Here is a 144,179-nt window from a genome sequence, read left to right as displayed (position 1 = left end):
CAGTGATGCAAGTTCGGATTCATTGAATCGATAGCACAATGTATGCAGAGTCAAAAGTCAACTTGATACATATTCAAACAAGCCATCTTGTGTGGTTCAAATATAATTTAGCCTTACCTGAAAATCCATGGTTACCAGTTGCGAAAGGGCTTTAAGTTATGTTCGCCTGCGTTTCCCGATAGCGATGGAATTTAGGCTCAAGCCTCTTTCACATTACCCATACGCACTCCGTTACGTTGCGCCGGATGTCATGCATTTCAAATTGGGACATCCACAAGGGAATGGAAATGCAATGCCACCTTGCAATTGAAGGCTCCATTGCGAGACGGATGGTCGTCTTCAGTCCAGCCAGAGCCCGTCTAAGAACAGGAAGTTACCAAACCACAGAAGAAGATGAAAATATGTGGTTTTCAGTGATGGCTTTATGTGATAGCTAGCAACTTGCAAACAATTACCCATTCCTATAATTGAGTAGTATTTTAATAGTAATGTTAAATAATACACATTGGCTGTTAAGCTAATTATACTTTATGACTGTTGCCTCCTGTTTAAGTTTATTGTGATGGTAATGACGATTGTTTTTGATGATAATTATTTGGTGGAGGTCGCTAGCTACAATGGTATCTTCAACCTAGCCCAGCTTTTAGCTAGCTAGCTGCTCTGCAATGCAAGCTAGCTTGACGTGCTATAATGTTAGAAAAACAAGTTGAGGAAAAAGTAAATACACTACCGGTCAAAAGTTTTAGAACACCTACTCATTCAAGGGTTTTTCTTTATTTTTAGTATTTTCTACATTGTAGAATAATAGTGAAGATATCAAAACTATGAAATAACAAATATGGAATCATGTAGTAACCTGTCACGAACGTTGAGAGACGGGTCGGACCAAGGTGCAGCGTGAAAAGCGTACATGTTTATTACCTTAATAAACATACAACAAAACAAGAAAAAAAGTAACGTGAAGTCCAAAGGGCTATACACATACAAGCCTAACAGGAACAAGATCCCACAATACACAGTAGGCAATGGGCTACCTAAGTATGATCCCCAATCAGAGACAATGAGCGACAGCTGCCTCTGATTGGGAATCATACCCGGCCAGACATTCTCTCAACCAGCATCACCTGGAATGCTTTTCCAACAGTCTTGAAGGAGTTCCCACATATGATGAGCACTTGTTGGCTGCTTTTCCTTCACTCTGCGGTCCGACTCATCCCAAACCATCTCAATTTGGTTGTGGAGGCCAGGTCATCTGATGAAGCACTCCATCACTCTCTTTCATGGTAAAATAGCACTTACACAGCCTGGAGATGTGTTTTGGGTCATTGTCCTGTTGAAAAACAAATGATGGTCCCACTAAGCGTAAAGCAGATGGGATGGTGTATCGCTGCAGAATGCTGTGGTAGCCATGCTGGTTAAGTGTGCCTTGAATTCTAAATAAATCACAGACGGTGTCACCAGCAGAGCACCCCCACAGTAGGAAATACACATGCAGAGATCATCCGTTCACCCACACCGCGTCTCACAAAGACACGGCGGTTGGAACCAAAAATCTCAAATTTGGTCTCCCCAAAGGGCAAATTTCAACCGGTCTAATGTCCATTGCTCGTGTTTCTTGGCCCAAGCAAGTCTCTTCTTATTATTGGTATCCTTTAGTAGTGGTTTCTTTGCAGCAATTTGAACATGAAGGCCTGATTCACACGGTCTCCTCTGAACAGTTGATGTTGAGATGTGTCTGTTACTTGAATTTCTGAGGCTGGTAACTCTAATGAACTTATCCTCTGCAGCAGAGGTCACTCTGGGTCTTCCATTCCTGTGGCGGTCCTCATGAGAGCTAATTTCATCATAGCGCTTGATGGTTTTTGCGACTGCACTTGAAGAAACTTTCAAAGTTCTTGAAATGTTCTGTAATGACTGACCTTCATGTCTTAAAGTAATGATGGACTGTCATTTCTCTTTGCTTATTTGAGCTGTTCTTGCCATAATATGGACTTGGTCTTTTACCAAATAGGGCTATCTTCTGTATACCCGCCTTACCTTGTCACAACACACCGGATTGGCTCAAACGCATTAAGGAAAGAAATTCCACAAATTAACTTTTAAGAAGGCACACCTGTTAATTGAAATGCATTCCATGTGACTACCTCATGAAGCTGGTTGAGAGAATGCCAAGAGTGTTCAAAGCTGGCTATTTGAAGAATCTCAAATATAAAATATATTTTGATTTGTTTAACACTTTTTTGGTTACTACATGATTATTTCATAGTTTTGATGTCTTCACTATTATTCTACAATGTAGAAAATAGTCAAAAAAAGAAAAACCTTTGAATGAGTAGGTGTTCTAAAACTTTTGACCGGTTGTGTAAACAAAACATGTTTTATTATCACCTGAATCAATATATTTATTCTGTCTTGATTGAAAAGGTCATATTTTGAAATCTCCCAAAATAAATGCTATCTCTGACGAGAGACAGGCTGTCCTCCATCTTGCGTTACAAACACTACACTTATCCATTCAATAGCGGGGCAAGACTCCGTGAAGATGATGCACAGTGTAATGAAATGCATCACGATGTAAACGGGGCATCACAAGTGTTTTAACGATGCATCGTTCCTAAAACGGCTGAACGTGGATTTCCCAAATCACCACAAAGAAAAGACGTTCGCTAAGTATGTCGTTAGACCATGTGTTGATACTAATAGGATCGAAACAAAAGCAGCGCTGCTCTCGGATCAGCTTTCTCCATTCAAATCTTACCTTAACATTATAATCACTCCACAATACTGACGACGGATCCAGCTCCAGGGAGATATTACCAACGATGGCTGCAAATATATTATTTAACATTACTACTTTATTATGCATTAAATCACAGATTAACAACATGTGTGCAATGATGACCAAACATTATTAAATATGTTGAGGCAAAAATTAGAGACAGTAGCCTATTGGCAAAATAGAACTCAATTGATTGAACATTACATTTATTTCAATGTGATGAAAATATTTACGTACATCTAGCCTATTTCACCTTAATGCAGTCATCTCAGTTTGAATTTTTATCCTTCATTTGTTTGTAACAGTTGCAAAGACTTTGGCAACATTGTATTTGTAGTCAACTTTGTTCAGAAGTTATCGTCGGTCACAGTCAGAGGGATAAACATCTTGATTGTACAGTGGGGGAAAAAAGTATTTAGTCAGCCACCAATTGTGCAAGTTCTCCCACTTAAAAAGATGAGAGTACCTGTAATTTTCATCATAGGTACACGTCAACTATGACAGACAAATTGAGAATTTTTTTCTCCAGAAAATCACATTGTAGGATTTTTAATGAATTTATTTGCAAATTATGGTGGAAAATAAGTATTTGGTCACCTACAAACAAGCAAGATTTCTGGCTCTCACAGACCTGTAACTTCTTCTTTAAGAGGCTCCTCTGTCCTCCACTCGTTACCTGTATTAATGGCACCTGTTTGAACTTGTTATCAGTATAAAAGACACCTGTCCACAACCTCAAACAGTCACACTCCAAACTCCACTATGGCCAAGACCAAAGAGCTGTCAAAGGACACCAGAAACAAAATTGTAGACCTGCACCAGGCTGGGAAGACTGAATCTGCAATAGGTAAGCAGCTTGGTTTGAAGAAATCAACTGTGGGAGCAATTATTAGGAAATGGAAGACATACAAGACCACTGATAATCTCCCTCGATCTGGGGCTCCACGCAAGATCTCACCCCGTGGGGTCAAAATGATCACAAGAACAGTGAGCAGAAATCCCAGAACCACACGGGGGGACCTAGTGAATGACCTGCAGAGAGCTGGGACCAAAGTAACAAAGCCTACCATCAGTAACACACTACGCCGCCAGGGACTCAAATCCTGCAGTGCCAGACGTGTCCCCCTGCTTAAGCCAGTACATGTCCAGGCCCGTCTGAAGTTTGCTAGAGTGCATTTGGATGATCCAGAAGAGGATTGGGAGAATGTCATATGGTCAGATGAAACCAAAATAGAACTTTTTGGTAAAAACTCAACTCGTCGTGTTTGGAGGACAAAGAATGCTGAGTTGCATCCAAAGAACACCATACCTACTGTGAAGCATGGGGGTGGAAACATCATGCTTTGGGGCTGTTTTTTCTGCAAAAGGACCAGGACGACTGATCCGTGTAAAGGAAAGAATGAATGGGGCCATGTATCGTGAGATTTTGAGTGAAAACCTCCTTCCATCAGCAAGGGCATTGAAGATGAAACGTGGCTGGGTCTTTCAGCATGACAATGATCCCAAACACACCGCCCGGGCAACGAAGGAGTGGCTTCGTAAGAAGCATTTCAAGGTCCTGGAGTGGCCTAGCCTGTCACGCCCTGGCTCTGGGGACACTGTTATGTTGAGCCAGGGTGTGTAGATCAATGTCTTTTGTTTCTATGGGTGCTATTTCTATGTTGGCCAGAGTGGCTCCCAATCAGAGGCAACGAAGTTTCAGGTGTTGCTGGTTGTCTCTGATTGGGAGCCATATTTAAACAGTCTGTTTTTCATTCGTGTTTGTGGGATTTTGTTTCTAGTCGGTTGTGTTAGACCGTGAACTGTCACGTTTTCGTTTTGTTGCTTTGATCGTGTCTCTAATAAAGAGTATGTTTGCCTGCAACGCTGCGCCTTGGTCCTCATCTCTGTTCGACGATCGTGACAGAAAATCCCACCACAACTGGACCAAGCAGCGAGTCGAGGAGCCATCGCCAGGGAAATCCCTAGCAGATCTCCGTGGCAGCCTCGACTGGGTCAAGCCGAGTGAAGAGCAGAGAGAGTGGACTTGGGAACAATGGAGGAAGAGCTTCGACTGGGTCAAGCCAATTGAGGAGCTGAATAGCGGGAGTTGGAGGCAGAAGAGCGAGAGTTGGGCGAGAACTATAGAGGCCTGGCCCACAGGGAGGAGAGACCCCCAGAAATTTTTTAGGGGGGGGCTCACGCCGGGGACGACGGGGCAGCAGGTGGCCGCGATGGAGCGGTCCAGCGGGTGTGCAAGGGAGGCCGCCAGGTTAAGGGGGCCACTGGTCACAGAGGAGAGGGAAAGTGTGGAGGCACGGCGAGAGGTACTGGTGTGTGTTACCAGTCCGGTCCGGCCCGTTCCTGATCCCTGCATAGGGCCAGTGATGTGTGTCCCCAGTACGGTCCGGCCTGTTCCTGTTCCTCGCATCGAGCCTGTGGTGCGCGTCGCCAGCCCGGTCCGGCCTGTTCCTGCTCCCCGCACCGAGCCTATGGTGAGCGTCGCCAGCCCGGTCCGGCCCACTCCTGCTTCCCACACCAAGCCAGTGGTGTGCGTCGTCAGTCCGGCACGGCCCGTGCCCGTTCCCCACGCCAAGCCAGTGGTGTGCGTCGTCAGTCCGGCACGGCCCGTGTCTGTTCCCCACACCAAGCCAGTGGTGTGCGTCGCCGGCCCGGTCCGGCCCACTCCTGCTCCCCACACCAAGCCAGTGGTGTGCGTCGCCAGTCCGGTCCGGCCTGTTCCTGCTCCCCGCACCAAGTCAGTGGTGCGCTTCGTCAGCCCGGCTCGGCCCGTTCCTGCTCCCCGCACCAAGTCAGTGGTGCGTTTCGTCGGCCCGGTTCGGCCCGCTCCTGCTCCCCGCACCAAGTCAGTGGTGCGCTTCGTCAGCCCGGCTCGGCCCGTTCCTGCTCCCCGCACCACGTGAGTGGTGCGCTTCGTCAGCCCGGCTCGGCCCGTTCCTGCTCCCCGCACCAAGTCAGTGGTGCGTTTCGTCAGCCCGGTTCGGCCCGCTCCTGCTCCCCGCACCAAGTCAGTGGTGTGCGTCGTCAGTCCGGCACAGCCCGTGCCTGTTCCACTGGTGCCTGGTTCAGCACGGGTCAGCTGCTTCACGCCGGAGCTAGAGCAATCCGCTCCACCAGTGTGCAGTCCAGCTCCGGCCAGCGGGGCCAGACCGGACCAGGGGTGCTTTGGGGGGTTGGAGAGGGAGCGGGGATCGGGCCCGGAGCCGGATCCGCTGCCTGGGCGGAGTGCCCACCCGGTCCCTCCCCTGTGGTATTTGGTTGACGCGGTCGGAGTCCGCACCTTTAGGGGGGGGTACTGTCACGCCCTGGCTCTGGGGACACTGTTATGTTGAGCCAGGGTGTGTAGATCAATGTCTTTTGTTTCTATGGGTGCTATTTCTATGTTGGCCAGAGTGGCTCCCAATCAGAGGCAACGAGTTTCAGGTGTTGCTGGTTGTCTCTGATTGGGAGCCATATTTAAACAGTCTGTTTTTCATTCGTGTTTGTGGGATTTTGTTTCTAGTCGGTTGTGTTAGACCGTGAACTGTCACGTTTTCGTTTTGTTGCTTTGATCGTGTCTCTAATAAAGAGTATGTTTGCCTGCAACGCTGAGCCTTGGTCCTCATCTCTGTTCGACGATCGTGACACAGGCCTCTCTCATCTTTTTAAGTGGGAGAACTTGCACAATTGGTGGCTGACTAAATACTTTTTTCCCCCACTGTACCTATGATGAAAATTACAGGCCTCTCTCATCTTTTTAAGTGGGAGAACTTGCACAATTGGTGGCTGACTAAATACTTTTTTTCCCCACTGTATGTTTAGCGGACATCTTCTGTGAATAAAGTGACGCAGAAGAGAAAAAATAATCTAACGACACATTTACCATTTTATGAGTGGCCGAGGCAACTTTAGTAATGTTGGTTTTGCGAAACAGCTCGGAGATTTAACAATGCTCCTACGACGGGTCTAACTATGAATCTGTCATTTTCAATGGAAGGAGGAGAGTGAAGAAGACATTAAGCAATTCGACACTTTACGACCAGAGATGAGAAAGTTTAAACTCTTTTTTATTTTTTTTTGGGGGGAATGGATCAGCTTAATATTGCAGATAGATTGTATCTTCTATCAATGTAATTGTCTGCATCACTTCCAATCCCCCATGTTTTATTTTTTATTTTTATATATATACACTCCCCTTTATTACTTTTCAACCCCACCATCCTTTCCCTACTTGGAGTAAATTAGTGAACAACAATGCCCAGGCCTCTACTTCCGGTCTATACTTACTATCTACACCTCATGGAGAGAGTTAATTTTACAATAATTCTATTATATATATATATATATATATATATATATATATATATAATTTTTTTATTATTATTTTTTTTGCTCCTGAACTTCTTCTACTCTCAACCTCTCCGATCATTTTCATGATGTCCAGCCGGTTTGCTTCTATATGCCATATCTTTCTAACTGTGTTCTTTCCCAAAAGCTCCCAACATACAACCTATATACTTATTATGGACACAGTATGCTTACATTATTAGCTATCTTTGTTATTATTTGTTGTTATTTGTTATTAGTCCCATCCTTCAACTCTATTCAATACCTCCCATCTATCTCTTAACACCATCCATATAGGATTTCTAAAGTTTAAACTCTTTGCAAATGATCAGCAACACAACTTTTCAATATAAACCAAACAAGGAAGGGAAGTGGGAACATCTAGCTAGGAAGCTTTGAACTGTGCTGGTTACCAACCAATGTGCTGTTTTGTATGCAGTTCCAACGAAAAGCCCACAAGGGGTGATTCCGGCGATATATTACAACAAAGTAGTGAATCCTCTGTAAGCAGGATGGCCTGAGTCATTTTGTGCCAGAATGCTCACCATACCATACAAGATTTCAATAATTCTCCTGTTGACAGATATAAAAGGATGGGGGAGTGGATGGGTAAAAGGAAAAATGGATGCTGAAGTATTAATAGATGACCTTCATCACTTAAATTGACATTGGCATATTCTGTGGAGGGGTGACATATTCTGTGGAGTGGGTGACATATTCTGTGGAGTGGGTGACGATAACATTCAGTCACCGCCTTCCTGGTGAGACATACTTCCTGGGCAAACTGACATCCCCCATTCGGACGCCTGTCATCTTGAATGAGGTCCAGGGTTGCAGTTTCCTAATTAACACATGTTTTGTTTTATTTTTTACATAAACCATTCTGTATTTGGTCCCTGTCCTTTATCAAACTGTAATAGTTCTCAGCCACACAAGACAGGGTCCTGGAGAATGGTCAACTCAGGGTCAGTGTGTTTACCATGATGAAGTCAACATAATCAGTTGGGATATGAATTATTGATACAGGGTTTTCATTCTCAGAATCACCTTTTACAATTGGACTGAATCTAAAATAGTGTGTCCGTTATTGATTATTCCGTCTTGCTTTTAACCACACACCATGTTCTATCAGGAATTGACAAAATGTTGATGGTTTCATCATCCCACAGCTTGCGTTCGCATCTGCTGGAAAAGTCATGCATATTGGGTAAAGGTGCCCGCATACTAGGTTTGGTTTCCTAGCAGAACTCGGCTAGGCTATGCGAACTCCCTTAAAAAAGACCTTCACTTGTAAAACTGCAATATTACTGTTTGTCCCTCGAGACGCTGTAGCAACAACCTAGTCCTAATTAATCTAAGATAAATCAAGAAATCTGTAATTAATTGTGACGTTTTTGCCGAGGAGGTCTTAGTCACGCAATTTTACATTTAACTAAGATGTTTGGTGCAGTATTTCTGAAGTAAAAAAATTTGCACGAAAACTAGTCATCTCTCATTGAATGACAACAAATACTTAATTGAAGAATCCCATCCATATTTCCCGCTCCTACTAGGAGTAGTACTGTTGACCGACGAACGGGCATAGACTTTGGCTACCAAACTTCGACTTGCCTCAAGAAAAAAAAGTTGTGTGCGCAAACAGTCGGGGAACTAGACTTGATGTATGTGTGTTTTATTCACATCTCCATTTCAAATCTAGGAGTGTACGTGAGAACTGAGAATGGCTCTTTGGGTTTGAGAGGGGTATACAGAACACGCACATACAGTGCCTTCAGAAAGTATTCATACCCCTTGACTTATTCCACATTTTGTTGTGTTCAAAATGTATTAAATCGATTTCATTATCACCCATCTACACACAATACCCCATAATGACAAAGTGAAAACATTTTTTTAGACATTTTTGCAAATGTATTGAAAATGAAATACAGAAATAAATAATTTACATAAGTATTCACACCCCTGAGTCAATACTTTGTAGAAGCAGCGATTACAGCTGTGAGTCTTTCTGGTTAAGTCTCTAAGAGCTTCATACCTGGATTGTGCAACATTTTCCCGTTATTCTTTTCAAAATTGGTTGTTGATCATTTCTAGACAACCATTTTCAGGTCTTGCCATAGATTGAGGTAGATTTAAGTCAAAACATTCCCTTTCTTCTTGGTAAGCAAGTGTAGTTTTAGGTTGTCCTGCTGAAAGGGGAATTAATCTCCCAGTGGCTGGTGGAAAGCAGACTGAACCAGGTTTTCCTCTAGGATTTTGCCTGTGCTTAGCTCTATTCCGTTTCTTTTTATCCTGAAAAACTCCCCAGTCCTTAACGATTACAAGTATACCCATAACATGATGCAGCCACCGCTATGCTTGAAAATATGAGAGTGGTACTCAGTAATGTGTTGTATTGGATTTGCCCCAAACATAACCCTTTGTATCCATGACAAAAAGTTAATTGCTTTGCCACATTTTTTGCAGTATTACTTTAGTGCCTTGTTGCAAACAGCATGCATGTTTTGGAATATTTATATTCTGTACAGGCTTCCTTCTTTTCAGTCTGTCAATTAGGTTAGTATTGTGGAGTAACTACAATGTTTTGATCCATCCTCAGTTTTCTCCTATTGCAGCCATTAAACTCTGTAACTGTTTTAAAGTCACTATTGGCCTCATTGTGAAATCCCTGAGCGGTTTCTTTCCTCTCTGGCAACTGAGTTAGGAAGGACGCCTGTATCTTTGTAGTGATTGGGTGTATTGCTACACCATCCAAAGTGTAATTAATAACTTCACCATGCTCAAAGGGATATTCAATGTCTGCTTTTTTGCTTCTTTGCGAAGCATTGGAAAACCTCCCTGGTCTTTGTGGTTTAATATATGTTTGAAATTCACTGATCGACTGAGAGACCTTACAGATAATTGTATGTACAGAGATGAGGTAGTCATTCAAAAATCATGTTAAACACCATTATTGCACACAGAGTGAGTCCATGAAACTTATTATGTGACTTAAGCAAATTTTCACTCCTGAAGTTATTTAGGCTTGCCATAAAAATAGGGGTGGACTACTTGACTAAAGACATTTCAGCTTTTCATTTTTTATTAATCTGTAAACATTTCGATAAACATAATTTCACTTTGACATTATGGGGTATTGTGTAGGCCAGTGACAAAACAATCTCAATTTAATCCATTTTAAATTCAGGCTGTAACACAACAACATGTGGAAAAAGTCAAGGGGTGTGAACACTTTCTGAAGGCACTGTACGAACCAGGGGAGCAGCTTGTCCAGACGAATGAAATGCAAAGGTGAAACCCATTACTCACTGTCACTTTACAAATGACAGATACATCAGCCGCAAAAACATTACACGTCAATATATAAACAATGCCGACAGGGGTTTAAGTCACAGGTTAGCTTTTATTGGGAAGACTCGTGTACTGGAGGCAGCTCTACAGAGTGGTCACTAGCTAGCACAGCCACAAAGTCATAAAATCTGATTTTAAACCTAACTCTAACCACACTGCTAACCCAAATGCCTAACCTTACCATCAAATGAAATATAGGCAATTTTTACTTTGCAGCTGGCACTTCTAGCACCTCAACTCTGGACCTCGATGCCAGTTCACTGCATTTTTTTCATTGTTCCCCAGGGACTGATTTAGATCTGGGACACCAGGTTTGTGCAATTCATTATCAGGTAGAACAGAAAACCAGCAGGCTCTGGATCTCGTAGGGTAAGAGTTGAATTCCCCTGATCTAGTGGAAATTGCTCAATTCTGCCTCCTGGACAAGACTCTTCCCAATAAACTTGCATTTAAGTCGGCAATGTCCCATTTTGTGCTTCACCGCCCCTCATTTCTACAAACTTCTAGCCGCCTTGCATCAATGCATCACCTACACTGTGACAGAAGCCCACCGTGGGACTCTGTGTCTATCTGTCACCAGGTAAAAACTATGCTGTTCAACTCGCTTCCACTTCCATACGAAACCTTGTTTAATTGGATGGCTCATCCCTAAGGAGGTTGTGTCTTCCCTATGCCTCTGTAATGATTCACGAGGAGGTTCATACATTAAAACACAAGGCATCAAGCCACTAAGGCACGTAAACAATGGGATACTGCATTAGATGTATAGCTGTCCCTTATGAACAGAGGAGATTTAGTGCTATCTGTATAATCTGAGTCTGTGTTGGGCAGCTTTTTGGCAGCATCTATTACGTTAACTCATGGGTATTGGTATGGAATTGAAGGTAAAGTTAGGATTGTGTGTTCTTATCACGATATACAAACATGTCTGCTGCTCCGTCATTCCTTAAACATGTTTTGGGGAAAGGTTGGACAGTGTGACCTTTACCCAGTAGGCTTTGCACCGGCGAGATTCAGGTGGGAGAATAAAAACAGGCTAATTGAACGGCTTGGTTCCCCCATTCAGACATACTGTGGCAAAACCTTTGCAAAACCCCCTTTTCAATATTTTATGATGCCATGATGTGTGTGAGATGTACTGTGTCAGAGATAGCAGAACCCTTTATTATTGGAGAAGAAGAACTCTAAAAGAAACGCATGTGTCCGTGCAAGAGCATACACACAAAGATGAGCAGACTCCTATGTTCACTTGTTTACATAACCGTGCATACAAACACAGTACACAGAGGTGTGTACCCTGCCTCTATAATAATTCCATTAACTGAGTGCGCTGCCTAAAATGGGTCTTGCATGGCAGAAACCTTGTCCCCACTGTAATATTGTTTTCATCAGCAAAAAAAAACACACACAAAAAAACTCCCGCTGCTCAAAAGATGAGTTTAATTATAAGGACCTGCTCTGGGATGAGGATCATCATGTTTTTCCTCGGGCGGTGAGGAGGCCACCTCCTCCCCGCCTCAACCTAACGCAAAGCCATTCATCATGATGTCACAGAGTACCCATGGAAAAGGATTAATGAGTATGACCGCTCTGGTTCATGGCTGGTACCAGGATGGGGTACAAACTGGAATATTACCTTAAATAAAGTGCACTATAAATTGTGTTGAGACACTTTGAAATGTGCTTTAAATAAATAATGACTTGACACTATGGGGTAGATTTAATTGCATGCCTGAATACAATACCGTAAATGAAGTACCGTTTTGTCTAATTTTGTATGCAATTCTCTAATCAAGTGTAAACATGTAATGTTTCTTATGATCACCGTATGACCATGCTGTTACTGTAGAAACGTAGTTGGCGAAACATCACATACAGAGTTCAAAACTGCCTCTGGAAGCAACGTCAGCACAATAACTCTTAGTCGGGAGCTTCAAGAAATGGGTTTCCGTGGCCGAGCAGCCGCACACAAGCCTAAGCTCACCATGCGCAATGCCAAGTGTTGGCTGGAGTGGTGTAAAGCTCGCCGCCATTGGACTCTGGAGAAGTGGAAATGCGTTATCTGGAGTGATGAATCATGCTTCACCATCTGGCAGTCCGACGGACTAATCTGGGTTTGGCAGATGCCAGGAGAACGCTACTTGCCCCAATGCATAGGTGCCAACTGTAACGTTTGGTGAAGGAGGAATAATGGTCTGGGGCTGTTTTTCATGGTTCGGGCTAGGCCGCTTATTTCCAGAGAAGGGAAATCTTAACGCTACAGCATACAATGACATTGTAGACAATTCTGTGCTTCCAACTTTGTGGCAACAGTTTGAGGAAGGCCCTTTTCTGTTTCAGCATGAAGATGTCCCCATGCACAAAGCGAGGTCCATACAGAAATGATTTGTCGACATCGGTGTGGAAGAACTTGACTGGCCTGCACGGAGCCCTGACCTCAACCCCATCAAACACCTTTGGGATGAATTGGAACGCTGACTGCGAGCCAGGCCTAATCGCCCAACATCAGTGCCCGACCTCACCATGCTCTTGTGTGGCTGAATGGAAGCAAGTCCCCGCAGTAATGTTCCAACATCTAGTGTAAAGCCTTCCCGGAAGAGTGGAAGCTGTTATAGCAGCAAAGGGGGGACCAACTCCATATTAATGGCCATGATTTTGGAATGAGATGTTCGACGAGCAGGTGTCCACATACTGTTGGTCATGTAGTGAATATGAAAGGGAAAACCATGTAAGTCAATTTGCATAGAAAATGTCTGCTAAGCAGAACAAATGTTTCCGTCGATGTTGGAGTTCCGTGCATTCTCAGAGCATTTTGCACCAATCATCATACTCAGAAGCAAATTTGAGAAAAGAAAAACGATGTAAGAAAGTGCCCCATAACTGAAAATACAAGCTTGTCAATCAACAACCAGGTTGTTAAGGAGGCTTTAAGGTTACAGAACGTTCAGATATAAATGTATTGCATAGAACAGATATGATGTCTGCCATGTGCTGGAGTCTGGTTGAACAGTAACATTCTCAACTCCGGACAACACGTATCCCAACTCAGGCTCTCCTCTCTATGCCCTTCTTCAATACCTATCTCCAAATCTACTATACTTCAAACTGTCCTGGCTAACAGAACATAATACTAAAAATATGAAAAGAGACAATCTTCTTTAAAAAAAGCGAATCATGTCAGCTCTATTCATTACATTTCTATCCGCGACAAATGTTCCACCTCACTAAATACACCCCAGGTGGTGTTGTGAGTTCATCTGATGCATTTGGAGCACAATCACGACAGAGCACGTGCGTCCTTCAAAATATGAGACAAGTTTTATCTTGATTACCAACAAAACCTTGCATAAATCTCCCCTGGTGCTCGAGGCTTTAGATGAAAATCCATCCTATTGCCTAACAGAGGTAAACTCCCAAACACTAAATATAACTTTATGACTGAGATTTCTCATCTTTATTGCATGACTACCCTTTTTCCAAGAACACAGCTTTTCTTAAATGGAAATGTGTTTAAAAAAAAAAACATAACTCATAGTTACACTGTAATTACAACATGTAACTGGTGGTAATTGCAGAGGTGTAACAGCAAATGCTTGTTACCATCTTTGTAACAAATGGGCAAGTTTACACTAAATTCACCAATTTAGTGTTTGTTTCTTCTCAGCTGCATCCGATTCAGTAACAACTGTCACAAGGTTGTAATCTCTTGTTTAGCTAGTTAAAATGAAGTGTATCTTGAGGGGTACTTACTTGTAAATACTGATGCGCTGGGTGTCCAAGATTAGAAATGTTGGCAGCTCAATAGGCTCCAATTACCTACTCGTGCATCGTCCCACACAATTGGCCCAGCGTCGTCCGGGTTTGGCCGGTGTAGGCCGTCATTGTAAATAAGAATTTGTTCTTAACTGACTTGCCTAGTTAAATAAAGGTAAAATAAAAAAATATAAAAAAATGTGTACTCTTCAAAATCTCCTCTCAATGTTATTGCTAGCAGTTGCCCCCCAACAGTGTATAATCTGGGTTAATTTGGTAGAGTTTACAAAAAAATATTAGATATAGGTCAACCTCACTGACTGGGGTTTACCATACGGGTGTCATCCCAGATTATAATTCAACAATTTACTTATAATTAACGTATGTTGCCTATTATGACAATATTAACCTCCTTGCCATCCAAGTGGGAGAATAAACTCAGTAGTCCACCACAGAGTACATGTAATATCTGCATAAATACAATGTAATTACTAGGTGTTACACAGGATTTAGCTAGTTAAAATGAAGTGTATCTTGAGGGGCACTTACTTGTAATTACTGTGTACTTACAGGATATAGTACATTACCCATCCTGACAACCTGAACCTCATTTTAAGGCTTCTGGAAGCGCCATCCAAGTGGGAGGATAAACCCAGTTGTACACACAGAGTACGTGTAATATCTGCATAAGTACAATGTGATTACTAGGTGTTACACTTAATTTAAACTAGCTAAATCCTGTGTATCTTGAGGGGTACATACTTGCAGTTGTGTACCTACATAGTACGTTACCTACATATATATATATATATATACAGTAGTTAATCTATGAGCAATTACCACATACAGTGGGGAGAACAAGTATTTGATACACTGCCGATTTTGCAGGTTTTCCTACTTACAAAGCATGTAGAGGTCTGTCATGTTTATCATAGGTATACTTCAACTGTGAGAGACGGAATCTAAACCAAAAGTCCAGAAAATCCCATTGTATGATTTTTAAGTAATTAATTTGCATTTTATTGCATGACATAAGTATTTGATACATCAGAAAAGCAGAACTTAATATTTGGTACAGAAACCTTTCTTTGCAATTACAGAGATCATACGTTTCCTGTAGATTGAATATGTCCATAAACACCAGCCAGCTGGTGTGCGCATGCTCTGAGGACGCGGCTAGGGATGCCGTCTGGGCCGGCAGCCTTGCGGGGGTTAACATGCTTAAATGTCTTACTCACATCAGCCACGGAGAAGGAGAGGCCACAGTCCTTGGTAGTGGGCCTCGTCGGTGGCACTGTGTTATCCTCAAAGCGGGCGAAGAAGGTGTTTAGCTTGGCTGGTTGCTGTAACGCTTTGCAAGACCGACAGACATAAAGTTGATAATGTCAAAACTTCCCTACAAACTAAGGGAAAAATTACAGCATGTGATATTTTAGAGAGAAGCCACCTGAGGGCCCAGGTCAGTGACCTAGTGACATTCATGGTGGAAAAACAGGCTAAAATACTGCAGGATCCGTTGTATGGCGATATTCAACAAAAGGTTTTTACAAACCAAAACAGTCCAAAAGTAAGGGAAGCAGCTTTACCACTGCAATAGCTGTAGTGGCAGATTGCGACTCTGAAATTTTTTTAAAAAGAAAAAACATTCAAAGTAAAGAGACCAGGCACCTACCCTTCTGATGCTCCCAGTATCTCATGTGTATTTTGTGCTGGTGAGCATTTATTGGTCGCCTGCCAACAGGTGAAGGCACAGCCACACAAATCCATGGTTGAGTTTCTGAGATCAAGAGGACTTTGTTTTGCCCATGTGGGCATAGATTACTTCGGCCCCATAGAGGTGAATCGAGGCCGCGTTCATGTGAAGCGGTATGGTGTGATTTTTACTTGCCTTGTGAGTCGAGCTGTCCATCTAGAAGTTGCTAGTTATCTGGATACTGATTACTGCATCAATGCCCTGCACAGGTTCATCTGTTGAAGGGGCTTAGTAACAAGTATCAGAACAGACAATGTCACCAACTTTGTTGGAACACACAGAGAGCTAGGAGAATCTCTGAAAGAGCTGGATCACAAGATTAAAAATGCATTACTGAAGGACGGAGTGACATGGTCATTCAACCCTCCCTCTGGAGCCCACCATGGGGGAGTATGGGAGAGGTTGATCCGACTGGTGAAAAATATCCTCTATTCAGTCCTTAAAGAGCAAGTACTGAATTATGAGGCTTTGCAGACAGCCTTGTGTGAAGTTGAGACAGACCAATCACAACTGTAACGAATGACCCTAATGATCTTGAACCCCTGACTCCACGCCATCTGCTTCATCTGAAAGCAAAGCCAGTCCTGCCACCAGGACTATTCCAGAGAGGAGACCTATACTCACGAAGGAGATGGAAGCAAGTACAATATATCACTGACCTCTTCTGGAAGAGATGGATAAGAGAGTATCTTCCACTTATGTAGGAGCGGAACAAGTGGAACAAAACTAAGAGAAGCTTCAGTCCTGGTGACCTTGTTGTCATTGTCGATGACACAGCCCCAAGGAACTCTTGGCTAATGTGGCGTGTGGTGGAGGCTTTGCCAGGGGTCAAAGGTCTTGTCCGGAGCGTCATGGTTAAGACCAAGGCCAACATCTTACAGAGACCTATCAATAAACTCTGTCTGCTCCTGGAGTCAGCTGACTGAGACACACACACAGTGCTCCATCTTTGAATCACGTGCACCTCTGATTCTTGGATGTCGTACTCCTGAAATTTTTTGGATGTTGAACACTTCAAATTTGGGACTGAGATCAATGGACTCTTGTCCTATATGGGACCTTGTATATTTGTATATAGCTATGAACCATAATACTGCACTGTTATAGTATGTTTGGTGTGTTGGCTCCATTTTGGAATATTAAGTCATTGTTATGCGTTCAGTGCAGTTAACAATTAGGGGCCGGTATGTTAGAGCCGATTTGGACATATTTGTATAAAAGACAGAACATACAGAGCTCCATGTACGTGTGCGTAAATATATGAATGTATATGATGAAATATTAGGTATGTACCTTTATGATTTATATTTACCTGATTGAGATATATTCCTTTGTTATTAGTGTTTTTGTCTCCCCCTCATGCCCATTAATTGTACTGTGGTAAGTGTGATAGTGATAGGATAAAGGCAGGAAGTTGGGCCTTCGGGGGGAGGAGAGTCCTAGCTAGACACGGGAGCGGTATAGTCTTTTGACCATACAGACAAACAGGCCATATTATGTATTTTTCATCTGAAGGAATCTATGCTTTAAGTTGATTGGAGAATAATTTCTTGTTAGATATAAGAAGAATAAACCTTTTTGTTGCACCATATCCCTGGATCTTGTTTTTGCCGTTTGGGAACTTCGAATGTGGACTGTATCTCCCGAGTGGCGCAGTGGTCTAAGGCACTGCATCGCAGTGCTAGCTGTGCCACTAGAGATCCTGGTTCGAATCCAGGCTCTGTCGTAGCCGGCCGTGACCGGGAGACCCATGGGGCGGCGCACAATTGGCCCAGCGTCGTCCAGGGTAGGGGAGGGAATGGCCGCCAGGGATGTAGCTCAGTTGGTAGAGCATGGTGTTTGCAACGCCAGGGTGGTGGGTTTGATTCCCACGGGGGGCCAGTATGAAAAAACAAAATAATGTATGCACTCACTAACTGTAAGTCGCTCTGGATAAGAGCGTCTGCTAAATGACGTAAATGTATGCATCCAAAACAACCCCGCTTCAGGCTTGGGCAGTGGCTATGGTCAATTGGTAAGGAAGCCACTACATATAGTAACACATTTTACCAGGAAGTTACTTACAAATTACAAACAGTAATGACCTAATAGTAGCATCATATTTATCTAATAATTGCATCATATTCACTTCGGTTTCTTGGAGATTCATTGACAAGTATCACCATATTTAGCTTGTTGCTAGTTATAGTATGTATGTGATGGTTTGGTTGATGGATGGAGATTTATAGGCGCTCCGCCTTGCCCTCTTTTCTCCCCCTTTGACTGCAGTTCTTGGAAAACATTTACATTTTTACTGTCTTACCATTAGAGGGATCCCAGGAGGAATAATTGTTAGCATTGACTGAATTAGAATGACTGAGTTCCCATCCAAAGCCCCTTTATCTTCTCCCTGTCTCTGTACCATGAACAAATAAGCCAATTAGATGCGAACAGTGGAAATGTTCCTGGGGGAGTGTGGAGACAAGGGGGGCCTTAGTGGTGGAACATCATGGTTCACTGTCTACAACCATGTGTGTTTGTGTGTACGTATCGGTCTGCCTGTGTGTGTGTGTGTGTGTGTGTGTATATATACAAAAGTATGTGGACACCCCTTCAAATTAGTGGATTCGGCTACACCCGTTGCTGACAGGTGTATAAAATCGAGCACACAGCCATGCAATCTCCATAGACAAACATTGGCAGTAGAATGGTCTTACTGAAGAGCTCAGTGACTTTCAACGTGGTCAACTGTAAGTTCTGTTATTGTGAAGTGGAAATGTCTAGGAGCAACAACGGCTCAGCCGCGAAGTGATAGGCCACACAAGCTCACAGAACGGGACCACCGAGTGCTGAAGCACGTAAGAATCAACACTCACTACCGAGTTCCAAACTGCCTCTGGAAGCAATGTTAGCGCAACTGTTCGTTGAGAGCTTCATGAAATGGGTTTCCATGGCCGAGCAGCTGCCATGCGCAATGCCAAGCAACGGCTGGAGTGGTGTAAAGCTTGCCGCCATTAGACTCAGTGGAAACGCGTTCTCTGGAGTGATGAATCATGCTTCACCATCTGGCAGTCCGACGGACGAATCTGGGTTTGGCGGATGCCAGGAGAACGCTACTTGCCCCAATGCATAGTGCCAACTGTAAAGTTTGGTGGAGGAGGAATAATGCTCTGGGGCTGTTGTTCATGGTTCGGGCTAGGCCCCTTAGTTCCAGTGAAGGAAAACCTTAACGCTACAGCATACAATGACGTTCTAGACGATTCTGTGCTTTCAACTTTGTGGCAACAGTTTGGGGAAGGCCCTTTCCTGTTTCAGTATGACAATGCCCCCATGCACAAAGCAAGGTCCATACAGAAATGGTTTGTCGAGATCAGTGTGGAAGAACTTGACTGGCCTGCACAGAGCCCTGACCACAACCCCATCGAACACCTTTGGGATGAATTGGAACGGCGACTTCGAGCCAGGCCTAATCGCCCAACATCAGTGCCCGACCTCACTAATGCTGTTGTCACTGAATGGAAGCAAGTCCCCGCAGCAATGTTCCAACATCTAGTGGAAAGCCTTCCCCGAAGAGTGGAGGCTGTTATAGCAGCAAAGGGGGGACCAACTTCCATGACTGTGGAATGAGATGTTCGAAGAGCAGGTGTCCACATACCTTTGGTCATGTAGTGTATGTTTGTGCTTGTTTGTGTGTCTCACTGTCTGTGGATAGAGAAAAGCTGTTCCTCTGAGCTCATATGAAGCCTATCAAATTTCCCTCCTCCTCCTTTATCCCTCCCCTCTCTCCCTCTGTCAGTGAGTTCTTTGGTTCAGCTCCCAGCCTGGGGCCTCTGTGATGAGAACTCACTGTGGATCTCAGAACCTTAATGGGGTGTAGAGAAAGAGAGGAGAGTGAGGAAGAGAGAGAGGAAAAGAGGAGAGGAGCGAGCGATCGATACCAGTGCTAAATCGGGCATTGCATTGGCACTGAAGGGGTAATGACTGGAAGACTGCCTCAGATACAACCACCTGGCGTCATGACCACAGAATTGACCTCTGACCTCGATGTTTAGTACATTTGAGATTGGATCTGGCAGTCCGTTATATTAGTAGTTCTCCACTTACCATGCTATTATGCTGTAGGTGATGGCCAAGTGGTCTAAGCGTTCCGCTAAGTGTGTTTTCACAATCGTGAGCCGTCACTGTGTGGAAAGCTAGAAAGAGTATGTGTACCCAACCACCTACCGCTGTCCACACCCACGACAGACAATACAACAGACAAAGCATACGCTTTTCTAGCCCCTTTCTCATGTAGTGTCTGCACTTAGTTAGCAATATCCCCTTGAACTAGCCAACCTCACACTGCACAGATCTCAGAAGTAACGCTGACAGTGTGATGGGAGATGTGGAGCTTCGAAGGCTTGAGTACACTGGAAGGACATAGACACAATCAGCTACCAAGAGTTCATTTCCCCCCCTTTACTCCCTTTATTACACCCCAAAGAACAGATAGTAATCCTCTCTTCACTTCTGTTTAAAAATGTGTCTCATTCAGAAGTCAAATCATCATCCTTAGATGAGCTGTTTGGTGTCAGCATAAGGCTATGGTTACACAGAGAGGTATGAACACGGATGAACATCAACTGTCCAATTTTGTCCGGAAAAAGTTAAGCTCAAGTAAACTATTTTTGGACGATGTTCATACATAAAAGGCATTGACGGACAATCATCTCCACTGTCCATCATCCGTCAATGGAAGACTCCTATTGAAAAAGCATTGGCTCACTCCCTACTTTTTTTGGGAAAAAATCTATTTGTGGCCGCTGCCTTACACTGCCATGCCATGTACAGTGGGGAAAAAAAGTATTTAGTCAGCCACCAATTGTGCAAGTTCTCCCACTTAAAAAGATGAGAGAGGCCTGTAATTTTCATCATAGGTACACGTCAACTATGACAGACAAATTGAGAATTTCTTTTCCAGAAAATCACATTGTAGGATTTTTTATGAATTTATTTGCAAATTATGGTGGAAAATAAGTATTTGGTCACCTACAAACACGCAAGATTTCTGGCTCTCACAGACTTGTAACTTCTTCTTTAAGAGGCTCCTCTGTCCTCCACTCGTTACCTGTATTAATGGCACCTGTTTGAACTTGTTATCAGTATAAAAGACACCTGTCCACAACCTCAAACAGTCACACTCCAAACTCCACTATGGCCAAGACCAAAGAGCTGTCAAAGGACACCAGAAACACAATTGTAGACCTGCACCAGGCTGGGAAGACTGAATCTGCAATAGGTAAGCAGCTTGGTTTGAATAAATCAACTGTGGGAGCAATTATTAGGAAATGGAAGACATACAAGACCACTGATAATCTCCCTCGATCTGGGGCTCCACGCAAGATCTCACCCCCATGGGGTCAAAATGATCACAAGAACGGTGAGCAAAAATCCCAGAACCACACGGGGGGACCTAGTGAATGACCTGCAGAGAGCTGGGACCAAAGTAACAAAGCCTACCATCAGTAACACACTACGCCGCCAGGGACTCAAATCCTGCAGTGCCATACGTGTCCCCCTGCTTAAGCCAGTACATGTCCAGGCCCATCTGAAGTTTGTTAGAGTGCATTTGGATGATCCAGAAGAGGATTGGGAGAATGTCATATGGTCAGATGAAACCAAAATAGAACTTTTGGTAAAAACTCAACTCGTCGTGTTTGGAGGACAAAGAATGCTGAGTTGCATCCAAAGAACACCATACCTACTGTGAAGCATGGGGGTGGAAACATCATGCTTTGGGGCTGTTTTTCTGCAAAGGGACCAGGACGACTGATCCGTGTAAAGGAAAGAATGAATGGGGCCATGTATTGTGATATTTTGAGTGAAAACCTCCTTCCATCAGCAAGGGCATTGAAGATGAAACGTGGCTGGGTCTTTCAGCATGACAATGATCCCAAACACACCGCCCGGGCAACGAAGGAGTGGCTTCGTAAGAAGCATTTCAAGGTCCTGGAGTGGCCTAGCCAGTCTCCAGATCTCAACCCCATAGAAAATCTTTGGAGGGAGTTGAAAGTCTGTGTTGCCCAGCGACAGCCCCAAAACATCACTGCTCTAGAGGAGATCTGCATGGAGGAATGGGCCAAAATACCAGCAACAGTGTGTGAAAACCTTGTGAAGACTTACAGAAAACGTTTGACCTGTGTCATTGCCAACAAAGGGTATATAACAAAGTATTGAGAAACTTTTGTTATTGACCAAATACTTATTTTCCACCATAATTTTCTAATAAATTCATAAAAAATCCTACAATGTGATTTTCTGGGAAAAAAATTATCATTTTGTCTGTCATAGTTGACGTGTACCTATGATGAAAATTACAGGCCTCTCTCATCTTTTTAAGTGGGAGAACTTGCACAATTGGTGGCTGACTAAATACCTTTTTGGTTCGGTAGAATTAATGCATAATGCATGGTCATATGGGAGAAAAGGGTTGAAACTGGGTCCCATCTGTGAAATTATCTCACCCACTAAAGAACTTCATCCTGCTGTTACGGAATACGGCTTCCTGTTCTGTCCATTCTGTTTTGTTCTCTGTTGGCCTGATCTGTTCACTTCAGCTCTATGGGTTTGCTGTGTTCTGTTCTGTTGTGGACAAACAAAGACCAGGATAGAATGGAACAGATGGCAGCGAAGAATAGGACAGAGTAGATCTGCGACACTGTCTTTGACGCTCTGCCTCTGCTGTATGGGGGTCATTGCTGTGGGAGCTGAGGACTGTATCCCTTGTTCGTTCCAGCCTTGGGGTCTTTCCACAAGGTACACAATCTCCATCGACGTTTGAATATTGGCCACAAATCGTTAATAGAGGGCTCATTGAGGAAAAATACAATATCCACACGCTGTCTCAGTCATATAAATGGAAATCAATGCTATGAAAAACATAGAAAATAGCAATTGCAGCTGTGTGTGTGTGTGTGCGTCGCAATTTCCAGCCAAAAATGTTTTTCATGAAAACAATCATGCCACAGAACATCAAAAGTCAAATCGGCATGGAGGAATCCAATTGCATACATGAGAGGGCCGAGGTAGAAGAAACATGCTTGCCAATAACACGCATGAGATATTATCCATATCGCGTTAGTACTGTCTTATTATTCATAAAAGGGAAGGATTAGGCTCTTATCAAATAGCAGGTGATGGGATTGCTGAGCATTGGATAGGTGGAGTCCATGCTACTAAACAATCTGTAAATGTAATGGTTTATTAGCGTTTAATAAACATGTAATTAATGGTTAATAAAGCATGAATAAGGGAATAAGTCATCTATCCTTGTGATTTAGGCCTCAAAGGTTCGTTCCATGATGGCTCAGCAGTCAGTAAGCCATCAATGAATTTTCACCTTTTGCCTCAGATACAACCACCTGGCCTCATGACCACAGAATTGACCTCTGACCTCGATGTTTAGTACATTTGAGATTGGATCTGGCAGTCCGTTATATTAGTAGTTCTCCACTTACCATGCTATTATGCTGTAGGTGATGGCCAAGTGGTCTAAGCGTTCCGCTAAGTGTGTTTTCACAATAGTGAGCTGTCACTGTGTGGAAAGCTAGAAAGAGTATGTGTACCCAACCACCTACCGCTGTCCACACCCACGACAGACAATACAACAGACAAAGCATACGTTTTTCTAGCCCCTTTCTCATGTAGTGTCTGCACTTAGTTAGCAATATCCCCTTGAACTAGCCAACCTCACACTGCACAGATCTCAAAAGTAACGCTGACAGTGTGATGGGAGATGGGGGAGCTTCGAACTTGAGTACACTGGAAGGACATAGACACAATCAGCTGCCAAGAGTTCATTTTAATAAACATGTAATTAATGGTTAATAAAGCATAAATAAGGGAGTAAGTCATCTATCCTTGTGATTTAGGCCTCAAAGGTTCGTTCCATGATGGCTCAGCAGTCAGTAAGCCATCAATTAATTTTCACCTTTTGTAACCTGAATTCTCACCTTTTGTAACCTAAGATTAGTTTTTTATGGAAAGACCTGCAAATGTACATAATTGACCACAGGGAAGACAACAACATGCTTGACCACAGGGAAGACAACAACATGGTCCTCTGTAGCTCAGCTGGTAGAGCACGGCGCTTGTAACGCCAAGGTAGTGGGTTCGATCCCCGGGACCACCCACACACAAAAAAAAAATGTATGCACGCATGACTGTAAGTCGCTTTGGATAAAAGCGTCTGCTAAATGGCATATTATTATTATTATTAACATGACTGACCACAGGGAAGACAACAACATGCTTGACCACAGGGAAGAAAACAACATGCTTGACCACAGGGAAGACAACAACATGCTTGACCACAGGGAAGACAACAACATGACTGACCACATGGGGGAAAAAACACATAACAATACAGATACTCACTTTTTCATGTGCCCAATGATTAAAAAGAGGGACTATGCAGAAATCGCTCCACCATTTTCTGGTTGCTAAAATTCTAATAGTTAGCTTAATTTTTGTTTATGTGACAAAACAAGCAAGTATAGTGTAAAATTTGCATGTGAAATATATTTTCCATAACCAAAAATATAGTATTTTCAGCTGTTTGAAGCTGGTGTACAAAACTGAAATTAAAAGACGCAAAAATTAAACTTAAGAAAGGGAAGCATAGAAATAACGCGCTTCTTATACTTGCTTTTAATGAGAATGACAGATCAATAACTCACATTTCTATGTGAATTTGGTTGGGTCTCCCAAAAAGTGGCATATTGCAGCTTTAATTGATACTTTCCCTTGCATAGGTTCATTTTCAATGCCCTTGTATGCAGGACCATATACATCAGTGGTGGTCTGTGGGCTGCCCAGCCATGTGCCTGATCAATAAACCAGCAGTGGTGACTTCGGCTTGACAACACATAATCCTACTAGTCTCTCAGCTCATAACTGGGTTGACTTTTCCTCTGGTGCAAAGTGGAGTGCTGCTTTGTGGTCTTGTTGATCGGCTCCCCAGGCACTCCAATTCACTCAACGGCTGCTCCGCTGTCTCTCGCTCAGAGCATGGAGAGGCTTCTAAGAGCCACAGTCCAAGGAGGCCCTTGTCAGCCAGACACACACACACACACACCATAACACATTTTCTCACACGCACACACAATTGTCACAAACTCACATATAAAGGCAATGATTGCATGTATACATCACAAACAAACACACACACACACACGCATGCAGGACCACTCATTTTACATTTACATTTTAGTCATTTAGCAGACGCTCTTATCCAGAGCGACTTACAGGAGCAATTAGGGTTAAGTGCCTTGCTCAAGGGCACATCGACATATTTTTCACCTAGTCGGCTCGGGGATTAGAACCAGCGACCTTTCGGTTACTGGCAAAACACTCTTAACCACTAAGCTACCTGCCGCCCCACTCCTCCACAAAGTCGGTAGACTATGCTGGTGTGTACTGTATTTCACGGGACAGTCAATCCCATTATTCATTTAGGAACTGTACACACTGTACTCGAAAGAGAGCAAATGAGGGAGGGAGAAAGCGAGCGAGAGAGAAAGAGAGAAATAGAGAGCGAGAAAGAGAGCAAGGTGGCAAGACATATGGGACTGCCCGCGACTGAACTTTGTGAGTTATAAGAATGGGATCGTAAAGAGGGGAAGCGGCGCTGGCACCGTAGCGCCTCCGATCGCTAAATCATCTGCTCTCTCCCTGGCTATATAAAAAAAATATTGTTTTTAAACCACTGATGACTACAAGGTCCATTTCACAGCTAACTGCCTCTCTCTCCTCTGATCCTCAGCCTAGTGATCATGGGGTGACGTCACACGGTGATTGTCTACTGTTTATTGTTTATTGTTTGCTGTGCTTCAAGGGAAAGAGACTAAAACGAACAGATAAAGAGAGAGCCTCCAAAACGGTAAACTCAAGTATTGACCATAGCAATGAGTCCACAAAGTAAATGTAATCTAAATGGGACAAGGTCAATTAAAATACAATGAATGCGTATTTGACTGATATTAGGAACTGAAAGTGTGAATGAAAAATTAGACAATACGGACAGATCAGACCCAGATAACCAGCCTGACCTCTGAGCCATGCGAAGGATATTATACATATTTTTGTGAAACTCCAAGACGTATGATAATATCATGTATGTACTAATGGTCTGGTTACTTTAGACAGAAAAGAAAGTAGGGTGGTCAGGGAGGATGATACCGCGAGTGTCTAGCAATCAAAAGGTTGCGTGTTTGAGTAGCGTTGGGGACAACTGTAGCATTTTAGCTAACCCTTCCCGTTTTCCTAACCTTAACCTAATTCTCCTGACCTTTTACTTACATTTTTCTAACCTTTGTCGTTTTAGTTCTAACCTTTTACGTAAATTCTCCTAACCTTTGTCATTAAGACGTAAAAAGCAGCCTCGTCTCAGAGAAAGATGTTTAATGCTATACGTCTTCAGAGATAAGTTCCGTTATCCAATTCGTATGATATTGTATGACCACTATTCCATTCATAATGTAACATAACGTAAAAATCATACTAAATGGAGGGAATCACGTTTACATACCAAATCCTACAAATTGCCCTGAGACCAGGTTGAGATAACAGTAGATTGAACAGTATGGTGAACTACCACCATGGTAACAGTGAAATCTACTATTCTTGCCTCCTTGATAGTGCACGTCTGTCCGTCTGATATGGAACGTGTCCAGTGGGGTGGGTTTGCTGATCAGTGTCTTTATCGAATTGAGCCGTCTGTCATTCTTTTGCCAGCATTATGTAGCGATGGCATTGTTTTTAGAGCAATATGACGGCTTGATGTCAGGTGGCGTCTGGGGCCGAAGACCATCTTGAGATATGTACATTTCACGTATATTTTCACACAAACCATCCATCTATGATGTCAATGGTGGCTTTGCACAAAGGTTTGCGTTCTGATCAAATTACTGAATCACCATTTGGGGAGATGAATCCTTTCCATCCTTTCCCTTGCTCCCTTTTTATTTGCGAGAAACAAAAGAATTTCTCGGGGGAATCTTCTGACGCCGATGCTTTCTCTAGCCCATAATGATCGGGACGACAGATATGAATAACTTGGCCTGGGAACGGCAACCATACTGTGCAGACACATCACAAAGACGAATGGAGGACCCGCACTTTTCATTCGTAAGCAACATTTCTGCAGCCCAAACAGAGTAGCGGTGTATGTGAGTAAGTGAACAAGTATATTCAGGCCCTCTATCTTGGAAATGCCAACCTCCTATATTTATAACAAGCGACTCCATAGCTACATCCCTTTTACATATTTATTGCGTAATAAAGTAACATATTCATTTTTATCGACTGCGAGTCATTTTAAATCATCATTAGGAATCCCACTGTATCATAAAACACAAATGGGACGTTTTCATATAAGTTGTATAAAGGAAGAAAGGACTTCAGGTACTCTGAAACACAAGTGGTAAATGTTTTTTTATAAATTAGGAAAATACTAATTTATAACGGGAAAACTAGGATCAATATACTCAAGGTCTGGGTCCTTGTATAGAGCAAAGCCATCTGTCAAGAGGTTGAGTCAATCAACCTAATTGATACAGATTGATCACTCACAAACCAAGGCCATTGAAAGGTGGATACACGCACATACACAAGACACACAGAAGGTGGACTTTACTGTACACACATTTCATTCACACAGACTGAAATTAAACCGTAAACATTGATTTGGCCATTTGTTAAAGGTTTGTCGGTCCTTCAGGTGCAAACAAACGAAGCACATGTCATATCGAACTTGAGTAAAATGCCCCAAAGCCAGCTAAGTGCTTTTCATTTGAGGCTTAATCAAGAATATGTAGTTTCAGATTCTCTTTCAGCTAAATTAAGACAACATGGAGCTGCTGGGCTTTAGCCCCTTTAGCCCGTTATTGCTAATTAGTCCTAGGTGAGTAATTAGCTGCCCATTCTTCAAAATGTTGCTCTTCTGACTTCAAAATAAGAGTCAATCAATGGTCATCAAGACGTTCCAAGAGAAAGAATCAGACGTAATGAGAGCAAGGAAAAAAAAAAAAAAAGGTTAATTATTTAATAAAAAATACATTTATACATTTGAGATCGGCAGCATTAACTTGCATTTGCCCTCTTGCACAATTCCAAACACCCAGGGGAAAGGGGGAAAATCTACTGTACAGCCATGTGAAAATAAAACACTTTCTGGGAAAGTACATCGGTAACAGGTACGTCGGATTGAACTAACAAACCAACAAAAAGGTAATACAACCATAAAAATAAAAAAAACATGAACAGGAGAATATTGATTTGGGTAATAAACCCACAAGGTCGCTTCAGTCCTTCTACAACTACAGCAGCTTGGTATCAAATATATCAACGGTGTAAGACATGGGGACAGGGTTGCCTTATGGTGACATCAGATGGTGCCACTAAACACTAAACTACAACATAGATTTTTATGTATATCAAGGAGTTCACAGCAATGGAAGCATTCCCTTTTTGTCATGGCTGGATGGATAATTATTATTGCGTACAGGAAAAGTTCAACTAAGGCTGTGTTCCAAACCAAAAACTGGTACCCTTTGAGGACTGCATGAATCTTAAGGGGAGGATAGGTAAGACCGATAGCTCCACTCTATTAAACCCTGCAATAGGCTATGTACCGTCAAATTGGTTAACGCATCCATTCCTTATCTGCGACGGCGAACGACTGAGAGAACAGGGCAAGGAGACAAAGTTTGAGTTTGGAACATGAGCAAACTGTTTATGGGACGGTACACCGCATTCACAAACAGACATGGTGGCAAGTGTTCTAATCAACTACTTGGCATAACATTCTCTCTGGAGAATGTCTAGACAGTCTGTTTCACACAGAGATGCACAAACACAGTCACACATCCAAATTGATACAGTGGGTCTGCTAATTTAACCGTGTTGGTCTGTGCTGGAATTTTAACTGATTTGAGGTCAGTTACAGACGACCTCAGGTAAGATTTATTTACATATTGGAATCAACTATAAAAAGTAAATGTTCAAAAACATAATTTCAATCATATCACACGGAAAACCAGCAGGTTGCGTGCGAACCACTCCAGAATCTCTGCTCCACTGGTCTATGGTGAATACAGAGGACAGCACATTATAGAAAATACATTGAAGACAGACACTCTCACATATTACAATACAGTTTGCTCTAGGTTTTGAGACGTCTACATCCTTTATTGGCCGAGACTAATCCAGTATTGTGACATTTTGGATCTTGCATGTGCTTGATGTGAGTAACCAACTAGGGCCAGGGCTGACATTTTTTCCTCTCAAAATTATCTGCAACCTATGGGTGCGGACTAAAGGTTTTAGCTCCTAATAGTTGAGGTAAAGGCTAATTACTAGGGGTATTGTGTCTGCTCGGGGGAATCTTTGTCCTAGAGCACTGGCAATGTTCTTAATTAATACTTTAAGTATCAATGTGCTTTGAACACATGGTTAAATAAGCAAGCCAGTGGGTCATTTTCAACAGTAGTTTTGTGTGGGCAAAGTGCTAAGAGTAGATAGTGAGGGAGGACAAAAAATAGTCAGGTGTCAAATAGTTCTGTATACCAGTAGTGGATGATTAAAATGGACATTTGGAGCAGATCAGATTCAGGGGGAGCACATTCTAACATAAACGGCTTAACTGATTCAAATAAAACACCTCAAGAGAGTTTAACGTTTTCAATATGTCCCCCTTTTCAAACGATCGGTTCAAAACCAAAAACACGAACTTTAAGCACATATTTGCTGCAAATATATAAACTCAAAACATCTGAACTCTTCTTATATATAATATACTGTATGTGTGCATAACAAAAAACGTAATTCCTCTCCTTACTATAAATGAAATAGAACCCTGTAGAACAGAACAGAAAAGAAGGAGTCGACTTAAACGTGGACCAGCTGCATTTTGTTTCGTTCTCTTTAATGTTCGTTCTCTCCTTCCAGGTGGGCTTTTTGAACTTTGACCTCTGCTGAAACGCAGTAGAGCACCTTGGGGAGGCTGGGAAGGCAGGCATTGCAGCAGAAAGATGCTGACAACCCTAAAACAAGTCCCTATCCAAACCGAGGAGCCTAGCACAGAACACATACAGTAGGGGTGTAGGGGAGTGCTTTGGCAGAGGAGAGGTATATTCTTTTTCTATGGTACTGCAGTTTCTGTTGGTTTTCAAAGGGATGCAACATGCCCCTGATTCATATAAGTTAGTAATAACACAAAGGGGTAATCTCAGCCTAGTTGGTCAAAGGTGTTATAACTGAATCGGGTAGACCAGCACCGAAATAGAGGACATTTTTCCTTCAGTGCTGAGCTATAGGTAAGGGACCAGCAGACAACATGGTCCCTTCAAGAGTAGGTTTCCACTACCTGCATTCTAAGCAGACTTCCGCTCCTATTCGGGTTAGCCTCCAGGTCCTCAGTGTGGGCAAGACTGCAGCCATGGATAGTGACGCAGTCAAATGTACCCTAAGTCCACACTCAAATCCCAGTCTTCTTATTGGATGCATCTGGCAAATCGTAAAGGAGAGACGGGAGCAGACTCCGCCCCTTCAAAGACCGCTGATGAATGAAAATAGTTCTGAACGGACTCAGCTGTTGATCCTTGTGACATCAGTCACCGCCTGCAATCGGATGAGAGGTTAATTTTGACGTTTCATTATTTCGAAAACAAATCAAAGTACATTCACAATTCCATCTAGTTTATTGGGTGCTAGATTAACGTGAGTCAATCAGAGGTTATAGGGCTGGACTAAGCAGCAACACATAACTAACTGATTCTTGATTAGTAGTCCCCTGTAGCTCAGTTGGTAGAGCATGGCGCTTGCAACGCCAGGGTTGTGGGTTCGTTTCCCACGGGGGGCCAGTATGAAAATGTATGCACTCACTAACTGTAAGTCGCTCTGGATAATAGCGTCTGCTAAATGACTAAAATGTCAAATGTAGAATCAGTGAAAACTAACTAACTAACCAAACTGACTGAAACAGGGACTACCTTGATGTGTCCAATTAGAAAAGTGAATTGACATTTTTTATTAAAAAATATTTTGTAACAGTGAGTGTCCCAGTTGTATGCCTGCTTGTCTAGAGCAAAAGCCAGCACCAGCACCAGCAGGGTTAGAACGCCCTAGGTTCTCCTAAATGTTCTAAGTTCCATGGGTCCCTATGTTACCTTTGCCAGACGGAGCCGTAGGAGTCCAGGAGCTGAGTGCTGGCCACCTCCAGGTTCCAGTCGTGCATCTCCAGCACCTTGAGACACTCCGTCCTGGTCTTCAGGCCAAGACAGAACAGCTGCTCAACCTGAGAGCAACAGGATCAGTTACAACGCACCATCAGTACTCATGACTCGTCATCATCTCTGAAAACATTGTATTATTCATGTGTTTGTCATCAGATATTTCAATCCCGTTTGTAAGCTAGTGCTCTTCTATTTCCACAACGTCCTAAAAAAAAGTCACACTCTACATAAACTGCCTGTTTATAAATAATTTAGAGTTTATATTGCGTGTGAATATTTTTTCAGATGTTTTTACTATTCTGTCAGTCAGCAACTCTCCAACCATTTTGGCTTTTTACACACAACTTCCTCAGGCCCAGATCTAATTATTTACTCTTGACTTGCAGCAGGTTTGAGGGCTGTGGTGGTCACTGGTATAATAGACCCTTTTTACACTCAAACTGTGCTGTGATCAGATTTTTTGGATTCGCATGATCCTTTCCAGCACGGTTTCAGCAATTAAGGTGGATGTGTAACCAGGCCAATGTAGTACCTCTCAATAGTGTGGCAAGGTAATAGTGCACTACTGCCAAGGGCCCCTACCTTGAGGTAGTGCACAGCTTTCTGCACGTCCCAGTTGTGGTTCTGGAGGGCTGTCTGACAATCCTCTATAGTCACGCCATGGACCGCCTCCTGCACCTGTGGATGCCACACAAACAACCAATTAGGTCAATGTTGCCGCTACACTGACCAATCAGCTCAGCAGTCCTCTGCTGTCAATCAAAACCACATAAACAAACACTTTTCAAAAGAGTAATTCAATTATGCTCAGACACGCGGCATGCTCATTATGTTCTAGCCAGAGCTTTAATATATTGTGGAAAATAAGAGGTTTTGAGTGTCTGTCAGTGTCACGCCCTGGCTCTGGGGACTCTTGTATGTTGAGCCAGGGTGTTAGTTTCGTTGTGTAGAGTCTATGTTTCGTGTTTCTATGGTATGTTCTAGGTTATGTGTTTCTGTGTTGGCCGGGGTGGTTCTCAATCAGAGGCAACGAGAATCAGCTGTTGCTTGTTGTCTCTGATTGGGAACCATACTTAGGCAGCCTTGTGTGCACTTGTTATTCGTGGGATCTTGTTCCGTGTTGGTTTGTGTTATTGACCGAGGACTTCACGTATCGTTTTGTTGTTTTGTATATGGTTATCGTGTTGCTAGTACACTATTAAAGAGAGATGTACGCATATCACGCTGCGCCTTGGTCCACTCCTTTTGACGATTGTGACAGAAGATCCCACCAAAACAGGACCAAGCAGCGTGCCCAGGAGCAGACAGCCTGGACTTGGGAGGAGATCTTGGACGGGCAGGGGTCCTGGACTTGGGAGGAAATCCAGGCCGGTATGGATCGCCGTCAGTGGGAGGAGACGGTGGAGGCGCGCCATAGAGAGGAGCAGCGGCACCAACCGGGCCGACGTCGGACACGCAAGAGGCAACCCCAAGACATTTTTAGGGGGGGGGCACACGGCATGGACGACAGGGCTGCTGGAGGCAGCTACAGGGCGAGTTTGGGGATTAGGAGAGGAGGCCACCGGGTTTGGGGGGCTGGAAGGGAGGTTGGCGGAGCCTAGAGGTAGAGCAGAGCCAACTCCCCGTACTCAGGCTAGGCAGCGTGAGACTGGGCAGGTTCCGAGGTATGCGCAGCTGCGTACTGTGCCGCGAGTGGTCCGGCACAGTCTGGTACGTCCTGTGTGAGCACCACGCACGTGTCGTGCTAAGGTGGGCATGCAGCCAGGACGGAGTGTGCCGGCTCAACGCTCGTGGCCTCCAGTACCCCTCCTCGGTCCCGGATATCCTGCGCCAGTGTCACGTGCTGTAGTGCCAGTGCGAGTACACAGCCCTGTACGTCCTGTGCTGATGCCTCACACAGAGTGTGTAAAAATAGGCATTCAGCCAGGACGGGTTGTGTCAGCTCTTCGCTCCAGACCTCCAGTCCGTCTCCACAGCCCGGTCCGGCCTGTTCCTGCCCCTCGCACCAAGCCTATGGTGCGCGTCGCCAGCCCGGCCCGGCCTGTTCCTGCCCCTCGCACCAAGCCAATGGTGCGCGTCGCCAGCCCGGCCCGGCCTGTTCCTGCCCCTCGCACCAAGCAAATGGTGCGCGTCGCCAGCCCGGCCCGGCCTGTTCCTGCTCCCCGCACCAAGCCTATGGTGCGCGTTGCCAGCCCTGCCCGGCCTGTTCCTGCCCCTCGCACCAAGCCAATGGTGCGCGTCGCCAGCCCGGCCCGGCCTGTTCCTGCCCCTCGCACCAAGCACATGGTGCGCGTCGCCAGCCCGGCCCGGCCGGTTCCTGCTCCCCGCACCAAGCCTATGGTGCGAGTCACCAGCCCGGCCCGGCCCGTTCCTGCTCCCCGCACCAAGCCAATGGTGCGCTTCGTCAGCCCGGTCCGGCCCATTCCTGCCAGACCAGACCAGGGGCGCTACGGGGGGGTTGTTAGAGGGTGGTGGTCACGCCCGGAGCCGGATCCGCCTCCGAGGAGGAATGCCCACCCGGCCCCTCCCCTGTTGGGTTTATGTTGGCGCGGTCGCAGTCCGCGCCTTTGGGGGGGGGTACTGTCACGCCCTGGCTCTGGGGACTCTTGTATGTTGAGCCAGGGTGTTAGTTTCGTTGTGTAGAGTCTATGTTTCGTGTTTCTATGGTATGTTCTAGGTTATGTGTTTCTGTGTTGGCCGGGGTGGTTCTCAATCAGAGGCAACGAGAATCAGCTGTTGCTTGTTGTCTCTGATTGGGAACCATACTTAGGCAGCCTTGTGTGCACTTGTTATTCGTGGGATCTTGTTCCGTGTTGGTTTGTGTTATTGACCGAGGACTTCACGTATCGTTTTGTTGTTTGGAGTGGCGACGCGCACCACTCCAATTTGCATACCGCCCCAACAGATCCACAGATGATGCAATCTCTATCGCACTCCACACTGCCCTTTCCCACCTGGACAAGAGGAACACCTACGTGAGAATGCTATTCATTGACTACAGCTCAGCATTCAACACCATAGTGCCCTCTAAGCTCATCACTAAGCTAAGGATCCTGGGACTAAACACCTCCCTCTGCAACTGGATCCTGGACTTCCTGACGGGCCGCCCCCAGGTGGTAAGGGTAGGTAACAACACATCTGCCACACTGATCCTCAACACGGGGGCCCCCTCAGGGGTGCGTGCTCAGTCCCCTCCTGTACTCTCTGTTCACCCATGACTGCATGGCCAGGCACGACTCCAACACCATCATTAAGTTTGCCGACGACACAACAGTGGTAGGCCTGATCACCGACAACGATGAGACAGCCTATAGGGAGGAGGTCAGAGATCTGGCCGTGTGGTGCCAGGACAACAACCTCTCCCTCAACGTGACCAAGACAAAGGAGATGATTGTGGACTACAGGAAAAAAAGAGGACTGAGCACGCCCCCATTCTCATCGACGGGGCTGTAGTGGAACAGGTTGAGAGCTTCAAGTTCCTTGGTGTCCACATCACCAACGAACTATCATGGTCCAAGCACACCAAGACAGTCGTGAAGAGGGCACGACAAAGCCTATTCCCCCTCAGGAGACTAAAAAGATTTGGCATGGGTCCTCAGATCCTCAAAAAATTCTACAGCTGCACCATCGAGAGCATCCTGACTGGTTGCATCACCGCCTGGTATGGCAACTGCTTGGCCTCTGACCGCAAGGCACTACAGAGGGTAGTGCGTACGGCCCAGTACATCACTGGGGCAAAGCTCCCTGCCATCCAAGACCTCTATACCAGGCGGTGTCAGAGGAAGGCCCTCAAAATTGTCAAAGACTCCAGCCACCCTAGTCATAGACTGTTCTCTCTGCTACCGCACGGCAAGCGGTACCGGAGTGCCAAGTCTAGGTCCAAAAGACTTCTCAACAGCTTCTACCCACAAGCCATAAGACTCCTGAACAGCTAATCATGGCTACCCGGACTATTTGCACTGCCCCCCCCACCCCATCCTTTTTACGCTGCTGCTACTCTGTTAAGTATTTATGCATAGTCACTTTAACTCTACCCACATGTACATATTACCTCAACTACCTCAACTAGCCGGTGCCCCCGCACATTGACTCTGCACCGTTACCCCCCTGTATATATAGCCTCCCTACTGTCACTTTATTTTACTTCTGCTCTTTGTTTTTCTCAACACTTTTTTTTTTTGTTGTTGTTTTATTCTTACTTTTTTGTTTAAAATAAACGCACTGTTGGTTAAGGGCTGTAAGTAAGCATTTCACTGTAATGTCTGCACTTGTTGTATTCGGCGCATGTGACCAATAAAATTTGATTTGATTTGATTTGATTTGATTTTGTATATGGTTATCGTGTTGCTAGTACACTATTAAAAAGAGATGTACGCATATCACGCTGCGCCTTGGTCCACTCCTTTCGACGATCGTGACAGTCTGTCTTTTTGAGTGAGTGAGTGGCTACATTCTGATTCTCTACCCTTCTCCCAAAGTGTGCACTCATACACTCCCCCTCATGGATCTAAAAGGAATGGACTGTGAGGAATATGGTGGAAAGTGTCTGCAGCCATGCTTGCACCAATCCAATGATTTTAAATGCATGAGGGAGTGAATGAGTGCACACTTTTGAAGAAGGGTAGAGAATCAGATTGCAGTGAGTGAGTAAGTGCTATAATGAGTGAGTGAGTGAGTGCTTTAATGAGTGAGTGAGTGCTTCAATGAGAGAGAGAGTGAGTGACTGATTGCTTTAATGCAGACTCCCTATTGATCATTTCCTTTTGCACAGTACACATCCATCGCCCAAGTGGTCTTAGTGCACAAATGATAGATTTGGTTGTTATACATCAATTGCAATTTGGTTACAGTTTGTAATATTGAATTTCAGTTTAGTGAGGAAGTAATCAATCCACCAGTAAGGAGTAGATGTAAGTAAGCAAGCAGACAAACCAGTAAGCACACAAACAGTGCCTAAGCAGGAGTTAGTGTTATGTAAAGACTGATCAAGAATTGCCTTCTGTTGCCCCCTCCTGTTCAATGATGGCACAATTAACACCAAAACAACGTCTGCATCTGAAATGGCACCCTATTCCCTATAATATACAGTGCCTTCAGAAAGTATTCATACCCCCGGACTTAAGCCACATTTTGTTTACTATTTTCTAAATCGTAGAATAATAATGAAGACATCAAAACTTATGCAGTCTCTCTCCTCTTGCTACAGCTAATTTCGTTTGAATTATTATGTGGATTATAATACATGTATATATTTGTAGGGGTTGATGCTTTTTTCGTTAGGGCAAATCAGGTCTGTTATATTGAGTTAGAAATGTAAAACTTTAGACGACTTAAGCCTCGAATACATTGCAAGTTTGCCCTTTTTGGCCTTTAAGCTACACTTGACAAAGGACTCAACTCTGACTGACCACAGCATCTATTGGTAGTCTAAACTGTGGCACAAATTGGGGGATGTTTCACCCCTAGCTGAGCTATTAGACTATCCTTTCGTAAATTAATGGAGGTGTGAATGTTTCAGTCCGAGAATCTCTCTCCTCTCGCACTAGAGTCCTGCATCGGGCAACAAAACAAAACAAAAAATCAGCTGACGGGTGGTCCCGGAGTTGAGAGAGAACTTGGGTAAATACAATGGCGCAATTACACTTGAAATGTGGACCGACGACTTTCGAAAAATAGGATACTTGTGCCTTACAGCCCATTACATAAACGAAGAGTGGGTGTTATCCACCATAGAGTGGGACAGTGCAGCACTTGTGGATCTTGTTGATTTCCTCTATCGCTTGAAGAGGCCTATTGTCCACCTGGTAATTGTGTGGTTCCAAAGGATAAAGCATCACCTACAGATGGATTTGTGGTTTCAGAGAGAAGCCAGCTGCCTACTAAATGGACCTACTAAATTGACCTCAGGATCGTCTCAGACGATCCTGCAGGTGAAGAAGCCAGATGTGGAAGTCCTGGGCTGGCGTGGTTACACGTGGTCTGCGGTTGTGAGGCCGGTTGGACGTACTGGCAAATTCCCTATAGCATATCCTCTCATACCCCGTTCAATTTGAGTCTTGGTTTTAACTTAACAGCCCTTCAATGACACGGAGGTAGCCTATTCAAAGAGTGCATGGTTGGTGGAGGAATTGACCGACAAATCTATGGATATAGCAGTCTATAGCCTAATTTTGTCTGTCAAACAGGTAGGCCTACCTCTTATTTCTTAAATAGAAGGGAAAATGCTCCAACACAAAGCCCTCTTGTTGTTAGTAAAGTCTCATTAAAATGAAGACTGTTTAAATGAATTATGCCTACCTGAATTTGCCTACTTTCAGCACCATAAACTGTCAAGTTACTCGAATCTGGCTTATTGTGAGGTCAATAACTCTGATAAATACATCATGGGCAAGAAACATATTGTTTTTAATAAATTCAATTATAGTAGTAGGCAGCTATCAAAGTTGACCTCATCTTCACACACTCCTTCTCAAACTGAACATTGGCTAGTCAGTGCGCAAGATGGCGCATTCTTTGTACTAGGCCTAATAAAAATAATAATAATCAGAAGAAACCTTTGACCATGAACTGCCACCGTAGCCCTACACAGCACAGCCATTCGTTTTGATCAGCAAGAGCTGAGCAGGCCGGGGGCTCAAGGCTGGAATATCCATTGCAGTGTGTAATGCAACCTAGTTTTATTTACACCTTCCCAGCAGCTATCTTAGAAATATAACTTTGCTCTATGCTTCTCCGAGCATGCACTTCGTAGCCTATAGCCTATGGATCATTTGATTGAGACCACACTAAATAGCCTAGAGGCGCACTTGATATTGATATAGCGGAGAATCAGAGATGAGGGGCGGCATAGGGCACACATCGATATATAGCCTAATAAGCAACTCATACTAAAACACTGAAATGTAATCAATTACAAATTACATTTCTTTTTTTACATTTTAGTCATTTAGCAGACGCTCTTATCCAGAGCGACTTACAGTTAGTGAGTGCATACATTTTTCATACTGGCCCCCTGTGGGAATCGAACCCACAACCCTAGCGTTACAAACGCCATGCTCTACCAACTGAGCTACACATGACCCTCCCCTGGACTAGATTTAAATTCTAAACCCTCCCCCATTTTCCTCCAGGTAATCATTCTGTAAATTTCTATCCATCCCTTAGTATTGTGGAGTAACTACAATGTTGTTGATCCAGCCTCAGTTTTCTCCTATCACAGCCATTAAACTATGTAACTGTTTTAAAGTCAGCATTGGCCTCATGGTGAAATCCCTGAGCGGTTTCCTTGCTTACCGGCAACTGAGTTAGGAAGGACGCGTGTATCTTTGTATTGACTGGATGTACACCATCCAAAGTGTAATTAATAACTTCACCATGCTCAAAGGGACATTCAACTGTCAGCTTTTTTTTTTTTTTTGCCCATCTATCAATAGGTGCCCTTCTTTGCGAGGCATTGGAAAACCTCTCTGGTCTTTGGTTTGAAATTTACTGCTCGACTGAGGGACCTTACAGATAATTGTATGTATCGGGTACAGAGATGAGGAACACTACATGACCAAAAGTATGTGGACACCAGCTCGTTGAACATCTCATTCCAAAATCATGGGCATTAATATGTAGTAGGTCACCCCTTTGCTGCTTTAACAGCCTCCACTCTTCTGGGAAGGCTTTCCACTAGATGTTGGAGCATTGCTGCGGGGCCTTACTTCCATTCAGCCACAAGCGCCTTAGTGAGGTCGGGCACTGATGTTGGGCGATTAGGGCTGGCTCGCAGTCGGCATTCCAAATCATACCAAAGGTGTTCAATGGGGTTGAGGTCAGGGCTTTGTGCATACCAGTCAAGTTCTTCCACACAGACCTCGACAAACCATTTCTATATTGTCCTCGCTTTGTGCACAGGGGCATTGTCATGCTGAAACAAAAAAGGGCCTTCCTCAAACTGTTGCCACAAAGTTGGAAGCACAGAATCATCTAGAATGTCATTAATGTTAAGATTTCCCTTCACTGGAACTAAGAGGCCTAGCCCGAACCATGAAAAACAGCCCCAGACCATTATTCCTCAATTTTACAGTTGGCACTAAGCATTCGGGCAGGTAGCGTTACATTTAAGATTTACATTTAAGTCATTTAGCAGACGCTCTTATCCAGAGCGACTTACAGTTAGTGAGTGCATACATTTTCATACTGGCCCCCCGTGGGAATCGAACCCACAACCCTGGCGTTGCAAACGCCATGCTCTACCAACTGAGCTACACGGAACCGCCAAAACCCAGATAATCTCCCTTGGACTGCCAGATGATGAAGCGTGATTCATCACTTCAGAGAATGCGTTTCCACTGCTCCAGAGACCAATGGAGCCGACGCTTGGCATTGCGCATGGTGATCTTAGGCTTGTGTGCGGCTGCTCAGCCATGGAAACCCATTTCACGACACTCCCGACGAACAGTTCTTCTGCTGACGTTGCTTCCAGAGGCAGTTTGGAACTTGGTAGTGAGCGTTTCAACCGAGCAGACCATTTTTTTGGCGGTCCCGTTCTGTGAGCTTGAGTCCATGCAGCTTATTATGTGACTTGTTAAGCACATTTTTACTCCTGAACTTATTAAGGCTTGCCATGACAAAGGGGTTGAATACTTATTGACTCAAGACATTTCCGCTTTTCATTATGAATACATTTGTAAAAAATTTGAAAAACACCATTCCACTTTGACATTATGGGTTATTGTGTGTAGGCCAGTGGCAAACAAATAAATACATTTAATACATTTTTAATTCAGGCTCTGACAACAACATGTGGAAAAAGTCAATGGGGTTTGAATACTTTCTGAAGGCACTTTGAAGGCAGATTAGGGCTGTGTCCGAAATGGGATATATTGCAATAAACACCTAGATTGAACATAAAATTGTTGTGCCCTTGAGCAATTGATGAAAGTATGGCTGCGTCTGGAATGGCACCCTGTTACCTAAGTAGTGCACCACTTTTGACCCTCTTCCCTATATACAGTGGGGAAAAAAAGTATTTAGTCAGCCACCAATTGTGCAAGTTCTCCCACTTAAAAAGATGAGAGAGGCCTGTAATTTTCATCATAAGTACACGTCAACTATGACAGACAAAATTAGAAAAAAAAATCCAGAAAATCACATTGTAGGATTTTTAATGAATTTATTGGCATATGATGGTGGAAAATAAGTATTTGGTCAATAACAAAAGTTTCTCAATACTTTGTTATATACCCTTTGTTGGCAATGACACAGGTCAAACGTTTTCTGTAAGTCTTCACAAGGTTTTCACACACTGTTGCTGGTATTTTGGCCCATTCCTCCATGCAGATCTCCTCTAGAGCAGTGATGTTTTGGGGCTGTCGCTGGGCAACACAGACTTTCAACTCCCTCCAAATATATTCTATGGGGTTGAGATCTGGAGACTGGCTAGGCCACTCCAGGACCTTGAAATGCTTCTTACGAAGCCACTCCTTCGTTGCCCGGGCGGTGTGTTTGGGATCATTGTCATGCTGAAAGACCCAGCCACGTTTCATCTTCAATGCCCTTGCTGATGGAAGGAGGTTTTCACTCAAAATCTCACGATACATGGCCCCATTCATTCTTTCCTTTACACGGATCAGTCGTCCCTGGTCCCTTTGCAGAAAAAACAGCCCCAAAGCATGATGTTTCCAACCCCATGCTTCACAGTAGGTATGGTGTTCTTTGGATGCAACTCAGCATTCTTTGTCCTCCAAACATGACGAGTTGAGTTTTTACCAAAAAGTTATATTTTGGTTTCATCTGACCATATGACATTCTCCCAATCCTCTTCTGGATCATCCAAATGCACTTCAGACGGGCCTGGACATGTACTGGCTTAAGCAGGGGGACACGTCTCGCACTGCAGGATTTGAGTCCCTGGCGGCGTAGTGTGTTACTGATGGTTGGCTTTGTTACTTTGGTCCCAGCTCTCAGCAGGTCATTCACTAGGTCCCCCCCGTGTGGTTCTGGGATTTTTTGCTCACCGTTCTTGTGATCATTTTGACCCCACGGGGTGAGATCTTGCATGGAGCCCCAGATCGAGGGAGATTATCAGTGGTCTTGTATGTCTTCCATTTCCTAATAATTGCTCCCACAGTTGATTTCTTCAAACCAAGCTGCTTACCTATTGCAGATTCAGTCTTCCCAGCCTGGTGCAGGTCTACAATTTTGTTTTTTGGTGTCCTTTGACAGCTCTTTGGTCTTGGCCATTGTGAAGTTTGGAGTGTGACTGTTTGAGGTTGTGGACAGGTGTCTTTTATACTGATAACAAGTTCAAACAGGTGCCATTAATACAGGTAACAGTGGAGGACAGGGCCTCTTAAAGAAGAAGTTACAGGTCTGTGAGAGCCAGAAATCTTGCTTGTTTGTAGGTGACCAAATACTTATTTTCCACCATAATTTGCAAATAAATTCATAAAAAAATCCTACAATGGGATTTTCTGGATTTTTTTCTCAATTTGTCTGTCATAGGTTGACGTGTACCTATGATGAAAATTACAGGCCTCTCTCATCTTTTAAGTGGGAGAACTTGCACAATTGGTGGCTGACTAAATACTTTTTTGCCCCCACTGTAGTGCCCTACTTTTGACTAGAGCCTATGGTAAAAATGTGTATATACATACTAGAGCTTATGTTAAGTCTGTGCCATGGGTTGGGGGCAAAGATGTACTGTATTAGTGCCGATCGGGCAATTTAAAGTATTGATTGAGGACCTAGTAGCTGAGTTATGTTTTTCTTACATTGTTCTATATTTATTTTTTTAAATTTACATTATATTGATCACTTTTTGTTTCATATTGTATTTGATTGTTGTCTTACTGTGATCAGGGCACCCTTGTGAATTAAACCCTGGTCTCAATGGATATTTCTGAATAAATAAAGAATAAATAAAAAATAATAAAAAATATTAATAATATAAGCCCAATGTCATTCCAGAGTGTAATCTATTAAATCATTTTTGATGGATACTTGATTGGTTGAGAGTGTTGATTTAGATCGATAGTTTAGATAGTTGTTGCAAAAAGTTTAGGCTTGTGTGTGTGTCTGTGGACCACATCTCAGTACTTTAATACAGTGCCCTGCACTGTATTAAAGTACATCATAAAAGTCCCAAGTCCCTATAGCCAAGCCTTTGATTTGGCATCACAGAGCAAAATGACAAACGCAGCACAAACAAATACTGTTAAAAAAAATACATTGTTGGCTGTATCCTCCAGTTCTTATTTAGTCATACTCTTTTGTATCCCTTTTCTAGTTCTATTTTGTTTGTAATATAACAGTAGTGGTTGCCTCCCCCCTTAGTTTTTTCTTTTGTTATGCCTATGTGTTTTTGTGTAGTAGGCCATGTTCATTCCTGTGTTCGTTTCTTATTGAAAATCAAATCGACTGATTACTGATAAAAATAAAAATCGGAGGATGGAGCCTTTGGCACTACTCACCATCTTGACCTCGTCTGCTGTGGTTCCCCCCTCCGCCCTGCCGGCTGACCCGTCAGAGCTGACCCTGGGCAGGCTGAGGGAGGCCTTCATGGCCAGCCGGAAGCCCAGGCTGCTGTTGTTGTTGGAGGAGAAGTTGGCCTTGAGGTCTCCCCCCCCCTGGTTCTGCTGCTGCTGGTTCACCACCATGGGCCTGACTGTGGCTGTGTTGGCCTGCCGCCTCTCCACGCAGATCCCACCGCTGCCACCGGTCGGCACGTTTTCCGCTTCCCTGAAGAAGCGGTCGTAGCGGTCCAGGTAAGGTGGCCTCTCAGGCAGGAGGTAGTAGTGCGTGTTGCTGACTTTGCGGCCGTCGCGGACAATGGGCAGGATGCAGGGCCCCTTGGCCAGGTCCTTACCCTGGGTTTGTGCTTGGATGACCTTGGGTGCGGCGTATTTGGGGTCCGAGGCAAAGCTATGTGTGGTGGGCATGAGCTTCCCCGGGGACGTGGAGAGGTAGGATCCGTATGTGGGCGGAGGAGGGGCACTGGGGAAAACCATTGTCCTTTGCTGGGGGGAGCCCACCTGGAGGCCCATGGGACTGGGGGTGCGCGAGCCCGGCTGGGACAGGGGGTCCCGCGGGGGGATCTGAGGGGGCCGGTCCCGGACTTCCTCGGAAGCTGGAGTCGGGGACAGGGAGAGGTCGCCGGACCAGCGGGCGTAGTCCCCCCGTTTGACAGGGCGCGGCGGGATGGGAACGCGTGGAGGGATCTGGGGCTTGTCCTCAGAGAAGAACAAGACGATCTGGCGGTGGACGTCCATGGACTGGAGGCCTGAGCTCGGGGACAGTGAGGGGGGCTGGGGACCTCCTCCCGTGGGCACATTGAGCCTCCTCATGCATTCCTGCTGGAGCTCCTGAAAGATCTCAGCTGACTGGGAGAAGGATGTGGAGGCCTGGCCCTGCCTAGAGGGCAGGAAGAGGTTGTCCTCCAGGGGTTTGTCGGCCGCACCGGCCATGGCCTCCTCACCAGCCGGCATGGCCTCTGTGGGGCTGTGGCTCTCACCCACCCCCCCCTGCTGCTGCTGCTGATCCAGGCTGTTGATGGAGCTCACCTCCATGTCCTCCTCGTCCTGTGCCACATCATCGTACGCAGGAGGTGGAGGTAAGGGCCGGGCGTCCCAGTCCACCACTGGGGTGGGGTGTAAGGGGCGGGGCAGCGAGCGCCATGGGCTCTGGGTAGGAGTACGGTCCAGAATAAAATCCGCCTCCAGGGCCAGTTTGGCCAATGAGGGCACCTGGCGCTCCACCACCGGGGAGGGGGAGGATGTGGTCGGGGGAAACTCCTCCCCAAAGTCGATGAGTGACATAGTCAGGCCCCCCTGTTTGGAGGCGGAGACCCAGGTGGCGGGTTTGAGCTTGAGGCCTTTGATGGAGCCCGCTTTCCGTAGCGACAGCCTCTTGAGGCCTGAGGCGGTCAGCTCCTCATCCTCAGTCACCGAGTCGTAGCACGGCTCTGGACAAACAAACAGACAAACAAACGCAACTTAACAACTTTGGCGACTAATGACGTTGGCATCTAATGACTGTGGCAACTTTACAATACTTCTACGCCGTAACCGCTCATTACTCATGTAGCACTGTAGTCCATCCACAAGGCCCCAACGGTCTACCTTGAGTGATCAACCTTGAGTGCTGCCTTTGATGCAAGGTTTATTTATGTACATAATGAATGACTCTGTAGTTGTCCCTGAAATGAAAAGGTAGTAATCGTCAGTGTGTCCATCTGTAATGTGTGGATATAAATAAATTGTTTCCATTTCATACATTGTACAGTCATGGTCAAAAGTTTTGAGAATGACACAAGTATTGGTCTTTACAAAGTTTGCTGCTTCAGTGTTTTTAGATATTTTTGTCAGATGTTACTGTGGTATACTGAAGTATAATTACAAGCATTCCATAAGTGTCAAAGGCTTTTATTGACAATTACATTAAGCAAAGAGTCAATATTTGCAGTGTTGACCCTTCTTTTTCAAGACCTCTGCAATCCGTCCTGGCATGCTGTCAATTAATTTCTGGGCCACATCCTGACTGATGACAGCACATTCTTGCATAATCAATGCTTGGAGTTTGTCAGAATTTGTGGGTTTTTGTTTGTCCACCCGCCTCTTGAGGATTGACCACAAGTTCTAAATGGGATTAAGGTCTGGGGAGTTTCCTGGCCATGGACCAAAAATGTCAATGTTTTGCTCCCTGAGCCACTTAGTTATCACTTTGCCTTATGGCAAGGTGCTCCATCATGCTGGAAAAGGCATTGTTCGTCACCAAACTGTTCTTGGATGGTTGGGAGAAGTTGCTCTCGGAGGATGTGTTGGTACCATTCTTTATTCATGGCTGTGTTCTTAGTCAAAATTGTCAGTGAGCCCACTCCCCTGGCTGAGAAGCATGACACAGGACTGATGGTAGCGCTCACTTTGTCTTCTCAGGACAAGCTTTTTTCCGGATGCCCCAAACAATCAGAAAGGGGATTCATCAGAGAAAATGACTTTACCCCAGTCCTCAGCAGTCCAATCCCTTTACCTTTTGCAGAATATCAGTCTGTCCCTGATGTTTTTCCTGGAGAGAAGTGGCTTCCTCGCTGCCCTTCTTGACACCAGGCCATCCTCCAAAAGCCTTCGCCTCACTGTGCGTGCAGATGCACTCACACCTGCCTCCTGCCATTCCTGAGCAAGCTCTGCACTGGTGGTGCCCCGATCCCGCAACTGAATCAACTATAGGAGACGGTCCTGGCACTTGCTGGACTTTCTTGGGCGCCCTGAAGCCTTCTTCACAACAATTCAACCTCTCTCCTTGAAGTTCTTGATGATCCGATAAATGGTTGATTTAGGTGCAATCTTACTAACAGCAATATCCTTGCCTGTGAAGCCCTTTTTGTGCAAAGCAATGATGACAGCACGTGTTTCCTTGCAGGTAATCATGGTTAACAGAGGAAGAACAATGATTTCAAGCACCGCCCTCCTTTTAAAGCTTCCAGTCTGTTATTCTAACTTAATCAGCATGACAGAGTGATCTCCAGCCTTGTCCTCGTCAACACTCTCACGTGTGTTAACGAGAGAATCACTGACATGATGTCAGCTGGTCCTTTTGTGGCAGGGCTGAAATGCAGTGATAATGTTTTTTGGAGATTAAGTTAATTTTCATGGCAAAGAGGGACTTTGCAATTAATTGCAATTCATCTGATCATTCTTCATAACATTCTGGAGTATATGCAAATTGCCATCATAAAAACTGAGGCAGCAGACTTTGTGAAAATTAATATTTGTGTCATTCTCAAAACTTTTGACCACGACTGTACATGAATGGAAACTAACAAAATCCTACAGAGAACATTAGAAGATTCTTTGGGGCATACACAAACATTAAAAACGACCAAAACGTCTCTTTTAAGCCAGGCTGCAATACACAAGTTGGTCCACACATGCTTCAACTCTCAACTCTCTGGTTAGGCGTTAACCACTCAATGCACAGAAACCCAAACTGCACAACTGTTAGTGGGAGAGGAAGATGAGAAGTGGAGAAACAACAAGGTTAGGGAGGAAGAAGAGAAATGGAGTAACTGGGAAGAGAAGGAAAGAGAAACAAGGGAGAAGAGGGAGAGAGAGAGAGAGGAGAGGAGAGATTGCACACCGTGTACCTTTGAGGAGTGGAGCTAAGAGAGAACAGAGAGGGCAGGAGAAATGGGTGAACTGGTGCGAGAGGCCACACTTACTCTTGACAAGCACCACTGGCTGGGGGGGACGGGGAGGTGCCTCCTCTGAAAATGCCACCACCAGAGAGAGAAGGAGAGATAGGGGTTAGAGGAGAGAGAGAGAGAGGGAGAGCACAAAAGTGTGAAAGAAAGAAAGAAAGAAAGTACAACCACGGAGACGGACAACCAAATAAAAAGCAAAAAGGGACGATTACAAGTCAGATTGGACTCCCTGTGTAAACAGTCAGGTTCAGAAAAGCCAGAATAAGAGGGAGCTCAACCAAAAAAGATCAACCACAAAAAGGAAAAAGATAAACCACGAAGAAAAACATGCCACTGTGACGATAATTCCTTGAGTCACTGACAATACTTCAGCCTAGTAGGTTGTTTAGGAATAGGCCACTCACTTTTTGTTCGTCCTGGTAGCTGAGTGGGCCGGGCAGCGTTGAGGTCCAACCCCAAGACATCTGGTGGGTCCATGGGGTTCCCTAGGTACAGACTAGAGAGAGAGAGAGAGAGAGAGAGAGAGAGAGAGAGAGAGAGAGAGAGAGAGAGAGAGAGAGAGAGAGAGAGAGAGAGAGAGAGAGAGAGAGAGAGAGAGAGAGAGAGAGAAGAGAGACAGAGAGAGACAGAGAGAGAGAGAGAGAGAGAGAGAGAGAGAGAGAGAGAGAGACAGAGAGACAGAGAGAGAGAGAGAGAGATAGCGGATGAGAGAAAGATAGAGGGGTAGAGAGGAAAGACAGAGATACAGCAAGCGAGTCAGAGAGAGAGGGGCCATTTATTGACTTACCATACCAAGAGGTTCTCTACCCGGGGCTAGCCATAAATCAGGTGGCTCGCACCAGGTTTCACATCTGCTTATCCAACCCTGGGCCATGTTCAGACCCAAACGTTGTGGAACGTTGTAGAAATGCCATGAATAGAGCCGAAGTGATTCCTTATCCTACATGTCAGAGGCATGTTCTACATAGCATATTTCTATCTGAACGTTTCAAAACGTTGCGTCCTACTGAAGGCGCCCCAGGTCTGCCTGCTATTGTCATTTCAGCTGCGCTTCAGCTGACTAGACAGTAATATGAACAATACTCTACTGTCCTCTAGTGGTAAAAAAACACCTGAATCAACTTTTTCTGCAATGCCAAGGTTGTGGGTCCCCCGCAAGCATAATCGAATACAAAAAAATGTACGCACTGTAAGCGGCACATATCACTACAAGTAGATAGAACCATAAGTTCTGAGGACACGTCTTACTCGTCGATGCGGTCCGCGAAGCCCCAGCAGCGGTGTGGGTCTGTGTCTCCGTGGCCCGTGTGGATGAAGCTGTGTTTGAGGGGTCTACTGATGTCGTGGGCCGACAGGCCCGCCACCGAGGTCACCACGTTCCTGGGGAACTGGCCCAACTTCAGCGTGCGCTTGTTCTGGCCCCGCCACCAGTAGTGCTCCGCTCTGAGAAAGAGAGGGGGTGTAGGTCGACGTACTGGTGAATGTGAGTAAACATTCAGGTACAGACAGACAGACACACAGGTGGGTGGGTGCAGATACATACGTGTGGCACGCACGCATCCACCGCAAACAGGCATGTAAACATATAGGCATAAATACGGGCAGACACACACACACACACGTTAAGAGACATACGCATGATGTAGTTCTGTCCTTGAGCTGCTCTTGTATATTAAAGCGGTAATCAGCAGTAGAAACAATAACAAAGTGCCCTTGTTTCGGTAAAAAGCTGAGGGATGGGGCTGGAGAAACGTAACCACCCTCAGATTAATAGAAAGAGCTATGGATACAAAGACTGACCATCCATGATATCAAAATGATAGTTTTAACCATGTTTTGAGGCTATGTAGTGTTTGTTTACATTGACTTTGTTTACAAACATTGGCGGAAAACAAGCTTATATTTTGGGTTCTGATGGGGTACCACAGTTGAACTAAGCTGATGAGGCATTTATAAGTTAAATTCTTCAAGAATCAAATGGGTACATATCATTAATTTATACATCCAAAAACTTGATGTAGCAACTGCTAATAAGCTGCTTTAATGTTCTGTGTTAGGTCATGTGTTATGCTTTGTGTGGACCCCAGGAAAAGCAGCTGGCACTTCAGCAACAGCTAATGGGATCCTAATAAAATACTATTCACACAGGCAGGTACACACACAGACAGGGGCAGATACTCACGCACACAGGCATGCAAGAAGATGCAGACATGCACATACACAAACATGCAAAGAAAAACACAACGATGACAGAATATTGATTAATAGTTCATTAGTTGATCACACACACCTGCCCTCGATGATGGTGATCACGTCGTTGACCTGAATCTGAAGCTTGTCGGCCTCTTCAAAGTCCTGCAGCGCGCACATGTCTGTTGGCATGGTCTGGTATGGACACACACATACGGACACAAACACCAAGTTTGAGTACATTTAACTAACACTGCACCCCAACAGTGGGGCACAAGGCATCAGAACGAAGTCATTTGGGCCCAAAATCTACATTGAAATCAGTTTTGAGTTTTTCCTCCACAAATCTTCCATTGACATCAGTTAAGCAAGAACACAAGTTAAGATTCTTCAGTTGGTAAGGCCCATGCAGTACAGTAGAAGATTCACTAGGTGGGGCTATATGTCCATTTAACACATTAAGGGCTCCCAAAATCCAACTTCATGTTGTCATTAAGTAATACAAATAAATAATGTAAATTAAATGACATTTTCTACAAAAAGGTTAAGTATTTGCGCTAGCACTGACATCTCAGGTTGTAAGCAGATTGATAAACTAGACTTGACGTTAGAACGCACAATTGTCGCTTATGAAGGTTGTGTATTCAACCTCAAACGTACACATTCAAAATAGACTCGGGCCAAATACACCCATGAAAACATGCACGAAGAAGACTAACACTGATGTAACACTGATGTAAACCACCCCCCCACACACACACACAGGGGTGTGCGTACCTCGAGCAGGAACTCCCTGAGGGCGACGAAGGTGGGCCTGTCGTCAGGTTTCTGGGCCCAGCACTGCAGCATGACGTTGTAGATGTCCTGGGGACAGTCCTCTGGCTTGGGCAGACGCTCACCCTCCTTGTCTATCTTGTGTAAGATCTGAAACACATACACAGACTTTAATACTTAAATTGAACCCACAATGAAACCTTGACGTAAAACCCCAAAATATTTTGTATTTCTATTTTGTGTGTGTGTGAGAGTGATTGAGTGTCTGTGTTTGCTCTGTGTCTGTGTATGTGTGTACCTGGCTACCGTTGAGGCCCAGCCAGGGCTCCTGTCCGTGGGTATACATCTCCCACAGCGTCACCCCGAACATCCAGGTGTCTGTGGCGTGGGAGAACGTCCGCGTCTTCAGGCTCTCCGGGGCACACCTGGAGGGGGAAGACACACACACACACACACGTTAAGACCATGGATCAAAAAGGTGACGAGAAAGTGGAAAAAAACACACACTATGGCATCCATGCATAGCCACATCAGGGGCTCATTCCCCAGGGCACAATGTTGTAGAATGTTCAGATAAAAATATGTTACTTAGAACAAACATGTCTCAAGCATGTAGAATAACAGAATCATGTAAGCTCTATTCATGGCATTTCTATCTGCAACGTCAGACAACGTTTGCCTACTGATTGTGGCCCTGATCACACCGACACACAAATACACACCAACCTTTCCTTCCCCGGTGGCAACACACACACTCCCTTTCCCACTGCACCGTCCCTCTCACCCAACCACCATCCCCTTTCCCCGTCCCACTCACCACGCGAACGGCACCTTGCGGTGCTCCTGCATGACGTAGTGCTCGTGGTTGTTGGGCAGCGCCCGCATCAGCCCGAAGTCGCCGATCTTCACCCTCTGGGCCGACGCCAGCAGGATGTTGCGGGCGGCCAGGTCGCGGTGGATGAAGCGCCGCTGCTCCAGGTAGGCCATGCCGCATGCCACCTGCACGGCGTACTGGCAAAGCGTGTGGATGAGGACGGGGCCCTGTGGGCGGACGCAGCGTAGGCGCTCCAGGAGGGAGCCAAGTGGGGCTAGTTCAGTCACCTGGAGAAGGAGGGTGTGTTGTTAGTGCTGGGCTGGAACAAAAATGTAACGGCTGTGAGCTCCCAAGAGTTTAGAGCAGTGTTTCCCAAACCTCTTCTCGAGTACCTCCAGGTATTTGATGTATTCCAGAGCTACCACACCAAATTCAACTAATGAAAGGCTTGTGACTAAATGAATCTGCTGCCAGTACGGCAATACATAAAATAAGTGGAACAGCTGGTGGTACTTTCAGAGAGGTTTGGGAAACCCTGCTTTAAAGGGAGTGGTGCTGCGGGGAGTGCCGGGGGAGGGGAAGGAGGTGACAACAATGTAACATTATTGGTTGACTCCAAACACAATGTACTCCACATCAATCCAAAATAATACTGAGGAAGTACAGGGAGGTAAGTCGCTCTGGATAAGAGCGTCTGCTAAATGACTCAAATGTAAATGTAATGACGCAGAGATGAAAAGAACAGAGCGGAAACGTCAATCCTTATTTCAGTCCTCGGTCTCAATCACTTCTGCCCTTGATATTACTTAAAGGGGCCACATGGACAGGAAGCAGTTTGTAAACTTGACACTGTCTGCGCTTAGGAACAGTATAGGTTTTGAGTGTAAGCTGGTGGTGCTGCTATTTAGGCATGTACACAAGCATGCACAAAGAGCAAAGCAAAGCAGCTGGAAAGATACGGCTCTGTGTCAGCTGTCATGGGCGAAGAAGGTGTATTCATGGTATCCATGATCATATTGCAAATGTAATCTGATTTGTGGACTCAAATGACGTATTGAACATGTGTTGTGTGTGTCCGTCCGTACCATCTTCATGGGTTGTGTGAGCACCACCCCGTACAGCCTGATGAGGTTCTGGTGGTCCAGGGAGTGCATGGCGTTGACCTCGCAGATGAAGTCTTCCAACGCATCCGGCTGGCTCAGCATGTCCGTCTTCAGACACTTGACCGCTACGGTCAACTGGAGAGAAAGATTGGGGACCATGTTAGCAAAATGCTAAATCAAAATCCATAGTGAAAGTGATTGATAGCCAGTTGCACTTACTAACAGCCTGGCGGCCGCAGAACAGTCTTAAACCAGGAGACAATAGAGCACCAGGTTGCACTTCCTGAACAATATTATTTTTTACTTTATTGTTTGTTGTTCAAGTTGGCCTGACCTACATGCTAATCTAAGGACAGTGGCAAGGTGCTGAAATCATCAGGTAAAATATCAGGTCAATTATGCTGTAGGATAAGAACCCGACGGGAACGGAGGTCCTACTACAGCATAACGTAGGAGATCAGCTGACCTTATTCCCAGCCACTGGTCTAGATGTTCATCTGGACCTAAAAGCCAGTTCCACAGTTTATTATCATTCTTCCCCTCTAATCAGGGAGTGATTTAGATCTGGAACACCAGGTGGGTGCAATTAATTATCAGATAGAACAGAAAACAAGCAGGCTCCGGACCTCAGAGGGTAAGCTTTGAATACCCCTGTTCTATGGGCTCTGTGAAATGTTTTGTAAACTATTCCCTTGGATACTGATCTGTTGTGATTCTGCACCTGGCTTTACTGTTCCCATCTGGCCATGTTGCGGTCACTGCTGGAGAGTGTTTGGACAAGATTCTCTCTTCATCACGCCCTCGCTCCTTCCCTCCCTCAAGGTCAAATCTATAGGGGCTAGTGGTCAAGGGTTTGACCAGAACAGATGTTGGAAGGAAGGTGTTTTTGGTCATTTTACCCATGTTGTCATGGTTTGAACTTTGAACCCACTGATACTTTGTTTCCCAGGGTCATGAGGGACTTGTATTTCCTCTTCCTCTGTCTTTCTATCCTGATCCCGTACTGTGAAACTACTGTATACATCAAGCGTTCCAGAAGTGTTCCAGAAGCATGTGTGTTATTAGATGTGTCTAGATGGGACCCTGTTTTCTAAAGGGGGGCCTATAGGGGGTAAGATGCAGACCAATACCTCTCCCACTACCAGCCTTTCCCACAAACAGTACCGTACCCACACACTACACTCCCCAGTCCCTCTCACCACTTTCCCGGCGGGCGTGAACCACTCGCCCCTCTTGACCACCCCGAAGGAGCCGTCACCCAGCTTCTCAAAGAGAGCCAGGTCCTTCTCGCTGATCAGACAGGTGAGGGCCTGCTGCTGGGGGGGCTGGGACAGGGATAGAGGACTCCCCTCAACCCCCGGGGGCGGCGTTGGGGATAGCTTGCGGAAGGAGGAGGTGGGCGCCGCCTGCTGGATGTCCCCGCCGTCCGGACGCTTCCCACTGAACACCTGGAGAAAGAAGAGAGGGAATGAGGGGAGATGGTGTTAATACAAAATGAACAAAAAGATGTTCTCTACTTTTACTAAGTTCTGTAAATGAGTCTTTGGGTGCTGTAGCCCAGGAGTTATCTGACTGCTGTAAAAAAGACAGCCAGTACTTAGCAGTGAGAATAAGTTGTTGTTCACCATTAAGATATACACTCACCGGCCAGTTTATTAGGTACACCACACAGTTCACGAAAATTGATTGCGCCTACAGACAGTGAGTCACGTGGCCGTGGCTTGCTATATAAAGCAGGCATTCAGTTACTGGTCGATTGAACATTAGATTGGGCAAAATGAGTGACCTAAGAGACTTTGAGCGTGGTATGATCGTCGGTGCCAGGAGCACCGGATCCAGTATGTCAGAAACGGCCGCCCTCCTGGGCTTTTCACACGCATCAGTGTCTAGGGTTTACAGAGATTGGTGCGACAAACAGAAAACATCCAGTCAGCGGCAGTCCTGTGGGTGAAAACAGCTCGTTGATGAGAGAGGTCGAAGGAGAATGGCAAGAACCGTGCAAGCTAACAGGTGGGCCGCAGTACAACAGTGGTGTGCAGAATGGCATCTCGGAACGCACAACTTGTCGATCCTTGTCACAGATGGGCTATTGCAGCAGACGATCACACCGGGTTCCACTCCTATCAGCTAAAATCAAGAAGAAGCGGCTCCAGTGGGCACGCGATCACCAACACTGGACAATTGAGGAGTGGAAAAACATAGCCTGGAACATGATAGCGAGTTCAGTTTACTTGAGTGGACTGCGCAGTCCCCAGACCTCAACTCAATAGAGCATCTATTGGATGAGATGGAACGGGCTGTTCGCAGCATAAATGTACCGCTGTCCAATCTGCAGCAATTAGCTGAGGCCATCGAGTCAGCATGGACCAACATCCCTGTGGAACGTTTCCGACACCTTGTAGAATGCCCTGAAGAATTCAGGCAGTTCTGGAGGCAAAGGGGTGTCCGACCCGGTACTAGATGTACCTAAAAAACTGTGTATATCCACATGGAACAGTCGCAAAAGATAAAGAGCAAGTTTAACTGAAGTGGCCAGCCAAGGTATTACTTTTTAAAAATTGGTATTATTAAAGCATGAGTCCCATTGAGAACAACTTCTTTTTTTCAAAGCAGCCCTGCACTTTGACCTTAGTTGTACAGTATTCAAAGAAGGAGAGCAACATTGGTTGTCTGTGTGGAGGCAGGGTGGTAGGACCACAGCACCTAGTTGAGTTGAGATAGCTTAATGACCGTTAGAGTTGAAAGACATGCTATCTGCTGAGGCACTTTGTAAAGGGGAGACACTGGCTTGTGCTGTGTAGAGGGGGAAGTGGGCCTGATATTATCTTCCCTCTTTCCCCCCTTTCTGTCTCTCTATCTCGATCCCCCCATCCCACCCGTCTCTCTCTCTCTCTCTTTCTCCCTCTCCCCAGCCCCAGTGTGAAGGGTTATTCTCCTCCCCCCTCTTCCTCCCTTCCTCCCTCCCAGCCATTGAGTGTGTGCTGTAGCTGTAGGAGGTGTGTGTTGAGGAGAGCCAGGGCTCAATTATGTCCAGCGCCCCACGGTCGGCTCACTTGGCCAGGGGTGCCACAGCAGGGAGGGTGCAGAGTGATCCCTAGCCTGTTATCTTGATATGGGGATTGGTGAGGGCGGGAGGGGTGGAGGCAGAGGGGGGTACGCATATGCACACACACACACACACACACACACACACACACACACACACACACACACACACACACACACACACACACACACACACACATCCTCTCAAACAATACTGCCACAAACATGCACAAACAGACAAATACTACACACAAAACATGCATTAACATAAAAACACGAGCGTGCAAGCAAGACTCATGGATAAACTCAAACACAGACAAACATTAGTTAACACAGAATTAACAGACACACACGCACACACACACCAAATCCTCCCTTCCGTATTCCGCAAGAACTCCAGGATATTCCGTTATCTTTATGAGAGGAAGAAGGGAAATTAAACTTGTGTCAGTGAGTAGGAACTAAAATCAAGCCCCTTCCCTCAGTGTCTAAAGCTTTTCTCCATGCTCCTCAAGCTTTTTACAATGCCTCTTTGGCTTATTCCAGTTTTTCCTGTTGCTTTCTCTAGCCTATATCTGTGTTAAGTTTTGGGGTATTTTTTTTCTAAACGCACCATTATGATGATGTGGCAAGACACTTTTCTTCTTGAAATTCTAGATCTTGAAAACTTGACTGCTGACTGTATTAACGGTGGACTTTTTTTTTGTGGATTTTTCTTTTAAGGCAGAAAAACTGTTAACACAGATATTTAAGTTGGTCTTTGGAAGAAAAAAAGATGTCTCAGCCCGTAAAGCATCTCAGAGCAGGAGTGCTGATCTAGGATCAGGTCCCTCCTCTTATTTATTATCAGCTTAAAGGTAAAACTGTTCCCCCTATGAATACAGGCCCTGGGGTATACTAATGGAGTAACCTTGAGTAAGGCTATTACAACTACTTATTGACCTCAATATGAACCCATACTGTACATGGGACTTCAATGTAAACAGTATGTTAGGTTGCTTTGTTTAGAGGGGCAAGACATACTGTTGATCAAGGCAAAAGGTGATCTGAGTGCAGACGGAGTTGGACATTACTGGCTGAGGGGATTTTTACAGCTCCACGTCTGTGGTGTGGTGTGTATATCAATAAGTCTGTTCTGCAGTCTGTGTGTCTGTATCTGTGTTGAGTCTGGTGTTCTAAATAGGGGAAGGGACGTTTTTTTTAAATAGTGAAGATGGTAGACCAGCACACAACCCTAAACTGTACCCCAAACTGTCTGCTGAATAACCATACGCGCACACACACACACACTAACACCCTGAGCTCCCCCACACAAACACACAAGCACAGTCAGTGGCTGAGGAGGCAGATTACTTGGACCGGTGGTTGGTGCCAGAAGCGGAAAACAAACACGTGTAATTTTAGAAAGCTATCATCTCCTCAGCCTGGCTGCATTCTGGCTGGAGCGGCCAACGCTGCAGTCTGCATCCTAGAGGCCTGCAGCTCCCAAATACTAAACCTCAGAGGGTGACATGGCAGTGAGTAAGTGTGTGTGTAATGTGGTTATTCAGCAGACAATTAGTGGTACAGTTCAGAGTTGTACTCCGTTATACATGCCGACTTAGGGGTCATATGCAAACTCAATTGACAGCGATAGAGCCAGCCAAGCTCTGTGTGTGTGTGTGTGGTGTGTGTGCGGGAGTGCACTGTATGTTTGTGAGCATACTAGAATCTGTCCGTCTCTATGCATTCTGTGTACACTGAGTGTACAACAAATTAAGATCACCTGCTCTTTCCATGACAGAGAATGACCAGGTGAATCCAGGAGAAAGCTATGATCCCTTATTGATGTCACTTGAAGGGGAGGAGACAGCTTAAAGGATTTGTAAGCCTTGAGACAATTGAGACATGATTGTGTATGTGTGCCCTTCAGAGGGTGAATGGGCAAGACAAAATATTTAAGTGCCTTTGAACGTGGTATGGTAGTAGGTGCCAGGCACAGCGGTTGCAACGCTGCTGAGTTTTCATGCTCAACAGTTTTCCGTGTGTATCAAGAATGGTCCACCACCCAAAGGACATCCATCCAACTTGACACAACTGTGGGAAGCATTGGAGTCAACATGAGCCAGCATCCCTGTGGAATGCTTGACACCTTGTAGAGTCCATGCCCCGACGAATTGAGGATGTTCTGAGGGCAAAAGTTACCAGATTTCAACCCACTTGAACACTTATGGGAGATTCTGGAGTGGCACCTGAGACAGCACTTTCCACCACCATCAACAAAACACCAAATAATGTAATTACTTGTGGGAAAATGGTGTCGCATCCCTCCAATAGAGTTCCAGACATTTGTAGAATCTATGCCAAGGTGCTTTGAAGTGTTTCTGGTGGCGCGTGGTGGCCCAACGTCCTATTAAGACACTTTGTTGGTGTTTCCTTTATTTTGGCAATTGCCTGTACATGTGCACGCTCACACAAATGAACCTGACATCTAACCTCTCTATACACCTCCATTGTATACACAACTGCTCAGCTCAATTGAACTCAGTCTGTAAAACCAAGCTATGGGGACAGTGAATTCAGACCAAAGATAACACGTCCTAATGTCCACAGGGAACAGAGATTGACAATGTGCGACAGGATGGATCAAGACACTGTACGAGACAGATCGTTTGTACTGTAGAGTGAGTGTACTGTATGTATTATATTTGTATGTAGGGTATCTGTATGTATGCATTTGTGTACCGTACCTTGCTCATCCAGGACTTCCGCTTGCACATGGCTTTCCTCCTCTTGACCGCCTCCCACAGCCGTCTCTGCCCTGTAGCGACACCCGCGAAAAACAGAGAGAAGAGAGACAGAGCGAGAGTGGGAGAAAGAGAGAAGAGAGAGAGAGACAGAGAGAGAGAGGGAGAAAGAGAGAGAGAGAGGAGAATGTCACTGACTATGTAGACCAAGAATCAGAAACTCCTTCTTCCAAAAACTACAGTAATATCACTATGCTATGTGATAGTGATAGTCATATTCAATTCAACATCATTCATTCATTCATTCATTAATGTATGGGCGCAGAGGGTTGTAAACCAAACATTGAGTCGCTCACTTAACAATCAGTGTTATGCTAATGCTTAACGCTCTGGACCTGTTCATATGTGAATATCCTATTCTATGTCGAACAAAACTATTAACCCAACATGTAAAGTGTTGGTCCCATGTTTCATGAGCTGAAATAAAAGATCCCAGAAATGTTACATACGCACAAAAATCTTATTTCTCTCATATTTGGGCACAAATGTGTTTACATCCCTGTTAGTGAGCATTTCTCCTTTGCCAAGATAATCAAGAAGCTGATTAAACAGCATGATCATTACACAGGTGCATCTAATAAAAGGCCACTCTAAAATGTGCAGTTTTGTCACAACACAATGCCACAGATGTCTCAAGTTTTGAGGGAGCGTGCAATTGGCATGCTGACTGCAAGAATGTCCACCAGAGCTGTTGCCAGAGAATGTAATGTTCATTTCTCTACCATAAGCCACCTCCAACATCGTTTTAGAGATTTTGGCAGTATGTCCAATCGGCCTCACAACCGCAGACCATGTTGCCCAGGACCTCCACATCCGGCTTCTTTACCTGCGGGATCGTCTGAGACCAGCCAACCGGACAGCTGATGAAACTGAGGAGTATTTCTGTCTGTAATAAAACCCTTTTGTGGGGAAAAACTCATTCAGATTGGCTGGGCCTGGCTCCCCAGTGGGTGGGCCTTGCTCCCAAGTGGGTGGACCTATGACTGCGCCCCTGCCCAGTCATGTGAAATGCACAGATTAGGGTCTAATGAATTTATTTCAATTGATTGATTTCCCTATATGAACTAACTCTGTAAAATAATTGAAATTGTTGCATGTTGCGTTTTTTATTTTTGTTCTGTATACTTCAGAGTCGGCAAACCCTCTTCCTGGAAAGCTACTGGCAATGCAAGCTTTTGCTTCAACCCTGTTGTGCTGTAACTCCTTTGATTCAGCTAATCAAGGTCCTGGTGAGCAGCTAATTAGTAGAATCAGGCTAGATTAGGGTTGTTGCAAAAGCTTCCAGAAGGGGTAGCCCTCTCAGAGGATAGTTGGGCACCACTGCTGTACTTGATACGTAAGAAAAGCATGCTCTGGGACTGCACTGTTCTGTACTGTTCAGTCCCTCCAGGATTCCACAGCGTTTTTCTGTGATAGTAGCGGGCAAAACTGCTTGATTTAGATGCAGCACTTCTGACATTTTGCATTGCAATTTGAGATGATTTTGTTCAAGTTATTAAGAAAATGTGCTGACGGGGGAAAGGTTTTGTTGACGTGTGGCTTGATTTAATAATTTTATGCAGTAAAAATGCTGTGATTGGTTAAAATGTTTGTAGTGCAGTGATCACAGTTTTATTCGGTAATATTATAAAATATATTTGATTGATTGGGTATATATTTCTAAGTGGTATCCTAGTATGGATATTGGAATGTAGCCAACGTACACTGTGTGTACCAAATATTAGGAACACCTTCCTAATATTGAGTTGCGCACCACCCACCCACCCTTGACTCCAATGCTTCCCACGGTCAAGTTGGCTGGATGTCCTTTAAGTGGTGGACCATTCTTGATACACATGGGAAACTGTTGAGTGTGAAAAACCCAGCAGCTTTGCAGTTCTTGACACAAACCAGTGCGCCTGGCACCTACTACCATACCCCGTTCAAAGGCACTTAAATATTTTGTCTCACCCCTTCACCCTCTGAATGGCACACATACACAATCCATGTCTCAATTGCCTCAAGGCTTAAAAATCTTTATTTAACCTGACAACAATTTAACAAGTGACAACAATAAGCTACTGTTGTATCAACATGTTTTGACCATGACAGTTTCCAATCCAGGGTTACTCCAAGCAGTTTAGTCACCTCAATTTGCTCAATTTCCACATTATTTATTACAAGATTTAGTTGAGGTTTAGGGTTTAGTGAATAATTTGTCCCAAATTCAATACTTTCAGTTTTTGAAATATTTAGGTCTAACTTATTCCTTACCACCCATTCTGAAACTAACTGCAGCTCTTTGTTAAGTGTTGCAGTGATTTCACTCGCTGTAGTAGGTGATGTTTTGTATACTCAGTGTATACATTTTTGGAAATTACATTTGCAAGGTTTACGCTTTATATTTTTTATAATTACCGGTTAAATGTGAAATATGAAAAGATATTAGGGGCATTCGTGTTGGAAAGAAAATACTTTATTGATATTCTGTTTCCCTTCCAAGTTTGCGTAACTCCAGGACAAAAGAGAGTGGAATCTAGCCTAACAGAATACAGTTAGTATAACTACAGTGAGCTTAGTGGATGTGCTGGAAATCAGGGGTAAATTAAGAAAGGATGTGGTGGGAGCCGACATAAGGGAAATACATCCTGTTTATCATTGCTCCACAGAGAGACAAGGAGTGAGGGAGAGAAAAGCAGGTGTTTCTCCAGGCTTGTGAATAGCCACACTTAAATCAATGTTCTAATTTCTACCAGCATGTCACCTATGCAATTATAGGCGAAGAAACTCTAGATCACCTGCACTCCACAAACGGAGACACATACAAAGCTCTCCCTTGCCCTCCATTTGGCAAATCTGATCATAACTCTATCCTCCTGATTCCTGTTTAGAAGCAAAAACTCAAACAGGAAGTACCAATACGGAAGTGGTCCGATGAAGCAGATGCTAAGCTGCAGGACTGTTTCGCTACCACAGAATGGAATATGTACCGGGATTCACCCAATGGCATTGAGGAGTACACCACATCAGTCACCAGCTTCATTAATAAGTGCATCGACTATGTCGTCCTCACCGTGACCGTACGTACACATCCCAACCAGAAACCATGGATTAAAGGCAACATCCGCACTGAGCTAAAGGCTAGAGCTGCCACTTTCAAGGAGCAGGACACTAATCCGGATGCTTATAAGAAATCCCGCTCTGCCCTCCGACGAACCATTAAACAGACAAAGCTTCAATACAGGACCTAGATCGAATCCTACTACACCGGCTCTGACGCTCGTCGGACGTGGCAGGGCTTGCAAACTATCATGGATTACAAAGGGAAACCCAGCCACGAGCTGTCCAGTGACACGAGCCTACCAGACGAGCTAAGGGGCTAGCAACACTGAACCATGAACCACCAGCTGTTCTGGACGCTCTTTGTAGCCAATGTGAGTAACACCTTTAAAACAGGTTAACATTCACAAGGCCGGACGGATTACCAGGACGCGTACTCAGAGCATGCGCTAACCAGCTGGCAAGTGTCCTCACTGACATTTTCAACCTCTACCTGACCCAGTCTCTAATACCTACATGTTTCAAGCAGGCCGCCATAGTCCCTGTGCCCAGGAACGCCAAGGTAATCAGTATAAATGACTATTGCCCCGTAGCACTCACATCTGTAGCCATGAAATGCTTTGAAAGGCTGGTCATGGCGCACATCAACACAATCATCACAGATACCATGGACCCACTCCAATTTGCATACCGCCCCAACAGATCCACAGATAACGCAATCTCTATTGCACTCCACACTGCCCTTTCCCACCTGGACAAAACGAACACCTATGAAAGAAGACTGTTCATTGACTACAGCTCAGCGTTCAACACCATAGTGCCCTCCAAGCTCATCGCTAAGCTAAGGACCATAGGATTAAACACCTCCTACTGCAACTGGATTCTGGACTTCCCGGTGGGTCGCCCCCCTGTGGTGAGGGTAGGCAACAACACATCCGACACGCTGACCGTCAACACAGGAGTCCCTCAGGGGTGCGTGCGTAGTCCCCTCTACTCCCTGTTCACCCATGACTGCAACACAATCATTAAGTTTGCAGACGACACGACGGTGGTAGGCCTGATCACTGACTGACGAGACAGCCTATAGGGAGGTCAGAGACCTGGCAGTGTTGTGCCTGGATAACAACCTCAACGTCAGCAAGAAACAGGAAACAGAGGGCCGAGCACACCCCCCATCCACAGGGCTGTAGTGGAGCAGGTCGAGAGCTTCAATTTCCTTGGTGTCCACATCACTAAGGAATTATCATGGTCCACACACACCAACAGACGTGAAGGAGCCTGAAAATATTCGGCATGGTCTTCAGATCCTCAAACAGTTCTACAGCTGCACCACTGAGAGCATCTTGACTGGCTGCATCACTGCTGCTTGGCGAATGCTTGGCATTCGACTGCAAGGCGCTACAGAGGGTAGTGCGTATGGCCCAGTACATCAATGGGGCCGAGCTCCCTGCCATCCAGGACCTCTATACCAGGCGGTGTCAGAGGAAGGCCCTAAAAATGGTTAGACTCCAGCCACCCAAGTCATTGATTGTTCCTCTCTCCTACCGCACGGCAAGCGGTACCGATGCATCAAGTCTGGAACCAACAGGACCCTGAACAGCTTCTACCCCCAAGCCATAAGACTGCTAAATAGTTAACCAATAGCTACCCGGACTATCTGCATCGAACGTTTTGGCACTAACTCTTTTGACTCTTCAGATACGCTGCCGTTACTGTTTATTATCTAGCCTGTTGCCTAGTCACTCTATCCCTACCTATATGTATACTACATGACCAAAAGTATGTGGACACCTACATGTCGAGCGTCTCATTCTAAAATCATGGGCATTGATATGGAGTTGATCCCCCCTTTGCTGCTATAACAGCCTCCACTCTTCTGGTAAGGCTTTCCACTAGATGTTGGAACATTGCTGCGGGGACTTGCTTCCATTCAGCCACAAGAACATTAGTGAGGTCGGGCACTGATATTGGGCGATTAGGCCTGGCTCGCAGTCGACGTTCCAATTCATCCCAAAGTTGTTCGATGGGGTTGAGGTCAGGGCTCTGAGCAGGCCAGTCAAGTTCTTTCACACCGATGTCGACAAACCATATCTTTATGGACCTAGCTTTGTGCACGGGGGCATTGTCAGGCTGAAACAGGAAAAGGCCTTCCCCAAACTGTTGCCACCAAGTTGGAAGCACAGAATCGTCTAGAATGTCATTGTATGCTGTAGCGTTAAGATTTCCCTTCAGTGGAACTAAAGGGCCTAGCCCGAACCATGGAAAAACACCCCAGACCATTAATTCCTCCTCCACCAAACTTTACAGTTGGCACTATGCAGTGGGGCAAGTAGCGTTCTCCTGGCATCCGCCAAACCCAGATTCGTCCGCCGGACTGCCAGATGGTGAAGCGTGATTCATCACTCCAGAGAACGCATTTACACTGCTCCAGAGTCCAATGGCGGCAAGCTTTACACCACTCCAGCCAACGCTTGGCATTGCGACCGACGAACAGTTCTTGTGCTGACGTTGCTTCCAGAGTTTGAAACTCAGTAGTTTGGCTTTCGCCAGGCATTACTGGAACCATGTCGTGCAAAAGGTTATACTTTTGAATCATCTGTCCAAAGAACGTTCTTCCAAGAGTCTTGATGATCATCCAGGTGCTTTTTGGCAAACTTGAGTCAACTTTTTGGACGAGATGGGTCCCATTATGCCTGGCGAAAACCAAACTCTGCATTCCACAGTAAGAACATCATACCAAAGGTCAAACATGGTGGTGGTGGTGTGATGGTTTGGGGATGCTTTGCTGCCTCAGGACCTGGACGACTTGCCTTAATAGAAGGAACCATGAATTCTGCTCTGTATCAGATAATTCTACAGGAGAATGTCAGACCATCCGTCTGTGAGCTGAAGCTGAAGCGCAGCTGGGTCATGCAGCAAGAGAATGATCCAAAACACACAATCAAGTCTAAATGAAAATTGCTAAAGTTTTGGAATGGCCTAGTCAAATTCCAGACCTAATCCCAATTGAGATGTTGTGGCAGGACTTGAAACGAGCAGTTCATGCTTGAAAACCCACACATCACTGAGTTAAAGCAGTTCTGCATGGAAGAGTGGGCCAAAATTCCTCCACAGCGACGTGAGAGACTGATCAACAACTACAGGAAGCATTTGGTTGGAGTCATTGCAGCTAAAGGTGGCACAACCAGTTATTGAGTGTAAGGGGGCAATTTCTTTTTCACACAGGGGAATTGGGTGTTGCATAACTTTGTTTATGAAATAAATCAAATAAATATGTATTTTTGTGCTATTTGTTCACTTATGTTCACATTTTCTAATATTAGGTTTTGGTTGAAGATCTGATAACATTCAGTATCACAAATATGCAAAAGTAGAGAAAATTAGAAAGGGGGCAAATACTTTTTCATAGCACTGTCCACACACACAAATAGTGCAAGAATGCACTTGGACAAAGATGCACAGCATGAATGCACACACCACCCCACACACACACACTCCATCCCCACTATAAAAACTCACCGGGTCGCCCCATTCCGATCTTCTCCAGGTCCTCGTTCTTGACGTAGTCGAAGTGGGAGAGTCGCGTCACGTTGAGGTCGTCGCGGATACGGAGGAAGTACTGCTGCAGCTGCACCTCCATCAGCAGCTCCAGAAGCCATTCTGTGCCCTCCTCCGACTGCATATTACTGCCCAGCTTCTGGATAACACACAGAAAAATGGAGGAGAAACTGGGTTTAAACATTGAGCCATTCTGTGCCCTCCTCGCACGCACGCACACATTATCTGTACAAAAAAAAACACTCAAACCTAACGGAAAAACTGAAGACTACACAACCTCTTCACAGTCATAGACACAGATAAAGCAATTTAGCACACCAGTCGTTCCCCCCCCCCAAAGAATACACTAGCACTGTCATAGATCGGTAGGCAGACATCAGTACACAGACACAGGAGCAGAGACCGTGCAAAGCATATCTGGTGTCCAGTTGATACACAACAGGCTCCATCTACTGTGCACTGATCATCAGATCGGACCACATTGGAATGTAGGACATTACATCCCTCAAAAGGCCCAGTCAATCTATCCACATATCCAATCTATCCACATGTCCAATCTATCCAAACAGATCCAATCTATCCACATATCCAATCTATCCACATATCCAATCTATCCACATATCCAATCTATCCAAACAGACAATCTATCCGCATATCCAATCTATCCACATATCCAATCTATCCACATGTCCAATCTATCCAAACAGACAATCTATCCACATATCCAATCTATCCAAACAGACAATCTATCCACATATCCAATCTATCCACATGTCCAATCTATCCAAACAGACAACCTTTCCAAACAGACAATCTATCCACATATCAATTGATGCCCTTTTCCTCATTCTCAAACATACCTTGCATAGAAGTGCTGTATAAAGAGCTGTATGACGAGCTGTATGAAGAGCTGAATGAAGAGCTGTATGACGAGCTGTATGAAGAGCTGTATGAAGAGCTGTATGAAGAGCTGAATGAAGAGCTGTATGCTCTTGGTTGATAGCCTACACATCGACTTCTGTGCTGAGTTGTTTATGTGGCGAAAGCGGTCAAATGAAACTGACAAACAAATGTCATCAGGATGCCAAGAGTTCTTTTGACTTCTGTCAAACATGTCCGGATGCTCTCCTCTCTAACTGACTTGGAGCGTTTGTCGGATACCAGGTGCTTTCAATTATCCACCTATCTAGTCCTGATAGAGATCAGAGGGGGAGAGAAGAAAAGGACTGAAGTACACAGACAGAGCCTCAAACTGAGACGATAGTGAGGGGGAAAGAGAGAGAGAGAGGGAGATATTTTATGTGATTGGCTGCTGAATTTTTCTATTGATGGAAGAGCAGCAACTACTAGTACCTCAGATACGAAAGAGGGGCCCCTGTAAGAGGGTTTTGTCTAGAAGGGATACTCCTTTTGTCAAAATTGACTTTTTGCAGGAGGTTTAAGATAACCAAATTCTCCTAAACTACTGTGTAAGTTAAGGTTAGGAGAATTAGGTTAAGGTTAGGAAAAGGGTTAGCTAAAACTGAGAAAAAATATATCTGCTTTTGACAAAAGCTGTATCCCATCAAGACATGACCCCATAAGAAGACAAACAAGGGGTCACCTGAGTGTCAGGAAGTCTTTAAGTGCCTCAGTGAGCGCCTCATAAGTGTGGTGTGTGTGTGTGTGTGTGTGTGTGTGTGTGTGTAGTCTGTCACGCAAGACAGTCTAATGCAGAAAAACTGACATCATGCTACAGTAGATCCTGTGCTATGCTGTTTAAACTTCTAATGCTGCCTAATGCTATGTGAAAAGGCTGGAAGTTTGCTCAAAGACAAGTTCACAACTCCATGATGTCACATGCATTGTTAGCATCTGATTGGTTTCCCAAAAACTGTTGCACTAAACTGATTTAAAAAAATTGCAATTCTCACGAGCATATATGAATCCAACTTCCCTAGCTTTGCAGTTAAGATCTCCAAAACGAACCAAAAAAGTTAGACATTGCAAAATGGTGCAGTCTTGTATGATGTGACCCAGGTTTTTAAGTTCTCTGTCATTTAGGTAAGAGGACTCAAAACCAGTCTTTTGTGACTGATGGGATTCCTGTATGGACCAAGGCAGGCTCATAGGTTATTAAGGAGCCAAGGTTGTCATGGCTTCCTCTTACCCAGTTCAACTGTTAATGGGTTTGGGTTTGAGACTGGAGTGTCGCTTCCTTTAGTTTCATAGTTCAAATTAGTCTACGATTAGTCAGTCAAGCAGACAATAAAGTACAATCTCAATTCATAATTTTTGCAGACACACACGTGATAGTGCACCCACAAATGTGCACACATAGATCTTTAAGTCCAAAAACCTTTCACTAACTAGCAAGACATAGACCCATAGCCTATCACTCAAATGAGTGACATGAGAAGAGATGACTTCTATTTTGATTCAAACGTGACACAAGTTCAGATTCAAAATGGTTACGGCAGATGTTTGCATCCTGATACGAATCCACTACAACTAGGTCACATGCCGTAATATTCCTGTCTCAATATTCCAAGCAGCACTTTGGAATTTCACAGCTCTTAGTGGTCTGGCAACTGGGCTTCGTCTACTTCTACAACCCCCAAGTAGAAAGCAGTGGGCTCAACTGACTCACCCATGCTCAGTCTAAAGGTTATCCGTCTCATTTAAGGGGAAACACTCAACATAAAATCTAGCGAATTCGTGAAGCAAATGACCACAACCTCAAATTTCTTTTTGGCTTAATTCCACTCATTAAAAAAATGACCTCAGACAGTAGGTTAAGGTCAGTCGTCTACTGAATTAGCATTGCAGCAATAGTGCAAAAACAGTGGAGCTCTAGAGAGCTACAGGGTGTGCAAGCTTTTGTTCCAGCTCAGCGCAGAGCTGATTTGATACCTTCATTCGCTGAATCAGGTGTTTGAAGAAAAGCCACTATGCTAAGCTGTATCGTGGAAAACGGAAAAAGAAATGGTTGAGAATTGCTCTACAAGGTACTTTATCCCTGCATTAACTTCTGTTAAATCTTCATTTGGGTGGCGATGCTGAAACGTCCCTGCTTAGCTGTTGACACCAAACTGTCGCCTCTCGTGGCGGTGCCCAAGACGTGAGTCGACATCACTTCACATCACAGGCTTGTCAGAGCTGATACCTAAAGAGGTTAAATGTCGGCGTTGAAACCTTCAAACAATCTTAGCATCTGTCCAGTCTACCCTTTAGCCAACATGAGAACAAGCAGGAGGGGGCTGTTGGGGCTCCAGACTAACATTTTCCCCTGGTACCACTAACCTTTTCAGTTTTTTCACGGCGCCAGGCAATAGAAAGAATTAGTAGGCCTAATCATTTTCTGTCATTCACAGTGCTTCATTAAAAAGTGTAATAGACTACTGAGATGGTATTCAAGAAATATATTTTCATCTAACAAGTTTAAGCAGGAATGCATGATTCAAGATAGTTTGATGTACAACCAAATCCAGTTTTGGCCCATCCACTCGCAATGGCCAACGTGCATTTCACATGCTCCGTATCTCAAAGTCATATCAAATATATCAGTGTTTTCCCACAATTGGATTTTGAAATGTTATACAATCAGGACACTTATTTTTTCTCCCAGAGCGCAGTGGGAGGCAGTGAGAGCGGCTCGCTCATCATAGCAGCAGGCCCCAGCGAAACAGGCAGAGCATCAGACTCAGGGCAGAAGTGTTCATTCCAGGAACCATGAGGATAATGCACTTTACTGTTTGACCAAATCATGTTATTAGCCTCCTAAAAATAGGACGTTTTGAGTGAGGTGACTATGTAGAATGTGCAGATCACACCAATGCGACCAATAACTAATGTCAGTCGCACAGCCAAGTCAAAGGGTCGCAAAATGCCACTAAATGGTCTCAGTCTTGAGCCCTGGTAGTAAGTTTCCACTAACCTTTTTGGAGCAAGGCAGTTGGCGGTAGAAAGATAAATATTGACGTTGTGTACACGGATTTGGTGCTTGGGAGGCGCGAGGGGCGGAAGCTGGATGCGGTGTTCTGCTGCTAGGTGTCACTTGTCACGGGGCGGTGGGGAATGCTGGCCAACAGAAAAGGCTGCATCTCAATGGTCTAAAGAGTCTTTCTCTGCTCGTCTCCTTCCCTTGACCTGCAGTGTCTGGTCTGAAAAAACTGGTCAGGTGTCTCTGTTACCTTTCTTTCATCTGCACTGTCTGGTCTGAAACAATTGGAATGGAAGTGCAGTAAAATGAAGAATCCACCACAAGTTTTCAAAATGCTGTCTTTTCCTTGAGGATTGAGCTCACTAACTTTCACCTCCAAGTGGAGGGAGAACTGGAGGGAGGGTTTGTAGTAATGGAATGGGGTGGGAAGAGCTACAAGAAGTCCCTGGTGAAAAATGCTTCTGGCCTGAACTCATTCCCCTTGGCGGAATGAAGAAATGCAAAAGGTCCTGGACTGCTCTCAAGACATGCTGCGCAAATACCCTCCCTGTAGTCTCTACAAGTAAGCCCGAAGGTATTTGTCTCACAGAGTTCCTGAGTCAAAATCAAAAATAGACAAAGCCAGGCAAAAGCAAGCAGTGCTTTCCTCAACTGGATGCGTGGAAGCCTACTGCGACCACTTGTATAACTGTTAGCCTTAAAGTCAAAGTGTTTCAAGAATGAATCGTCGAGACAGACTGTTTTAGGGTGTCTAGACTTGTACACTACATGACCAAAAGTATATGGACACCTGCTCTTCAAAACATCTCATTCCAAAATCATTGGCATTAATATGGAGTTGGTCCCCCCTTTGCTGCTATAACAGCCTCCACTCTTCCGGGAAGGCTTTCCACTAGATGTTGTAATGTTGGGCGATTAGGCCTGGCTGGCAGTTGGCATTACAATTCATCCCAAAGGTGTTCAATGGGGTTGAGGTTAGGGCTCTGTGCAGGCCAGTCAAGTTCTTCCACACCAATCTCAACAAATAATTTCTGAATGGACCTCGCTTTGTGCACGGGGGCATTGTCATGCTGAAACAGGAAAGGGCCTTCCCCAAACTGTTGACACAAAGTTGGAAGCACATAATCGTCTAGAATGTCATTGTATGCTGTAGTGTTAAGATTTCCCTTCACTGGAACTAAGGGGCCTAGCCTGAACCATGAAAAACAGCCCCAGACCATTATTCCTCCTCCACCAAACTTTACAGAACTATGCAGTCGGGCAGGTAGCGTTCTCCTGGGATCCGCCAAACCCAGATTCGTCCTTCGGACTGCCAGATTGTGAAGCAACGGGTGTGGCTGAAATAGCCGAATCCACTAATTTGAAGGGGTGTCCACATACATTTGTATATATAGTGTATTTATTAGTGTGTTTAGTAGAATACATTTAGTGGGTAGACTGTGTTAGTATGTCGTCCTAAGCTCAAGAAGAGCAAGTACAGCTGTTGTGGTGAGGTTTTGTCAAGCCAGAGAAAATGATTAAGCAAGTATTTTCGAAATGGGCCAAATGGGCCTCATCATTGCAGTTCATAACTGGGTGAAGGCATGTAGCAGTGGCCTCGCAATGTGAAACAATGACCGTCATGTGGCAGGGCTTTGGCATTTAGCAAAGTGAAGCAATGAACATCATGACCTGTTGTCCGGCCCAGTGTCTCTGTTGCTTCAAAAACACCCAGCTGCAGAAGTTGCTTGAGTTTTCATTGGGAATAAACAAATCCAGATGTGTGACCTTCTTTGGGTCAGGGATTTATGCAATCCCAGCTAAACTACATTTAGGCCCGGGGCGGTATATCAAATTAATTCAAAAATATGTTTTTGTCAAGGTTTTTGTTATTTTTAGTTTTTATGAGCTTTTATGTCCGCTTGTTCTCATGTTGTCTTTTTGGTCTCGTCTCCTTCACTCCTCCTTTTCTGTGCATCTTCCCACTTGCACACAGACACCAAGCCCTCCCCCTGACACTCAGAGCAACAAAAGGTGAAAGATCACTTCTTCCTCTCTGACAACAAACAGTTTCAACTCGCTATTTGCATTTGAGCTTTGGTCCAACAGAATCCGTCATATGGACACCCAAACACATTGAGACATTATTTTACTGTAATGGAGAAGTTAACCTTTCTAACAATACCCTTTTTATGTTTCAACTTCTCAAATTGTGTGAAGAGCAGAGCCTACTAAAATGGGAGTAAGAGTGAAGACTGATTCTGGAAAATGAATGCTACATTTCTGTTGCGCGCGGCATTGCGGTACCACATACTGCTAGCAGCATTTTTGCCATTTTATAAAAGAGCAATGAGCATAGAAAATGATTATATAAGGAATTGGCAACTCGTTCTCATTCTATGAAATGAGTTAGGCCACTTGATTTCAACAGCTTCACAAAGTGGACAAGCTATGATGCTGTTCAAACAGTTGGAGACGGACAAAAGGGTGTGTTCATAACCAATGTTCCCTCTATGCAACTCCCCGGTACTGCCACGCAGAATAAATCAGGCAATGCAGAGAAGCACGAGATTGAACATCTCAACTTTCTAGAGTTTTCACCGTTAGTTAACACTATCAACGTTTCCCTTTACTGTGGGAATTGGGATCGAATCAACGCAATATTAGCCACTTTCAATGCAACATACCTAAACAAAATGAACTATGCAAGACTTAGTATGCAAAACTAATTATGCAATACATAATTTTTTTTTGTAGGCAGTATGCATCCGAGTACGATTATAATGCATTGACATGCACAACTCAGCCCGTACTCTACACAGACTGATGCGGCATAACCAATCAGAGCTGCAGTAGGCCTATATGCAAATAGACCATATATGGATGTGCATCATTCACTTTGAACTGGACTGTGTTTACAGCATGAGCGATCGTGAGTAGATGCGCTTGTTTTGAGATCAAAGCGAGAGCTGCATGTAGCCACATGTGCACATTTGTTCATATCCTTTGCTAGTTAGTGAGTTATTAGCCCAGTTATAGATAATTTGTAGTCAGCAATGGCGGAGTGATTGCTTCCTACGAGAGCACAAAACGTGTACATTTCCAGACATCTTTGAAATGAGTCAGGTATAGAGCTTTTTTTGTCTCTTGAATAAGCTAAGTAGCCAATAGGCAGAGGGTAGCATAATTTGTCTAATTCTCTGTAATAATGGTATGGGAATAAGGCATTTTATTTAGTAAAGTGGTTTCTTGCATCAAACAACAACATGTTCAGTCACCACCTTGTCTGAAGGACAAGTGGATAAATAGGTTAATGTCAAGCCCTGCATGTTTTTTCAAAAGTCTCATGGAATGTAGGCCTACATTGAACACCCCACATTGGCTGCTACTGTAGGCTGAACGATAGAACAGCTACAGTGAGGGAAAAAAGTATTTGATCCCCTGCTGATTTTGTATGTTTGCCCACTGACAAAGAAATGATCAGTCTATCATTTTAATGGTAGGTTTATTTGAACAGTGAGAGACAGAATAACAACAACAAAATCTAGAAAAACACGTCAAAAATGTTATAAATTGATTTGCATTTTAAATGAGGGAAATAAGTATTTGACCCCCTCTCAATCAGAAAGATTTCTGGCTCCCAGGTATCTTTTATACAGGTAACGAGCTGAGATTAGGAGCACACTCTTAAAGGGAGTGCTCCTAATCTCTGCTTGTTACCTGTATAAAAGACACCTGTCCACAGAAGCAATCAATCAATCAGATTCCAAACTCTCCACCATGGCCATGACCAAAGAGCTCTCCAAGGATGTCAGGGACAAGATTGTAGACCTACACAAGGCTGGAATGGGCTACAAGACCATCGCCAAGCAGCTTGGTGAGCAGGTGACAACAGTTGGTGCGATTATTCGCAAATGGAAGAAACACAAAATAACTGTAAATCTCCCCCGGCCTGGGGCTCCATGCAAGATCTCACCTCGTGGAGTTGCAATGATCATGAGAACGGTGAGGAATCAGCCCAGAACTACACGGGAGGATCTTGTCAATGATCTCAAGGCAACTGGGACCATAGTCACCAATAAAACAATTGGTAACACACTACGCCGTGAAGGACTGAAATCCTGCAGCGCCCGCAAGGTCCCCCTGCTCAAGAAAGCACATATACAGGCCTGTCTGAAGTTTGCCAATGAACATCTGAATGATTCAGAGGAGAACTGGGTGAAAGTGTTGTGGTCAGATGAGACCAAAATCGAGCTCTTTGGCATCAACTCAACTCGCCGTGTTTGGAGGAGGAGGAATGCTGCCTATGACCCCAAGAACACCATCCCCAACGTCAAACATGGAGGTGGAAACATTATGATTTGGGGGTGTTTTTCTGCTAAGGGGACAGGACAACTTCACCGCATCAAAGGGACGATGGATGGGGCTATGTACCGTCAAATCTTGGGTGAGAACCTCCTTCCCTCAGCCAGGGCATTGAAAATGGGTATTCCAGCATGACAATGACCCAAAACACACGGCCAAGGCAACAAAGGAGTGGCTCAAGAAGAAGCACATTAAGGTCCTGGAGTGGCCTAGCCAGTCTCCAGAACTTAATCCCATAGAAAATCTGTGGAGGGAGCTGAAGGTTCGAGTTGCCAAACGTCAGCCTCGAAACCTTAATGACTTGGAGAAGATCTGCAAAGAGGAGTGGAACAAAATACCTCCTGAGATGTGTGCAAACCTGGTGGCCAACTACAAGAAACATCTGACCTCTGTGATTGCCAACAAGGGTTTTACCACCAAGTACTAAGTCATGTTTTGCAGAGGGGTCAAATACTTATTTCCCTCATTAAAATGCAAATCAATTTATAACATTTTTGACATGCGTTTTTCTGGATTTTTTTTTTTTTAATACTTTGTTTATTGAATTTTCAGTACCAGCATTTAGTAAATAATTGCACTTGAAAGTTATTTGGTATGAATATGGAACAACAATTTGAAGACAACGATACAGCAAAACATAGAGAGACAGACATGAAAGAAAAAATAGGCATTGAATACATAAATAAGATAAAACACAAAAAAAAAAAAAAAAAAAAAAGAAAAAATATCTGTTTTGATCCAGTTGTTATAGGTCAGCTAGCACAGTTATTACCGTCCTTAACATCCGAGATGTCGTATATGCACATACCAGGCTTCTTACATCACCAATATATAAATATACATCACTCTGGAACTGCAGGGAAATGTATTCTTTTAACATAAGAAAAGAAGGGAGCCCACTTTGCATAGGAATTTGTCTACAGACCCATTGAGTGTCTGTTTTATTTTCTCCAACTTTATGCAATTCAAAATAGATTTAATCCAAAGAGCATGAGAAGGGGCTGCAGAGGATTTCCATCTAAGTAAAATTAATCGTCTCGCTAACAACGTGACAAAGGCAATTACATCCTTATTCATTTTGGTCAATTGTATTGTGGGTAAGGAAACTCCAAATAATGCAATGAGAGGGTCTGGCTCGATCTGTGTGCCGCTTAATTCTGAGAGTGTGTTGAAGATGTCTTTCCAGAAACCAACAAGAGATGGGCAGCACCAAAACATGTGCACATGATTAGCAGGGGACTGGTTACATCGAACACAATTAGGGTTCACATCCTTGTAAATTTTTGATAGTCTTGCTTTGGTCCAGTGGGCCCTATGAATGAGTTTGCATTGGATGAGGCCGATGTCGAGCGCAAATAGAAGAGCTATGTACCCTTTTGAGTGCCCCTTCCCATAGTTCATCAGATATTTCCTCACCCAGTTCCTCCTCCCAAGAGGATTTGATATTGTTTAATGAGATGGCTTGTAGTGAGCAAATTTGTCTATAGATTATTGACAATGTGTGCCTTTCCTGATTAGGAAGTGGGGTGAGAAATGTGTCGAACTGTGTTCCACCAGAAAGGTTGGGGAATCCTAGATCTATGCTGCGGACATAACTCCGGACTTGTAAGAACCTAAAAAATGATGTCTGGGGGAGAGACCAAATTTAGCTGATAATTGTTGAAACGTACTAAATGTATTGTTAGTATAACAGGTCTCTGAATCTTTTAATACCGAGATTAGACCATGTTGAGAAAGCACCATCAATCATAGATGGGGGGAAAAGCTGGGTTTGAGGCTACGGAGCCAAGGAAGAGGTTGTTTGAAACCCAAAGTGGGCGTCTAAATTGATTCCAGATCTTCAATGTTGTTTTGACACATATATTATTGGTGAAGGAGAGTAAGGGCCTGTAATGAGGAGTGAGCGAGGGAAGACAATGATGCCGGTGTAGACGAGGCAGCCTCCATCTCAGCCAAGTTGGGGTGGGAATATCACTCTGCTCTGCAACCAGTACTGAATGATCCTAAGGTTAGCGGCCCAATAATAGAATCTGAAATCTGGTAGAGCTAGACCGCCGTCTGGTTTGGGCCTCTGCAAGAGCTGTTTTTCGCATCCTAGGAGGCTTTTTGTCCCATATAAAGGGTAGAATTAGGCCGTCGATCTTTTTGAAAAATGTATTGGGTAGAAATATTGGAAGGCACTGATAGATGTATAAGAATTTAGGGAGAGTATTCATTTTAATAGAGTTAATTCTAGCAACTAAGGAGAGGTGTAGCAAAGACCACCGTTCCAAATCGTCCTTAGTACGGGTTAAGAGAGGAGCAAAGTTGGCTTGAAAAGGTTTTCAAACCTACTTGTGACATGTACCCCGAGATAAATAAAACTACTGTGAGCTATTTTAAATGGCAAGTTATGTAAAGGGGATTTTTTTGCAGCCATGTTAAGTGGCATCAATTCACTTTTACTGAGATTTAGTTTATACCCTGATAAGTGACCGAAGGATGCAGCAGGGACAGAGACAGAAAGATTGGATGTGTATATTAATAAATCATCTGCATATAAAGACAGTTTGTGTTCGTGCCCGTATCTGACTATGCCTTTGATGAGGGGGTTGGAGCGAAGTGCTATTGCAAGTGGCTCTATGGCGAGGGCAAACAGTAAGGGACTTAAAGGGCAACCCTGACGTGTCGATCTTTGCAAAGGGAAGCGATCTGATTGAGTGTTATTAGTCCTGACAGAGGCTTGGGGGGATGAGTACAGAAGTTTTATCCAGGTCATGAATTTGGAGCCAAAGCCAAATTTATTTAGAGTGTAAAAAGGTATTTCCATTCCACCCGATCAAACGGCTTTCTCCGCGTCCAGGGATATAATGGCTTCAGAGGTATTGTCGATAGAAGGATTGTATATAATATTAAATAATCTTCGGAGATTGAAGAATGAGTGTCTATTTTTATAAATCCTGTTTGATCCGGAGAGATAATTGATGGGAGGACTGTTTCTAGCCGCGTTGCCAGAATTTTTTGGCTCGAATTTTATAGTCCACATTTAGCAAGCTAATTGGACGGTATGATGCACAGTCAAGAGGGTCTTTGTTTTTTTAAGAATAACACAAATGGTTGCTTGAGTGAGAGTATGTGGGAGAGCACCATTTACAAATGCATCATTGTACATTTCAATTAGAATAGGGCTATTTTGGTGATAAACTTTTTATAAAACTCATCGGGTAGCCATCAGGCCTGGGCTCTCCCAGATTGAAGGGATTTGACAGCGTTAGACAGTTCTTCAACAGTGATCGGGCTGCTCTAATTTTTTTAACCAAATCCCGGCCGACCGAAGGCACAGAAAGTGAGTGGAAGAAATCATCCAATTCCAGTGTATCCGCTTTACTTTCAGAGGTATATAGAGACTGGTAAAATCTCTTGAACTCCTCATTGATTCCCCCAGGATCTAATGATATCCCAGATGATGTACGAATTTTTGTAATCTGAGATGATGATGATAGTTGACGTAACTTGTGAGCTAATAATTTACTGGCTTTATCTCCTTGTTCATAGTAAGTGCTCCTAGACTTGACAAGCATTTCCAGTAACCTGGTCTGTTTAATAGTGTGTCCAAATTCTGCTTGCAGAGTTAAACGTTCATATAAATATCCGGGGATGGTGGAAACGGCATAAATGTCATCTAATTGGGCAATACAGCGTGTTAACATAGATAACCTATTCCTTTTCAATTTGTTCTCATGTGCGGTGTAGGAGATAATTTCACCTCTGATATAAGCTTTCAAAGTTTCCCAGAGGGTAGACGCAGAGATGTTTGGGGTTCTATTTGTAATCATGAAAAAGTCGATTTGACTCAAAACAAAATTGACAAAGTGTTCATTACTGAGCAGTTGAGTTTTTAGTCGCCAAGGTGGTCGCTGATTGTCTACATTTTGAAAAGCTACTTCCATAGTAACAGGGGCGTGGTCAGATACAACAATTGGGTTATATGAACATGAAGATATGGAGTGGAGGAGCCGGTCATCAACAAGGAAGTAGTCTATGCGCGTAAAGTGTGGTGAACCGGGATGAGAAAAAAAGAGTATGCTTTCCCAGCTGGATTAGCCATTCTCCAAGGATCTGAGATTGCGAATTCAGACATAAAGGTTCGAACAACTCTAGCTGAGGTTGATAAGGTGGTAGGTTTAGTGGAGGATCGATCCAATTGTGGGTCTAACCAACAGTTGAAGTCACCTCCTAAAATCAACATATGGGTGGACATATCTGGGAGTGTAGAGAAAACCGATTTGAAAAAATCACCATTGTCCCAGTTAGGAGCATGATATTAACAAGAAGAACCTTTGTATTGAGCAGCCTACCACTGACAATTATATATCTACCATGGGGATCTGCGATCACCTTAGAACATGTAAAAGGTACCGATCTGTGAAGTAAAATAGCCACCCCTCTCGCCTTACTCTGAAATGAGGAATGGAACACCTGACCCACCCATCTGCACCTAAGACTTGAGTGTTGTGATACCTTCAGATGAGTTTCTTGAAGAAAGATGAGTGAGCTTTCAAATGATGAAGATGGTGTAGCACCTTACTACGTTTAACTGGGTTATTTATGCCCCTGCAGTTCCAAGTAAGAAAATTAAAGCCATTCCCTCCAGCAGTATGGGCTACACTAGGCTGAGTCATATCTTAAGAGAGAGAGAGGATGTGTAAAGGACAAGGTACAATGTAAACTGAAGATCTTAGTTAGAACCTAAAAAGCGCAAATGTAAAAACAAAAACAAGCGAGGCACAAAAAACATATACAAACTATATACAAATAGAGAGAGTGAACAAACCCTTCCCTCACACCCGCCCTTGCCGAAGCATCTCCCCAAATGAGATGCAAGCAAAACCCCTAAATACAAAGAAAGTTTAGAGCTAAGCATGATAACTCTTACTCTGTGCTACCTAAGATTAGTGACCATTTAACTAGAGTAAAGCCAAACATGGATAGAATGGTCCCCAACAGAGTTTAAGGAAAATTATCCTCGATTAAGAGAGGTTTAACCTCGACGCAGATGGTAAATGAACAAACTGGAAACAGCCATGCAGACCCCCCAGATATTGGCATTAGAGGCGCAAACCTGGGCTGGAAATAAAGAGATAAAAAGAGAATGACATTCATATGTCGATGAACCCAGCAAAGATGGCTTCGTTAGTCACCCATTCGGCCTGCTAACTAGCCTGCTAGGAAGACCAGCCAGCCAACCATTTGTTACACACCATGCGGTACAACAGCCGCTTTCACGTTCTTGTTGATGAAATCTGCCGCTATAGCCGGGTCCTCGAATCTGTGTTTTTCTGGATTTTTTGGTTGTTATTCTGTCTCTCACTGTTCAAATAAACCTACCATTAAAGTTATAGACTGATCATGTCTTTGTCAGTGGGCAAAAGTACAAAATCAGCAGGGGATCAAATACTTTTTTCCCCTCACTGTATTTCCATGTTAAAATGTTATGCATTTTCTCCATTGTTTTTGATGGTAAGCCACTCTGGTAACCCTACATTATGATCGAAGAGCCACAGTAGCCTACTTGACCACTGTTAAAACTGTAACTTAAAGTGGGTACAGGCTCAGTGTTCACAGTAAACGTGCGCTGGAAGTTTGCACTCAGCAGACCTGAAATTTTACTCAGTGCCGGAAAAAATGTGAGGGAACATTGTTCATAACAATTCAACTGTTCTACCTTGTTAGATAGCAAATAGATCCAGGTTGGCTAAACTTTAAATATAAAGATTAGCTGGCTACTCACTAGCAAGTGGTCTTGTGCTTGAGATATAGTTTATGAGACCTGTGTTAATTTTCTATAATGCCTGCTACAAGAAGTTGGTCATTATTAGTGAATGTGCAATATGCATGGTTGTGGTTAAATTCAAAAGCCAGATCAGTGATTATTGCAAAAAAAAGCATGTTAAACTATTTTGATCAAATACAACAAAGCCTATTTAGAGAAAACTTTTTTTAATTTGTTTTTAATCGAGATACACATGGAGTGTACCAAACATTAGGAACACATTCCTAATATTGAGTTGCACCACCCCCTTTTGCTCTCAGAACAGCCTCAATTCGTCAGGGCATGGACTCTACAAGGTGTCAAAAGCGTTCCACAGGGATGCTGGCCCATGTTGACTCCAATGCTTCCCACAGTTGTGCCAAGTTGGCTGGATGTCCTTTCTTGATACACACGGGAAACTGTTGAGTATGAAAAACCCAGCAGCGTTGTAGTTCTTGACACAAACTGGTGCACCTGGCACCTACTATCATACCCAGTTACAAAGGCCCTTAAATATTTTGTCTTGCCCATTCAACATCTGAATGGCATACATACACAATCCATGTCTCAATTGTCACAAGCCTTAAAAATCCTTATTTAAGGTGTCTCCTCCCCTTCATCTACACTGACTGAAGTGGATTTAACAAGTGACATCAATAAGGGATCATAGCTTTCACCTGGATTCACCTGATCAGTCTCTGTCATGGAAAGAGCAGGTGTCCTTAATGTTTTGTATACTCAGTGTACATTGTGAAATTGCCCATAAATTTGAAAAAATGTGAGATATGATTTTTAGGCCACTAGAACTACAGTGAGACTAGCCTACATTCAGAAGGTCTAGTAATTCCAAGAGGAAACCAAGGGTTGTCTGGCTTCTAACTAAAACATGATTGCAACTGAAACCAGGCTTAGTAATGTTAAGTGATCTTACATATCAAAAATACATTGGATGTGGACAGGTTCAGCCTACCACTGCACACATCAATGTTGAGACACGCCACTGAACACGTGTGTTTGTGTCAGGTGCGTACATTTTGACATAGGATAGACCCATACAAGCACACACGACCCACAAGTCTTTCATTTGAGGAAACTTCCTCCACCTTGATAGAAATGCCTTGGATACACTCACAATACTATTACCAGAACAGCCACAACTATACCCATTCATTTCATGACCATATCACCAATATCAAAACAACTTGTCAAAGAGAGGAAACAAGTAGACTTACTCTGTACACATGGAAGTGTGCCAGGAAAGGGAACGACTTTTTGAGCTTGTCGAAACGCCGCATCCCAAATTCTGTGTATGAGTGTCTGTTTTTAAATCCTCAGAGGCGCCGTTCTCCTGTGACCTGACAGTATCAGAGCAGCAGGATTCCCAGGTCTACCCCCGGAGAGGGAACGCTGTGCGTCCACCGATCCGAATCCCAATCCCGGGAAAGGAAAAGCAAAACTTTGGGAGCTTTTGTAGCCAGGCTACATTCCATCGCAGGGCAATCCACATAAGCTCCTTTAGTTCCTCGACACAACACAGGAAAAAAATCAAAAGAAACCTAAGCAATGGTCGAATGAGAGGGATAAATCCAGAGGAAAGCGCTTTGAGGGACTATTAGTTTGTCTGGCAGCTTTCCGAGGTTGGCTGAGATATATCCCAATGCTGCCCAGTCTTCAGTAGCCAAAGTATGTCAGCTTGCGTCGAGTTTGTAAGAGTCCTCTGACAGTCTTCCATGCAAAGCAGCAGGGTCCCTATAGCAGAACTTCGAAAACAAGTCCCCCTCCACCTCACTCCTCTATTCCTCCCCCTCTTCTCCACCCTCCTTAGTGTGGCCAGCTCCTGTCCATTCGTTTATCCATCCCCTCCATCGTGGGGCTAAAAATAGTAGCGACTTGGTTTTCGCCTCAGTTCACTCAGAGCAGCCAGCTCCAGAAGAGAGAAAAGGAAAGTGGGGAGCAGCGGAGCGTTTGACTCAGAGTGTGTGTATGTGAGGTAAGTTATTTTAGTGAGTGAATTTGTGTATTTATTTGTTTGTGGTGCACATGAATGTGTTTGTCTGTATGTATGCACGTTAGTGTGTGTGTGCACTGGAAGAATGAGCTGTTCCTTCTGTGTCGCTCTGGCTCTCTCTTCACTATCTCCTCTCTTTCTCTAGCTGGATGGCTGGTGCTGACAGTTTGGTAATTCCTGGTCTTCCCGCTCTCCCTGCTTTTCTCTCCTTCCCTCGCTCTCTTTCCCTTTCAATCTCTGCCCATCTCCTTTTCCTCTACCCCCTTTCCGCTACCTCCCCTGCCTTCTCCTCCCTTTACACTGTAAATCCTGTAGCAACTGATAATGTAATAACTGCCAATAATGTAATAACCTCTGCATTTAATGTAATAAATGCTGATAAAGTAATAAATATGCTGAACGCATAACGCAATAACGTTTTTGCGTATAATGTAATAATTTAATAATGATTATTACATTATGTGTTGATTATTACATTATAAAGTGTTAAAAAAACAAAACAATAGTGTAATAACTTCAACCAATAATGTAATAACTAAAATCACTCTTTCTTTAATGGCCTATTAAGTGTCACACACTTGAGGAACACTTTACATCCACCGCAGAATTGCAAGGTGAAGGGGGGAGAGTTTGACGAGTACTGAGGATACGAAGAGGCAGGACGCAGACATCAACAATGTTAAGGTTTACTTTACACTGAGCAAGAGAACAACAAAGAGCGAGTACACGACAAGACACTAACAATCACACACAACACAACACTAAACAGTCCAGGGCTATATAGGGATGGTGATGAGATTATGAGGTGCAGGTGAGCTGGAGGTGATTAGGGTGCGTTGGGTTTCCATTCCGGTGTTGCCGAGGTGGTGCGCTCAGACCGGTGGCTCAGTAGACCGGCGAATCAGAGCGCCCGAGGGGAGCAACTGGAGGAGACGTGACAGAGAGAGGGTACTATTGCGTTTCAATCTGACCTTGCAAACATCGTGTCGACAAAACTAAATAAAAATAACACTCCTCAATTTGAAGACACACATTGCAGTCATGTGAGTAGGCAAATTCTAATAATCACAAAAATATTCAACAGGAGTTTCACTCCTCCTTTCCCAGGCTTGACCAGGCCACTTTGCCTTACAGAGTGGAAATGGAACCAGACTCATGTCAACATCCCCCTCCCACAATGAGAGGGCAGATAGGCGTGTGAACAACAGGCACAACTCCGATATAAATTAATTCTGTGGCGAAGGCATTTTAAAATTCATCGACGTCATGAATGTGCATAGCCCTTCTTGAATTTCAACAGGGACAACTCCAATAGTGTTTTTTCTTAAAGTTGCCGGTATGTCACATGCCTTACAAATATATTATAATAATAATAATAATAATAATAAATAATAATAATAATATGCCATTTAGCAGACGCTTTTATCCAAAGCGACTTACAGTCATGTGTGCATACATTTTTGTGTATTGGTGGTCCCGGGGATCGAACCCACTACCCTGGCGTTACAAGCGCCGTGCTCTACCAGCTGAGCTACAGGGGACCACAGTTACCACAGAGGACCATATTACTACACTCGTAACAACCTAAGCATTACAAAACTTCTATTAGATCCATTAAGCCTCACGTATCAAAATAGCAATTCATGGTTATCTTGACTAAATTCGACATTCATTGCCCCCCATACAAAAACACCTCACCTGCTTAATAATTAAGGCTATGCTTAACGTGGACAGATTTAGGGCAGAGATATGACTCTCGCGTTGCCTCCCTCTCTCTGGTATGGTTCAGTTCAGTCAAAAACTGGGTTCACAGCAAACAGGGGATGTCCTAAGGACATTCGGTGACGTTCCCATTACGTCCCTTTAAGGGTTTCAGCGAGACGTTATCCAACTCTAGGAACATTAAAACATGACGTTAACCTCAGGACCATAAGAGGACGTTCAGTACAGGTCCCTGTTTGGTCGGAGTATAATGTTATAATAAGGTATTTTGATGTCCATTAGGGAATGTTATGAAAAGGTTATATTTGGTTCTCATAGGAAATTATCCAAGGGACACTCAATGAACGTTTCATGATGGTCAAGAAGACGTTGCATGATTGTCCCAAGGGAACGTTCTCTGAGGGACCTTTGTCTAGTTCCCTGTAAGTTACCAGGACGTCACTGAGGACTATGTCCGGACCTTTGTAGAACGTTCTCAGAACTTTCATTTTATTGGTCATTAGGACGTTGCGTGATGGTCCCAAGGGAATGTCTCTTCAAACAAACATTTGTTGTTAGGACATCCCAGGAACGTCACGAAATGTTCCCCTAAAGTGGTCAGGACCTTGTGTCATGGTCCTCCGAATGTTTTGTCTAGTTCCCGGTTTGTCCCGGGGACAAACCCAAATACATTTTTAGGACGTTCTTGGGATGTTGTGTCATGGTCCCCGGAGGTTTGTGTCCCTTGATGGTCCCAGGTGTGCCAAACCATTATAAAGTAAAGTAATTCAATGGTTTGGGGGTTTTAAGGTAAGTGGTACGCTGTTCAGCTAAAATAGTGTATAGCTCTTAAATCAATGGCAACATGATTACATTTGGCATGACCACTTCCTGAATTTTCAATATGACCCCACCTGGGATTTAAACTCACATCATCTGGATTTGGGGTATGCTGATCTTACGTACTAAAAACTTCCCTGGGACAAACTGGGAACTAGACAAAACCTCCAGGGGACCATGACACATTGTCCCAAGAACATCCTAAAAACATGTTTTGCATGTACATTGATTAATTGATTGATTAATCTTATGCTACACAAAGATAAATAAATGTCTAAACTAAGCCAATCATTTAGTTACATTTTTTGCACCCGTTACTGAAATGGTTGTTCCAGTTTAAATGGCTTAGGTAGTCTTCTCACACTGTTCCAAGTCTCGCGTAGCCACACCTCCAATCACGTCGCTGTCACACCTCCCTTGGTGGTCTGGAGAATTTTGTACTGCTTAAACTGTTTGAATGGTCCGCTGGTCCGAGATTTGGATTGGATGATGACATTTCAAGAACTCTCCCCCCACGTGCCTGTCGGTGCTACGTGTTATGTTCGTCACCGTTTTCAGACCGGGAAGGACAGACACATTTTGCAGAGAGTTGTTCTGTATGAGAGTTTGCAACATTGCAGAAAACCTGGAGGAAAAGCTGAATTCTGTTTTCCCAGAAGTGTGCTCTATACACACAATCGGCGTACGTCAACATATTTTGATGGGATTTTCAAATCGGCGATTTACCGGCCATCCTCAGGCACTGTTGTACTTACAATCTAGTGAGCACTATTGGAGTTCCGTCTAAGCAAGGCATTTGATTGGTTTGACGTGTTGCGAGGCGTCACTGATTTACACCGGGTCTACACCACTATTTAGCTATTTTTCTGTCATGAACTTCCCCAGGCTTCCTGTTCTAGGGAAGCCTGGTTCTCGACGAGGCTACACTGTTCCTAACCCTTTCAGTTATTATGCGGTTGAAGAAAAATTCCAACTGTTGGATATCCTAACTCTGTCTGGATTCATAGGAATTACATATCACTTTGCAAGTCAGCATAAATTAGCGTTGCAAAATTCGGGTAAATTTTCCAGGTTTTCCAGAAATCCCGGTTGAAAGATTGCTAGAAATCCTCCAACCAGTTCTTTGTTTTTTATCTGGTATTTTTGGGAAAGTTACCAGAATTACCCTACTTGCAGGCCTGATGTTGCCTGTAAACCATGAGTTGCAGGCCTGATGTGGCCTGTAAACCATGAGTTTCAGGCCACTGTATTAGGGTAAAGCTAAGCCTCAAAATAAGGCCTTATGCGATATGTAATGTATTGTCATAAAGAGTTTAATTATAATGATGATATTCGCCTAGGAATATTCGCCTAGTGAAGGCCACAGGACTGAAAATGAACGAATTCAACAATTATGTCTCGGTCACTAACAAATACAATCATGGGTGGTAACTCCACAATTCACTCGAAAAGGCAAGGCACACTGGGAAATTATATCGGAGGTGCGGTTTAGTGGGTGCGTTACTGAACATTTTCAAGCTGATACAACTCAAATCTGGACCCCCTACTGGGTCAGTCAATGTTCCCTCTAAACTGAGCGCAGGCGTGCAGCTCCCCCTGGACTGATGCACATTAGAAATATCAGCCCGCGCAGAGAAGCACGAGATTGAACTTCTCAACTTTCTAGAGTTTTCCCCATTAGTTAACACTATCAACGTTTCCCTTTACGAACTATCCAAGACTTAGTATGCAAAACTAACTATGCAATAGATTTTGTTGAAGGCTGAATGCATCAGAGTATAATTCTGTTGCATTGACAGGCACAACTCAGGCCCGTACTCTACACAGACCGGTCCGCCATAAACAATCAGAGCTGCAGTAGGCCTATATGCAAATAGACCATTGCCATATAAGGATCTACGCCATTCACTTTTAACTGGACTGTTTTTACAGCATGAGCGGTCGTGAGTAGATGCGCTTGTTTTGAGATCAAAGCGAGAGCTACATGTAGCGACGTGTGCACATTTGTACATTTGTTCACATCCTTTGCTAGTTAGTGAGTTATTAGCCAAGCTATAGATCATTTATATTCAGCAATGGGGGAGTGAATGCTTCCTACAAGAGCACAAAACGTGTGCATTTCTAGACATCTTTGAAAAGCAAGTAAGGTAAAGAGCTTTGTATTTTCTTAATGGGGCAGTGCTGTATTTTGAGACAGGCTTGAATAAGTAGCCAATAGGCAGAGTGTAGCATAATTTGTCTGATTGTCTGTAATAATGGTATGGGAATAATTATGCATTTTATTTTGTAAAGTGGTTTCTTGCATCAAACAACAACATGTTCAGTCACCTCCTTGTCTGAAGGACAAGTGGATAAACAGGTTAATGTCAAGACCTGCATGTTTTCTTTTACAAATCTTATGGAATGTAGGCCTACATTGAACACCACACATTGGCTGCTACTGTAGGCTGAAAGACAGAACAGCTATTTCCATGTTAAAATGTTATGGGATCCATTTTCTCCATTGTTTTTGATGGTAGGCCACTGTGGTAGGCCTACATTATGATCAAATAACCACAGTAGCCTGCTTGACCACTGTGAAAACGAACTTAAAAAGTGTTCACAGTAAACGTGCAATGAAAGTTGTACAGAATTTTCACAACGTTCAAGTTTGCACTCCAGAAATTTGCTCAGTGACTGAAAGAATTAGAGGGAGCATTGGTCACAGTGACTATCAGTTTGAGTAATGACTACAAAATCACTAAGTAACTGTACTCAGATATATTAAGTGCAACGGGCTTCCTCAAAAGTTTTGAGTAATGACAGCACATTGGGGTTTAAAGTGTACCCCTACCCCATGTTCTCTCCCTCCTCTGACTCCCTCCCGCTCTCAGACGGCCAGGGAAGTGCCCCGTGTCGAGGACAGAGGCTCCATGGTATTCGGCTGGAGGAGCATTTGATCCGAAGCCAAAAGGTCAGATTTAACTGCAGGATGGAGAGCTCGTTTCCTGTGCGCCCTCTACTTATGTTAGGATCTTAACAAGCCCCCTACCCACCACCACCACACACACTCCTCCCCACTGCTCTCTCACTGACTCTCTCCTTCCCTCTCCCTCTGACCCAGTCAGCCCTTCTCTTGCCTCTCTATCTCTATCTCCCAGCTCTCCCACCCTCCCTCACCATTTCTCCCTCTATTCCCCGTCTGGTTAACCCCCCCACACACACACACCTCCCTCTCTCTTCTTCTGCCACTCTCCCTTTGCTTCTCTCATTCATTCCTCCCTACAGTCTCTCCATTCCCGCGGGACTGACGGGCCGACAGCATTTTCTTCTTTATTTGGTGCGGTCTTTATTTCCTGCCTGCTAACCCTGCAAAAATGTTATCTGTGCAGACTATAAACAAACCCATACCAGCTGTTTTTCTCCCCCTCAATGGCAGGCTGTTTTCTTTTGGTCCGTCACTGCCCATGAGTCAGAGCTATTACACTTTTTTTGTCTATCCTCGCTTTTCTTTCCTCTCCTTCTTTTTCACTCTCACACCTCTTTCAGGCTTCAGCAGAAGGCTTCACTCTGAGCACACAGTCATAGCAGCCAAAGGTATTAATTAGGGAGCTCTTTCTTTATGAGAGGAAAATAATGGGAAGGCTAGCAGACAGTAGAGAGGGTGGGAGGGAAGGAAGGCCGGGAGAGAGAGAAGTGAACGACAACAAACTGGGATCCCGTCGTCAAACAGTCTGCCTCTAATTAAAGGAGGAATGTCCGAGGAGGATCCAGCCAGTGCTGCTTGGCGATACGGCTAACACGAGCAAGCAGCCCTATACTTCTAGTTGTTTTCATTCCAAATGGGTACTCACACCAAAGGTGACATGGTGACCCTGTTGTGTTCAGTAAATGGATGAAATTCTTTGTGCGCTCACAGCTGGTAAGAGAGTGAGGTGAAGTCATGCATCTGGCTCCTGACCATCACCACAGGATATGACAAAGAGAGCTCTCCTTCCCCAACGCCCACTGAACAGGGATACAGTCTGGAAATAAACTCCCCACAGTACAGTGTGGTTAGAGACAGAGACGCTTTAAGAGAGACCTTTCCACCAAGTGAGCAGGTCTTATTGGTTAGTGGTCACATCTACCTCAGAATGCAGTGCGGCTCAGCATTTCTCAAGGGGCAACCACAATAACTTAAACTGCTGTCATACAAATAAAACGTTTTTGCACCATAACAGAATTTCTGCTTTGGCCAAAAGCAGGTAATATATACACTATCAGTCAAAAGTTTGGACACACCTACTCATTCAAGGGTTTTTCTTTATTTTTACAATTTTTTACATTGTAGAATAATAGTGAAGACATCAAAACTATGAAATAACACATATGGAATCATGTAGTAACCAAAAAAGTGTTAAACAAAATCAAAATATATGTTATTTTTGAGATTGTTAAAAGTAGCCACCCTTTGCCTTGATGACAGCTTTGCACACTCTTGGCATTCTCTCAACCAGCTTCACCTGGAATGCTTTTCCAACAGTCTTGAAGGAGTTCCCACATATGCTGAGCACATTTTCCTTCACTCTGCGGTACGACTCATCCCAAACCATCTCAATTAGGTTGAGGTCGGGGGATTGAGGAGGCCAGTCATCTGATGTAGCACTCCATCACTCTCCTTCTTGGTAAAATAGCCCTTACACCGCCTGGAGGTGTGTTGGGTCATTGTCCTGTTGAAAAACAAATGATAGTCCCACTAAGCCCAAATCAGATGGGATGGCGTATCACTGCAGAATGCTGTGGTAGCCATGCTGGTTAAGTGTGCCTTGAATTCTAAATAAATCACAGACCGTGTCACCAGCAAAGCACCCCCACACCATAACACCTCCTCCTCCATGCTTTACGGTGGGAACTACACATGCAGAGGAGATCATCCTTTCACCCACATTGCGTCTCACAAAGACACGGCGGTTGGAACCAAAAATCTCCAATTTGGACTCCAGACCAAAAGGACACATTTCCACCGGTCTAATGTCCATTGCTTGTGTTTCTTGGCCCAAGCAGGTCTCTTCTTCTTATTGGTGTTCTTTAGTAGTGGTTTCTTTGCAGCAATTTGACCATGAAGGCCTGATTCACACAGTCCCCTCTGAACAGTTGATGTTGAGATGTGTCTGTTACTTGAACTCTGTGAAGCATTCATTTGGGCTGTAATTTCTGAGGTTGGTAACTGTAATTAACTTATCCTCTGCAGCAGAGGTACATCTGGGTCTTCCATTCCTGTGGTGGTCCTCATGAGAGCGCTTGATGGTTTTTGCGACTGCACTTGAAGAAACTTTCAAAGTTCTTGAAATGTTCCGTATTGACTGACCTTCATGTCTTAAAGTAATGATGGACTGTCGTTTCTCTTTTTGAGCTGTTCTTGCCATAATATGGACTTGATCTTTTACCAAATAGGGCTATCTTCTGTATACCCCCCCTACCTTGTCACAACACAACTGATTGGCTCTAACGCATTAAGAAGGAAAGAATGGCATTTGCAACGGCAAGATTATGGTTCTATTCCCAGGGCCACCCATACATAAAATGTATGCACGCATTATGAATAGGCTATAGATAGTCTTGACCATTTGGGACCCCTTGGCTATTTCGCTCAGGACAGGTTATAGCCAAGACTTAATCAATATTTTGTTTTGTCTCATTTATTGACATGGATATAGCCTCTGTGTGATGGGGTTGTGCAACACAAAAGGCTATAACAAGCCTACATACAGAGTGGAATTCGCAAATACAACAGTCAAAATGCCTAATATAAGGCCTACAGTCTGTGCTCCCAAATACTGGAAAAAGTGCGATTCAATAGCTCAGGCAGTTATTCTAGACAAGGCTCTTCTGTGTCTTTATAGTATAATTCTCACACAAGTCATTTGCTGAAGGCCCAAGCCTATACTACGCCATCTACTGGTATAACGTCATTATCGAATGCAGTTCTAAAACAAGCTATAGACTTTTATTTTGGAAATGAAACCGGAAGCTGCAAAGCAACTCTAACGTCTGGGCTAGAGTTGCTTGATTGACTAGCTAACTTCAACTAGCTACGTTCGATTCATGTCCTTTGCAGATGCCACATTCCTAACAAAAGTTTGTACGTATAAAAAACATCTGTAACCGAGTAAAGGGAGACACAAAGTAAGAATTGAACGTGTAAATGTAAAATCATAGTCGTAACATTGGGTTTTTACGTTTACAGATCTAATTTAACGGTTACGTTTCATGCATGGCTTTTCTTAAGATCCTAACAATTTACGTATTGATTTTCTTTGAATCCTAAGAGAGCGCGAGAGAGAAAGCGGGAGAGCGAGCGAGAAAGCGGGAGAGCGAGCGAGAAAGCGGGAGAGCGAGCGAGAAAGCGGAGAGCGAGCGAGAAAGCGGAGAGCAAGCGAGAAAGCGGAGAGCGAGCGAGAAAGCGGGAGAGCGAGCGCGAGTGAGCAAACACCATGTTACAAACACCATGTTACGATTACAGACTAACATTTTAGGCTTGAACAAATCTTGTGTTGCAATTCTGACGTACAATAATACCTTTCAGAGTTTTGGCAGTTTCATCTGACCAACTAAAAAAAAATGGCCTGTGAGGAGTGCTACTCGAACAAGCATAACACAGTATATAAAAAACGGAAGTCAGGGAAACCGGAAAGAGGTATCCGGCACGTTTTCAAGGTAAAAGTCTCCATTCTCTATTACTTTACATTTAGGTAGCTAATGTACAACAGTGAAGTTTCAGTCCGCTAGGTGTATCTCTACAGCATGGGCATATCTCTGGGTGACGTGGACATCCCTGTGCATGCACCTTATCAAAATATGACTAATTCAATAATGCACCATCCCATTCTCTGGGCTCTGTCTGCATAAACAGTAACATATACCAGGAATAATGAAACATAGAATAATAATAGATGTTCGGTGAATCTATGAATTATGTATGACCACTGGAGTCTTATTTCATATTTATTGAATCACTCAAAATCTTGCCAAAGCATATTCTGTAGGAGGGGTTAATATGAATTTCAAATAATTTGACATGATTTATATGAATCGGGTCATGATCATATGGACTTAGAAATGAACAAGGGAGAGGTTAAAACGTAGGTTAAGTCTGGCATAAGCTTATTCCCAAACTTTACAATAACTCTGTTGCAGTGGTCTTAGGTAGTCTCCGTATAGTCTATTCCCTCCATCGCGACACTGCTGCCCAGTTGAAGAGCTTGTGATCTCCATGCAGCACCACAGCACCACGCGCCTTCGGAAAAGCACCCCTGAGCCATTATACCCTAATGTAGGCCTATTTGCCTACTAGCCAAATAAAGTGCAGAGCATGCATGATGCGTGCAACTCGTCATTCCAACATATTTGAACATTTAATTCATCCTTCATTCCGTATCTCATCCATTCAGTCATTTGTCTGAGTTGCAATAGGAACTAAATCAAAGAGAATAGAACAGTCTTATCCATTTGTTTATTGAAATTCATGTGTATTCAAAATTCTCAAATTCTCCAAAGTTCTTTAGCCTATCACTTAAATAATCCAATGTTTAATTTAGGCCTATCCAAATAAAAGGCTATCATTTTGGGTACTGGTGTCTTGTGGAATAATTTTAGAACTCTATTTGTGTTTTATAACTGTTTTTATTATAAGCTCCCCTTTAAAAAAGACCCCAGCTCACAGGCCTCTAAATAAATGTTAAACAAAATAGTTGAAGAAGCATGTGCAGTGGCTGATAGGGAAAACAGATCTGGCAATAAGAATAGGCTATAGATCGTCTTGACCATTTGGGACCCCTTGGCTATTTTGCTCAGGACAGGTTAAGACTTAATCAATATTTTGTTTCGTCTCATTTATTGAAATGGATATAGCCTCTGCGTGACGGGGTTGTGCAACGCAAAAGGCTATAACAAGCCTCATACAGAGTGGAATTCACTAATAAAACAGTCAAAATGCCTAATATAAAGGCCTCATTTTATTTTACGTTCCAGGCATTTTTTCTATTCCCACAGCAAAACGCAACAAAGCACCTCTGCAAAGGAATGGAAAGGAACAATCTAAACCTGTACTTTTTTGGGGTTTGAACCTGTTCAGAGATGTATTTTGCTGGTCGGAACAGTGGAACTAAACAAACAAAAATGGTTCTGTTCAGAATGAAAACGATTGGAAAATAATTTTGGATCCAATCCCTGCTAGTAATAGAAATAGCCCTTACCAGGTAGTGAACAAAAATGGAAAAGAGTTAGTGCATCTCTGTCGAGCCTTAGGCCTGTATTTTCTTAAAATGGCAGGATTAGAGGGGATTCTTTGAGAAGGTGTTGTTGACTATGCAATCTCAGACATGGACCCCTCCTCGATTAGCGCATTCACTGTCAGACCACAGACACCATTGTCTGACCACTGCCAGATTGTATTTTTTTTTAAGACTTCTTCACCAAAAGACCAAACAAACAGACCAACAGGAGTGTCTATGTGGTCACTGCACAACAGGAGAGGTAGAGACAGAGATGCACTTTTTCCTCTACTGTGAGAAATACTCCCAAATAAGATCATATTTTTTCAAGAAAACATCTCAATCAATGATAAAGATGTATTGACCGAAAATTACACAATACAACAGCAGTAGTGTTGTACCTGTATGCATGATTATATGTATTAGTATTATCATCACATCTGAAATTAACTATTTCATTATCCTGTTTGCATTGTACTGTATTTACTGAAATGCTGTGCCACTATACTGCTTTGGCAATATCTACAAATTGTATTTCATGCCAATAAAGCAACTGAATTTGAGACAGAGAGAGAGAGACAGACACAGACAGACACACAGAGAGACAGACAGACAGAGAGAGAGACATACAGACGGACAGAGACAGACAGACAGAGACAGACAGACAGACACAGACACATATAGACACAGAGACACAGATAGACACAGACAGAGACACAGATAGACACAGACAGAGACAGTTATAGATATAGACAGAGATAGAGGCTTTTGCAGCAATAGGCCTGTCCATGTATTCGTCTGTCTGTTCAGGCCTAAACTATACTCCATTATATATATGCTGACTCAGAGGTCATACGCAAACTCAATTGACAGCGATAGAGCCAGCCAAGCTGAGTGAGTGAGTGTCTGCTCCTAATGATACAGGAGCACTCCAGCTGGCCATTGAGATTAATGGTTATATGATTAATGTAGGCCTACATCATTGAAAACAGACCCATGCTGGGATCAACTTTCCAGAAATAAAGCTTGACAGATACTGAGAGGTTGCATGAATGACATTTGGGTAAAGAATTGCTGACTGGACCAGTTTGGGCAGAATATATATATTTTTAAAGACCTATAATATACACATACAGTACTGCATACTGTCATACATACAATAATACACAAACCCTGAACACAATGCTACGCCTTGCACACAACTTTTGAGGAGGTTCAAAGGAATAATGATGCCAGTCTATGCCAAGCCAGCCCACCTGCAGCTCCAGCATTCAGCCACAGGGTGGCACCAAACATGCTGTGATCAGGGTGTCATCGGGGTGTACAGTCATTCTACCATGTTTAACATGCAGGTAACTGTCAAAATAATAGAAACACTTGAGTAAATTAGGGATTCAAAGTATATTGAAAGCAGGTGTTTCCACACAGGTGTGATTCCTAAGTTGATTAAGCAATTAACATCCCATCATGCTTAGGGTCATGTATAAAAATGCTGGGCAGGCCATTATTTTGGCTACCAAGGCAATGCCCCATAGGATGACAATGCCCCTATCCACAGGGTCACGGAATGTTGTTTTTTTTAATGATTTTTTTGGGGGGGAGTTTGAGGAGTATGAAAATGATGTAAACCATATGCCATGGCAGTCACCAGATCTCAACCCAATTGAACACTTAAGGGAGATTCTGGAACGGCGCCTGAGACAGTGTTGTCCACCACCATAAAAAAATAAAAAAATAAAGGATTTTCTTGAGGAAGAATGGTGTTGCATCCCTCCAATAGAGTTCCAGACACTAGTCGAATCTATGCCAAGGTGCATTGAAGCTCTTCTGGCTCGTGGTGGCCCAACACCCTATTAAGACACTTTATGTTGTGTTTCTTTTATTTTGGCAGTTATCTGTACATCCAAGCAGGCACATATGGGTTCTACAAGTGACCAAGAACGTGCCTAAATGTGCCACTCCCCCTCCGTTTTGCACAATCCCAGGAGCTGCATTGAGTCAGAGTTCCCAAGCGAGGGTTAGTGCCTTTTCAGCCCTCTAGTTGGCCCTCCAAACTAAGAAAATCGACATGCAGCCTTCCTGTCGAGTGGTTATACAAAACTCCCATAAAGCCCTGTGACCCAAGGCTCTAAAGTTGCTTCAGGAAGATGGCTGACAAAATACTAGGATGGAAACAAATGTAAGTAATTATAACAAATCCTGCATAAAATGTACAGTTAAAAGGAATGTTAATTCATGTAGAGAAACGACTATACATATTTTTGGGTCAAAGTACATTTTTAAAAAATCGCTATTTAACAAACTAGATGACTAGCTACCATTAGCCAACTAGCTATACATTTAGCTTGCTATATGGGCGTTTGACTTTTGTATGAATTGTAATTTGTGTTGTTTAATGTTTTAGGGACTCATGAGCAAACCAGGATGTCATCTTGTGAAACCCAGTGGATTAACTGGGAGATTGAAGATATTTACCAATGCAGGTAACGTAGCAGTAGTTAACTCACTTTTCTTGCTTATTGTGTAGCGGAGGATAAAATGACCTGTATGCTATGGATGTGTAGCTATGTAGCCGATCTGTGTATGGACCCTTAAACATTTGGTATAAATATTAGTTCAGAACAGTGGTTTTTAATTGTTCTAGCTACAATGCTTCCACTGGTAATGAGTGAGTGAAGGAAATGCGACTGTTACATGTCAAACTGCTATGGAATGAAAGTCCTGCTTCAGTACGACTCCACATTGAACCACAGCCAGAGGATGGGTGCATTACACCCAGTGGGTATACAACGTGATATTTCTGGTTGAAATCTGGTCGGGATGTCTTATAACCAGATCACGACGTCTTCTTCATGACGTCTTTTTTGACTTCATAAAAAATAAGTCTTATCTGTTTTTTGGTTGAAATCTGAGTCAACTACTGACCAGTTTTCAAAATGCTACTCAATCAATAGACACCAATCTATATAAACATGTGCATAGTGTTTGTGGGCCATGCACCCACTGCATATAAGACACTAGGCACCATTACAAAATTGTTAGTAATGTTATTTTTCAGCAGGGTTTGCATAATTCAGCTTAGCACAGTTGGCAAACAGCTGGCAGAGAGCACCAAAGCGGTTTAGGGTCTCGTGGCGTACAGTGCCTTCAGAAAGTATTCACAGCTCTTGTCTTTTTCCACATTTTGTTGTGTCACAGCCTGAATTTAAAATTGATTAAATTGAGATTGTGTCACTGGCCTACACACAATACCCCATAATGTCAAAGTGGAATTGTGTTTTTAGAAATGTTTACAAATTAATCAAAAATCAAAAGCTGAAATGTCTTGAGTCAATAAGTATTCACCCCCTTCGTTATGGCATGATTTTTGAATAACTACCTAACCTCTTTACCCCACACATACAATTATCTGTAAGGTCCCTCATTCAAGCAGTGAATTTCAAAACACAGATTCAACCAAAGACCAGGGAGGTTTTCAATGACTCGCAAAGGGCGGCACCTATTGCTATATGGGTAAAAAAAATAAAAAATGACACTGAATATCCCTTTGAGCATGGTGAAGTTATTAATTAGACTTTGGACAGTGTATCAATACACCCAGTCACTAAAAAGATACAGCCGCCCTTCCTAAGTCAGTTGCTGGAGATGAAGGAAACCGCTCAGGAATTTCATCATGAGGCCAATAGTGATTTTAAATGTGTTTTAAATTTGTTATGGAGTGTAATGGCTGTCATAAGAGAAAACTGAGGATGGATCAACAACATTGTACTTACTCCACAATACTAACTTAATTGACAGAGTGAATTGACAGAATACAAATATTCCAAAACATGCATCCTGTTTGCAATAAGGCACTAAAGTAAAACTGCAAAAAATGTGGCAAAGAAATGAACTTTATGTCCTGAATACAAAAGCGTTATGTTTGGGTCAAATCTAACACAACACATCACTCTTCATATTTTCAAGCATGGTGGTAGCTTCATCATGTTATGGGTATGCTTGTCATTGGCAAGGACTAGGGAGTGTTTGTAGGGGAATAACCAGAATAGACCTAAGCACAGGCTAAATCCTGCGCTTGGTTCAGTCTGCTTTCCACCAGACACTGCGAGACAAATTCAGTAAGACAATAACCTAAAGCACAAGGCCAAATATACACTGGAGTTGCTTACCAAGACGGCATTGAAAGTTCTAGTTACAGTTTTGACTTAAATTGGCTTGAAAATCTATGGCAAGACTTGAAAATAGACTGTCTAGCAATGATCAACAACCAACCCGACTGAGCTTAAAGAATTTTAAAAAGACTAATGTGCAAATACAGTGCATTTGGAAAGCATTCAGACCACTTCCCTTTTTCCACATTTTGTTACATTATAGCCTTATTCTAAAATGGATTAAATAAATAAAAGTCCCCTCAATCTACACACACAATACCCCATAATGACGAAGTGAAAACAAGTTTTTAGAAATGTTTGCTAATTTATCAAAAATAAAAACAACTGAAATACCTTATTTATATTTACATAAGTATTCAGACTCTTTGCTATGAGACTCAAAATTGAGCTCAGGTGCATCCTGTTTCCATTGATCATCCATGAGATGTTTCTACAACTTGATTGGAGTCCACCTGTGGTAAATTCAATTGATTGGACATGATTTGGAAAGGCACATACCGGTCTATATAAAGTCCCACAGTTGACAGTGCATGTCTGAGTAAAAACTAAGCCACATTTTTCCGTAGAGCTCTGAGACAGGATTTTGTCGAGGCACAGATCTGGGGAAGGGTACCAACAAATGTCTGCAGCATTGAAGGTCCCCAAGAACACAGTGGCCTCCATCATTCTTAAATGGAAGAAGTTTGGAACCTCCAAGACTCTTCCTAGAGCTGACCGCCCGGCCAAACTGAGCAATCAGGGGAGAAGGGCCTTGTTCAGGGAGGTGACCAAGAACCCAATGGTGAATCTGACAGAGATCCAGAGTTCCTCTGTGGAGATGGGAGAACCTTCCAGAAGGACAACCATCTCTGCAGCATTCCGCCAATCAGGCCTTTATGGTAGAGCGGCAAAACGGAAGCCACTCCTCAGTAAAAGGCACATGACAGCCCGCTTGGAGATTGCCAAACGGCACCTAAAGTACTCTCAGACCATGAGAAAATAGATTCTCTTGTCTGATGAAACCAAATTGAACTCCTTGGCCTAAATGCCAAGCATCAAGTCTGGAGAAAACCTGGCACTATCCCTACGGTGAAGCATGGTTGTGGCAGCATCATGCTGTGTGGATGTTTTTCAGCGGCAGGTAATGGGAGACTAGTCAGGATTGAGGGAAAGATGAATGGAGCAAAGTACAGAGAGATCTTTGATGAAAACCTGCTTCAGAGCGCTCAGGACCTCAGACTGGGGCTAAGGTTCACCTTCCAACAGGACAATGACCCTAAGCACACAGCAAAGACAATGCAGAAGTGGCTTCGGGACAAGTCTCTGAATGTCCTTGAGTGGCCCAGCCAGAGCCCGGACTTGAACCCGATCGAACATCTCTGGAGAGCCCTGAAAATAGCTGTGCAGCAACGCTCCCCATCCAACCTGACAGAGCTTGAGAGGATCTGCAGAGAGGAATGGGAGAAACTCCCCAAATACAGGTGTGCCAAGCTTGTAGCGTCATACCCAAGACTCAAGGCTGTAATCGCTGCCAAACGTGCTTCAACAACGTACTGAGTAAAAGGCTGAATACTTATATAATAATAAAGTATAATACTTACACTTATGTTTTTGTTATATACAAAAATGTCTAAAAACCTGTTTATGTTGTCATTATGGGGTATTGTGTGTAGATTGAAGAGAATAAAACTACAATTTAATCAATTTTAGAATAAGGCTGTAACGTAACAAAATGTGAAAACGGTCAAGGGGTCAAAATACTTTCCGAATGCACTGTATATATATATATATATATATATATATATAAATATCACACTTACAGGCACCATAATTTGGTGGGCATATAATATTAAAACACAGATTATGGAGGGTTTTACGCACATCCAAAATCGGGAAGGTAAATCATTTTAATACATTTGGTTGTAATAAAATTAAAACGAAAAACAAGCAATCCAGGTTTTTTTTTTTAAACAACAATAAATACATGTACACTTTTACATTTTACATTTTAGTCATTTAGCAGACGCTCTTATCCAGAGCGACTTACAGTTAGTGAGTGCATACATTTTTCATGTAAAATGTAATGATATTATAAAAGTAGCAGGAGAAAAAAATATATGTTTTGCTGTTGAACCAGCCTTCGATATAGTAGGGAGGACTTGGATTCCACATCATAGAGGGGGTTTTATGCACGTCCAAAACAGGACCTGCATGGCTACAATAATGTAGGCATGTCTACAATGCATAGATAAAAAGGGAATGTCAGCTCACTGTTTTACTCCTCTCAAACTTTATATTTTAATAAAGCTTTGGTGATTAACATTTATTTCCAAGCAGTTTCAGGAACCAAACCCTTTATCGACAGTCTTGACTACTTCCCAATTGCATTGGGCAGACAAAAAAAAAGCCTTAATTGAGAGGGGAGGCTATGCTTGGTTTTTAATCAAATAAAATGGGAAATAAACAGTTTATGTTTCTAAATACAAAGTATAAAGGCACCCAAAGCACATTAGGCTACTCTTGTTCCATGCACATATGTGACCCGTTTCAAGAAGCTAGGTGTGTGTCGCATGTCACTACTTCAAAGGAGAAGCATTTTAATGTTTGTTTGTCGTTTTTTTATCAAGATGCATTTTTTCGCAGAAATGCCTTCTGGAACATGTGAACTTCTATGTGCCTTAATAACAAAATTGTATGCCATCTGTAAATATGAATGAAATCGTTAAATTACGAGCCTAGTTGGTTTAGCCACGGAAAAATTAAGGAACCTTCCCGCTAGCCATGATTGGCTGAGATAATGGATGGGCTGGACATGGCGAGAGATGAGTTCGGATTGGTCTGCCATGTAGCATGCTTCGGTCTATAACATGAGCTGCTCAATATGTGTGGATAATCCTTTCTACTACAGCTTTTTTTTAAAGATATCATGAACTGAGAACGTTTTGCTACTTCTCTCAACATTGCTGTCCTTAAGTTAATAGCGCTATATACAAAAATCTGATGGATGGGGCTAAGGCTTAAGAGGGTGTGAACGATGCTGAATGGGTGTAGATAAAGAAGAGCTCTCCAGTACGTACCAAAACATTCACGGGCCATTTTCTCAAAAGTGGGGTTACAAGTTTATCAACTTTCAAAGCAGAATTACTTTCCCATTGTTTCTCAACTGTAGTGTATGATATACAATTTTCGAGCTCCGAATCTCTACTTTTATCCAATGTAAAAAACACAAATTCAAATGTTGCTACATAGGACCGAATCCAGGTGGTGGGTCACATAAGGGCACTGTGAGTCACGGTTGGACAGGCTGCGTTTCAGCTGTCAAAATTCATGCCATAACCAACTGCGTTACCGCTAAAACCAGCTTTTGGTTGGACTTAAATATCCCTATCAGCGCTGCCTGAAATGAGCACTTTGGATCATGTTTTTAAGGACACACCTCAAACATTTCCACCCCGCCCATCTGAGCGCAAGCTAATAGAAGACAGGTAAATTGCCGAACCTGGCGTTAGGGCTGGAAAATGCCAGTGCGGGAGTTTTTACATGACGAAATATCTAACTAACATGCGTTTGACACTAACGCCAGCCAAAAATAGAGCCCACAGTCAACCAACATCTACGTACACACCAGAGCACCAACATTCTGGTCAGAGACAACGCACACCTGACTTCTTTGCAAGGTCAATATGTACTTTACATGCCCACCAAAAAAAGAGAAACTAATTGGGTAATGTACAGGTTATGAAAAACCTAATGTAACAAATGCAAAACACACACTTTTCTCCTCAGAAGGCACTCCCTGGCATAGCTAGCTCCTCTTTGGCAACCATATCCCTCCTCCCCCGACCTAACAGAACAGGCTACTCTGTCAGTGCAGAGACAGACAGCCCTCTAATGACTGCATATCACACTAATGAGAAGGAAAGAAAATGAGAGAGAAGGATGGAGGACAGAGGAGGGTGTGGGTGAGTCCTATCACAAAACCCATTCAGCAGCTCTTCATCAATGACCTCATGGTTCTGCATTCAATAACGTAGGCTGGGTGAGTGTGAGTGTGTGTGTATATGCGTGAGTGAGTGACTAGGTCATAGCAGACACACAGACCATTACAGATAGAGACACAAACAATATAGCTAGCTTATCCGTAAACACTGCATTTGTTCAATCAATGAGAGAAAAGGGATAGCTACGACTATTCTACCAGATGGATACCTGGAACACACACACACAGCATAAATTGAGTATAGACACAGAGGGCACATTAGCCTGGTGGTGTGCTTTACATTCAGACTTAAATACAAAGCACTAGACTTAGCCTAAACAAAAGGTACTGTCTCATGGAGAGATGTGAAAAGACAGTCATTTGTTAAAATCAGTCGACTTGAAATACCTCGCCCACAATCAAAATAATGACTAATAAATAATACACTGACTCCTTTCAGGTACACCCGCAAGAACAGGACCTGAAAGACAGGCACTTCCTGGCATGTCATAATGCAGGCTACATATTCTCCACCGCTAAATAGCTAGACAGCAGTGCTGTCAGAAAACAAGTGACCATCATGCCATGATAGGTGTGGGTGTGAAGGGAGCTACCTCCTCGTCATCGCTGGACAGTCGCTGGTACTCGGCCGTCTCTCCCATGTTGAGGTCAAACGCCGCCTGTCTGACGGTCAGTATGTTTGCCAGCTCTCCAATTGCCTCAGCCTCAGTCCACCCCTCCAGTATGTGTTTACTTCAACCGATACAGATATTCCTGTTTGTAGTACAGTAGCAGTGTAGGGACCCTAGTGAATAGGGATGTCTCTTTAGTTAGCTATAGACCTGGTTCCGCCTTGGGTTGAGACACATTCACCAATCCAGTGTGTGTTCTCGTGAACAACCAATGAAGCTATTCCTCTTAGCAGCGGATGGTCAAAGATATTCCCTTCTTCCTTTCTGTAGACAGAGGCCAATTCCTGGTTTGGGTGGGTCGCAGTCAAAAGGGGATGTTGTGGTCAGAGTCATAATGAGTGACCAAGTTCTTTGGTTAGGTACATTTAGAAGGATAGGAACAAGTTAGGAGTGTCCTCTTCACAATGGACAAGGGCCATTCCTCTGGGAATGTATTGACTGGTTGGCAGGTTGAGTCAGGTTCTGTGGAGGGGTTTCCTATATGCGAACGCAGCAGGATTCAGCTCCTTTGTTGATTTGCGTTGAAGGTAGCCTTTTAGAGAGTAGGTGTCAAAGGGTGACGGATCCCTGTTTATTTCCGTCTCGTCTAGTGGTAATGACCTTCCAGTCCTGCTCTCTCGCTCCCTCTCCCTTGCACTCCTCCTCCCTCATCCCTCCATCACAGGCTTGCGCGCCACTCGTTCCTTCGTCCTGCCTCAGTGCTGATGCATGCTGCACTTGTTCTGCGATGCACCTTTCCCTCTCTCTCTGTCATTATATTTCCACAGCATCCCTATGTCTGGCTTACCTTGTTGCCTTATTTCCCCAAAATACATCCAAAACAAAATCGTTGGAGGAAGGTGGCTTTGGAAAACAAGAGGATGTAGAATGAGTCTTTTACCCAAGGGCTGTTATTCATTTCACTCGTTTCTCCATCCTCCTCCTCCCCTTGTTTTTGAACAGCTGTCCACTCCGACCAGCAGCTTAGCACCGAGAGAGACAGAGAGAGAATCTGGGTGTGTTTTCTGGTGCCGTTTTCAACGAACTCCCTGATTGCTCCGTTGAAGCCGACAGTTAATCCCTTGTTATTATAGTTTTTTCAATTTCCTTCCCAATCCTTTTTTTTCCTCCCCATGTTTTGGGGTCCCAGCTGGTCGGTGATTTGGTGAGTGGTCGCCTCCCCACCGCCACGGCGATAGCAGAACCCCCCCTGCCTGGTCGTCGTAGTCACGGTGATCTCCAGTCAGCGGTGGTCCTGAGAGGAGCAGCCAATGAGGTGGCAGGAGGCGGAGACAGGCACTAATGAGGAGCACTAATCCTCCCCGGAGATGGTGAAAAACACAGCCACGATGGACGGTGTGTGTGTGTGTGGGTGTGTGTGTGTGTGTGTGTGTGTGCATGCATGCATGTGCGTAGAAAGCACCTCTCCACTATGGGAGGGAGGGAGGGGGGGGGGCATCTGGAAGCTAGCGGAGCGGACATCTGGATGAAGGGGGGAGTAGAGAGAGAACGAACGAAAAAAAACTAGAGAACAAGAGGCAGAAACAGTTTATCTGCGTGCCTACTGATTCTCTCTCCGCAATCTAACCCTGACGGTAGAGTCATTGTCTCGATGGCACTGACCAAGGCATTAGCACTGCGGTTGTTGACTTTCTCTCTCCCCCCTCTCTATGTTTGGCCGGTCCAGTTCAGTCCTGTCCTGTTCCTGTCCTGGGGCCTGTTATTCGCAGCCTGCTGAGTAGGCTTAACGCTCTCATCCCCTATCCAGCTCCGCTGCTAAATCTGTTCCCTCCTGGTCCTGCACAGCAGGCACATACACACACGGAGGTAGACATAAACAAACTGTACAGGCATCGTCACCTACATAGTTGTGTCCTCTGCTCCTGTGACTTTTCTGGCCTCTGACTTATTCATTGCTGCTGCAATTAATCAGGGCATTGACTTCCCTCCCATTTCATGGTGCTTGAAGCTTTGAAAATATTTAGGGGAAACGATTGCAAACGACTCACACTACACACAGTTTTACAGACTTGGGAATAGAGGAATGCCCCATTCAACCCCTATCCTCTTCATGTAGGTTTGGATTGGGTCCGGGGGTCGATTAAGAATGTATTACAATTTCTTTAAATAACAAACGAGACTTTCTTCTACAAGTTGTTTGGCAAGGTAAAGACAGAAGGTCCAACCAGTTCCAGAATGAAGGCCCAAAACACACAGATAAGGACGTCAACCTGCCGACCCTTCGCCCTTGCTCCCTCGCTTTCTCCCTCCACTCCTTCTCGTCCCCTTTTCTGAACGAGGCTTTGTTGTCCTGTCCTCGCAGTATGCTGCTGTGGGCTCGCCCACCCCGTCTCGCAGCTCAATCCGTAATCACACATTTTTATTGGTCAAATCCGTGGGCTTAAACCTCCCTGCCTTGCTTCACTTTTATCTCACCCTCACTTCCACTCTCACAAAACGTTTTGTCGTTCAATCCCTCTCTCCATCCTCCCTCATTCTTCCTCTATTGCAGCAGTGGCCTTTCCATAGAGCTGTGATTCATTGATCAGCTGCTGTCCCTCTCCACCTCTTTCAGTCTATCCTCATATAGTCCTTTTTATATAGGTGGATATCCCATGCTGATGCATTTCTATGGAGTGATATTTGTTACTTTATTCTGTAATTATGTGTAAGACGCTCTGTGTGTATATTCAACATAACATAAATAAAACTATGATCTATAAATATAGTAAAACATTTAGTAAAAAAAACTCAGAATACAGATCCACAATGCACTTTTTGAATGCGCACACTCCACAGTTTTAAATGTTAGACATTTGTAAACATTTCCTCACAAATCATTTTACATTTGTTAAAATTGTAGTTTTATTTGTGAGCTATGTTGAATATATTTACAGATCATGAATTTGTGATTTATGGTGAATATTAGTGAAATATTTTTACGGATTATGGTTTTATTTACAAAATATTTTTATATATTCACAGATCATAGTTGTATTTGTGAGTTATGTCGAATATACACACAGATCGTGGTAGACATACAGAATAAAGAAACAAATCTCACTCCATTTGTTTTCTTCAACTCACATTCAATCTGTTACCGCTTTCTCTCTCACTTCCCATTCCATACATTTTTTCACTCAGTCTCTCACAAACAAAACACGTAAACACACACACACACACAAACCAGATGGCTGCATAATCAACAGCAATGTCATTAAACACGTCTCCCCCGTCCGGATCTCTTCACCCTCATTCTCACATCAGCACAACCACCAAATCCCCCCCACAATACTCACAGGGATAAGTATTCCCCAATTTCCAAATCAGAAGCATAAAATACAGGACCTTACTGAGACAGAAACATGGTGGTGTGTGAGACGAAGAGAGAGTGGGAGACAGCAAAAGGAAGTGTGGAGGCATGCGTGGGCCAGGCCGGACCAGGCTGAGCTGAGCCGTGCTGGGTCACTGCCTCACTGATTAAGTTAACACGCTCCATTAATGGCCAAATCAGGTTTAGGATGGGGGGGGAACCTCCCCTTTTAGCATTTGTTTGTAAAGTAGGAGAAAATAAAAGACCGGCAACATTGCTAAACACATTCAAAAAACACTTCAAGGTGATTGACAAGGCCCCCCAAAAATCTTAGTTAATAACCAAGAGTTCTATTGTAAAACTTAAACCCTCTTGAAAACTGTTTGACCACTCACCAACCCCTTTTTGAACTGTAACTGTACTTTCTGGTTCCATTTGCCCGCCATTTTGTCTCAAGGGAGACATTTCGCCGGGGCCTGTTAAACATGTAAGCTAACGCCTTTTATTTCCCTGTGATGGAAGGTGCAGTAAATTGCCGCAGACAGGCTGGGGGTGTACACTACCGACTGTAGCATTCCGAACTCCGACATCACAGCCCATTTAGGCGGGAGCCACCCTTTATGAAGCCATGGCTCCCAGTCCCACTAGTCTCTTTACGACAGTTAGTGGGTAGACCGCAGGCGCTCCTGAGAGAGGTAAGCTTTAAAGCAGCAGTGCATGATATCCCCGTGGTCTACTCTCAAAGCTTAGGGCTCATATAGTGGAAATCTAAAATCAGGGCCTTGACTGAGTATGCTGCAGTAGGCCGACTGTTTCGCATGCAGGAAAGTATGTTACTGCCAGATTTTTTTTTACATACATACTTGATGCTAGCAGATGGTGCATCGTTATATTTGGCAGTTTGAGATTAATTTATGGAAACACGATTAGGGTGTGAGGGAAGTTCCTGAGGCGCCCCAAGAATAATTAAAAGTCCTATTATCCTTTGGAGATCGTATCAGCTCTGTCCAGACCAATTCAATTCATATGCACCCATGTGCACTCACAACTCTGCTATGAAAATTAGCCTACATCATCTCTTAACAATGAAATAGCCAGAGAGATCACAGTTGGGTGTATAAGGTAAAACAACTCTTTGGAACCATAGGACTCATCCCAGCATTAATAGACCAGACACCTGAGCTTCATTAAGTCAAGCGGTAGAATCTGTCAAGCACAGTTAGTGGCTGTGTGGCATCTCATTGGTCAGGAAGACGACCAATAGGCTGGTCGCCATGAGATGAACAGCGGAATCTGAGATGATCACCCGCAGGCATCTGGGGAACTTTGCGAGTTCGGGAAACCGTGACCCAGATCTTAAAGATGGCTCCACTATCCAATTTCCCTCGGAACTAACATCTAGCCAAGCATGTTAATGCAGACCAGCAGTCTTATCACGCTAGCACACACCAGGAATACTGGTTAACTGCAAATTCAGTCTGTGTGTGTGTGTGTGTGTGTGTGTCACCTTTTCCAGTGGAAGATCAACTGCTGTTGACTTAGTGGATGACTTCATCCTTGAGGGTGAAACCTCCAGACATGCTACTGTATGAATCACATTTAGAGAGGAGGTAGTAATGATTGCAATACTGGCCTACTAATGTTAGATTTCCTGATGAGAGAAATTGAACTTCAAAAATGATACTGTCAAGCTGTCATATATTTGTGACCCACTGGATAACAATATGGCGGTAGCCCCAAGTCCTTTTGATTGAGGCAAAAATATGGCTACAGTAAGACGGCCTTGAATTATAAACTATATAGATTATGATGACATAACACCCAAGGATGTAGGCCTAATATTTCTGCAGCAAAATTATACTTCTTTATCACAACAAAATGTCACTGGTCATTTCATATGACAGCTGATATTGTGAGCTTGGGGTAAAGATGGTTGACTTCTACTGCAGATATTGTTTAGCTAGGTAGCTTTTCCATTTGATTACTGCTTTAAGCTAAAAGCTATAGCTTGCCAGTGGCAGGTCACTCCCAGGACATGTGCTAGTGGTCATATCTGAAAACGAATTTCCTTTTCTCCTCTTAAATCCCCAGTCCCCACCATATGTCGCAAACCGGGAGAGACCGAAAGACAAGATAAATACTCTTGATATTTGACTTGTTTCTCTGTAGGATTAAGAACAGGGGGGATGTAGAAGCTTTGCAACAACTCAAAATGTCATTGGTGCCTTAACTTATTTTGAGGAAATAGTGTGTCAGTAGAAGCTACACAGCAAACCATCTAGGTCCTAGTTCTGTATGACAAGGATCCATTCTCATATCCGGCCTATGCGCTAACTCAGTGGTCACCAACCGGTTGATCTCCAAGGCATTCCTAATTGATCATCAAACATTTTCTGTAAAAAATGTGTTTTGCGCTGTTGGCGGTAGGTGCACTTGATTCAGCAGCTCTAGCGCCAGGAAGGCAAAGTGTTCCCATTTTGAACTATTTCATGCGTCTGAAGGTAGAACTCCGCCTACCCAGCATTCCCAGAGAGCAAATCAAGTGCACCTATAGGCCTACCGATGGCCAATCAGATAGCTCAGATCACAGTGTCTGCAGTTTCCTTCGAGCCACAGCAAAGTTGTTACTGTGAGATTTCAAAACGTTTAAAACCATGACTAGAGAGAGACTCAACGAATACAGCAAAGAGCTGCTGTTTATGTGGAAGTTCATTTTTAAGTTGTTATTCAGCACTGTCAACACTTTGTTCAACACCTTTATAAGCCATAAAATACGTGTTCTTCCTACTTCCACACGTTGCAACCAGCACTGCAGCTGCAATGAAGGAGTATAGGAAAGTGTTCCGATAAGCTTGCGTTGTTATTATTAGCGGCTTTGTCTTTTTTTTTATAAATCGAGGAATATTTCACTTTTTATGGTCATAGGAGTAACATGAATTGGTGCATGAGGCAGAAATAATTCAGTGCGACTTGAGTTTCCCCTTTTCTCAGCGGAGGGAAGGAGGGCGGAGGGACGGTCAGAGGCAGCCTCACCGCTGCTCCCTCCCTCCCCTCAGAGACTGACCATCAGATGCAGGCCATCAAAAAAGCTAATTATTATGCTCACTTAGCTGTGCCTCACAAGTAATGCAACAAATTATCTATTACCAGTGTGATCATATACCTACAATATTTGTTATATAATTTCCAAATGGTCTGAGAAGAATAACCTTGGCAGGGCAATTCAAGCATAGCCAATATGCAGTGATAATGTACTGGGCCTATAGCCTACTCCAAGAACCTCATTGCTACAGAACAGTTTTTAATTGGTTAATGTTGCATAGGCTTTCGTTTTTTAAGTAATGTTTTTTATTTTATTTTTATCTGAGCGTTAGATCTCGGCTTGCATTTTGACTCAGAAAGTAATCTTGACTCAGAAAAGGTTAGTGACCACTGTTGTAACTGTACTGAGCAGATCGACTATTTCAAAGCATTCCCTGGTTAAATTAAAACCCTGACCAAAAAAAGTATACAAAATTGCAAGAATTTTGCTACAAAGAGTTACGATTTTGTATCCTAGAAGCACTTCCCTTTTCTTTCTACTAGCTTTCAAGTAATTGTTCAATGTTATCAGTGTGCTTCTATTATTGTAGCATTCTAAGGCCCTAACCAGAACTTGTTAAAACACAAAGCAGAGGTTAGGTTAGAAACCTACAGGTAAGTGCAACCAGCAGAGGTCATAGGGGAAAAATACCCGCAGTGCAGTGATGGTACAAACAACCTGGCCCAGTCATCAGTGCAGAAGAGTTCTGTGAGCTGTGGTTCCTCCCTCATTTCCCCTCTGAGGGCTACTGGGTTTCATCAAGAGCTGCCTGTGTCATACTGAACGCAGCACTTGGCTGGACAGGGCGGGGGAGTCACCAGATCCAGATCCACACAGGAACACAAAGCCCTTTCATCATTCCTTTTCCTAGAAAAGCTTTTCTGCTTTGCAACAAAAGGAGGATGGGCTTGGGCATGATGACGGTGAGAAAATCCTCAGGAGATACAAATGCATGTTTATGAGAGTCAGTGTGTGCATGTGTGATATGCGAGCAACCGGCAACGCCGTACCATATAGGCCTAATCCTCGCTCAATAGAACCTTTCTAGGAAAGTGGGGCGACAAGTGGTGTTTAGAGGGCTTTCCAGGGCTCTGGGTGGATGTGAGGGGAGCAGTGAGAGGATTAGGGGGACAGGAGAGGGCGGGAGGCCAGGGCCCAGGTGGGACTCAAGGTCACATTCTGAGGTATGGCCCAGTCATGACAAAAGCCACTACAAGCTGCCAGCCAGCTGTGTGGCCTATCCCTGTTACATGTCATTTGCACCATGCATGAGCAAAGTCATTATAGCCTATAATTTAACTTCTCCTGTGAGAACAATGAGCACGGGCTGACCGCAGCCAAATAGTTATCCATATTACCGGAGCTTCCTCTTATTCTTTCTAACCATTACGATAGCAGATTCGCATCTGCAATTTATGGAAAATGCAAAAACTTGAGATAACAATAGATGGCGAAGTCAAAGATAGGCCAGTGGTTTCATCTGTGGCGAAGTTTCCCTAAATCAATGCTTATGACAAATCCAGCTCCAGAAACAGCCATAGAGCCAGCTGGCTAATCTATTGAATACGGTGTAGTTTTAATTTAATTTTTTAACTACACTGTATTCAAAAGAGAAGGTTAGCAAGATAGCTAGCTACACTGACAGCGGTCAGTGCACTATTTGTTGATGTTCATCAACTCCACGTGTAAATCCCATTTACCCAATTAATTAATATGTTTAAGTAGCCTTCGTCATTCTTTGAACGTGGAACCTAAACGTGCATTTCATCTCTAGGACAGTCAATTACATCGAAATAGTGGCGGCGGCGGCGGGGGGGGGCTTTTAACTTTTATATAAAAGTGAGGCAAATTCTATTTCATTCACTTGTTGAGCGGTAACACTTTCCGCAGAAGGAATTACACAAAAAATAGCTTTGACTGAGTTGGGACTTGTTTTGTTCCATAGGCTATTACATGAAAATGACAAAGATAGAGGCCCAAAAATCCCCCAGAGATTGGCATGATTACCTGAGCAAATATCATGGATTCAGTTTCTCCAGCAGCTGAAAACTGCTGCACATGCACACACAACATCACGCACAGTTTGAGCTTCAGCCTGACCCATTTGTGTGGCTTATTCTGCTGCCACCACTGTCCCTCCAGCTCATCTCCTCCCTCCCACCCCTTATCATACCATCACTGTCACATCAACAACAAATAACCTACGTTAACGTCAATATGGGCAGCCACTTCCGCTACTTGCCACAAGAGGGTAGAGTGTGGCAAGGGGAGGCCATCCCAGACTATGGCATGAATTCAGTAGGACACACAGTCACGTGAGACTTGTCTTTCTGGGATAAGTCTATTTTAAACATTGAATAACAATAATGCTAGAGGGGGAAAAAACTGCTTTTTCCTTTTAGACATGTATGCAGGTGGTGGATTCGAGATGTGTAGTCCACTTGTGTAGATAGCATGACTGACTTTGTGCTAGCTAGCAAACGTTTAATTATTTTTGTGTTATGAAAGGAACTAGACACAGACACGAATGATCTGTTTAGTGTGTTAACACACTCTTGGTACTTTGTTGTAACCAAGTATTGGTGCTAAACCGTGTGTTATTGGATGCTAGCATGCTAGTTAGCTATGGAGTCATAGGATACGGTGCCCTGGGCGGTTTTCACGGAAGAATACTGTACCAAGTTAGCTAGCTGAATAAACTAAGTTAGAGTCTATTCCTAGAAAACATTGAACCGCTGTAGTTTACAACAATTATAATTTCTAAAGTGGAAGTTGGGAGAGTTATAATTGAGTGTTTCAGTGAAAGGTAAGTGAGGGAGGCCCCGCTCTCTCGCTTCCCCAGATGTTTAGTTCATTTTATTCCGATCTCTTTTGCATTGTTGTAGCCTTTTCTGTAGCCTGTCAACTATGTGTCTGTCTATCCCTGTTCTCTCCTCTCTGCACAGGACATTCAAACACTTCACACCAAGTGGCTACTGCCACTCTAATCTTGTGGTCCCTGCGCGCACGACCCACGTGGAGTTCCAGGTCTCCGGCAGCCTCTGGAACTGCCGTTTTGCAGCCAACAAGGCAGAGTTCATCTCAGCCTATGCTACCCTCCAGTCCCTCGACTTCTTGGCACTGACGGAAACATGGATTACCACAGAAAACACTGCTATTCCTACTGCTCTTTCCTCGTCTGATCATGTGTTCTCGCATACCCCAAGAGCATCTGGTCAGCGCAGCGGTGGCACAGGAATCCTCATCTCTCCCAAGTGGACATTCTCTCTTTTCCCCCTGACCCATCAGTCTATGTCCTCATGCTGTCACAGTCACTAGCCCATTCAAGCTTAACATCCTTATCATTTATCACCCTCCAGGTTCCCTTGGAGAGTTCATCAATGAGCTTGATAAGTTCCTTTCCTGAGGATGGCTCACCCCTCACAGTTCTGGGTGACTTTAACCTCCCTACGTCTGCCTTTGACTAATTTCTCTCTGCCTCCTTCTTTCCACTCCTTTCCTCTTTTGACCTCACCCTCTCCCCCTACTCACAAGGCAGGCAATACGCTTGACCTCATCTTTACTAGATGCTGTTCTTCTACTAATCTCACTGCAACTCCCCTCCAAGTCTCCGACCACTACTTTGAATCCTTTTCTCTCTCGCTCTCCTCCAACACTACTCACTCTGCCCCTACTCAGATGGCAATGTGCCGTCGCAACCTTCGCTCTCGCTCTCCCGCTACTCTCTCCTCTTCCATCCTATCATCTCTTCCCTCTGCTAAATCCTTCTCCCTCCGATCTCCTGATTCTGCCTCCTCAACCCTCCTCTCCTTCCTGTCTGCATCTTTTGACTCTCTATGTCCCCTATCCTCCCGGCCGGCTCGGTCCTCACCCTCCTGCTCCGTGGCTTGACGACTCATTGTGAGCTCACAGAACAGGGCTCCGGGCAGCCGAGCGAAAATGGAGGAAAACTAGACTCCCTGCGGACCTGTCATCTTTTCACTCCCTCCTCTCTACATGTTCTTCCTCTGTTTCTGCTGCTAAAGCCACTTTCTACCACTCTAAATGTCAAGCCTCTGCCTCTAACCCTAGGAAGCTCTTTGCCACCTTCTCCTCCCTGCTGAATCCTCCTCCTCCCCCTCCCTCCTCCCTCTCTGTAGATGACTTTGTCAACCATTTTGAAAAGAAGGTTGACGACATCCGATCCTCATTTATTAAGTCAAATGACACCGCTGGTCCTGCTCACACTGCCCTACCGTATGCTTTGACTTCTTTCTCCCCTCTCTCTCCAGATGAAATCTTGCGACTTGTGATGGCCGGCCGGCCGCCCAACAACCTGCCCGCTTGACCCTATCCCCTCCTCTCTTCTCCAGACCATTTCCGGAGACCTTCTCCCTTACCTCACCTCGCTCATCAACTCATCCTTGACCGCTGGCTATGTCCCTTCCGTCTTCAAGAGAGCGAGAGTTGCACCCCTCCTCAAAAAACCTACACTCGATCCCTCCGATGTCAACAACTACAGACCAGTATCCCTTCATTCTTTTCTCTCCAAAACTCTTGAGCGTGCCATCTCTAGCCAACTCTCCTGCTATCTCTCTCAGAATGACCTTCTTGATCCAAACCAGTCAGGTTTCAAGACTGGTCATTCAACTGAGACTGCTCTTCTCTGTGTCACGGAGGCTCTCCGCACTGCTAAAGCTAACTCTCTCTCCTCTGCTCTTATCCTTCTAGACCTATCTGCTGCCTTTGATACTGTGAACCATCAGATCCTCCTCTCCACCCTCTCCGAGTTGGGCATCTCCGGCGCTGCTCACTCTTGGATTGCGTCCTACCTGACAGGTCGCTCTTACCAGGTGGCGTGGCGAGAATCTGTATCCGCACCACATGCTCTCACCACTGGTGTCCCCCAGGGCTCAGTTCTAGGCCCTCTCCTATTCTCTCTATACACCAAGTCACTTGGCTCTGTCATATCCTCACATGGTCTCTCCTATCATTGCTACGCAGACAACACACAATTCATTTTCTCCTTTCCCCCTTCTGATAACCAGGTGCCGAATCGCATCTCTGCATGTCTGGCAGACATATCAGTGTGGATGTTGGATCACCACCTCAAGCTGAACCTCGGCAAGACGGAGCTGCTCTTCCTCCCGGGGAAGGACTGCCCGCTCCATGATCTCGCCATCACGGTTGACAACTCCATTGTGTCCTCCTCCCAGAGTGCAAAGAACCTTGGCATGACCCTGGACAACACCCTGTCGTTCTCCGCTAACATCAAAGCGGTGACCCGATCCTGCAGGTTCATGCTCTACAACATTCGCAGAGTACGACCCTACCTTACACAGAAAGCGGCACAGGTCCTAATCCAGGCACTTGTCATCTCCCGTCTGGATTACTGCAACTCGCTGTTGGCTGGGCTCCCTGCCTGTGCCATTAAACCCCTACAACTTATCCAGAACGCTGCAGCCCGTCTGGTGTTCAACCTCCCCAAGTTCTCTCATGTCACCCCGCTCCTCGGCACACTCCACTGGCTTCCAGTTGAAACTTGCATCTACTACAAAACCATGGTGCTTGCCTACGGAGCTGTAAGGGGAACGGCACCTCCTTACCTTCAGGCTCTGATCAGACCCTACACCCAAACAAGGGCACTACGTTCATCCACCTCTGGCCTGCTAGCCCCCCTACCTCTACGGAAGCACAGTTCCCACTCAGCCCAGTCAAAGCTATTCGCTGCTCTGGCACCCCAATGGTGGAACAAGCTCCCCCACGACGCCAGGACAGCGGAGTCACTGACCACCTTCCGGAGACACTTGAAACCCTACCTCTTTAAGGAATACCTGGAATAGTATAACAGTAATCCTTCTACACCCCCCCTCCCCCAGTGGTGGTTGTCCCACTGGCTATCCTAAGTTGAATGCACCAATTTGTAAGTCGCTCTGGATAAGAGCGTCTGCTAAATTACTTAAATGTAAATGTTGATGTGGATGTGGATTAGGGCTGTATTCTCTCAGACTCATGCACTCTATGACCTGAGGCTGAGGGAGGTAAGTGAGTAATAATGCTCTAGATTCACAGTAGGTTAAAGCATTACCACCTCTTCTAATTAGAACGTGGTTTGAAAGAGGGCAACGTTCAGTAGAGTACGACGTTGTGGAGTTTTCAGATATATAGATATTATGTAGAAAACAGTCCTCACTGACACGTAGAGTAAGGAATCATGTCAGCTCTATTCATGGCATTTCTGTCTGCAACGTTCTATGCGTTGCACCGTCGGAAACGCAACCCAAGAGTGTAGGTTTGAGAGAATGGCATCACAACATTTGCGAAACAGATGATTATCTCAGAACTTCCTGGTCAAATAAAAAGATTACATAAACAATGCATATCATCGCTACGCTACCTTAATCAACCTAGAGAATAAGAGACTATCTTCCATTGCCATCTTCATCAGTTTAGCAAAAGGGCTACCGTTTGAGTGCTTACTGTTCTGGTGCCCTTGGCATCGGTGTGTCCATCCTGATGGAGGAGTGTCGTGTACGCATTGACCCCCCTGTAAAAGCAGCCCCAAAGTGCTCTAGGCTCAGGTGTACTCTGGGGTGTGGGTATGGCCGGAGTACGACCTTGCAGCAGCAAAGGAAAACCATTGATCGTCATGGCTCTCAACTGGATAGTTGGCCTAAACATCTGCACATCTTCAATTAGCCACCTGACCAAGTCAAATGGGTCAAACCAGTAATGCAAAAATGACATCGACCCCTGGCAATTACTCCTTGTCACGTCATGTAGATCTAAAAGGATAAGCAATATGGCAATGGCTCCACCTTGCCCTCAGAAAGGCTAGGTGACAATTTCGCCATTTTTCTGCTTACACCTATGGAAACCTTTCAGGTCTACACAAGTGACTATACGGCCTGTAGGTGTTCACTCTCCACTGCAGTAGGTAAAATGAGGCAGTTAGTGGGTGTAGGCACTAAGCAGTACAGTATATACAGTGCATTCAGAAAGTATTCAGACCCCTTGACCTTTTCCACTTTGTTACATTACAGCCTTATTCTAAAATTGATTACATTATTTTTTTCCCTCAATCTACACACCCATAATAACAAAGCGAAAACAGGTTTAGAAATCTTTGCACATTTTATATAATTTTTTTAAATAAAATTACATACATACATATACACACTACCGTTCAAAAGTTTGGGGTCATTTAGAAAAGAAAAGCATTTTTTTTGTCCATTTAAATAACATCAAAATGATCAGAAATACAGTGTAGACATTGTTAATGTTATAAATGGCTATTGTAGCTGGAAACGGCTGATTTTTTATGGAATATCTACATAGGTGTACAGAGGCCCATTATCAGCCACCATCAGTCCTGTGTTCCAATGGCACGTTGTGTTTGCTAAACCAAGTTTATCATTTTAAAAGGCTAATTAATCATTAGAAAACCCTTTTGCAATTATGTTAGCATAGCTGAAAACTGTTGTGCTGATTAAAGAAGCAATAAAACTGGCCTTTTTGAGACTAGTTGAGTATCTGGAGCATCATCAATTGTGGGTTCGATTACAGGATCAAAATGGCCAGAAACAAATAACTTTATTCTGAAACTCGTCAGTATATTCTTGTTCTGAGAAATTAAGGCTATTCCATGCGAGAAATTGCCAAGAAACTGAAGATCTCGTACAACGCTGTGTACTACTCCCTTCACAGAACAGCGCAAACTGGCTCTAACCAGAATAGAAAGAGGAGTGGGAGGCCCCGGTGCACAACTGAGCAAGAGGACAAATACATTAGAGTGTCTAGTTTGAGAAACAGACGCCTCACAGGTCCTCAACTGGCAGCTTATTTAAATAGTACCCGCCAAACACCAGCCTCAACGTCAACAGTGAAGAGGCGACTCCGGGATGCTGACCTTCTAGGCAGAGTTGCAAAGAAAAAGCCATATCTCAGACTGGCCAATAAAAAGAAAAGATTAAGATGGGCAAAAGAACACAGACACTGGACAGAGGAAGATTGGAAAAAAGTGTTATGGACAGACGAATCGAAGTTTGAGGTGTTCGGATCACAAAGAAAAACATTTGTGAGACATAGACCAAATGAAAAGATGCAGGAGGAGTGCTTGATGCCATCTGTCAAGCATGGTGGAGGCAATGTGATGGTCTGGGGGTGCTTTGGTGGTGGTAAAGTGGGAGATTTGTATAGGGTAAAAGGGATCTTGAAGATGGAAGGCTATCACTCAATTTTGCAACGCCATGCCATACCCTGTGGACGGTGCTTGATTGGAGCCAATTTCCTCCTACAACAGGACAAAGACCCAAAGCACAGCTCCAAACTATGCAATAACTATTTAGGGAAGAAGCAGTCAGCTGGTATTCTGTCTATAATGGAGTGGCCAGCACAGTCACCGGATCTCAACCCTATTGAGCTTGACCGTATGGTACACGTAAGAAGTGCCCATCAAGTCAATCCAACTTGTGGGGAGGTGCTTCAAGAAGCATGGGGTGAAATCTCTTCAGATTCCCTCAACAAATTGACAACTAGAATGCCAAAGGTCTGCAAGGCTGTAATTGCTGCAAATTGAGGATTATTTGACGAAAGCAAAGTTTGAAGGACACAATTATTATTTATATTTAAAAAAACATTATTTCTAACCTTGTCAATGACTACATTTCCTATGCATTTTGCTATATTTCCTATTCAAACTAATTTCATGTATGTTTTCATGGAAAACTAAGTGACCCCAAACTTTTGAACGGTAGTATATATACCTTATTTACATAAGTATTCAGACCCTTTGCTATGAGACTCGAAATTGAGCTCAGCTGCATCCTGTTTCCATTGACCATCCTTAAGATGTCTGTACAACTTGGATTCAACCTGTGGTAAATTAAATTGATTGGACATGATTTGGAAAGGCACACAACTGTCTATATAAGGTCCCACAGTTGACAGTGCATGTCAGACCAAAAACCAAGCCATGAGGTCGAAGGAATTGTCCGTAGAGCTCCGAGACAGGATTGTGTCGAGGCACAGATCTGGGGAAGGGTACCAAAAAATGTCTGCAGCATTGAAGGTCCCCAAGAACACAGCGGCCTCCATAATTCTTAAATGGAAGAAGTTTGGAACCACCAAGACTCTTCCTAGAGCTGGCCGCCCGTCCAAACTGAGCAATCGGGGGAGAAGGGCCTTGGTCAGGGAGGTGACCAAGAACCCGATGGTCACTCTGACAGAGCTCCAGTGTTCCTCTGTGGAGATGGGAGAACTTTCCAGAAGGACAACCATCTCTGCAGCACACCATCAATCAGGCCTTTATGGTAGAGTGGCCAGACGGAAGCAACTCCTCAGTAAAAGGCACATGATAGCCCGCTTGGAGTTTGCCAAAAGGCACCTAAAGGACTCTCAGACCATGAGAAACAAGATTCTCTGGTCTGATGAAACCAAGATTGAACTCCTTGGCCTGAATGCCAAGCGTCATGTCTGGAGGAAACCTGGCACCATCCCTACGGTGAAGCATGGTGGTGGCAGCATCATGCTGTGGGGATGTTTTTCAGCGGCAGGGACTTGGAGATTAGTTAGGATCGAGGGAAAGATGAACGGAGCAAAGTACAGAGAGATCCTCGATGAAAACCTACTCCAGAGCGCTCAGGACCTCAGACTGGGTCAAAGTTCACCTTCCAACAGGACAATGACCCTAAGCACACAGCCAAGACAATGCAGGAGTGGCTTCGGGACAAGTCTCAATGTCCTTGATTGGCCCAGCTAGAGCCCGGACTTGAACCCGATCGAACATCTCTGGAGAGACCTGAAAATAGCTGTTGAGCGACACTCCCCATCCAACCTGACATAGCTTGAGATGATCTGCAGAGAAGAATGGGAGAAACTCCCCAAATACATTTACATTTACATTTTAGTAATTTAGCAGACGCTCTTATCCAGAGCGACTTACAGTTAGTGAGTGCATACATTTTCATACTCAGGAGGCTAAATAGATTTGGCTTGGCACCTAAAACCCCCACAAACTTCTACAGATGCACAACTGAGAGCACCCCGTCGGGCCGCATTAACGCCCGACACGGCAACTGCACCGCCCGCAACCACAGGGCTCTCCAGAGGGTGGTGCAGTTGCCGTATCAGGCGGTGATACAGCCCGACAGGACGCTCCCAACCGTGCACCTGCAAAAGTCTGCGAGGGTTTTAGGTGCCAAGCCAAATCTCAGAAACTGCCACCCTCCTGGGCTTTTCACGCACAACAGGGTCTATCTCACCTGGTCCTCGTCTCCAGCGAAGCAGCAGCTCTTCATGGTACAGGAGTTGAAGTAGCCCTGGTTGTCGAACTGGAAGCTGGGTAGGCGGGAGTGTAGCTCATAGAGGACTGGGGGTAGCCTGCGATGCAGGGTTAGGAGCTGGGTCCTTGTGCTGTTAAAACGCACCGACATAGCACTCTGGAGGGACATGCTGCCACCGTACTGCAGCAGAGAAGTGTGAGGTGTGCCAAGCTTGTAGCGTCATACCCAAGAAGACTCGAGGCTGTAATCGCTGCCAATGGTGCTTCAACAAAGTACTGAGTAAAGGGTCTGAACAGTTAACTTTTTTATAAATTTGCTAAAACATTTATTTTTTTTACTGTTTTTGCTTTGTCATTATGGGGTATTATGTGTAGATTGATGAGGGGGGAAAACTATTTAATCCATTTTAGAATAAGGCTGTAACGTAACAAAATGTGGAAAAAGTCAAGGGGTCTGAATACTTTCCGAATGCACTGTATAGCCTTCTTTTACTTGTTGATCTTTTTGAGATATGTGCTGCTGAGTTGGATGAAGAACGGGAGACTAGGAAAGGAAGCCATTTTGGACTATCAAGAACCAGCACCAGAAAGGCACAAACATTTACCCGAGTGCCTCGTTGAAGTTCTTTGCACGTTAATAGTTCCCTGTCTGTAGACCTTTCCTGAGGCATTTGTTCTATTTAAAGAGAATCGAGGCATCATTCGACTGCAAACTAGCGTGTCCATTTTCCATCTCTCAACTCTGCTGTCCACCCACATACTCCTGATGTGCACAGTGCTCATATGGGATGAACTGAAAACAGGCACAGTGGCAAACTGTTTTTCATGATAGGTTGGTTATGTGTTGGGTACGTGGACACGCGTAGGCGTAAGCATGCAAGTGTGGCGTATGTGTGTGCGTGTTTTTGATGTGCTCTGTCAGAGATTGCATTGAATCACGCCTGCTGTGAGTGGTCTAGACTACGCTGCCAATCTGGTCAATGTGTTACCCGCTCTTCCGGTGTTTTCCTGAGTGAAAGAATAAAAAGGACGAGATAAGAGAAGATAACCAGATGTGATTTGGGGGGAAAGAAAATAATGAATATAGAAATTTTCAAAGAGAGGTGCGCCAAAGCAAGAAATGTACCCAAGACCGGGAGATTGTGAGATGGAAAGATGAAACGATACTAGATGTGGCAACACATGGAGAGAGAGCGAAAGAGAAAGAGAGAGATAACCATAGAAAGAGAGAAATAAGGGGCATCTTAGAGAGGAGAGAAACAATAGATTACACGAGATTGAGATGAATGCCGTCGTCTCCCACCTACTACAGGGCTGTCTGTCTGTGTTACTAGGAGTCCTAGCTAAGTGAGTGAGTCGTACGTACGCTTATCAGACGCCCCATCTCCAGCACGTCCTTGATATGTTTCCGATTGCCGTGAATCACGAGCGCATTCTCTGAGCTCGTAACAGCAGTGCGATAGCACTGACGCACACAAACATCTGTATACGTGTAAGTTGTCCCTTTAAGAACACCACTCCACTGGGACCCACACACTGTACTGAAAAAAACAAGTGGGCTATTATCCTTAACAGTATTTTATTCCAAAAAAACATTGAGTTGAAAATGAAACCAATGCACGACAAACACATACAGTCCATAGGGGAGGAGGAATATTGAAAATGAGACAGCACCACCACCTATAACTGGAGAATGTAACGACCTGCCCCGTTAAAGGGCCATTTCAACATGTTGCCGGACACGTTAAAGACACGCCTGACATATATCAGGAATAGGCACACCGCATGTCCTTCACTGTGGTAAGGTGATACCTGTGTGTGTGCTTATGTGGGAGAGAGAGCAGAGAGTTGGTAGAGCACGGAGCCTTGCACGTCACACCCAGATGTAAGTGCAGGATTAAAATAACACCACCCGCAAGGGCTCTTTCCTTTTTACCTCTCTGTCATCAGTCAGGGCCCCTCAGGCCCCCCTCCCCTTCTCTCTATTACCTCTCCAGAGTCTCACTATACAGTCCCTCTCACTCTCTCCGTCTGGCCTCTTTCTAGAGGGAAAAAAAAAATAGGCCCAGTGGTGATGGAGACTCATCTGTCCCCAGCCACATTCAAGGCACAGTACACCTCAGTGCGCTGGCCTCTTCTGCTGGCTGGGCAGTTGGTCATCTAGAGTAGGCTACACCCATGCGTCCACAGACGTCTCTATAGCACACACACACACACAATAGTACTCTCAATGTGATTCTGTATCCATTGAGAGTGAAGGGCTACAATGACATACTGTATGTACAGACACACAGTATCTACATTACTCGCTCTACCCTTCTCTTTGTTACGATGCTCCCATTATAGACCTATTTACCCAAAGGCTGTTGGTCTAGTAGAGAAAAGGCGATAATAGTAGTCCTCTGTAGCTCAGCTGGTAGAGCACGGCGCTTGTAACGCCAAGGTAGTGGGTTCGATCCCCGGGACTACCCATACACAAAAATAAAAATGTATGCACGCATGACTGTAAGTCGCTTTGGATAAAAGCGTCTGCTAAATGGCATATTATTATTATTATTATTATAATAGCTGCTGAGGGAGCATTCACTAATTTCCTGCACACACCTCCTATGGTGCTCAGTCAGTCCTCTTTAAACAGCAACAGTGAGCAGCAGACACCTGTTTGGGTGCATGGCCTGTATCTCGTCTGCGTGGGAGGAAGGAACAGAGGAGCTCTTGTGTAGCCAAGCAGGGCCTGACAGGCTGACTCTTACCTCATCAACTCAATTCAACTCAACATTTCAGCCGGAGAGAAAAAAAATGCAGCTCTCAGATATGCTTTCGCTTTTGCGTGGGCACATGCCTGTTTTCGCAGGAAATGGCCAACCAATCAACATCGCTCTGTCTGTGAGCGTGTGTAGGAGTATGTGGTTGGGTGGTTGTGTACACACAGTACAAAGTGCAATGTGTGTGCGCGCAACTTTGTTTTGGTCTTACTGCTACGAATCCAAAAAAGCCAAAACACCACCAACATGTACAAAAAAAAAATTGCTCCATCAGTCTGTCTCAGTCGTAGAACACTGGACAACCTGTGTGACCCCGAATGACAGAATGCGAAAATGTCCTCCTTAGCTAACCCTGTTAAAGTGAATAAATACCCTCCATTCAAAACAGCACCGTGACTCAGGATCTCGCTTGCACATTCCCTCCACCAAGCAAGCCTGATTTCATTTCCTGTCTGCATTGTTGAGATGCCTTGGACATAATAAGCATTTGGACTGGAAATGGGACGAACGCGGCTTTGACAGCGAGGGTGAATCTCAATGGGAAACTTTGCCTCGTTCCCTTTACTTTATCTGAATTTGCAGGCCAAGAAACCTTAGCCCAGACTCTAGATTATGACTACATTTGACACACACACCCTAACTAACAAACATTTGCACCAAGCGTTCTTACTGTACACGCATCCAAAGTCTTACCTGCTAGGTGTTGGGATGCTGAAGACTGAGAGTAGAAGTTGTCCCTCCGTCTGTCTGTAGACCCTCTATCTCTCTCTGGGGATGAGCCTACCCTCAGGGACAGTAGGGTGTACGGGAAGGGGGGTAGGAAGGTCAGAGGTCACCCACGGACTGGTTGGCGGCAGGCCCCGGTCCGTGGCGAGGTGCAGCCCTGGCTAAGAGTCCATTATGTCGCTGTGGGATTGTGCGGAGAGGTCAGCGGGTCACATGGTCTCGCACATCCCCGTCCATGGGAAACCACACGCACACACACATACACAGGGAGTCTATTTCAGGAAACTGCCTGAAAGAAAAAAAAGCACACCCTCAGAATCACTTCAATACCATTGCACAACAATTAAATGTCAACATACGGTCATATTTACTGGAAGTTGTAATCAAGGTTGGTCCTACTTGACGAAGAATACTGTACAACATCGATACTATATTAGGCCTACTTTGGCCTACTATCAAAGTTGGTAGCGTGGGTCCCTGACACAACATCTACATAACCCTCTGTTCTTGGCACACATACAACCACAGTGATCATGACACCCTGATGAGTGATGGGGTCAGGGCCCTTATCTACAACAAGCATTAATATCTAATGAGGTAACACAAGGGGGGGTGGAACTTGGTCTCTGATGTTACTTTATCTCTGCATGAGGTCCAGAGTAGCTAGAAATATGATAGCCTTTGTGAGAAAGGAAGTGTTGAAGACATCTTCAGAGACAGTGCTTTTGAACGTTAGTAGGAATTTGTGATAGTTGGTGGACTTAAGAATGTCCTCAAGTGCAGTCCACCAGTCAGTGTGTCTATAAAGTCAAGTGCCACAGCCACCTGCACAGATAATCAGACAATTCTACAACCTGCGGGGGAAATGAACCCTAATGAAATGAAACCTGTAGGGATGTCGTTTTACAGTGACCGTACGTGCTTTGAGAAAGTATTCATACACCTTGACTTATTCCACATTTTGTTTTGTTACAGCCTGAACTCAAAATGGATTTTAAAAAACACCCCATAATGACAATGTGAAACATGTTTTTGGAAATCTTTGCTAATGTATTGAAAATGAAATATAGAAATATCTCATTTACATAAGTGTTCACCTTTGGCAGCAATTACAGCTGTGAGTCTTTCTGGGTAAGTCTAAGACATTTCCACGCCTGGATTCCTGGAATTTACAATACTTTTTACAATTCTACAAGTTCTGTCAAGTTGGTTGCTGATCATTGCTAGACAGCCATTTTCAAGTCTTGCCATAGATTATCATGCAGATTTAAGTCAAAACTGTAAAAAGGCCACTCAGGAAAATTCAATGTTGTCTTGGTAAGCAATTCCAGAGTATATTTGGCTTTGTGTTTTAGGTTATTGTACTGCTGAAAGGTGAAATTGTCTCCCAGTGTCTGTTGGACAGCAGACTGAACCAGGTTTTCCTCTAGGATTTTGCCTGTTTTACTTTAGTGCCTTATTGCAAAACAAGATGCATGTTTTGGAATATTTGTATTCTGTACAGGCATCCTTCTTTTCACTCGGTCATTTAGGTTAGTATTGTGGAGTAACTACAATGTTGTTGATCCATCCTCAGTTTTATCCTATCACAACCATTAAACTCTAACCGTTTTAAAGTCACCATTGGCCTCATGGTGAAATCCCTGAGCGGTTTCCTTCCTTTCCGGCAACTGAGTCAGCCTGTATCTTTGTAGTGACTGGGTGTATTGATACACCATCCAAAGTGTAATTAATAACTTCACCATGCGCAAAGGGATATTCAATGTCAGCTTCTTCTTTTTTTACCCATCTACCAATAGGTGCCCTTCTTTGTGAGGCGTTGGAAAACCTCCCTGGTCTTTGTTGTTAAATCTGTGTTCACTGCTCGACCTTACAGATAATTTTATTTGGGGTACAGAGAGGAGGTAGTCGTTATAAAATAATGTTAAACACTATTATTACACAAACAGTAGAGTGAGTCCATGCAACTTATTACGTGACTTGTTAAGCACATTTTTACTTGCTAAAACAAAGGGGTTTACTAAAAACATAATTCCACTTCGACATTATGGGGGTATTGTGTGTAGGCCAGTGACACAAAATCTCAATATAATCCATTTTCAATTCAGGCTGTAACAACAAAATGTGGAAAAAGTCAAGGGGTGTGAATACTTTCTGAAGGCACTGTACATACCCCAACCATAAACCATAGATTACAGGCAACATACAGATTTAAGCAGCGGGAAACTAATCCGGACGCTTATAAGAAATCCCGCTACGACCTCCAATGAGCCATCAAACAGGCAAAGCATCAATACAGGACTAAGATCGAATCCTACTACGCCGGCTATGACGAATGTGGCAGGGCTTGCAAACTATCACGGATTACAAAGGGTAAGCAACACCAAACCATGCATGAGAGCACCAGCAGTGCCGGACGACTGTGTGATCTTGCTCTCCGTAGCCGATGTGAGTAAGACATTTAACACTAGAACTGTAAATAAAATAAAAAGCAATGTCCTGCTCCTCCCCTGACTTATCCTAAATGTTTTTATTTTACATTGCTCATTTGTCAGAACTTTGAAATCAAACAGAAAAGTATTTAGAGCCTTACCGTTTTTTCCCACACCTGTTCCCAAGTTAACCCACCAAGACAATGCACAGTAGGACGTTGGTACCCAGCCAGACGCTAATGTCTTTCTCTCTCCTCACTGAATGAATGGGCGATAATTTAATTTAAAATTAGGCCTAACTGAATGATGAGGGTGAAGTGGTTGATTTAATTATTTTTAAACAATAGTGTAACGATGAGTTTGTGTTATGCCTATTTATCAGCAGCAAATCATTTGACCAGGCATCCTTACGGGTGATACCATTCTCTTTTACTTTATAAAAATAATCTGTTATGGGACTATTTTATTTACTATAACTATTACTAATCAAATGTATTGTAAGGGAAACTAAAACATGCTACGTGTTGCAATAGGCCTTTAGAATAATGCAAAACATACCCTTGACTCTATCCAAGCTGATGAGCGGGAAACAAACAATGGCAGTCAGCTTGCATAGCCTAAACTATACCGGCTATAAACTATAGCCTATAGACAAGATTAAATTGACAATAATCTGATGTGTGACAATATTTTCAGTTGTCAAATTGTACTTGAAGAGATGGGCGCATCTTGTAATTGACAGATGCAGGGAAAGGAGCATCACTTTATCAAATCCTCCTTCAGAGCCAAATGCAGGAAAAACATTGTGGTTTCTATATAGTAACAGACAGAGCATATTCTGCAATTTCTATGACACTTGCCTTTGTCAAATAACTCAAAATTCAAGAGGTGCAGATCTATTTCCAAATGTCACTTTTTCAAAGAATATCCGTGCTGTCCATCCATTCAGCACATGACTAGAAACATAAAACGTAAATATGCTATTCTGTCATCAATGGCTGAATGGGCGATAAAAACCTGATAGAAACTGATAATGGTGCATGTGACTTCAATGAACTGAATGATGAGGAGGGTGAAGAGGATGATTCAATTTAGAACAATAGTGTAATATAGAATTGTGGGCAGTCCAATTATTTTATTATGAAAGGCTGGAAATGGTATATACCCTCAGAGTCAAATCAGACACTGAGTACAAAATACAACGTGTAATTCACAAATGGCAAGCCTAACAAAACAAATGGACGCACTTACAGCATTGCAAATCAGAGTCGGATGGAGGATCGGACATTGAGGTTGAAATCGACGTTGTTGATGAAGTCTTCATCTGATTCGGATGTTGACTTTGAGCCTCCGCCTCCGATGCCTGAGCCTCGCCGCAGAAAAAAAAAAAGAACAGAGCCAACTGAGACGGCGATCCCAACTGCCACGGTGAGACAGGAGTATGGGAGAGATGGCATGGTTTGGGTAGAAAGGTGTGACGAGAGCGCAACAAGAAGGCGGCCTTCCCAGAATATTCTCACAGAGAGAGCAGGCCCTACACCTCACGCAAAGAGACAAATTGCCAGTGCTCTCAACAGTTTTCTTTGTTTATGTGACATGCAGATGTTGCAGCGCATCAGAGATTGTACTGTCGCTAATGCGCACAGATAAAGGAAAGAGTACATGGGACATGTCTATGGATGAAGGCAAATAATTTATTACATCTACATTGTAGAATAATAGTGAAGACATCAAAACTATGAAATAACACATATGGAATCATGTAGTAACCAAAACAAATGGTTAATCATATTTGAGATTCTAAAAATAGCCACCCTTTGCCTTGACAGCTTTGCACACTCTTGGCATTCTCTCAACCAGCTTCACTTGGAATGCTTTTCCAACAGTCTTGAAGGAGTTCCCACATATGCTGAGCACTTGTTGGCTGCTTTTCCTTCACTCTGCGGTCCAACTCATCACAAAACATCTCAATTGGGTTGAGGTCGGGGGATTATGGAGGCCAGGTCATCTGATGCAGCACTCCATCACTCTCCTTCTTGGTCAAATAGCCCTTAAACAGTCTGGAGGAGTGTTGGGTCATTGTCCTGTTGAAAAACAAATGATAGTCCCACTAAGCCCAATCCAGATGGGATGGCGTATCGCTGCAGAATGCTGTGGTAGCCATGCTGGTTAAGTGTGCCTTGAATTCTAAATAAATCACAGACAGTGTCACCAGCAAAGCACCCCCAAACCATAACACCTCCTCCTCCATGCTTCCAGGTGGGAAATACACATTCGGAGATCATCCGTTCACCCACACCGCATCTCACAAAGACACAGCGGTCGGAACCTAAAATCTCCAATTTGGACTCTAGACCAGTGGACAGATTTCCACCGGTCAAATGTCCATTGCTCGTGTTTCTTGGCCCAAGCAAGTCTCTTCTTATTGGTGTCCTTTAGTAGTGGTTTCTTTACAGCAATTCGACCATGAAGGCCTGATTCACACAGTCTCCTCTGAACAGTTGATGTTGAGATGTGTCTGTTACTTGAACTCTGTGAAGCATTTATTTGGCCTGCAATTTCTGAGGCTAGTAACTCTAATGAACTTATCCTCTGCAGCAGAGGTAACTCTGGGTCTTCCATTCCTGTGGCGGTCATCATGAGAGCCAGTTTCATCAAAGCGCTTAATGGGTTTTGCGATTGCACTTGAAGAAACTTTCAAAGTTCTTGAAATGTTCCGTATTGACGGACCTTCATGTCTTAAAGTAATGATAGACTGTCGTTTCTCTTTGCTTATTTGAGCTGTTCTTGCCATAATATGGACATGGTCTTTTACCAAATAGGGCTATCTTCTGTATACCCCGCCTACCTTGAACTGATTGGCTCAAACGCATTAAAGAAGGAAAGAAATTCCACAAATGAACTTTTAAGAAGGCACACCTGTTAATTGAAATGCATTCCAGGTGACTACCTCATGAAGCTGGTTGAGAGAATGCCAAGAGTGTGCAAAGCTGTCATCAAGGCAAAGGGTGGCTATTTGAAGAATCGCAAATATATTTTGATTTGTTTAACACTTTTCTGGTTACTACATGATTCCACGTGTTATTTCATAGTTTTGATGTCTTCACTATTATTCTACAATGTAGAAAATAGTCAAATAAAGAAAAACCCTTGAATGAGTAGGTGTTCTAAAACCTTTGACCGGTAGTGTATATATTTAAAAAAAAACTCTGCATTGTTAGAAAAGGACACCGTAAGTAAGCATTTCACTATTAGTCTACACCTGTTGTTTTCAAAGCATGTGTCAAATACAATTGTATATGATTATTTATTTGTGTTAAGAGAAAATATTAATGTGATCAAATTTAGTTTATACTCCCAACTTAAGGTGGATAGGCTACCTAGACCTTATCAATCCAAAATGATTGACTGGAATTAAAAATCAGTCAAGACAATAGTGATGACATACTGTGTGAGTAACTTTTTAATTACAGATGCAAAGGCCTACACGATGCAACCCTGCATAAAAAAAGCTCAGCCCTGTTAGTTCTATTATACAATTGCAGTTGTCTAGTTTTTTTAAACTAAACATTTGAAAGAAATCTGGTCCCGTCATAGCCCATATAAAACCATTTTACAACTAGGGTCCAGAGTGACCTGGTTAGATTAGCCTACCAGATCAGGAAAAACTCTGGGCCCCAGGAAAACACTCCAGTTGTTCAGTGTTAATTTTGGCACTTAAAAAAAATAATAATGTGTCTAGTCTTAGTCATTTTGACTAAATCTCAAAATGTCGATATACTATCTAAATTTTGACTTGCATATCGACATTTTGCATTATCGAAATGTATATATTTTTTGGGTCGTTATAAAGTTGAGACCCCAAGTGAGTTACAAAAAATATATATAATAAATACATATTTTGGATGTTGAGGAATGCCCAAGGGGCACCCAGGGGGCTCAATGAATCACACCAATTCACAGACACAGGACTGACTGTACACCCACCTAGGGTAGGGTTAGGACCGGAGAGAAACACCACTCTATTTTCCCCACGTCCTCACAAATTATTCCTTTGTCCTTAGAAAATACACACTTCAGACTTCCTGGGATACACATAGGCTACTATACACAGCCCAAAAGCCATACAACACACTAGCTTACATTTATTTTATATTTTATCACCCCCCCACAGGGAGGAGAGTCATCGATATAGACCAGTCCTTTCACCTAGGCCTAATGTTATAAGGTTCATTACTGTATCTGAATTGTAATTAAAAACAGGCAATTTTCCATGTTACAACATTGAGTCAGAATTGCACCATGGCTGTGATATGACTGTGATCCATTAATTGGTTGAACTTTTCTGAATCACAAAAACTCCAAAGAAAATGGAAGTGGTCAAGTTCACCCAGTCAAGTAATTGCTGATTCATGCGCCAACAGTACAGCGAGGCCTTTCATTGATGTGGTCATAATGAAGTCATCACGCCACTGTTAGAAAAACAAGGACGATTGAATGGGCAATCTTTATTAATCATGAGCACTTGAACACAGACAACAGGCATTGTTTCTTTGCGCAATTGTTCCTCGTGTCCGGACAAAACCCACTCTAAGGTGACGTTTAAGGGCAGTACCATTGGTACTGACTAAGGCTTTGCTTTAAGTCTTGTAACATGCAATGAATGCTGTTTGTCTTGATCTCCCATTATTTGAATCTTGTAATTAGCCTACTCGCCAAATATATTTTTTTAAAGGCCCTGCGTGTAGTATAGAATATAGGCCTAATTAGATCCTACTGATTGAACATTCACACAGTCTTCTTTGTACCACTAACATTAACTTGTAGTAAAAACTGAAGGTTTGTACGCAATTGAGAACCTACTTTCATCCACACCACATGCTGTGTTTCAATAGAAGACACTGTAAAGAATATAGAATGCAATAAATGCAATAAAATGAAAATTAATTACTTAAAAATCATACAATGTGATTTTCTGGATTTTTGTTTTAGATTCTGTCTCTCACAGTTGAAGTGTACCTATGATAAAAATTACAGACCTCTACATGCTTTGTAAGTAGGAAAACCTGCAAAATCGGCAGTGTATCAAATACTTGTTCTCCCCACTGTATGTATTCACCCCCTTTGCTATGAAGCCCCTAAATAAGATCTGGCGCAACCAATTACCTTCAGAAGTCACATAATTAGTTAAATAAAGTCCACCTGTGTGCAATCTAAGTGTCACATGATCTCCGTATATATACACACACCTGTTCTGAAAGGCTCCAGAGTCTGCAACACCACTAAGCAAAGGGCACCACCAAGCAAGCATTACCATGAAGACCAAGGAGCTTTCCAAACAGGTCAGGGACAAAGTTGTGGAGAAGTACAGATCAGGGTTGGGTTATAAAAAAAATATCCGAAACATCCCACGGAGCACCATTAAATCCATTATTAAAAAATGGAAAGAATATGGCACCACAACAAACCTGCCCAGAGAGGGCCGCCCACCAAAACTCACGGACCAGGCAAGGAGGGCATTAATCAGAGAGGCAACAAAGAGACCAAAGATAACCCTGAAGGAGCTGCAAAGCTCCACAGCGTAGATTGGAGTGTCTGTCCATAGGACCACTTTAAGTCGTACACTCCACAGAGCTGGGCTTTACGGAAGAGCGGCCAGAAAAAAGCCATTGCTTAAGGAAAAAATAAGCAAACACGTTTGGTGTTCGCCAAAAGGCATGTGGGAGACTCCCCAAACATATGGAAGAAGGTATTCTGGTGAGATGAGACTAAAATTGAACTTTTTGGCCATCAAGGTAAACGCTATGTCTGGCGCAAACCCAACACCTCTCATCACCCCAAGAACACCATCCCCACAGTGAAGCATGACGGTGGCAGCATCATGCTGGGAAACTGGTCAGAATTGAAGGAATGATGGATGGCGCTAAATACAGGGAAATTCTTGAGGGAAACCGGTTTCAGTCTTCCAGAGATTTGAGACTGGGACGGAGGTTCACCTTCCAGCAGGACAATGACCCTAAGCATACTACTAAAGCAACACTTGAGTGGTTTAAGGGGAAACATTTAAATGTCTTGGAATGGCCTAGTCAATGCCCAGACCTCAATCCAATTGAGAATCTGTAGTATGACTTAAAGATTGCTGTACACCAGCGGGACCCATCCAACTGAAGGAGCTGGAGCAGTTTTGCCTTGAAGAATGGGCAAAAATCCCAGTGCCAAGAATATAGAGACATACCCCAAGAGACTTGCAGCTGTAATTGCTGCAAAAGGTGGCTCTACAAAGTATTGACTTTGGGGGGTTTAACCAAAATAGGAAAAATGCCAAGGGGGGTGAATACTTTTGCAAGCCACTGTATAGTTGGTTTGAGGTTAAAAACTGCAATATGTAACTTTTTGGCGACCCGACCAAATTCACATAAAAATGTGAGTTATAGAGCTGTCGCTCATTGAACGCAAGTCGAAGAAGCAGTAGATGGGTTCTACGTGCACTATTTCTATGCTTCCTTTGCTTAAGTTTAGTTTTTGCATCTTTTACTTTCGGTTTTGTACACCAGCTTCAAACAGCTGAAAATACAATATTTTTGGTTATGGAAAATATATTTCACAGCGGTTTAGATGGTACAATGATTCTCTAAAATATACTTGCTTGTTTTGTCACAAACTGAAATTAAGCGAACTATTAGAATTTTTGCAACCAGGAAATGGCGGAGCAATTTCTGCATAGTGCATCTTTAATTGATCTGGCCTTAATAATTGTGCTAATTGTTTAGTTATTTGGAAGTAATCATCCAATTGTCATCCCATCATTACAGTTACTGGATTCTGAAGGGAGCTCCAGCTGGCATCAAAAGGAGTTGGTGAAGAAAATGCAGCATAGCTGTTTGGTGAGGCGATTAATTAAAGGAGATTGACAAATATATTGTCACATAGATCCTTTGGCACTTATTGTCATCATGACAAAAAAAGAAAGTAGACTAGTTGACAAAAAGGTGAAAAATTAATTGAAGAAAATAATTTAGCCTATACGTTGGGTCTGTAAAAGACTAGTCATATCCTGTTTGATTAGCAAACATCAAATAGGTGCTCATTAGGTGAGATTATAAAACATATTTTTGCTCTCAAATGTGTGGCCTTCGATGGTTCCATATAGGCAATTAGGCATTACTCATGGCATAACATGCTATTGTTTTGATCACGAGCATTTGTTAGCACCAGAAAAGGCATTGATCCTCTCAGGCAGTCAATGAGCTATCAGCACCCTAAGTGGTCAGATATTGACTGAGTCCAAAATGCACTCAGGACTCACTGAGGCATGGGTGAGCCAGTCGTTCAGCCTCTGTGAAGAGATTACTGCACTTACTTTAACAACTCCACTTTCCACTGAATATCAGACATAAGTATTGTGTGTAGTACCATGACAAAAAAAAAAAAAGTCAAAATGGCGTCCTAATTAGAGTAGTTTGTGTCCAAACATCAGTGAGCTCATTCTGGCAACGCTTTAGACTCCTACTCGCCATTACCTGTGAGGTTTATTGAGTGATTAACTATCTACATTTGAAACAACACTGTGGGGAGAAGCTTGCCATTTCGTGTGAGTGAAAGTTTGGTGCCTAGTGAATAAGACTCATGTGGTGCTCAGGGAGTAGCCTAAATAATCTATTCAAACTACAGCCAAATAAAAGGGGGAAAAACACACATGGGACTTTGTCCTGTGGAAGGAGTGGGTCACAATCAGGGATTGCGGTTCTCCTTTTAGCGAAGAGCCATTAACCTTAATTGCTCTAGTTATGTGTAAATTGGTTATGTAATTACAGGTATAAAACCATAACCACCGTTGCTATCAGATCCCCATATAATGGCACCGGTCTATGCTAATGAGTAGGCTAATGTGCATGTCAGCAAGCAGGGGTGTCTACTAAATACATTATCAAATTTGGGTACATGTAAATAGTTCCATTAGCAGTATATTATTTTTGCATCATACAGGTAGTCAGATTCTTTGGATGATCCCTGCCTGGTTAAGGCACTGAGATTCTCCCACTTATATGATTTACATTTACATACAATAACATAATTTGACTAAAAACAGTCCAATCAATGAAATCACTCATTCTGACTTTTTCTATTCATACTTGTAAGCTATTACCACTGTGTCAACAGCATTACCATTGTCAGTGGTAGGATTGTCATTATTAGTATACTCCCTGTGAATCTGTACCTTCTGGTTTCTGTATGGGAGTTCTTTGACAGTCTCTGTGCATTTGTGGTTTGGCTGTGCTGGGCTGGGGTGAGGCAGGGCACAATGCGTAGGAGGTAGAGAGCAGTGCTCAGTCAGTAGGCCTAAATGCTGTCCTCAGGCCCCGTATCTGACACCAGGTGTATGATAAGACACTGCGTGTGAAGGCAGGCAGGGCCCCTATAGAGTGGAGCTACACATTTACTCTCCTTTTCTCCTGCAGGTTCACCTACCTTATTTTCTGGCGGTTTTCTAATGCTGTTTAAGTTGCTTCGTATTGCTAGTGATGTCTGAATGTGATGTGACGCAAAGTACAGCAGACACAAATAATTGAAAATGTATTTAGATTTTCTCACGTCAGCCATTGTTTTTTAATCCAGTCGGTCAAATCTTATTAATCTCTTCTCGGCAGTGGTATGGTCTGTGAGAATGATTTTACAAATCAGTGACTACAGTGCATTCTGAAAGTATTCAGACCCCTTTACTTTTCCACATTTTGTTACATTACAGCCTTATTCAAAAATGTATTAAATAGTTTTTTTCCTTCAATCTACACACACATGCACACACACACACACACACACACAATACCTCATAATGACAAAGCAAAAACAGGTTTTTAATTTGTTTTGCAAATGTGTTAAAAATAAGAAACTGAAATATCACATTTACATAAGAATTCAGACCCTTTACTCAGTACTTTGTTGAAGCACCTTTGGCAGTGATTACAGCCTCGAGTCTTCTTGGGTATGACGGTACATGCTTGCCACACCTGTATTTGGGGAGTTTCTCCCATTCTTCTCTGCAGATCCTCGATGGGGAGCGTTGCCGCACAGCTATTTTCAGGTGTCTCCAGAGATGTTCGATCGGGTTCAAGTCCGGGCTCTGGCTGGGCCACTCAAGGACATTCAGAGACTTGTCCCGAAGCCACTCCTGCGTTGTCTTGGCTGTGTGCTTAGGGTCGTTGTCCTGTTGGAAGGCGAACATTTGGCCCAGTCTGAGGTCCAGAGCGATCTGGAGCAGGTTTTCATCAAGGATCTCTCTGTACTTTGCTCTGTTCATCTTTCCCTCGATATTGACTAGTCTCCCAGTCCCTGCCGCTGAAAAGCGTCCCCACAGCATGATGCTGCCACCACCATGCTTCACCGTAGGGATAGTGCAAGGTTTCCTCCAGACGTGATCCTTGGCATTCAGGCCAAAGAGTTCAATCTTGGTTTCATCAGGCCAGAGAATCTATTTTCTCATGGTCGCAGTCCTTTAGGTGCCCTTTGGCAAACTCCAAGCGGGCTGTCACGTGCCTTTTACTGAGGAGTGGCTTCTGTCTGGCCACAAAACAAAGGCCTGATTTGGTTGAGTGCTGCAGAGATAGATGTCCTTCTGGAAGGTTCTCCCATCTCCACAGAGGAACTCTGGATCTCTGTCAGAGTGACCATCAGCTTCTTGGTCACCTCCCTGACCAAGACTTTTCTCCCTCGATTGCTCAGTTTGGCCTGGCGGACAGCTCTAGGAAGAGTCTTGGTGATTCCAAACTTCTTCCATTTAAGAATGATGGAGGCCATTGTGTTCTTGGGGACCTTCAATGCTGCAGACATTTTTTGGTACCCTTCCCTTGTGCCTCGACACAATCTTGTCTCGGAGTTCTACGGATAATTCCTTCAACTGTGGGACCTTATATAGACAGTTGTGTGCCTTTCCAAATCATGTCCAATCAATTGAATTTACCACAGGTGGACTCCAATCAAGTTGTATAAACATCTCAAAGATGATCACTGGAAACAGGATGCACCTGAGCTCAATTTCAAGTCTCATAGCAAATGGTCTGAATACTTATTTAAATAAGGTAATTCTGTTTTTACTGTTTCTAAAAAACTGTTTTCGCTTTGTCGTCATGGGGTATTGTGTGTAGATTGAGGTAAAAATGTATTTAATCCATTGTAGAATAAGGCTGTAACGTCACAAAAATATGGAAAAGGGGAAGGGGTCTGAATACTTTCCGAATGCACTGTATACTAAAATTGGCAGCAAATGTTACACGAGAATAACATTGTAACTTGCTTTCTCAGTTAGAATATAAATCAATACCCAACAATGCACCACTTCCTAACCAACGTTGCATGTTCGTTCTGTAGTCGAGAAACAACACGCCAGCATGGGCCAAAAATATTTGGGGTATCTCCGATTTTTCTGGCAATTCCCACAAAAACTTCATTGGGAGGAAAGATATTTACCATGCATTTTACATTTACATTTTGGAGAAAATCATGATGAAAGTGGCCATTTTACGCCGTTTAGACCTATATGTGAACTGTACATGATACAGATAATATATTGGTGTCATTATACTCCTAATAGTGTGCTCTAAATAAAATATGGAGTATGTCTATATTCTACAATTGTTCACATCAATTTATTCAACATTATTCATATCTCAAAAGTATCCTTTTTGATGTACCTTATTTTTAGACATATTGTTTGGAACAATATACTCTTCAAACACATCACATTTCCAGAGTGGGCTCTCTGTTGCATTCAAATAAATTATTCATTTTGTACATAGAAATGTACATTATAGGACACTAACCAATCACAGCCCTCCTGTAGGATTGCACATTCAGTAAATCACCAGCAGAGGGAGCTCCCTTTTAAACCATTTTCCCCATTCACTGTGTTGGTGGTGCTCATAAAATGTATCAGAGAGCCCACTCTGGAAATGTGATGTACTTGTAGAGTATATTGTTTAAAACAATGTCTAAAAATTAACAAATTCAAAAAGTGTACTTTAGATATGAATAGTTTTAATGTTGAATAAATTCATGTGTAAGCTTGATGGTGAGTTGGTTATTTGAAATCAGCTGTGTAGCCCTAGAGCAAAAAACAAAACGTGGGAGGGTCCCAGGACAGAGTTTGGGAAACCTTGTTTTAGAGCACACTATTAGAAGTATAATGCCACCTAGGTGTTGTCTGCAGAGCCATGTATTAAGAGAGTTCGGCCATGTTTTAGAACGGCCGCAATGTTAATGCCTTTATTCTTGAAAGCGCTTCCGACAATTCCCTATGAAATGACCCGCCATAAACAAGCAAAACAGAGCAGCAAATTTGACATTTTTATTGATTAGCATTCGGAATAATGTGTACCCAAGTCTGTACTGTGTTGTGTCAACAGATTGCATACATCTGCCTTCACTGGACATCTTATATTGGTTTTGAAAACTATCAGAAATAAAGCGTCAATTATCACTTAGCAACGGCTATGGGGGAGAAGGTGGCGCTCTTGGAACGTTCTGACAGAAACCGCATTGGCCCAACTCTCTATAGCCAGGGTCTCCAACAGGTAGATCCATGAGTAGCTCGCCAAACACGTACATGCATTTTTTTTTTTTATGTGTTCCATCGCAAACTGTTAGAAACATAAATCTCCCAGCTACTATCCAATCAAAGACACATTTACATTATCCCACCCCTGGTTAGCCACTATTGGCTTAAAAAGCCAAACACAATAGCTATCTGTCAATTAATTTCCAGCAATATTTCCCGTCTGTCTGTTTGGTGCACGCATTTGTCGATCACTCGTTATGTATCCAGTTAGCGATGCTAGTAATGATAATGGTCTTGTGGGTAGACTTCCCCAAAAAACCTTCTCATTTTACATTTTAGTCATTTAGCAGACGCTCTTATCCAGAGCGACTTACAGTTAGTGAGTTGTTGTTGTTTTTTTGTTTTTTTCATACTGGCCCCCCGTGGGAAACGAACCCACAACCCTGGCGTTGCAAGCGCCGTGCTCTACCAACTGAGCTACACGGGGCCCAATTAAAATGTTAACTGCAAAGTAGGCTTACCTGAAAGAAAGAGATCATGATTATTTGAATCAATTGGGTAGTCATTGCTTTGACGTGCTGCAGCAGTAGGCCTAACAGAAATATCGCTAAACCGACACATTCCTCCTTTTCTAAATGCACAATTAAAAAGGGGAATGACACTCAAATCTAAATTTCTTCCTTTTTTTCCCAGACCTCAAAACTGGTCTTCTGATGTGATTTAAGCATCGACATGGACTCATTTTCGATGTTTCTCTATTAATAATTGTAATAGTGAGAGTAAAAAAATTTGAAAAAAAGGAAAATAAAACAATCAACCGAATTCTGGAAAACACTAAATATAATTTTAATGGGGTTCCTTAGAGTTGTTTATTAACCATTCTTTTGTTAGGTATATTAACAGAAAACACATATCTTGTACACCAAGGAACCAGGGAAGAGTTGCAGAGTAGAGGAGAAGAGATTGGTCCTCTGTAGCTCAGCTGGTAGAGCACGGCGCTTGTAACGCCAAGGTAGTGGGTTCGATCCCCGGGACCACCCATACACAAAAATTTATGCACGCATGACTGTAAGTCGCTTTGGATAAAAGCGTCTGCTAAATGGCATATTATTATTTGTATTATTATTATTATTAACGTGCCCATTTGAAAGCTAGAAAAAAAAAAAAAGGAGTAGCTTGCGACACATTAAATTTTTTTAAAAGTAGCTCTCATGCTAGAAAATGTTGGAGACCCCTGCTCTACAGGCTATATATGACTCTGGTTGTCTGTATCATGTACGGTTCACGGATCATTGGGTCTTTATTACAAAAACATCTGTAGGGTCCGAATGGTTTGAGCTACAAACTATTAAAAGCTATCTATGAAAAGAACACGCACATGTAACATGTTTTGCTCTATGTCGCTCATAAGCTACACAAGAGTAGTTAGAAGTTAAGAGGTTCTTCTACATAGAATATCATAGGAAATCCCAGGACATAGTGTCTATAATACTGTAATAAGCTCACATAGCTGCTGTCACAAACTCCGAACTCCACACAGTTGTCATTGACTAGTTGGATATTCATTTCCCAGTGTGCAAACAATTTAATTTTACTTACAGCATTCATATAAATTCATTTTTAAATCAGGTTTTTGCTCTGGCTGACTTTTAAAATTAACATTTGTCAATAAAAAAAACGAATGAATGCAACTGTCAAATTGTGTTCTACTTGTAGCCCTGGTTGTCATGAAAATAAAATGGTAAAACACTTCATTGTGAGGCTAAATATAAGGGCTGGACATGGAGATAAATGAAAGTCAGATAAATGAAAAGCCGATTTTTGCTGGGGTCTCGGGACTGATTGGGTTAAAGGGGGCATGTATAGGTCTAAAAATTGCCACTCATCAGGATTTTCTCAAAAATGGTTTGTGTTCCCAATGAAGTTTCTATGTGAGAATTGCCAGAACAATCTGAGATGCCAAAAGTATTTTTGGGCCATGCTGGCATGGAATCGCCCTATGGGCCCTGTCAGTGAACTCAAGAGTTCGCTCCACTGGCCATGGCTGGCTTCCTGACGTTCAAGCCCTAGCATCCATCTAATGAATGAAGCCTAAGTAGCTACAGTTTGTACGCCAGATATGCGATAACTATGTTTACATTACTGGGCGTTACAAGCTAGCTTTTACGAAATGCCGCCATAGATTTTTCAACCAGCTAGTTCTCAATTCGGGGAAAAAGGCATCTTAAAAATGTCAGTGTCCAGTTGCAGGTGGTTCTACAAAAAACAGAGAATTCCAAAATATTTTAAATCTGTTTTGTACCGTGCAAGGAGGTTCCTCGCCATCTTAGCTGCCGCACATCTAGCATTTTCCAGCTCCTTTGCAGGAACTAGTCGCTTCGGCCACGCGTCGAAGTAGATGAAAGCATGTCTCGCAGTGCAATCAAAACAAAGATCTACACACATGCAAGAGGCATTTCTCACTCGATACCAAATATGGATTTAATATCTAAGTTCTGTTTTTTTTCTCTACAATTTCGAGAAGCTGTAGGACAAACCGCACAGACAAGCAGTAGAGTAGCCTAAGTTCAAATGTAATTTTATTCAACATTCTGGCTTGTAAGGAACATTTACACGATTTTGCACACAAATGTCTCAGGCTGTATATACCAATTAATTGTGTATTACAGCCGGATTAATCAGACTAGTGCCAGTGGGGTAAGCCTCAATGACACCATGAATCATTGTTCCACTCAGGATATGACACTTACTTGCAAAATGTAATATAAAAATACATCATTAATTAAAAGGCTTTAACTTCTCTGCACATGCTAGACAGGCATTGCCAGAGCTCCAAATTGAAGGGACTGGACATGGTTAGTGAACTTGACTTGCAGTTGACAAATGGCCCCTTGCCATGCCACACCTATGCACTGTCAATATAGCATACCCAAATTCACAAAGTTGTCACACGTCGTAGCCTAGGTATCTGTTCTTTAACCAGGCAGCACATATTCTTATTATAGAAAGACCTGCACCGAGAACAGTGAACAAACTACCATGTTTCTGGGTATTCTGCTCCATGAATTGTGGTGTTGTTTTGACTAACTAGCCCTTGATCATGACTCAGTACCATTAAGTTACTTACACAGAAGTTATTGGACAATGGCGTCTTCTGTACAGGGGAGTTTTGTTAAGAGCTCCAAATCTCTGTCTAAAGCAGTACGGCGGTTTTGGAAGCTTGACAAGGACCTTATCTTTCATATCAGCAAGAAATCATTTTCAGAAAGTAAAAGGTTAAATTGATCCACCTTTATAGGGTTAGGGTTCCCACATGGCTATGTGTCCATGTTGCAGCGCTTGTTTACGGAAAAGGGAAGATAGTGTGGACTACCTGTGCTATTAGCTATCTGTGTCTCCGAACACCTGTGTGTAGACAGAAGACCGACGCCACAAACGTGGTGTCACTGAAAAATACTGTTGGCTGCAACTGTGTTAAAACTGTGCACATTATTAACTGTGTATTTTGCATTTGTGAAATTATTTTGATGTGTTATGGAAGTAAAGGTATTTATGTTTCTAGACCCGTCCCACAATTGAGAATTGATTCACGTTTAGATGGAGTATTTGGCTGTTTTGGCTTCCAGAACCAATTCGGCTTTAAGAAGAACATAGTCAAGTTCCTTGGACTACTAACGTTAGGCTACTTTAGTCCATTATTGGGCTAACTAGTTATATATTATCTTTCTGCCTTAGCTATACGTTCACAATTATGAAGTGGACAAGGTGTCAATTGTTCAAAGTTGATATAGACTGACAAAGTGTAGCTACAATTAATTTAATTGCAGAAAATAAACTCAGCAAGTTTTTCTTAAAGGCATTTTTGTTATGAGCCCACTGTCACAGCCTACCTGCCAATCTCTGCTCCTTTCTCTTGCGGCGTTGCTCCCTCGCGAGGCTTGTTTGGCTGCCTGTTTCTCTAACAAACAAATACATTACTTCAAGACATGACTTGACATCTTTGAAACTCTCCAGTTCCTTTTGAAAACTTAAACATGCATAACTTACTTCAACTCTTCTATTCTTATTTGGCCGTATTTTATTCTTGCTTGCATCGGCTCGAGACAAATTGGGTATTGCGTTGCTGGCGTCATTACTCAATGGGTCAGTTCGTTTTGCACGGCCTAGTGCCCCGATTCAGTGGAGATTTCTCTTAAGGACCAATGGAATGGTGTAAAATGTTCCAACTCCGCAACCCAGGGCACCGGGAAATGCAAAAAGAACTCGCCCAATTCTTTGCTTTCTTTGTACACGCTCGACGCTGTCAGCCCACCCTTAAAGGCACTTGTCCCTATTTTTACACAATTTATGACTACTCATAAAATACAGTATTTTCTGAACTTTAGTAGTAGTGCCTATGCGTACACTTACACTATTTAAAATACACTTGACTGCGATTAATGCTGAATGCAATAATTCAATGTTTCTTTGCTGACTGACTTTGCTGTCATGCACAGCCAGTGTTTGTTTATATTCATATAGACTTAATCTCAAGCTGTAAGTGGTTTCACACAATTGTAATACTGTAAATAAAACGTGTAGGAAGAGCATGTGTTGGTTGTACTGCCCCATTCATTTCATATGGCACTCATATTTTGAAGATATACTGTATCTCCATTGACTGTAGTGTATGCAATGATGTACACTACCGGTCAAAAGTTTTAAAACACCTACTCATTCAAGGGTTTTTCTTTATTTTTACTATGTTCTACATTGTAGAATAATAGTGAAGACATCAACAATATGAAATAACACAAATGGAATCATGTAGTAACCAAAAAAGTGTTAAATCAAAATATACTTTATATTTGAGATTCTTCAAATAGCCACCCTTTGCCTTGACAGCTTTGCACACTCTTGGCATTCTCTCAACCAGCTTCATGAGGTATGTACACATTAGTAAATGCATTTCTATAGCTTCTAAAATATGTTTTACCATGGAGGGGAATGCCAAGATGGAGGCACGGTTCTTGAAAACAGCACCCTGTGAGTCATCTTGTGTATATACATGAATTTCTGCATGTAGAACATTTCCCTGATAGGTTGTAATCATTGTCCTCTGTCGCCATCAAGTGTTGATATGATGAAACTACAGGGCCAGGCTATCTGAATATAAAACTTCAAACTACAGGGATGGGCATCTCATGTCTTCGAGGGTCGCAGTGTGCACAGGCTTTTGCTCCTGCCCAGCTAACACCGGTGTGTGCGTTCATGCGTCAATCGCTGAATGCGTTCATCACTCAATCACACATTTATTTAATTTGATTTATGTATTCATATAAGAAACGTATTATCAAACTTATACCTACCAACTGTGTAGTGTGAGCACTACGACTCATAGGCATAGAGGAAGCGCATCTCTACAACCAACTCCAACAACCCCGGAATGGCCTCCAGTTGCTCCATCTCATCAGGCAATGGAATAGAATGGGTTCTAAAACCTGTGGATTTTGGTGGAGACAGGGGTTGTGTGTGTAGATTTACGATAACCTTTGTTATAGGGCGGTCCAGGTTCTGTCCCACATGGGCTGGATTAGTGATCATCTTTAGGTCTACCTGTAGAGCACCCAGTGTACCTGTTTTCTCCATACATAGCATTGACGTGAATATCAGTTGAACTGTAACTCCGTAAAATCTGCATTTATATTTTTGTTCAGTGTATATGGGCAAAAATCTTCCATTACACACCAAGGTGAAAAGGAACATTGAACTGAAAATGTCTACCCCACCCTAAAATGTATTTTACTACTCCAGCAATAGTCTACACATTCCCTTTCAGACATATTACCGGTACATTCTTGACATTTGACAAAAGAAACACCATTATTAACAGCTGTGTAATGATTTATTGCAGCAAACACAGAAGACAAACAATTTTGCATGCAGTCCTAAACAAAAACATTTTAACATCCGATAAGTGGTCTTTTCAAAATATGCTACCCATAGTTATTCAGTCTGTCAAAAAAATAGAATTTAAGTTCCCCGAAATGGAATATACCAAGGCATTTGAAAGCAATGTTATCCAGTCCTAAAAAAACATAACATTTTGTGAGACTCCATTTGTACCACAACTCCATTGTAACAATCAATCAATACACCATTTATACCCTTGTGGGTCACTGTTTTTCCAATACTTCAGATTTCATTAACATACTGAATAATCAGAGTTACATTTTCAGTGTAGAGTGGTTAAATAGCTTGATGTAAAATGCCAAGTCTAACTAATGCAGGAAAATGGAAATTTCACAGAGTAGTAATCCCTGACAATTTGGTTGAAATTTTGACTGACATCCCATAAACAAAACGTTTTAAGAAAAATAATTTTAGTGACTGTGCAAGTTAGGAAGTTGCTCTATAGATCCTTCATGTTATTTTCCATCAATAATACTATGCTCTAAATTCATAACCTCGTGCTTTTTCTTTGAGCATAATTGTATAGGGTACACTTCTCAAAAACAATGTCTTTGGGCTTACGCTAACAAATGACAGGCTCTCAAACACATCCAAATTATACTCAAAACGTCTTAAAAATCAAGAACTACAATGACTGCAAAGAAGTGTCGATAAAGCAAAAACAAAATACGCCACAGAAAACTGGATTTCTTTACATTACCATTCACAAAATAACAAGGCACAGATTGCCTAAGCCCCAGAAAACAGAATGTACCGCAACCGAAAAAGAGAGAAGAAAAAAAGGTAACTTGCTTACACTTTACCCAAATCCTGCAGGTATAATGCATTATTATGCAGTTATAATGCATTGTAAGACCTGTCATAAGCATTTAAAATGTCTTATCTCAATGATCTGGACTAAATAAACAGTCACTTTGTCAGTTAAACATTACTTACATAGAAATGTAACATTATTAGCCTTAAGACAATGGCTCATACATGCTTTTAAACAACTAATAAAGCATTATACCTGCAGGCTTTACTTTAAAGTGTAACTGATCATTTCATACGAACGGAATCATACAGGAAATAAGACCCACATTCAGGTCTTAAATCTTTTGTGGAAACAAACTGCTTTGACCACATCGATTACAAACAGTCTCGGCTTTGTAACATTTGCACTACTAAATCAGTTCCTTATGAAGCTAAATCGACAAGAGAACAACAGCACTTGGTAGAAATCAGATGCTAGCTCACTACAGTGTCACGGTTATAGGGTTGCGATGACATGATAGGGGACGTCAAGCTCCGCAAGCGGTTTGTAGATGCAGACAACATTATATACAACATTATGGGAAACACTGTTCCCGATAAAAATCACATCCACTCTACAGTGAAATATGGAGGTCACTGCCTCCGATATGGACACGCTGGTAGACAAAAACTACCTTCTTCTTCACATTATGGAAGACACTGCTCCAGATAATGTTTCAGGATTAGTAAGTGTACATGCACCCAGAGACCCGTACTAGAGACCGCCTTGTGTGTTCACCTAAAGGCAATTACACAACAAACATATTTTTTGAACATCAGTTTGAGGTGTCGATCAGAATAAATTAACGGCAGGCGGCCTCCTGAGTGGCGCAGCGGTGTAAGGCTCTGCATCACAGTGCTCCTTGTGGCGGGCCGGGAGCCTGCAAGCTGACTTTGGTCGTCAGTCAAACAGTGTTCCCTCCGACACATTGGTACAGCTGACTTCCGGGTTAAGTGAGAAGTGTGTTAAGAAGCAGCGCATCTTGACGGGTCATGTCTCAAACTCCGCCTCTCCCGAGACCGCAGCGATGAGACAAGGTCGTAACTAAAAAGAATAACGGCTACTTCGCAGGACCTGCAGTCGGTTGTGATAATTGGGTGAATGGATTGAGGTATGGGCTGGTCTCTAGTATGGATTGGTTGGTCTGACATGTACACTGCCATAGCAGATGCTGCTTTGTCATTTCGACAGTATAACTGTCATAATTATGGAAGGCACTGCTCCCGATAATAACAAAAAAAAGGCATTAAAAACTATTTATAGTGAACCCTGTCACTGATAAAGAAAGAAGGAAATATACATTTTCAGTGCCATGTGGTGAAGACCATTTCTCTCCTCCAGGTTTAAACTATTGTATCTATGTCAGCAGGAGGCCATTTTGAGCGCTCACAAACGTGGTGTGAGGATGTTGCTTGAAGATTATAAAACAAGGGCTATAGCCCTTGGTCTAAGGACAACTGAACATCAGTGACTAGGTTAGATTGTCTCACTGTATGTGGTTCAATTCTGTCTTACCTTCTGAACTGAATGTAAGTTTTAGCCCCTTTGGCAACATCTCTCAGCCTTGGTCTTGTTCTACACAGTTTTCAGCCAATATGAGATCTCTCTACAACAGCCCAGGTTTGAATCAAATGTAAAGTAACAACAGTGTAGAAATAACAGCAGTCTCTGACTAATTTTGTTCATGGTAAGTAATACAATAATGACCTTTTTGTTGTAATCACAAAGTGCAACTTGTGTTTGTGATCTTAGATATATTAGGGTAATACTGCATCATCAATTTGACTACATTCAAGATGTTCTGTATTACCATGCTAAGAAAGTAATTTAACATAAGTAGGTCATTTGTCAATTGTATTAAGCACCAATGTACTTCAAATGTGGGGTTAATTCCACATGTCATTGTGAATGCATTTCAGGAAATGCATTTTTGTTTTCACAAGAGTAGTAATGGCCTTTCACTTATATTTCTCAAACACAAATTAAATTTAGGCAGTTGAATTTCAGTGTTACTTTTTTGGCCTTGTGCGGGAGGTAAAATACAGCATATTGTGCTTGATGAGTGTTGCAACGCGTATGAAAAAAGAGGAGGTTTTGTGTTATTGATTTCAATACGGAACACCTCTACTTAATTTTCCTGAATGGGTGAACCTTTCTGATGGTGCCTTGACCTATGGCTATATTACTAACTTGGGTGTTTAGTTTAATGGGACATTAAATGTCAAGACAGGCTTAGATCTCGTTATCAATTGCCCAGATGTTCCCCGCCAGTGAGTTGGCACAGCCCTGGATGGTCCAGGTTGCCAAGGCAAACTGATTCCGGAACAGATCCGCGTCGGCTTCTGAGTGGTTGCTCAGCAGGGCGTCCAGGTGGTCCGCCAGAGCCTTCAGGGTGTGGGAGCCCGAGCCCACCAGGATGTGGCGGAACGGGGTCTCCCTGGGAGACACGTATGGGGACAGGAAGTCCCTCTCCACCTAAAGGAGGAAGTGAGGTAGAGAAAACAAGTAAGTAAATGTTTCAGTATCGTCCTCCACCCAAGGTTACACGATGAACCATGTGCACAGGCACTGTCGGGCTGCAATGTAGGATTTTGGCAATTCTCAAATTAAGTGGCTTATCTCCCTATTGGTTTTATAATTACTTGAAATTCATACATTTGGCCTGCAGCCACTGCAGCCCAGCAAAGTTTGCCTTCCACAAAATCATGTGACTTTACATGGTCGAATTCCAACAAAAGCGATCCTCAAAAGGACCAGACAACGCTTGAGGTTTTAGAGGAATGAGAGGACAGGCATTCACCCTCATGATGCGGTCGTTGATGCTGCGGCACATCGCCTCGTCCTTCAGGTCGCTGTTCTGGATGTCAGAGGTCAGACTGTTGGAGGCTCGGCCGTAGGAGCCAGACGCGGACATCAGCCACTGGACAGTCAGGGCCTTGGGCAACAACTCGGGCCTCAACTGGGGTCAACAACAATCAAGATCAAAATAATTGAGCCGAGGCGTCAACAGAAATGCTGACAAAACAAAAAAGGTAAAGAAAATAAACAATACAGAACAAAACAAAATCACAGGCAGGCAGACTAAATATTATTTTATTTTTTATTCTCCAATGGCTTCACCAAAACGTTATCCCATACCAAGTTCATGTTTCTATACCTGGACAGTTTCCTAATATCTAGCTACCAGACAGTGAACATGTCCTTTCCCACCATCCATGCCACCCTGGACTGTGTTCTGTGCTGAAATTAAGTGTTTAGGCCTCGACTTACCCTCATCACGGTTTTGACCTTGCGGTTAATGTTGACCACGTGGTTTTGGAGCTGACGGTGGTACATCGTCACGTCCAGGCGCAGCAGGTGGTCGTGGACCAGCCGCAGGGCCATTTGCCCAGCGATCTGCCCTGCAGACACCGCCAGCTTGGCCAGCTGGTTGCACGTGGCGTTGTACAGATTTTCGCGTGTATCCTGCAGTGTCCCGATGTATGGGTATTCCTTGCCCTGAGACACACAGTGGATAAGATTAAGGGTTAGGGTAAAGAATGCCATACTTAATAATGTATGCATACATGACTCGAAGTGGCTTTGGATAAAAGCGTCTGCTAAATGTCACAAACACAAAACGTGTGGCATATCAAGACGCTGACTAAACAGCATGATCATTACACAGGTGCACCTTGAGCTGGGGACAATAAAAGGCCACTAAAATGTGCAGTTTTGTCACAACACAATGCCACAGATGTCTCAAGTTTTGAGGAAGCTTGCAATTGGCATACTGACTGCAGGAATGTCCACCAGAGCTGTTGCCAGAAAATATAATGTTAATTTCTCTACCATAAGCCGCCTCCAACGTTGTTTTAGAGAATTTGCCATTACATCCAACAGTCCTCACAACTGCAGACCACGTGTAACCACGCTACTCCAGGACCTCCACATCCGGCTTCTTCACCTGTGGGATTG

General features: G+C 43.6%; 2 protein-coding genes across 4 annotated transcripts in view; both read right to left on the bottom strand.

The window, feature by feature from the left end:
- Positions 1 to 27,997: 27,997 nt before the first annotated feature.
- Positions 27,998 to 100,551, bottom strand: LOC121534923 (activated CDC42 kinase 1). 3 transcript variants are annotated; one of them, XM_041841546.2, is made up of 16 exons: positions 99,291 to 100,551; positions 63,668 to 63,845; positions 57,053 to 57,123; positions 52,478 to 52,726; positions 51,261 to 51,413; positions 50,179 to 50,462; positions 49,660 to 49,786; positions 49,365 to 49,511; positions 48,688 to 48,782; positions 47,646 to 47,840; positions 46,802 to 46,893; positions 46,416 to 46,460; positions 42,673 to 44,162; positions 31,796 to 31,891; positions 31,148 to 31,275; positions 27,998 to 30,599 (listed from the first exon to the last, which is right to left on the bottom strand). In XM_041841546.2, the coding sequence occupies exons 1-16, from the start codon at positions 99,336 to 99,338 to the stop codon at positions 30,593 to 30,595; spliced, it is 3,405 nt and encodes a 1,134-aa protein (XP_041697480.1). In that variant the 5' UTR covers positions 99,339 to 100,551; the 3' UTR covers positions 27,998 to 30,592. The 3 variants fall into 3 exon arrangements, with proteins under 3 accessions (XP_041697480.1, XP_041697479.1, XP_041697481.1); XM_041841545.2 differs by lacking the exon at positions 99,291 to 100,551 and adding an exon at positions 78,996 to 79,698; XM_041841547.2 differs by lacking the exons at positions 46,416 to 46,460; positions 99,291 to 100,551 and adding an exon at positions 78,996 to 79,698.
- Positions 100,552 to 142,408: 41,857 nt separating this feature from the next.
- The window catches only part of LOC121534922 (transferrin receptor protein 1), a 17,209-nt gene continuing 15,438 nt past the window's right edge, over positions 142,409 to 144,179 (bottom strand). Inside the window, exons 16-18 of the mRNA XM_041841544.2 lie at positions 143,493 to 143,720; positions 143,023 to 143,181; positions 142,409 to 142,697 (exon numbers count right to left, since the gene is read on the bottom strand). Coding sequence (XP_041697478.2) covers positions 142,455 to 142,697; positions 143,023 to 143,181; positions 143,493 to 143,720 — 630 coding nt within the window. The 3' untranslated portion in view covers positions 142,409 to 142,454. The remainder of the gene's footprint in view (positions 142,698 to 143,022; positions 143,182 to 143,492; positions 143,721 to 144,179) is intronic.

This window comes from Coregonus clupeaformis, chromosome 21, assembly GCF_020615455.1.
Source record: "Coregonus clupeaformis isolate EN_2021a chromosome 21, ASM2061545v1, whole genome shotgun sequence".
In the NCBI taxonomy this organism is placed as follows: domain Eukaryota; kingdom Metazoa; phylum Chordata; class Actinopteri; order Salmoniformes; family Salmonidae; genus Coregonus; species Coregonus clupeaformis.
This window is presented reverse-complemented; position numbering and strand designations above follow the sequence as displayed.

Bases quoted from the DNA above. Each gene is read 5' to 3' on its own strand.
- LOC121534923 (XM_041841545.2), bottom strand. From the start codon at position 79,058: ATGCGGCGTTTCGACAAGCTCAAAAAGTCGTTCCCTTTCCTGGCACAC. The intron at 49,512-49,659 runs GTACACACATAC...TATGTGTTTCAG, and splicing joins TGGGCCTCAACGGTAGCCAG to ATCTTACACAAGATAGACAA. The intron at 47,841-48,687 runs GTGTGTGTGATC...TCTCTTTCTCAG, and splicing joins ATCACCATCATCGAGGGCAG to AGCGGAGCACTACTGGTGGC.